Source organism: Hevea brasiliensis, chromosome 16 (genome assembly GCF_030052815.1).
Source record: "Hevea brasiliensis isolate MT/VB/25A 57/8 chromosome 16, ASM3005281v1, whole genome shotgun sequence".
Lineage (NCBI taxonomy): Eukaryota > Viridiplantae > Streptophyta > Magnoliopsida > Malpighiales > Euphorbiaceae > Hevea > Hevea brasiliensis.
This window is the reverse complement of record NC_079508.1, coordinates 64,606,193-64,712,942: the sequence shown is the minus strand read 5'-3', so window position 1 is coordinate 64,712,942 and position 106,750 is coordinate 64,606,193. Positions and strand designations below refer to the sequence as shown.

The 106,750-nt window shown below is 34.3% G+C and overlaps 11 protein-coding genes, 2 long non-coding RNA genes and 1 pseudogene across 29 annotated transcripts; 5 read left to right on the top strand and 9 right to left on the bottom strand.

Annotated features, from left to right (window-relative positions):
* Window positions 1–5,076: 5,076 nt before the first annotated feature.
* LOC110658868 (UDP-glycosyltransferase 83A1-like) lies at window positions 5,077–6,855 on the top strand (annotated as a pseudogene).
* A 2,306-nt stretch (window positions 6,856–9,161) lies between these two features.
* LOC110658866 (uncharacterized) lies at window positions 9,162–9,964 on the bottom strand. The gene is made up of 2 exons (XR_002495661.2): window positions 9,531–9,964; window positions 9,162–9,450 (listed from the first exon to the last, which is right to left on the bottom strand). It is a non-coding gene; the product is annotated as an uncharacterized LOC110658866 (long non-coding RNA).
* Window positions 9,965–12,577: 2,613 nt separating this feature from the next.
* LOC110658865 (uncharacterized) lies at window positions 12,578–13,082 on the bottom strand. The gene has a single exon (XM_021816628.2). It carries the CDS (start codon window positions 13,019–13,021, stop codon window positions 12,674–12,676), a length of 348 nt encoding a protein of 115 aa, XP_021672320.2. The 5' UTR covers window positions 13,022–13,082; the 3' UTR covers window positions 12,578–12,673.
* Window positions 13,083–17,237: 4,155 nt separating this feature from the next.
* Window positions 17,238–18,697, bottom strand: LOC110658905 (UDP-glycosyltransferase 83A1). Its single transcript, XM_021816690.2, has 2 exons — window positions 18,223–18,697; window positions 17,238–18,121 (listed from the first exon to the last, which is right to left on the bottom strand). The coding sequence occupies exons 1-2, from the start codon at window positions 18,695–18,697 to the stop codon at window positions 17,238–17,240; spliced, it is 1,359 nt and encodes a 452-aa protein (XP_021672382.2).
* Window positions 18,698–22,132: 3,435 nt separating this feature from the next.
* LOC110658864 (uncharacterized) lies at window positions 22,133–23,003 on the bottom strand. The gene is made up of 2 exons (XR_002495660.2): window positions 22,671–23,003; window positions 22,133–22,604 (listed from the first exon to the last, which is right to left on the bottom strand). It is a non-coding gene; the product is annotated as an uncharacterized LOC110658864 (long non-coding RNA).
* A 687-nt stretch (window positions 23,004–23,690) lies between these two features.
* LOC110658904 (UDP-glycosyltransferase 83A1-like) lies at window positions 23,691–25,575 on the top strand. The gene is made up of 2 exons (XM_058138578.1): window positions 23,691–24,263; window positions 24,542–25,575. The coding sequence occupies exons 1-2, from the start codon at window positions 23,771–23,773 to the stop codon at window positions 25,411–25,413; spliced, it is 1,365 nt and encodes a 454-aa protein (XP_057994561.1). The 5' UTR covers window positions 23,691–23,770; the 3' UTR covers window positions 25,414–25,575.
* An 11,027-nt stretch (window positions 25,576–36,602) lies between these two features.
* LOC110658903 (UDP-glycosyltransferase 83A1) lies at window positions 36,603–38,722 on the top strand. Its single transcript, XM_021816689.2, has 2 exons — window positions 36,603–37,154; window positions 37,581–38,722. The coding sequence occupies exons 1-2, from the start codon at window positions 36,662–36,664 to the stop codon at window positions 38,453–38,455; spliced, it is 1,368 nt and encodes a 455-aa protein (XP_021672381.2). The 5' UTR covers window positions 36,603–36,661; the 3' UTR covers window positions 38,456–38,722.
* A 3,169-nt stretch (window positions 38,723–41,891) lies between these two features.
* LOC110658902 (uncharacterized) lies at window positions 41,892–49,463 on the bottom strand. Of its 4 annotated transcripts, XM_021816687.2 has the most exons (10): window positions 49,041–49,462; window positions 47,919–48,216; window positions 45,683–47,682; window positions 45,457–45,593; window positions 44,149–45,229; window positions 43,361–44,040; window positions 43,178–43,226; window positions 42,846–43,093; window positions 42,613–42,702; window positions 41,892–42,489 (listed from the first exon to the last, which is right to left on the bottom strand). In XM_021816687.2, the coding sequence occupies exons 2-10, from the start codon at window positions 48,106–48,108 to the stop codon at window positions 42,270–42,272; spliced, it is 4,695 nt and encodes a 1,564-aa protein (XP_021672379.2). In that variant the 5' UTR covers window positions 48,109–48,216; window positions 49,041–49,462; the 3' UTR covers window positions 41,892–42,269. The 4 variants fall into 4 exon arrangements, with proteins under 4 accessions (XP_021672379.2, XP_021672377.2, XP_021672376.2 ...); XM_021816685.2 differs by having other exon boundaries at window positions 43,361–45,229; window positions 49,037–49,463; XM_021816684.2 differs by having other exon boundaries at window positions 43,361–45,229; window positions 49,041–49,463.
* A 2,280-nt stretch (window positions 49,464–51,743) lies between these two features.
* Window positions 51,744–67,842, bottom strand: LOC110658900 (uncharacterized). Of its 2 annotated transcripts, none has more exons than XM_021816683.2 (15): window positions 67,624–67,842; window positions 67,299–67,436; window positions 67,126–67,186; window positions 65,000–66,500; window positions 64,863–64,894; window positions 63,356–63,488; window positions 62,866–62,963; window positions 62,329–62,373; window positions 57,021–57,126; window positions 56,552–56,678; window positions 56,341–56,456; window positions 55,587–55,663; window positions 53,234–53,368; window positions 52,342–52,410; window positions 51,744–52,246 (listed from the first exon to the last, which is right to left on the bottom strand). In XM_021816683.2, the coding sequence occupies exons 2-15, from the start codon at window positions 67,424–67,426 to the stop codon at window positions 51,974–51,976; spliced, it is 2,901 nt and encodes a 966-aa protein (XP_021672375.2). In that variant the 5' UTR covers window positions 67,427–67,436; window positions 67,624–67,842; the 3' UTR covers window positions 51,744–51,973. The 2 variants fall into 2 exon arrangements, with proteins under 2 accessions (XP_021672375.2, XP_057993749.1); XM_058137766.1 differs by having other exon boundaries at window positions 67,299–67,336; window positions 67,624–67,841.
* A 996-nt stretch (window positions 67,843–68,838) lies between these two features.
* On the bottom strand, window positions 68,839–75,020 carry LOC110658897 (ribosome biogenesis protein WDR12 homolog). 10 transcript variants are annotated; one of them, XR_009144726.1, is made up of 14 exons: window positions 74,734–75,020; window positions 74,418–74,518; window positions 73,947–74,053; window positions 73,133–73,168; window positions 72,905–72,990; window positions 71,994–72,052; window positions 71,808–71,918; window positions 71,581–71,706; window positions 70,660–70,803; window positions 70,424–70,530; window positions 70,202–70,345; window positions 70,032–70,067; window positions 69,850–69,943; window positions 68,839–69,279 (listed from the first exon to the last, which is right to left on the bottom strand). XR_009144726.1 is itself a non-coding variant. In XM_058137646.1 (14 exons), exons 1-13 carry the CDS (start codon window positions 74,882–74,884, stop codon window positions 69,851–69,853), a joined length of 1,296 nt encoding a protein of 431 aa, XP_057993629.1. In that variant the 5' UTR covers window positions 74,885–75,014; the 3' UTR covers window positions 68,839–69,279; window position 69,850. The 10 variants fall into 10 exon arrangements, 8 of the variants coding, with proteins under 8 accessions (XP_057993629.1, XP_057993628.1, XP_057993630.1 ...); XR_009144725.1 differs by having other exon boundaries at window positions 68,839–69,284; window positions 74,734–75,017; XM_058137646.1 differs by having other exon boundaries at window positions 70,207–70,345; window positions 74,734–75,014.
* A 553-nt stretch (window positions 75,021–75,573) lies between these two features.
* On the top strand, window positions 75,574–84,641 carry LOC110658896 (protein RIK). 3 transcript variants are annotated; one of them, XM_058138166.1, is made up of 13 exons: window positions 75,581–75,837; window positions 76,788–76,886; window positions 76,984–77,227; window positions 77,526–77,627; window positions 77,741–77,775; window positions 77,905–77,980; window positions 78,422–78,553; window positions 78,835–78,912; window positions 79,292–79,385; window positions 79,498–79,615; window positions 79,878–80,400; window positions 83,720–84,035; window positions 84,250–84,641. In XM_058138166.1, exons 1-13 carry the CDS (start codon window positions 75,761–75,763, stop codon window positions 84,378–84,380), a joined length of 2,025 nt encoding a protein of 674 aa, XP_057994149.1. In that variant the 5' UTR covers window positions 75,581–75,760; the 3' UTR covers window positions 84,381–84,641. The 3 variants fall into 3 exon arrangements, with proteins under 3 accessions (XP_057994151.1, XP_057994149.1, XP_057994150.1); XM_058138168.1 differs by lacking the exon at window positions 84,250–84,641 and having other exon boundaries at window positions 75,574–75,837; window positions 82,672–83,783; XM_058138167.1 differs by lacking the exon at window positions 76,788–76,886.
* A 1,375-nt stretch (window positions 84,642–86,016) lies between these two features.
* Window positions 86,017–88,977, bottom strand: LOC110658895 (exocyst complex component EXO70E2). Of its 2 annotated transcripts, none has more exons than XM_021816665.2 (2): window positions 88,746–88,977; window positions 86,017–88,400 (listed from the first exon to the last, which is right to left on the bottom strand). In XM_021816665.2, the coding sequence occupies exon 2, from the start codon at window positions 88,165–88,167 to the stop codon at window positions 86,215–86,217; it is 1,953 nt and encodes a 650-aa protein (XP_021672357.2). In that variant the 5' UTR covers window positions 88,168–88,400; window positions 88,746–88,977; the 3' UTR covers window positions 86,017–86,214. The 2 variants fall into 2 exon arrangements, with proteins under 2 accessions (XP_021672357.2, XP_021672358.2); XM_021816666.2 differs by having other exon boundaries at window positions 86,017–88,397.
* Window positions 88,978–90,217: 1,240 nt separating this feature from the next.
* On the bottom strand, window positions 90,218–94,227 carry LOC110658894 (serine carboxypeptidase-like 25). The gene is made up of 8 exons (XM_021816664.2): window positions 93,839–94,227; window positions 92,387–92,590; window positions 91,705–91,880; window positions 91,327–91,608; window positions 91,098–91,228; window positions 90,902–90,997; window positions 90,690–90,795; window positions 90,218–90,578 (listed from the first exon to the last, which is right to left on the bottom strand). The coding sequence occupies exons 1-8, from the start codon at window positions 94,113–94,115 to the stop codon at window positions 90,435–90,437; spliced, it is 1,416 nt and encodes a 471-aa protein (XP_021672356.1). The 5' UTR covers window positions 94,116–94,227; the 3' UTR covers window positions 90,218–90,434.
* Window positions 94,228–103,772: 9,545 nt separating this feature from the next.
* Window positions 103,773–105,453, top strand: LOC110658862 (uncharacterized). The gene is made up of 3 exons (XM_021816627.2): window positions 103,773–103,891; window positions 104,211–105,024; window positions 105,121–105,453. The coding sequence occupies exons 2-3, from the start codon at window positions 104,288–104,290 to the stop codon at window positions 105,287–105,289; spliced, it is 906 nt and encodes a 301-aa protein (XP_021672319.2). The 5' UTR covers window positions 103,773–103,891; window positions 104,211–104,287; the 3' UTR covers window positions 105,290–105,453.
* Window positions 105,454–106,750: the final 1,297 nt, after the last annotated feature.

The following is a 106,750-nucleotide window of genomic DNA, read 5'->3' as shown; positions in this document are numbered from 1 at the left end:
GATAATAGTTAACATAACGTGCAAAAACAAAAGAGGAAAGAGTTGTTTAATGACCCTACAACAAAGAAAAAAAAGGATAATAAAGGCAAAAAGGTTTTAGGTGCTACACAGATGACTGATACAGTTAAAGAGCTAAAAGAAACTATAAAAGAGACCATGGAGTCTAAGATTGCAACTATATGTAGTCTTTTGGGAGATCGCCCAGGTTGTTCTATTGAAGAAGCTATGAAAGATGTATTAACTTTGCCACTTATAGAGAAAGGAAGCGATATTCATTTTTTTTACACACTGTTACTTGATCAAAAGTCAAAAAGAGAGATATACAATACTCTCGAAGATGCAGAAACAAAGTGGAAATGACTTCAATTTTATTTCTCATTATGGACTAATGGTGTGTGGAAGCCTTCTACTTAGTAGATACTATTACTTATATTTGCTATTTTTCTTATTTTCATTACTTGTTTGAACTCTTAATTATCAAGTTTGGCATTGCAATAAAGTTTTAGTGTAATCATGAACTTTTAAAGTTAAAATATTTAGTACTTGATATTAATTTATATATGAGGTTTATTTGTTTTAATTTTTTCTTGATAGATATGAATATTGTTCAGCGAATGATTTGGGATGATGATGACGATGAAGTTTGGAAGACAACCACATATGCAGTTGATATTATATGTAGCTATTACTTATCTTATATTCATAAAGAACCTTGTATGGATTCATTCCATACAGGACTTATATGGTTATAAGAAATAATGAGAGGTAATGAGAGAAGATGTGTTAATTTATTCAGAATGGATAAAGACACATTAATAAAACTTTGTCTAGACTTAGAGTGTCATTACAAATTAAAATGTTCTAAAAAAATGACTATTTTAGAAAAAGTTGGCATGTTTTTATATGTTCTCGTTTTGGGAGCTTCAAATAGGCAAGTTCAAGAAAGGTTTCATCATTCAGGAGAAACTGTCAGTAGGAACTTTCATGAAGTATTAAAAGCAATGCTGTGCTTGTCAATTGATATGATAAAATTGACAGACCCCACGTTCAGTAATATTCCTCCTGAGATACTGAATGATGACAGATATATGCCTCATTTCAAGGTATATTTTTCTAATTTTTTTCTTATCTATATATGTAGTACTATATTGCAAATATCATTAAAAATCATTAAGTATTTTAATTTTAAAATCTAAACATTTGAAAAATAGGACTGCATTGGAGCAATTGATGGAACTCATGTGTCTGCTTGCATTCAAGAAGAAAATTTGATTCGATTTATTGATAGAAAAGGGGTGCCTACCCAGAATATTATGGCTGCTTGTAGCTTTGATATGCAATTTACATTCGTAATGGCAGGATGGGAAGGTACAGCTCATGATGGATGCCTTTTCTAGTATGCTATCAATAAACAAAATTTAAACTTCCCCAAACCACCACCAGGTAAATGCGTATTTTATTTTCATTTTTATCATTTCTTTTTTCAATTGGTCATAAAAAGGCAAGTACACAGATGTACACAAATATATACACACAAACCTTATACTATTATACATTAGTGATTTGTTTTTTTAATAAAATATATTTCATATGTAGGAAAATATTATGTAGTGGATGCTGGATATCAACAGATGGAAGGATATCTTGCACCTTATAAAGGTACTAGATATTATTTACCTGATTTTCAATGTGGTGGAAGACCTAGGGGATTCAAAGAAATTTTAATCGTTGGCATTCATCTCTAAGATGTTGCATTGAACGAACTTTTGGAGTTTGGAAGGCAAGATGGAAGATATTACGAATAATGCCTCCTTATTCATTTTATGTACAAAGAGATATAGTAATTGTGTCCATGGCATTACATAATTACATTCGGAGAAAAGCGTTGGCTGATCCAGCATTTCAGCGATTAGATAAAAGTTCAAATTTTATACCATCAGACATATTTCGTGATGCAGATGACATTCAAGCGGAAGAAAGTAGTCAAGAAAGTGGAGCACTTCAAATAAATGCATTACGTGATCAAATCGCTTGTAGTTTAATGTTGGCAAATAATGATTATTAATTTTTTTAAATAAATATTATTTACTATAGTTTCAAATATATTTTACTTTAAAATATTTAATTTTTATTTATATATTTCAATAATAATTAAATTTGTTGAAATAATAAATTAATAATATATATTTATTTTAATAATAAAATAATTAGCAATATATAAGAAATTAATAATTATAATTATTTTAATAATAAAATAAATTACATGATACATACCCTTATTGGTCATTTCACATATGAACAGCAGCAGCCAACATAATTTTACCAAACACTTAACATCAATCAGTTACTATCAGCTATTAGCTAACAGTAACAGCTATCAGCTACCAGTTATCAGCTGCATCCAATAGTTAAACCAAACATGCCCTTGATTCTTTTCTTTTCTTTTTATGTGCCATCTTTTACCCTCTTCAACTTTTCATTTATACAAGAAAACCCCTCAAGTTTTTTTTTTCTTTAACTATAATTTAGTCTCTAAACTTTAATTAAATCACAACTTAATCTTTATAATTTCAAAATTAAATAATTTAGTCTCACAAGTTAGTTTTCACTTTAAAATTTTAGTAAATTTACCATTAATTTTAACAAAAGTATTAAAATACCCTTAATTTTATTTTTAATTTAAAAATAATTTAATCTTAAAAATTATTTTATAGACAATTTTAGTCTTTGAGATTTTTTTAAACTTATAGCTTAATCCCTATAATTTTTAAACAAAGTAATTTAGTCATTGACATTTTAATAAATCAACAAGTTAGTTCCTTTCCATTAATTTCTCATTAAATTTAATAAAAATATCAAAATACTTTTAATTTGAAAATAATTTAATATGTGATGTTTAATTTTATTAACAATTTACGTTTGGATTCTATTTTCTTTTTCATATATATAACAATATAATATAATATAATATAATATTGTAAATTGGTATATATATATATATATATATATATATATATATATATATATATATATATAATTATTTATATATTATTAAAATCATAATTATTTGTAAAATTATAAGGTTGATTTGTAAATAGTTACAAAGTTCAAGGATCGATATGTAAAATATATGGATATTTTGTAATTAATAAAAAATTTTAAGGATTTTAAAGTAATTAATTTATATTTTTAATAATAACAATTTAAATTTAAAATTTTTTAACTTAGTGAGATCATATTTAAAATATAAAAACTAAATTATTAATAAAACAAATCTCAAATACTAAATTGTTAATAAAATAAAATTTTAGTGACTAAATTATTTTCAAATTGAAAATAGAGATAAGAGTATTTTAGTTATTTTTGCTAAAATTAATGGTAATTTAATTAAAATTTTAATGTTAAGATTAATTTATAAATCTATTAAAATATTAAAGACTAAATTAATTTGCTTAAATTGTACATTAGTTCGAAGGGATTATATTATAAGTTATCATTTTTAAGTAATTATTTAATTTTTTTTGTTAATGTTAATTTAGGCCTTAAGATTTGGACTTAGACCATGGGTTGATAGGCCAAAGATCATCTGGGCATCATTTACGAACTTTGGGTTTGTTAATTTGGCCCTTGGGATTTGGGCTCGGACAATAGGCCTTAGGATTTCATTAAACGTCCTCTCAGGAGAGAAGTTACACTTGAAGAAAAAGAAATTTAATCTGAATGATATTGTGAAGGGAAAGATTATGAGAAAGGAGGAAAGAGTCACCTTGAAACAAAGTTCTCTTCTTGAATATAACAAGGTAGAATTTAACAATTGTCCTTGAACTTATATAGTTGTAACACTACAGTCCTTAAATTTAAAAATGTAACATAAAACCCCCTCAACTTTCAAATTTTGCACAACAAAATCCCTCTAATATCAAATCACCAGTTTTTCAGTTAGACGTTATCCTAAACAATTTCAGCGTAACGCTTAGTCATCATTTCACTTTCTCTCTCAAGTCATGTGTAAATTGAATCCTTCTACTCTCTATAGAGAAAATAATTTTTCATGTGTAGAGAGAATAATTTTATACTTTGCATAAGAAAAGAAATAAAAATATTGACTAAGCGCTATGCTGGATCTGTTCACATCAGCATCTAACTGAAAAATCAATAATCAGAGGGATTTTACTGTGTAAAATTTGAAATTTAAGGGAATTTTATGTTATATTATAAAGTTAAAGGACTATACTGTTACAACTATATAAGTTCAGAGACAATTGTTAAAATTTATCCCATATAACAAGGTGTTGCATATAACAGCTTGTCTTACAGTTGCAGCTGTATACATCAGCCCCCAGGCCCTGTTCTTGCTGAGTGTTGCCATGTGAGATGTGAATTGCTGAGCGAGTAGTAGTAAATAAGGGTTGCTATGTCAAGTTTATTTGAAGCATAGCCAATGCATCAATATGATATAATTATAATGCTTATATGTATAAACAGAATGGATGACCATGAATTGCTGGGTGAGGTATTTATGCTAATATCATAAAAAAAATTAACGTTTATGACAATGTCTTTGCTAGTTTTTACAGTGAAAGTTCACTTACTGGAAGGAAGTCACGTCCATGTGATTTTAAATCTGCAAGTTCTCCAATGTATCCTTGTGATCCTCTACAAGAATTACTGATGGAGACATGAAGCATGGAATGAACACCAAAAACAACAGGACTAAACTTCAGAATAAGTACAGAAACATATAAATAAACCAAACAAATGCATACAAGTCCATACATGAAGCATGGAATGAACACAAATAACAACAGGATGAAACTTCAGAATAAGTGCAGAAACAAATAAATAAACCAAACAAATACATATAAGTCGATAGGACAAGAACAAATATTAATAACGTAATTAGAAAAGTAAAACTAGGATGGAAGATACCCAACTACAAGATTCTAACGAGCATGATGCACATGAAGACAATCATGAGGATTGGCTCCTGGATTAGTGGATTCAGTCACCTTTTCTATGCGTACATAAAGCAGTATGAAACCTTCAAAAAGTGACTAAAAAAACTAAGGAAAAGATATGGGCAAACCACACGTTGTAGCCATACCTTATCCAGCACAAGGCCATGTGATTCCTTTGATGGAACTCTCACAGTGCTTAGTTAAACATGGATTCAAAGTCACATTTGTGAACACAGAGTATAATCATAGGAGGGTTATGAATGCATTGGCAGAGCAGGATTATTTTGGGGATCAAATTAGTCTGGTTTCAATCCCAGATGGGATGGAACACTGGGAGGATAGGAATGAGCTGGTGAAGTTAACTAAAGCAATTTTCGAGGTCATGCCTGGGAAGCTGGAGGATCTCATTGACAGGATCAATGCATCAGAGGATGAAAAAATTACTTGTATAATTGCTGATGAGACTATGGGTTGGGCTCTTGAAGTGGCAGAGAAGATGAAAATCCGCCGGGTTGCCTTTTGGCCTGCATCAGCAGCCCTGCTGACCTCGTTATTTTCTATTCAGAAGCTAATTGATGATGGAATCATTGATAGCAATGGTGAGTACCTCCATTACACCCCATTTCCACTGCAATATGCATTACTTTAATTAACATAGGAAACAAAATTTCAATTGATAAAAATTGGGATAAAATCAGAGTTAAAAACACAATGCAGCTCTAGAATAGAAGAATATAAATAAGCTATTTAGATTAATATTTAATAAATATTGAATAATCTGAATTCTGCAAAACATTGTTAATGATTTGAAGTAATCTTGTATTTTCAGATTATTCCAAACAAATTAAGTTATTAACATATCCTTTCTTACGTTCCATATTAAGACCTTGTAAAGTAGGACAAATGGTTCCCTAAATAAGCCATTCATCAATCTATTTCCATTATCAAATTTTAAATTTTAATTCAATTAAGGAACTCCACTGAAGAACCAGATGATTCAGTTGGCTTCAGCAATGCCGGCCATGAACAGTGCAAATTTGATATGGACTTGCGTTGGTGACTTGACCACGCAGAAAATTATTGTTGATGTCTCGATTAAAAACAACAACGCTGTGAAAGTGGCAGACTGGATACTTTGTAATTCAGCACATGACTTTGAGCCTGGAGCATTTACTTTGGCCCCAAAGATTCTACCTATAGGACCACTTCTGGCAGGCAGTCGAGAAGGAGATTCAGTTGGACACTTCTGGCCAGAAGATTCAAATTGTTTGAAATGGCTGGACCAACAACCACTCAAATCGGTCATATATGTTGCATTTGGCAGCTTCACTATTTTTGACAAAAGCCAATTCCAAGAATTAGCATAGGACTTGAAATCTCCTGTAGGCCATTCTTGTGGGCTGTGAGGCCAGATATTACCAGTGACACAAATGCCTACCCAGAAGGATTTCAAGAGAGAGTAGCCACCCGTGGGCAGATGGTTGAATGGGCACCTCAGCAGAAGGTTCTCAGTCACCCTTCTATAGCCTGCTTCTTGAGCCATTGTGGTTGGAACTCCACCATGGAAGGCGTCGCCAATGGGGTCCCTTTCTTGTGCTGGCCATACTTTGCGGACCAATTCCTTAATGAAAGTTACATTACTGATGTTTGGAAGGTGGGATTGACGTTTAACCGCAATGAAAGTGGGATCATCATGCGAGAAGAAATTAAGAATAAGGTGGAGCAAGTTCTGAGTGATGAAAATATAACTGCAAGGGCTGCAGAATTCAAAGAAAAAGCCATGAAAAGTGTTCGAGAAGGAGGTTATTCCAGCAAGAATTTCAATAATTTCATTGCATGGATGAAGGCTTAAGCACGTAGTTAATGGCTTGTTTGAACATGAATCTTTTTCTTTTAATTTCTGTCTGTGTTGTTGACTTAAATGACTTTGTAACCTGGTGATATTAACAATGCATGGTCTCAGTACAAACAACATAAAATGCATTTCCTTCAGTAATTTCAATTTCAAAGATAACTGTCAGAGGCCATTCTTAACAGAATATAGTCAACTGCAACATTGGGCCTCTGATACATGCAACACAAGGCTATCGAGGTGACACAGGAAAACAAAGTCCAAATGAAAGAAGGGGCTATATATATGTGTGTGTGTGTGTGTCTATATATATATATATATATATATATATATATATATATATATATATATATTATCAACAAACTTTGTAAAAGAAAAAAAAAAGGAAACTTGGAGCAAACGGGCATTGGCTTCTCAGCCAGTTTTCCCAACCTCCATCAGCATAGGTTCAACCATCCAACAGTTGCACAAGTGCCTAATATAATAATGCTGAGTTCAATTGCAAGAAAGCAAGTCATGTATGCTTCACTGAGAAGGTGATATGGGTGTTCAAATTCATCTAATCCCAATCTTAAATAGACTCTACAATGGAAGTGAGAAAAATTATATAGTTGATAGAAGCAAATTCCCAGGTCATAACTTTGAGAGGCAATTCAATTACAAATAATAAAAAGCACAAAAACATGAAGCTATCACAGTCATTTTGATTGTTTTCCAGCAGGCTTATGGTAAATGCACCTCTCAACTTGGGTAAGAACCAAAGTTCGAGCCCCCTTAAGAAAAAGGAGGAAGAAGAAATATTAATGACGCCATTTCCATGCTCTTAAATGGTATGTGTGCTGATTTATCCAAAAAAAAAAGAAAATCTATTTTAGCCATCTTTGGAAAGTTGTATCCATGCTCTTAAAAATTGTTTAGCTTACTCATTTGTATATAAGTTTTTTTCTTGGTTTATGGAATAGAATAGAATAAGAAAGAAAATATATTCCATGTCCATGGAATGGCTATTCTTTGTTTTTATGTGGAATAGCTGTTCCGTAAAGTAACTATCCATGTTTCAAATTCCAATTAAATTTGAGATTGTTAAGTAGCAATATGGAATAAATAATCCACATTTACATTTGAACTTACATATTGAGAATAAATATTCTATTTCCATATTACTTCATCCTATTTTGTGAACTAAGGAAAGGCTTAATGCTTGGACCAAAAAAAAAAAAGAGCTTAATGTAATAGCATGGTGGCCCCTAGTTCACGTTTTGAATCCATTTAGGCAATAGCCAAATTTACTATTTCTTTAAAATATCCAAATTGGGTTTTATCAGTAGCAAGTGAAGTGTTGCCATGTCAAGTATACAGCATAGTAATGTCTCGAAAGGCAGGCTCAAATTTTGATGCTAGCATCGCAAAATTAATGTACATGATAAAGAATGTCCTTGGTAGATTTCACAGTGAAAGGTACTTAATTGAAAGGAGCCCAGTTGTTTTAAGCAGCAACGTCTCTAATGTGTCTTTGTAGTACTCTACAAAAATGATTGATAAAGACATTAAGCATGAAATGAACAGAAGAAACAACAAAACGAAACTTAGTAACCAGCTTACCACCATAGAAACAAATGCATAAGCCAAACAGTAGCAAATAAGTCCATAACAAAAGAACAAGTAAGTTATTACCTAGTTAGAAAGACAATGATGGGAGATTTTAGCTTCAAGGTTCAAATGCGCGCCAATACACTAGGAGACAGTTAAGGAGCATTGGCTCATCAATTAAGCCATTTCTCCTATCTAAAGCACATTGGGTTATGAAATAACATCTAACACCTGCTAAAAGTGAGGGGGGAAAATGACCTACTAAAAGAAATATGGTCAAACCACATATTTTAGTCATACCTTATCCAGCACAAGGCCGTGTGATTCCCTTCATGGAACTGTCACAATGCTTAGCAAAACAAAGATTTAGAGTCACATTTGTTAACACAGAGTAAAATCAGAGGAGGTCTTGAATGCATTGGCAGAGAAGCCTTATCTTGGTGATCAGATTAATCTCGTCTCATCCCAGATGGGATGGAACCTTGGGAGGATAGGAATTAGCTGGGAAAGGTGACTGAAGGAATTTATCAGGTCATGCCTGGAAGCTAGAGGAACTCTTGGACATGATCAATACATTAGAAGACAAAAAGTTTACTTGTGTCATAGCTGATGAAAGAGTATGGTTCTGACACAATAAAAAAATATAGTAAAAAAATTTCATTTAATGAAATTTAAATAATCAGCTTTTTTTTTCTTTTGTCCAAGGGAAGGGTAAGCCTGAGTTTGCAACCCTGCAGGCCTGCACCATATGCATTACAAGAGACACAAACAGAAATAACCTTGATGTTTTTAGGGATAACTTACAAAAATGATCCACAAATTATTCACCGTACATTACTCAAACAAATGGCGTGCAAAATAGGATTCTTGGAAGTGATAAATGAACGTACTCTGATGATTAACTAAACACAGCATATTTTGGCATTTCCACATTAGACCTTGTAAAGTAGGATTAAAAGTTCACTGGGAAGACGTGCAGTTCTTTATAAATTTTCACTCTGTTAAGGAACTCGCTGAAGAACCAAATGATTCAGTTGACTCCAGCAATGCCTGTCAAGAAAACTGCAATTATTATATGGACCCGCATTTGTGACTTGACCAACCATACAGAAAATGATATTTGATCTTACGTTTAAAACCATCAAGATTACGAAAATGGCAGACCGGAAAATTTGTAACTCAGCATATGATCTTGAGCCTGGAGCATTGCCATTCACATTGACCTCAGAGATTATACCAATTTCAACTTGCATGAAATGGCTAGACCAACAACCACCCAAATCAGTCATTTATGTTGCATTTGGCAGCTTTACTGTTTTTGATGAAACCCAACTTCAAGAATCGGCATTCTTGTGGGTTGTGAGGCCAGATATTATCAGCGAGACAAACGCCTAACCACAAGGGTTTCAAGATAGAATAGCCACACAGAGAGGCCATATATTATGCCATTGTAATTCCAGCACAATAAGAAAGGAATTTTGTTCAATTAATGCTAGAGATATTTATTTCCATTTCGTTTTCGTTGTCGACATTCAATAGCTTAGAAACGATATGACATTTAACAGTGTCGTCGCCTCATGCAATTCCTTTTTTTTTTTTCTGGAAATTATATATATTAATTATAACTATAAAATTGCGAATTTTATACATAAAAGAGATAAATTGTACTGTAAATTTTGACACGTAGACTTACTTTGAAATAAATTATTTGCAATAAAATATTTAAATAAATTATCATATATACTTAATTTTTATATTTTAAAATTAAAAAAAATTAATTATATCTTTTTAAATATAGAAATTAATTTAAAAAATCAATTTAATTTTTTTTTTAAATTTTAGATTCTAAATAGGAGTTAATGTTTTGCGATGAGTTAATGATACTTAAAATTTAGCGACGAAAAGCGAAATTTGGTCACCAAAATTCTTAGCAACGGTGCTTAGACTGAAATTTTTTGAGCTCTGATTTATTTTGGCAACGAATTTAAAATTCTTAGTGACAAATTTTTTGTTGAAAAAAAATGTTATTATTTATTAATAATTTTAATTCAATAATATTAAAATCATCTTTAATCATAAATAATTAAAACTATAATTTTTAATAAATAAAAAATTTTTATACGTCAATTAAATTTGTGGACTCTGTTCAAGTAGCCAGAGGGATTATTATTCTATTATTTATAGGATTATTAAAACTTGAGATGTCCATATTCTAAAAAAAAAAATTGAGATGGCCCTGTCCATTTTTTTTTCTTTATTTCCTTAAAAAGAGAGAAATTCAAAATTATTAAAACCTTGCTTAAATTGAGAAAATCATCTAATATTAGGCTGTAAGTCTCTATTATAACAAATAAATAAATAAATAAAAGAGATAATAGTTAATCATATTGAGATCACTTGTTGCATAAATCTAATTCATAACGTTAATAATTTACGTAATTTTAATTGAATTGTATATTAAAAAAATAAAAATAGATAATTTTTATTAAAATTTTACTAGGCACCCTCTTGAAAAGATTTAAATTTGAAATGTTGAAAGTTGAAATTTCAGTTGAATTGCCTGTACCTTCCCTAGCCTTTTTGAAAAATAAAGTTAAAGAATATCAAAAGAGTGTATATATGAACGTTTAAAGAAGATTAATAGTCTTGTTCAGTTGGCCCTAAAATTTTAAAATATAGGAATTAAATAATAATTAAAAAAAAAAACCATAACTCTCTTTAGACTATGTGTAGGTGGCATGCATGGAAGAATAACCACAATTTCAAGAGTTAATATTAATTGGAAGGGAAAAGTTATTCTATTAATTATAAATAACAAAAAGGGAGACATCAATCAGCATTCAACTATAAGAAATAAATGATACATTATATATCATTTATAGCCAAATTTCTACTAGTTCTTAATTTGCATAAATAGATGAAGATGAGCATGTAAATATTGTGTAGTTGTAAGTTTGTCTACTCATCTTTTACATCATAGTGCAATGCAAAGCAATGTACTATTGATATCATGGCTCATCACTTTTGGGTGAGTGGGAGATCTAATTAAGGTGTGGTGCTTGGAATTGCAGCTTTATTCCATGTATTGAGAGATTCAGTATTAAAAAAAGACCACCTTTGTTTATGTACATTATAACACAATAATAAACTGAAAAAAAGAGAAAGAAGGCATCCATTGGCAGTAATTTATTACACAAACACAAGAAAATACATAGAAGAAGGAAATCAAATGCCCATTAATTAATCTCTTCACCCTAAAAGTGGATATTTGCACTGCATATATATAGCAAGAACTAAGGACATTAATTGTGATGATTCCATATTAGGAGATGATTAATTACAGTAATCCACAGAGGGAGTTTGCGCTCTGAAGTCTGAAACACCAATCCAAAATAAAAAAAGATAGAAAAAAGAAGGCACAAAAGGCCCTTAAAATTTGGCTTTAGCACATGGGTTTTCTTTGGCAGCAGAGTAAGCAGTCACTATCATCACAATCACAGTATGGCATGAGAGACAAGGGCAAAGCTGCCAATTTCACTCAGATGTTATGCCAATGTATCAGAATGCACCTACTCTTTTGCAGTGCAAACTGTGAATATGTTCAGTGACTGTCGCCATGCTTAATGGCTTACCTCTCCCATACTTATGCATCCCCTGCTAATATGTCTGGCAGCGGCCGGCCCCTACCTCACTTATTTCTCTTCAATCCATTTTTGGAGAAAAACAAATCATACAGAACAAGCTATTTCTAGCATTCTTACCTGGTTCGAAAAAATAGAAACACAATTGCAGTCTTGGACATATCTATCTTTTTCTTTTCCCTTAAATAAATAATTTGTTTGGAATCTACAAGGCCAAACTATAGACTTTCAAATCCAAATGCTATAGAAACTGGGATTCTTCTCAATGTCACAACAACACATAATTGCTAACTAAAGAAAATTACATACCAGAAAATTAAAGAAAACAAGAGATGTGTATTTATATATGTATATATGTATGTATGTATTTTGGATGCCAATAACATGAAGAGTGAGTGAAGGAAAATCTGGGAAAACCCACAAGCACAGGAGCTTCTAAAAAGGTTGTGAGTCCTACTTAATTATATATAAAAAAAAACTGCAAAAACTTCCATTGCCGTTTCCCTCCACTTTCTCCTCAACCAAACAAAACCATGTAATAAAAATCGAAAAGACCAAGAAGAGATCTTCTCTTTCTTTCATTAATAAAATTGTCTTCTTTTTCGTTCATTAATAAAATTATCAGCATGATACTATAATACAGAATTAGTGTCTCCTTCAGTAGTACTAGTGGTAGATCCATAGAGGTCGATCAATCTCTGTAAAACAAAGACTTGGGTCTTCAAGAGAACAATGTAATCCGCAGTTTCTTGGAGCAACTGCTCAGCCTTTACAATCTCTCCATTGTGGGCAGGGATGAGGTTCTTGAGAGCCTCCAGCTTGTCTGAGACCTTGGTGGTGGCACTGGTACGCCTGCTTCTTTGAGCTTTGCAAGCACGTCGTGCCTGTAGTCTTCTTCTCTGAGAGGTTGAAGTTCTTCTTATCCTTCTTCTTGGTGTCTTTCTGAGTGAAATCTTGGAATTCCTTGAGACTGAGCTCATGGTGTGGGTAAGTAGAGACGCGGAAACAGAAGAAATGCCGGGTCTGTTATAGGGCAAGAAGGAAGGGACTCATCGTTTAAGTAATATGGGGTTCGTATATTGCCCCTGGGTTTCTTCGTTTATTGCGAAATTGCCACCACGGCCTTTTTGCTTTTCTCCTTTTCTTCCTCCCTCCATTAATTGCTGTTTTTTCTTTCGGATATTCATAAGATTGCGTTTTATTGTTTAATATTTTTTAAAAATAATTAAAATATATATATATATATATATATATATATATATATATATATATATATATATATATATATATCCAAGAAGGACAGATTCAAAGGCCTAGATCCTTTAGCACGAAAACTGTCGTTGATGGGCCGTAGGATATTAAACCGTGGGGTCCTGATTTAGTGGGATCATGTCCTAGTCATGCAGATATTATTTCATCAACACAACAACTAAGTAGACCTTAAACTCATGCAGATATTTTTCTTACAAGTGAAACTTGTTAATGGAATTTCATAAGGAAAACGACACCGATTTCGTATTTCACATGAAAAGTTGGAAGCGGGAAGAGGGCGCAACTTGCGAGCCAAGAGGACTGAAAGAGAGGACTGTCTTGGCTGCAAAAGCCTGCCTTTCTGGAATGGCACATGGCCAAGCTCCACGCTTGAGAGATTCAATTTCTTCTTCCCCACCTTAGCGCCTCAAATATTACCAAAATAGTCTTTTCTCACCGGAAATTATGGACTTAAAAGAGGTATTTATTAATTTTTTTATTAATTAATATTAAAGTCAAATTTAAAATTATGAATTTTAATTAAAAAATTGTGAATTTTAATTTTAATCGAAAATTTATGAATTTAAATTTGAGTTGGATTTTATTAAAATAGATAAGTAATTTAGATAAATTCCAAAATTGGAGGGCAATTGAGTCAATTCGAGAAGAGAAAAAGGGCGGTGCCAAGTTGGGTTTGGGCAGAGTGGCTTCCCCCATGGGTGCATGTGAAGGTGATATGGGCCAGCAAAGCCTCAATTGGAAGAGAGAGAGGAAAACAGAGCACATGGGTGGCACATGGAGAGAGAGAGGGATTTGGATTGAAGAGAGTAACTCTGATGAAGAGGAAGCAAGCAAGGAAGAAGGGAAGGATGTAAATGTGAGAAAGGATGAGACAGTGAAGCAGCATGAAATATACAGCATGTTCTGCATATTCCCTGCATGGAACTGATCAATTGACAGCAATTCCTTATCTCTCTCTCTCTCTCTCCTTCTCCCTTAATTATATGTACTAATCATCATCTAATTGGATTTTGTGATTTGCCCCGCATGTTTAGCCTTGATTTTCAAGCCACCTCCTGGCCTCCACCTGCATGTGTGAGTGTGACATCAGTACTACTACTGCATGTATTTTATTTGTGAGAAATTTACAATTTAAGTCTTAAGTTTTGCTATATATTGTATTTTAATTTTTAAATTTTAAAAAATTAATTATTTATTATATAAATTTTGTATTACATTACATTTTAGTATTTAAATTTTACACTATATCACATTTTATACTATGTTTACACTATGTTTACGAAGAGAGAAAAAAAAATATAAGAAAAAAATAACTTTATTTTTCATTATTTTTATTTAAATTAAATTGAAAATAAAGAAGACAGGAAAATTTATAGGGAAAATAAAAATATTTTACCATTTTCTACCTTTTTTAAAAAATAAGAAAAAAAGTAATAAGAAAATATTTAAAATTATAAATATAACCCTATATTTTATAATTTTTTTTTAAATTTAAGGGCAAAGTTATAATTTTATTATTCATAAAATAACTTTTCCTCTAATATTTTCCTCTCTCGATCCAAACAAGGGGAAGGAGAATTATTTTTATTTTTATTCCTTATTTTTTCTCATTATTTTCCTTCCCCTCTAAAAAGTTCCCAAACATAGTATTAGTTTCTGTAATTTTAATATTTAGAATAATTTAATCTTTTATCAATCAAGGAAATTATTGTAAATATAAAAATGATAGGATTAAATTGTTCTATATATTAAAATTAAAAAATTAAAAAATTTATTTTTTAAAATTTAGATAATATAATATAAAACTCATGCATTAAATAATTAATTTTTTAAAATTTAAATATTAAAATATAATATAAGATAAAATTTAAAAACAAAATTATAAATTTCCCTTTATCTGCTGCCAAAGTGGGGAATTAATGATAACTTTTTTTTCCCTCCCAAAAAGTTGCTCTCTAGAAATCTGTCCTTTTCAGCATTCTGTATTTGCTCTTCAATTTGAATTTGATTAATAAAATTTACCTTATCCTAACAATAATAAATAAAAACTATCAATTTTTATTTAACAAGGCAATAGATATTCTCTCTCTGGGTCAAAAATGATAAAGATGGATCAAAGTGAGGGACAAAATGATAAAAAGGTCATGGTTACAAATTACAAGAGATTAGAGAGTTGGGGAGTGCTAGTCATGTGGTGGAAAATAGCTATATTCCATTGGTTTTTTGGTCGGTAGAAGGGAAGATAATGAACATGGGTCTCCTCCCTTTTAGGTTAGGAGCCCATGCAATGCAATGACCCACTTGTTTTTTCTTGCAAGCTACAAGCCTGCAATTCTTCTTTGGGATCTTTCTTCTATTCTCTCTTCATATTTTTCATTGTTTTTAATTTTTAAATAAAATATAATTATATATAATCATAAAATAATTATCCAGTTGCAATTTTATGATCGGTAGGTATATTGAAAATCTGAAATTGGAACCCGTTACTGTTTTAATATAGCCTATACACGTTGATTTGCAGCATTAGAAACGCGATCTTTTCAAAACGGAGAAGGCAATCTCTCTCTCTCTCTCTCTCTCTCTCTCTAGTTTTTAGAGAGAGAAATTTTCTCACATTTTTTCTCGGATTTCAGGGACTTTCACCCCCATCTTCCTACCGATCTGTGCTCTTTCTTTGCCCCTCCAGAACAGGGGACGGCTCCTCCTTGGACCAGAATATAGATTCCTCTCCACCTCCAGATTGGAATGTAAATAGCTCTATTTTTGTGTGGTTTTACTTTACAGGTCTTTTGATGTTTTGGTGAGGGTTAGTTGAACATTTGCCTGGCTTCTGTTGACTCTAACAGTGCAGTCGACCGGGTTGTGGTTTGTGTTTTGACTCTGTGGATGATTTGTCACAATTAGAGCAGGCACCTTTTGAGCTTTCATGCTGACTATCTAGTGGCAGTCGACCCCTAAGGCTATCCGAGAGTGAGAAGCTATGAGCTATGTATGCACCACCATCCAGTGGCTGCTGGTGATGGGTCTGGGTTGTGGAGCATAGGAGGTCTAGGCATTAGGGGAAGGAAGGCTCGATAATTGGTCAAAATGCTTTATTCAAAAATGTGACAACTCGTGTTTGGTACTTCAGGGGCCTTCTGCATGTCGGGACTGTTTCTCTCTGCTACCAAAGAATTAGATGGCGAAAGGAGTTTGGTCGGTCTCTGCATTCCTTTCTTAGCTTAAGGTTTCTTGTTTTGGGCGCTGGGTCTTACTCTTATTAGCTAGAATTGATAGGCCCCCTAGCTGCCCCCTATTTCATATTCTCAAGTCTGGAGTCTTACTATTGAATTGTGGATTTGGGCCTTGGCCACGTACTGATTTTCTCTACCTAACGAAATTTCTCTTTGAAATCGTTTTAGCTTTTGGTTTCCGTCTTGGAGATTTCCTGAAATTTTGGTAAGAAAGTTAAGAGGTTGGAAATGACAAAGATGAACTGAAAATATGACGTCGTTCTTCACTCAAACAACACCCTTTCTAAGCCCATCTTTACCGCCATGCGGCGCAGGTTTTGCTCTGTGATTGAAGGAAACATTGACAGGTTTTCGAGTTCGAAAATCGAGTGAAAATGGGCCTGTAGGAACTAGGAATTCCGAGTACAACGACGTGTCGTTCCCTTCTGACCTTTCCCAGTCTGATAATTTTCTTCCTCTCCTACAGGACATGGGTTATTTCTTTCTTGCTGGCATATCTCTCCAAATTGTAGCTCCTTTACATGCACTACCCTTACAAGTTCTTTAATTCTGATTTATTTTTGGATTCATTTTGAGTTTTCTTTTTTAAAATTTCATCTTTTTCTCAATCTTAATACAAATTTTTATTTGTATAGAATCATATGAATACTGGAAGAAGGCAGTGAATTTGAATGATGGGTGAAGAAACTATCTACTCTTTCATCCATTCAACAAATTTCTTGAAATTTTGGTAAGAGCTACCACCTTCATTGACACTGTTTATGACCATTTTCTTGAGATCCAAAGCTCTTGCTTTAAATTCCCCATTGCTCAATAGTTGCTCCACCTTATTCTTGATTTCTCCTTGCATAATCCTCCCAATTTCATCTTTGTCAAATCCTAATCCAATCTTCCAAATATCACAAATGTAGCTCTGGTTCAAGAACTGGTCAGCAAAGTAAGGCCAGCACAAGAAAAGGATCCCATTGCTTACACCTTCCATGGTAGAGTTCCAGCCGCAGTGACTCACAAAACAAGCAACAGATGGATGGGCCAGAACTTTCTGTTGAGGTGCCCAATCAACCACCTTGCCCCTTGTGCCTACTCTGTCTTGAAATTCTTTGAGGAAGGCATCGTTTGTCCCCTTCCTTATATCTGACCTTATCACCCAGAGGAATGGTTTGTTACAACGTTCCAATCCTAAAGCCAATTCTTGAAACTGTGCTGGATCAAAAACAGTGAAACTTCCAAATGCAACATAGATGACAGATTCTGGTGGCTGCTGATCGAGCCATGCCAGACAAGTTGGGTCCTCTGGCCAGAAATTTCCTACTGAATCTTCCTGTCTGTTGCTTGCTAAAAGTGGGCCTATAGGAAGTACCTGTGGAGCCAAGTTAAATGCTCCAGGCTCAAGGTCATAAGTTGAGTTGCAGAGCAGCCAGTCTGTCAACTTGGCAGATTTGTTGTTCCTAACCATCAGTCCAAAAATATTCTTCTGTGCTTCCTTGTTGCCAAGGCAGGCCCACACAAAGTTGGCAGGGTACATGGCTGGCATTGTTGGTGAAATCTGAACTATCTGCTTTTGTTTTGGGGTTCCTGTAATTGCAAATAAAATCTCATTCTGTAATTATTTCTTAAAGACATATTAAAGAAGAGTTTCGACTAATAAGAAAGTTAGCAATACTAGAATAGCCCACCATGCTCATCTATGATTCCATCTTCTATCAGCTTTGGGATGCTGAATCCCAGGACCAACTGTGCAGCTGCTGCAGGACAGAAGGCAGCACGACGAATTCCTCTTTTTTCTGCAATTTCCAAGGCCCACCCGAAACTCTGATCAGCGAGGATACAGCTGATCTTATCACTGCCTGACGAATTAATTTCTTCAATAAGCTCCTCTACTTTGCCTGGCATAACCCTCAAGATTGCTTCAGATGACTTCCCAGGCTTATTCTTATCCTCTGAGGATTGGATTCCGTCTGGAACTGAAACTAGTTGAATTTGATCCCCAATATTACCCTTTGAGGTATTCTTGATCAGCTGATGATAATACTCTGTGATTAAAAATGTGATTCTGAAGCCATATTTGGCTAAGCATTTAGACAGCTCCATAAGAGGAATAACATGGCCTTGCGCTGGATAAGGTATTACTAGAATGTGTAGATTGACCATTCTGCTAACTCTTCTGGTGCTGCTGCAGATACCATATGCTACTCTCGTATAGTTTTTTAACTTTAAATTCATTTCACACTATAATTAAGGAGCCCAGAAGGAAATGGCCAACACTGGAGAAATGTCTTCTTGTGTGACGCTGAATGGAATCTTGAAATTGGCATCCACTATTCCTCCTTAACTAAGATAAAAACAAATTAGTCTCTCGGCTTATTGTATTCAATTACTGAAATTTCTCTTTATTTAGATTATATTTTATATTTTTGCCATTAGCTTTCTCTTTTTTAGTATTATTTTAAAAAAATTATAGTTTTTTTTCCTGGCATTTTGTTCTTATTCCTGCATTATTAGTAGTGTAAGTTATTGTCATGAAGCTATAAAAAAATATGCATTTTGTAATTTTTACGTCACTTCAACTGTCTTATATTTTTATGTCACTGCCGTGGCATGCAAACTGCTTTCAATCCTGGACTAAAATAAAGGATTCAAAGATAGTTGTTAATTTGTACAAAAATAATGATAAAAATAAATGTGTGGAAACCTATTGATGATCAGCAGGCATCTTATGCAGGCAAAGTGGTCACAAGTGGCTACCTGCAGCCACTTAACAATGCAGTCCTGGTGATAAAGGTGGTAGCATGGAAGCTGAATAGCCTCAACACCAACCTGTAGCTCTTCCACGCACACCGTAGATGTGGTGACTCTACCAAGATCATCAAGAAACTCTAATCTTTCTAATGCGTCAATGGATGATTTGGTTGCAGGAATCATCTCCCTCCCTTCTCCAATAATTCCAAGACTAACTGCTGTGAGAAAATATAAATCATCAAAATTAAATCCTATCCTCCTTACCATCTCTATCTCAACCAAAATCCAAGTACAATAGCCACTATTAAGCCCCCGCCTAGACTCGGAATCAATTTCTTCCACCATGGATACACTTTGGAATTACCATGGCAGTCATCGTCTGACATTCCAGCGTCTCTGCTAATTCACGGATTCTCGGAGAATCACCAGCAAGTAAACAATTTAATATTAATAGTTTTCTTATATTTTTAATATTTCATTAAACGTTCTACTGCCCATAATTATGAAATTTGGATCAAACTAATCAGTTAAACTTATAAATGGGTGAATTAGTCCTCAAATTGGTCTGCCTTTGCAATTAAACCAGACAAGGAAAAACTCTTTTTTTTTTTTTCTAATTTTTTGTATAAAAAATTAAACTCAAAATCTCATAAAAAGTCTTTAACGATTTAGCTAACAGCTATGCGTTTTTCATTTTAATATATTTATTTTTTAATATACACTTAATATTTCATAAATATTAAAAATAGAATTATACATTTATGCATTATATTACTTAAATACTTTTATATAAAATTTAATAACACTATTAAAATTTATTAAATATAATTTAATAAATGTTAAAATTTTATTTTAATAGTTAAAATTTAATTAATTATATTTATTTATATTAATAAGTGTTATATTTAATTTATTTTTAGTGATTTACTAGTTGAACCATTGATACATTAATTGAACCACTCACTCATTCACTTGATCCTTTCATTAATTCAACCTTCAAATTGAGTTTAATAACACTACTACTTAACTATATAATTATTTAGCTTAAATATTTAAGAGTCAAATATAATATCCATTACACATACAATGATTTTTATAAGACAAATTACACATAAAATAAGTCTCTTATAATAATGTACGCACATCATAATCTTCAAATTAATTTAAAAAATAATTTATTGCTCCAGTCCTAAAGGACATTATTAATTACATAACTAACTGACCACTTTATAAAGTATAAGTAAATAAATAATCAAACATTTTTTTTTTGTCTCTTTAATGGAAACAATATTATTTAACTTTTTCTTAATTATTTTAATTAAAATTATGCCATTTTTAATTTTAACATCAAATCATGAGATGATAGCATGTCTCATAGATCATATTCACTCTGAAAATTGAAAAATAAATTTTAATTTTAAAATAAAAATAGTGAAATTTTAAAATTAATTATTGCAATCGTATGGACGATTTGTTTGTATTTTGGAATATCGACTATGGCGCATCACCGACTTTGACAGGTATATATATATATATATCCTTTATATTTTAATAAAATTAATTATTGAATTTTATATTTTAAAATATATATTATTTAGTTATTATATTTTTTATTAAATTATTTAGCCAACCTATTAAATTTTTCATTAGTTAAAAATATTTTAATATTAATTAAATTATTATTTAATTTATTTATTTTAATAAAATTAATTAATTTTTATATTTTAAATAATATATCAATTAATTTTTACATTTCGTTAACTTTTTTATTCTTTTTGATAATTTTTTATACTCAAATTACTTGACCCTTTTTTTTTATTTCTCTTTTATTTTTTCTTTTTTTTATTTTTATATTTTTTTCCCTTTAAACCTTTACTCTTCTCTTCCTCATTCTCTTTATATATTTCTTATCTTTTGATAATATTTACTACAAACTTTACGTATAAAAAGGTTAATCAATTCCCCCGTATCTATATTACTTAAATAGTAATTTAATATTTTAATTGATAAAATTTTCTTTTAATTAATTTCATAAATTATTTCATAAATATATTTGTATAATATTAAAATTATATTTAAAAATAAATTATTATTTAATTAATCTATTAATTTATTTTTTTATTTACAAGAGATAAAAAAAGAAAAATGAAAAAAAAAAAAGAAAAAATTCAATGCATCTTTATGTATAAAAAAAATTACTACTGACTAGCTATTTGACCTTTAAAGGCTGGCCAAATTCACTCACATTTAGTATTATGTTCATAATTTATCCCTATTATGTATTTTCTTTTTTCATATGCACTTGTTCAAAAAAAATCCCCAGAATATCAGCTGTGACGAATTGGAGTATGGTGTACCCTCTAACTTCTACTCAAACTTATGCAACTCATTTTTATGGCAGCAAAATTGACACAGCATATGAAAGTTGGTGTTTTTTTTTTTTTTTTCTCGGCAGCCAAACAAAGAAGAATATATCCAAAGAGAGAAGGCCACACTCCCCATATTCAACTATATAATTTGTTCGTCCAGCACATTAATGATTATTTAGTCAAATTTTCTAGTTTCAAGTGTATTATTGTAGATTTTTTTTTTTAGGGAAATTAGTTTGATTTGTCAAAAAAGTGATGCTTAAATCACAACATAAAGAAGCGCTTCTTGGCCCAATACATATAAACCTAGATAAATCAAATCCATCCCAGCACTTTAGGCCCAGTGCCCATTCATAATCCTAGCTGATATGATAATCCGCCCGAAACCCAAAACCCGATGAAAGCACATAGCAGCGCTGCAACGCAATTGGCAATCCTTCATCGGGGGAGATTAAAAAAAACATACTAAAGAGCAAACTCAAGGCCGGGGCCATGCACAGCATCAACGTATAATATAACGGCCCTAAGCAATAAACACCCAAGGAATCAAAGACTATTGGTGCTAAGCACAACCAAGAAAAGCATCAAGGAACTAGAATCCACAAAGAGGAAGTAGCCATGTAAGCCACCTACCGACAACAACAAGTAGAGGTCAGTGGTAGTGGGGTTTTTCAGCATCCCACTTGTGCCTTCTGGGTTGATTTTTGAATTGCATCCGACAAGCAAACCGCCACTAGATGAAACTAATCTTATACCATCGAAGAAGAAGAAGAGAGCTCACATTGACTCGGTAAGCTTCCAAACAAACCTTCATCAAAAGGAGCAGCACTGAACAAAGGCAAAGGAAGGCTCGTTCTCCTCTCAACTGTGAAAAGACTAGGTAGAGCTTCATCTGCTAAAACTCTCTCTCAAAGATCGCTAGAAGAAAATGCCCACATCTAGTTCCAGATCTGCAAAAAAATAAAGAAAAAACTAAAAAACAACTCAACTCAAAAAAAAGGAAGGGCAAAACCCACTTTTCTAGGCCCAAGGGCGGCTCTCCTACATTGAGGGGCAGAGAAGGCCTCTAGTAGGCAACCACAAATAGGACTTCTTATATAAAAAGAAACAAAAACTCAGAGAAAAATAAGACTCTCTCTCTTTCCCGTTTTCACTTCTTTTTTTTTTTTTTTTTTTTTTTTAAATTCTTGCAGAGATTTGAGTTCTCTGTAGAAGTGCATTATCAATTTTTTTCCCTTGTGCTATTGGACCTACATACACATCACATGTTTTCTTAAGAAATCTTCCATAGTTGTACGGCAAGCTAGCTACCTAGCCAATAAAATTAACAATAATTTTGCAATATCTGTGGCCCATACGATATGCCATTCTTGATCGATGCATCTGGATCTTCAAATGTTAGGAAAACAGTCTCAAGCGTGCATTCACAGACGTCCATAGTTGTGGTTGGCTGGTTGGTTTAGATTTGAGAATGTTAAATATATGCAAAGCAAATTATCTTAAAATTTAATTACTTTATTATTATTATTATTATTATTGCATAAAAAAATCCGCTGCATGCCCTACCCCCACCTCAGCTTTTTCTTCCCCCTCACCAACTCTGCTGCTCCTATCAGAAGTTAAAGTTTAAAAATTTTTTGATAAGAAATCAAAAATAAAGAATGAAAATGAAATATCTTCAAAGATGAGGATTGGTTGAAAAAATAATTACCCTTCAAAAGCAACATAAACGATGGTGCTTGTATGTCCAAACATTAAGCACATTTTTATTTAATTTATGTATAATTAAAAATAATATCGACCCTAAATTTTGAGGATAAATAATTAATTGAATTAAATTTAATTATACAATTAAAAAATATGAATGATAATCGGTTAAATTCCACTTCATTATCTTTTTTATCTTCGTTTGTAGCTGAGTTGTTAAAAGAAAAAGACCACGCGCCTATTTTCGCAGATACGTGCGGCCGACAAATTTTAGCAGCCTATTTACCACTCGTTTTCGAGTGCAACCAAATAATAACATAATGATAAAATCCCTCCACTATTCCCTGGGCATTGTATAGCTCAACAAGAGAAGTTCAGAATTTGTCTCTCAAAAGCCAAAAGAAAAAAAATGGGCAGATCACACGTTCTAGTGCTACCATATCCAGCTCAAGGGCACGTTAACCCCTTAATGCACTTTGCTCAGGGACTAGCCAATCTTGGATTCAAAGTCACTTTTGTTAACACACACTTTAATCACAAGAGAGTGCTTGCTGCAATGGTAGGCAGAAATGATCCTACAGGTTCATGTGTTAATTTGGTCTCAATCCCAGATGGGATGGGTCTCGAGGATGATAGAAATGACATTGGTAAGTTATGTGAGGCCATATTGATCGCCATGCCCAAAAGCCTTGAGGAGCTCATACAAAACATCAACAAGACCTTGGAGTTTGGTGATCAACCTATCACTTGTATTGTTTCTGATGCTTGTATGGCGTGGTCAAGGGAAGTTGCAAACAAGTTGGGGATTAGACTTGCTATGGTTTGGCCTGCATCAGCTGCCATTTACTCCATCCTGGCAAATATTCCTAATCTCATTCGTGATGGATACATCGACGATGAAGGTAAGTTCTTTCCTTAATTGTGATTACTAGAAAATCTTCTTACTGATAGTACTGCTAAAACTTTTCATGATTGTTTAAGCGTATGTTAAACAATAGCATTGATAATCATGGCTGACTGATAGCAAATTTCTATGTGAATTGACTGTTAAAATTAAAACTAATGTAAAATCTTGAGAATCGATGAAATTTTAAAAGCTTTGGTTATAATTAAAAATGCATAAAAAGATTTTTAATTTTTTTTTTTCCATTTCACCTTTTCCTTTGGGTTAAATTTATAGGATTCTCAATCAAGAAACAGAGAATTCAATTGTCCTTAAGCATCCCTAGTTTTGACATAGAAAACATTCCTTGGAGACTTGGCGACTCAAACTCGCAAAAGGCTCTTTTTAAATACCTCAAAAGAACCTTCGAACATTCACAATTGACAGAATGGCAGATGTGCAACTCATTTTATGAGATTGAGCCTGGAGCATTTTCCTTGGTTCCAAAGCTTCTCCCAGTTGGCCCATTATTAGCAAATAACGATGCAGGGCATTCAGGAGCACAGTTCTGGCAAGAGGATTCTTCATGCTTGACATGGCTTGATCAACAGCCATCCCAGTCAGTGATATATGTAGCATTTGGCAGCTTGACAATCATTGATCAAATCCAATTTCAAGAACTAGCCCTTGGACTTCAACTCACAAACAAGCCTTTTCTATGGGTGCTTCGTCCAGGAAACAACCAAGAATCAAACCATGTCCACCCAAATGAATTTCATGGCAGCCATGGAAAAATTGTGAGTTGGGCACCTCAACAGAAGGTTCTAAGTCATCCGGCTATTGCTTGTTTTGTGAGCCATTGTGGTTGGAACTCTACCATAGAAGGTGTGAGCAATGGAGTACCTTTCTTGTGTTGGCCTCACTTTTTAGACCAGTTTCATAACACGAACTACATTTGTGATTCATGGAAGGTTGGTTTGGGATTTGACAAGGATGAAAGTGGAATTATAAGGAAGGAGGAATTTAACAAGAAGGTGGAGCTCTTGCTTGGTGATAAAAATATAAGAGAGAAAGCCTTTGAGTTGAAGCAAATTGCCAGAAATAATATTGGAGAAGGTGGTCAGAACTCAACAAATTTTAGCAACTTCATCAAGTGGCTAGAGGCATAGGGTGCGGATGCTTCAAACTCCAAATTTTCTGCAAGTTGCAAGAATTTAGTTTATGTATTCTGTTTGAATTTAAATTCTGAAATCAAGTGGCAAAAATAGGTATGATATGTCTAAACTTGTACAACTAATCTTTTTGAGGAAGGTGCTTCGTTCCATTTTTAATTGATTAGTTAGAAACTATATATTATATTTTGCTCTATTAAAAAAACTGTATTGTTGAAAGTATGTATGGAAGAAAAGGCATAAATCAAACTAAGGTGTCAATAGATGATTTGGTTGCATGACCTTGTCTCCCTTCTCCGATAATTGCAAAACTAACTGTTACAGTGTCTCCCTTCTCCAATAATTGCAAAACTAACTGTTACAATGTCATATTCAGCTTCAGCTTCAATCAATTACATCAGTATATGAAAATACAAATCATCAACGTCAAATCCTGCACTCCTATCTCAAATCAAATCCAAGTACGATAGCCGCAAGCTAGTTAGCCCCCGCCGCCTAGCTTCATAAACAATTTCTTCCACAGTTTCTGGATGGACCTGTTCTGAAATTCCCATGGCATTCATCGTCTAACATTCCAGCGTCTTTTGTAATGCAAGGATTGTCGAACGGTGTAATCGCTACTTATAATAGTGACTAGATTGACCAATCAAATAATGTTGAAATTAATTATATATATATATATATATATATATATATATAATCTTTTTTATATAGTTTTAAATCTATAAATATCGAATTTAAGTGAAAAATTTACATAAAATTTGAATATATTGTGTCTTTTTATTATCTGTTGTTTATATTTCAAATTTAATGGGTTTTGCAAGATATATAAACATAATAAATTTTTCTTAAAAAAAAAATAAACTCAATAAATTTAATATTAATCATTTCCTTGCATTTTCAATATTTCATTGAATAAATGTTCTAAAGCCTGCTACTTATCTGGAACCAATTATATAACTGTTCAGCTTAAGTATTCAGGAGTCAATTCACAGCAAATTAATTAAATTTTTATTTAATAACAATAAATAATAAATATAATTAATAATTTTATTAATAAAAATAAAATAATTTTATGAATAAATAAGAATTTTCTTTTTTGTTGTTTGTAGTGCGTCTTTAAAGTAATAAAGTATACAATTAATAATTTAAAAAAAAAAACTATATTGATAAAATCCCTACGCTCACCAAGGGAAACTTCATAAATTACACTAACTGTTCCTAAATTTGGGGTTATTTTATTTTTGTCTGTAAAATTTAATTTATTATAATAAAATCTCTTAATTTTAATTTATTTATTTTTAAGTCTTATAACATGTAATAATACATTAGCAGATAAAAATAATAAAATTACCTTTTTTTCTTTTTCATCTTCTCTTATCTTTTCTGCAGTAACCTTGACCAATCCCATTTGCCTACTCACTTGTTAAATCTACTCCAGCCCATCTCTTCTCTTTCTTCCTTCGCTTCTCTTCTTTCCTCAACTCGTAGAAGACGAGTCACTTCGCTTTGCTTTGCACGTCTCGTTGGGTTTTGTTTAGCAGTTCAGTAACTGGATTTTGTTAGATTATAAGAGTTGCAGGGTTTTATTATGTCTAAATGTTAAAATTGGTGGATTTTATGTATTTATATGCTTATTGCTGAAATTGTTAGGTTTTGCATTTTTGTATTGTTTAAATTGTTGGTTTTAATATTTGGTTATTGAAACTCCATGCGTTCTGGTTGAAATCTATGCATCCTAATTGAAATTTGGTTGAAATCATAGCATAGGAGCTATAGAATATTTGATACGAAATTCTAGAATTTGGTTAAAATTGGATACTTATCTGAATTTTGAAATTGAGAGCTGTTAGATGGTTGAAATTGATTGATAATTTTTTTTTTTTCAGATAAAAAGAAGCAGAAACTCAAAAACTAGAACTAGGAAACAGTATTTCTAGAGCAAGAGATTTCAGAGCAGTCATGCAAAATCCAAGCAATGGAGTACCTTTCTTGTTTTAGCCTTACGCTGTTGACCAGTTTCATTACACGAGCTACATTTGCATTACATGGAAAGTATTAAGAGAAAAGGCCTTGGAATTGAAACAAATTGCTAGAGAAAACATTGCAGAAGGAGGTCAGACGTCACCTTTAACAAATTTTAGCAAGTGTCTGGAGGCATGGGGTGGGGGATTCCAATATCCACTTTTAGGCATCCTCTATGGACCATTTGTTTAATTTCCGTAGGGCCTTGAACTAGAAATTGGGACTATATGGTTCTGATCTCCCTTTGCGCTGTTACCAGGCAACTGGAAGACGCCTACCAAGGCCCAATAAGACACGTAAAGCTAAGCTATAATATCCGAATGATGTTGCGGGTGTATGCTTTTGTTGTCAAAATTTTTATATTAATGTTAATAAACAAATTTTAATTTTTAATATATGCATAATATATCCATATATAGTCCAGAAAAATATTATATTGTTATAATTTTATAAGTTAATAGGTTAAAATGAATATAGGGATAATTTTTTGAATTAAAAATAATTCTGTTTTTATTTTCATATTTATTAAGTGTGATTTCTTTTTGAATATAGTCTGGCAAAAAGTTATTGTGTAACAAATTTTAAGTTAATAGGTTAAATGTCATGACCCAACTTATGGGCCGGACCGGCACTAGTACCTGGGCCAGCCTAAAGCCCCTGAAGCCCGTAGTAAGCCTAACTATTCCTTAACCCAACTCTAAGGCCCATTTGGACTCAATTTCAAGAAATCAACCGGACAGCCGGCCATAAAATGAACCTTTCAACGGGGAGTTTTTGACTCACCCGACCTGTAAACACAATAGATCATCAATTGGGGAGCTCAGCTCACCCTCCACATACTCATATCATCATAAAAATAAATGGGAGCTCAGCTCCCTCATCCAGTCCATCAAACATGCATGGGATACTAAATTTACAGGTCCAAAATAACAATTTATATTACAGACTCAGATCAATTAAATACTTCTAACACATGCGGAAATTCTAGAAGTTTATAGAATTTATAGAATTACACAAACATGAATATACGACCTGCGAGGGAGAAAAACAGGTTAACCTCAAAAATATCCTCCTGTGGCCTGGAAAAATATTGAACATGAGTGAGCGTTCGACTCAGAGAGTAAAATATCAATTTTAACCATAATCTCTATAACTATCTAAAACTAATGCACCCTGTAGAGTGAAATGCAACAACAGTAATAATTTCACGTCATAACATCAAAAAGGTAATTTGGAGCACTCACACATCCAATAATATCAATCATAATATATGGGAGCTGATCCCCTATACAGCTCTCTTAAATCCAACATGTGCCAGCGAAGAACTCAAGCCGGACTTTCGCTTGATATACCAAATCGGGGTCCCAGTGAAGAACTCGAGCCGTGATTACCCCCGAAGGACCGGGTCCTAGCGAAGATCTCAAGCCGTGTCTACCCGTCCTATCCATAGTCCACACCACATCACACGCATGCCAACACACGCACACTGCTCCAAATTACCACAATAACATTTATCGTACTTTAACAGTTATAAATGCAACATAAAACGTGCCTAGAGTTTAACTACATAGATACATACATATAAGTGATGCATGGGCATTCTTGAACATATAATAATAGTGAAATTATAATTAAAATTAATATTTTACTCACAGATTTGACAAAATCACTGTGGCGGCTGGACGGAGGAAGAAGGCTGTCCCGGCTCACCTGACAATTACATTATAATTATTTAATACAAATGACTCAATAAAAATCAAGAAAAGACCAAATACGTCCTAAGTCGTGCTGAAAATCCGGCAGAGTCTTTCTATACCTAGGACCTACCCAACCTGCAAAAGGGCTTAAAACGTACTTCTATATTCACAACCCATATATCCACAACTCAATCACATCACACAGCCCCTCCTGGGCCCATCAAATCAGTCATCCATCACAATATGTAAAATTTCAATTTAGTCCTTATAATTGATCATTTTTGCAAAAACTACCCAAATAAGCTCTAAAAATTCTAAAACTTTGCCTCGCGGTCCTTAGCAATATTACTAGGCTATTGCAAAAAGAATCATAATTTTTTGAGCTACCACGAATATTTTATGGATTTTTAATCTTATTTAAGCACTAGAAAATTACGAAAAAGCAAGGCTCGGGTTTACCTTTGCTGATTTTGACTCCGGGTACGCGCTCAGGACATTTGACAATGGTGGGGTAGCCAAAACCTCGATTCAATTCGAAGACTTTTTTCGATAGCTGGTCTGTCTGGTCGAAAATTCACAGACTCGGACAACTGTCAAATTTCCGTGAATTGAAGATACCTACATGAAGCTCACAACACGGGGGTTAGTACATAAATTTTACGAAATTTTCTAAGCTCATTAAATGCTCGAAAAAATACTGCGAAGTTCCGTGGGACCCACCGAAAAACGGTGTCTAAAAAATTCAAAATTTATATCGCCGCGAAGCTCTCGATGAGTGGAGCGCTCTGGTACTCTCGGTTTTCTTGTAGGGTTCACGGTTTGCGAGAAATCTAGCCCAAAAGTCAAAATGGGCTAAATTTCCCGGGCAAAAATTGAACAAACCGCTAGATGGATTTCGGTGTTCTTGGTGTCTATGGAAAGCTCTCGATGAGTAGATGGATTTAGACACAAGACCGATTCGATTAGTGGCCGGATCAGCTAGATTTCAGTCGGGAAGACGAAGCGGCGTGCTTGCCCGTCACATCGCTTCGGGCGCCTTTTTTCGCCAGCGCTACCGTGAGTCGGGCTGGGACGTGGCCGAGGGCTGAGGTGGCAGGGGAGGCGGCGGCGCGGCAAGGGGAGGAGAGAGGAGAGAGAAAATGGGAGAGAGAGAGAAGAAGAAAAACGCGGGCGGGAGAGGAAGAAAAAGGAAGAAGAAAGGCCGATCCGATTGACCGGTCCGGTTCAATTCAGAATACAAAATTTTAAATTTTTACTTTGTCTTGGGATAAAAAACGAGGCCCAAAAATTCTGAAAAAATTCTGAAAACTCAGAAAAATTTATAAACTCCAAATATATTTTTAGTTTTGCCACGTGGTCTTTAAATTAATTTTTAAAATTCATCAAAGTTTATATTTTCGGAAAATCGAACCCGATTTTTAAAATCCGAAAAATCTCAAATAATTTCTTAAAATTTAAATAAAATTAAAATATCAATATTATTCATAAAATAATAAAATTTAAAATTTTGGGGTGTTACATTCTTCCCCCCTTACAGAAAATTCGTCCTCGAATTTTTACACAAGGTAGAATAAAGTACAGAATTACACATTGAACAGATAAGGGTACTTGCTACGCATGTCCCGTTCTGACTCCCAAGTGCACTCTTTCACTGACTGGCTCCTCCATAAAACCTTAACCATAGAGATCTGTTTTGATCTTAGCTGTCTCACTTGGTAGTCCACTATGGCTACAGGTTGCTCCTCAAATGTCAAGTTCTCTTTTAGCTCTATTACATCCGGTTGTAGTACATGAGAAGGGTCTGGAATGTATTTCCTGAGCATGGAGATGTGAAACACAGGATGAACATGAGAAATGTTGGGTGGTAGCTCCAACCGGTAGGCAACTGCTCCAACTCTATCAGTAACCTTAAAAGGTCCAATATACCGAGGTGCCAACTTGCCCTTCTTTCCAAATCTCATGACTCCTTCATCGGAGAAACCTTCAGGAATACATAGTCTCCTACTGCAAACTCCACATCCCTCCGTCTGGGGTCTGCATAACTCTTACGCCATCTGAAAGTCAAGCTTTCAATCGTTCCCTGATTAAAGGAACTATCTCTGAAGTGTACTGCACTAGGTCTACATCATGCACTTTCGCTTCTCCCATTTCCATCCAACACAGAGGAGACCTACACTTTCTTCCATATAGTGCCTCATAGGGTGCTACTCCTATGCTGGAATGGTAACTGTTGTTGTAGGCAAACTCCACCAAAGCTAGCTGATCATCCCATTGACCTCCAAAATCCAAAATACTCATGCGAAGTATGTCTTCCAGTGTTTGGATTGTCCTTTCGGACTGTCCGTCTGTCTGAGGGTGGAAAGCAGTACTAAAGTTCAATTGTGTGCCAAGTGCCTCCTGCAACTTTCTCTAAAATCGAGAAGTGAACTGGGGCCCTCTGTTAGATATTATGGAAGCAGGAACTCTATGCAATCTGACTATTTCTCGAATGTAGAGTCGGGTGTACTGTGTCACAGAATATGTAGTCTTCACAGGCAAGAAGTGAGCTGATTTATTTAGGCGGTCTATAATTACCCATATCGAATCATATCCTCGTGTGGTACGAGGCAACCCAGTCACAAAATCCATAATAATCATATCCCCATGACATGCTGTATACACTCTATAAGTCTTCTATCAGTCAACTGCAATTCTGTTCCTGCCTGTCTGCAGGAATCCAAAAACTGATATACATCATCTGACACATTATAAGTACCAGGCACCAACTTCTTGAAATTGATGATCTGTTTGTAAGGTTCCCCTCTTGGTGTGGTGGACTGCTGCTGCTGTGGAGGGTGGACCATATACTGTGCCATCATGTTGATGGTTCTCTGCAACTCAGCTAGAGTAGCTGCCATTGGGTCCATGGGACCCTGTGCCATAAAAGACTAATCCTGTACTGGTGGCAACTGCTCTTCCACTTGAGCAGCTCTAGGCCTCCTACCCCGCCTCCTCGGGGTAGGCGCCTCATCCTGTGCTGACACCTCGTCAGGCACATCTGGTTCTGGTGCAGTAGCAGCTCTCCTGCTTATACGCATTTTCTTGAAATTCAGCAGCATTAGCCCACAATATTCAAAACAGCATGTTACACAGCTCTATAGACTCATTTATACATAATTATATGAAGCAGAAACTGGAAGCAAAGATGACAATGCAAGACAATTGTGGACCCTATTTTCCGCATGTGACTCCTAGTAGACTCTTCCCAACACTTTAGACAACATTCCCTAAGAATCTGGAGCCTAGGCTCTAATACCACATTTATCACGACCCAACCTATGGGCCGGACCGGCACTAGGACCTGGGCCAGCTTAAAGCCCCCGAGGCCCGTAGTAAGCCTAACTATTCCTTAACCCAACTCTAAGGCTCATTTGAGCCCAATTTCAAGAAATCAACTGGACAGAGTCCGACCATAAAATGGACATTTCAATGGGGAGTTTTTGACTCACCTGACTTGTAAACACAATAAATCATCAATTGGGGAGCTCAGCTCACCCTCCACATACTCATATCATCATAAAAATAAATGGGAGCTCAGCTCCCTCATCCAGTCCATCAAACATGCATGGGATACTAAATTTGTAGGTCCAAAATAACAATTTATATTACAGACCCAGATCAATTAAATACTTCTAACACATGCGGAAATTCTAGAAGTTTATAGAATTACACAAACATGAATATACGACCTGCAAGGGATAAAAGCAGTTAACCTCAAAAATATCCTCCTGTGGCCTGGAAAAATATTGAATAGGAGTGAGCATTCGACTCAGAGAGTAAAATATCAATTTTAACCATAATCTCTATAACTATCTAAAACTAATGCACCCTGTAGAGTGAAATGCAACAACAATAATAATTTCACATCATAACATCAAAAAGGTAATTTGGAGCACTCACACACCCAATAATATCAATCATAATATATGGGAGCTGATCCCCTATACAGCTCTCTTAAATCCAACCTGTGCCAGCGAAGAACTCAAGCCGGACTTTCGCTTAATATACCAAATCGGGGTCCCAGCGAAGAACTCAAGCCGTGACTACCCTCGAAGGATTGGGTCACAGCGAAGATCTCAAGCCGTGTCTACCCGTCCTATCCATAGTCCACAACACATCACACGCACGCACACTGCTCCAAATTATTACAACAACATTCATAGCACTTTAACAGTTATAAATGCAACATAAAACGTGCCTAGAGTTTAACTACATAGATACATACATATAAGTGATGCATGGGCATGTTTGAACATATAATAATAGTGAAATTACAATTAAAATTAATATTTTACTCACAGACTTGACAGAAATCACTGTGGCGGCTGGGCGGAGGAAGAAGGCTATCCCGGCTCACCTGAAAATTACATTACAATTATTTAATACAAATGACTCAATACAAATCAAGAAAAGACCAAATACGTCCTAAGTCGTGCCGAAAATCCGGCAGAGTCTCCCCTATACCTAGGAGCTACCCAACCTGCAAAAGGGCTCAAAACACACTTCTATATTCACAACCCTTATATCCACAACTCAATCACATCACACAGCCTCTCCTGGGCTCATCAAATCAGTCATCCATCACAATATGTAAAATTTCAATGTAGTTCTTATAATTGATCATTTTTGCAAAAACTACCCAAATAAGCTCTAAAAATTCTAAAACTTTGCCCTGCGGTCCTTAGCAATATTACTAGGCTATTGCAAAAAGAATCATAATTTTTTGAGCTACCACGAATATTTTATGGATTTTTAATCCTATTTAGGCACTAGAAAATTACGAAAAAGCAAGGTTTGGGTTTACCTTTGTCGATTCCGACTCCGGGGACGCGCTCGGGACGTTTGAAAATGGTGGGGTAGCCAAAACCTCGATTTAATTCGAAGACTTTTTCCTGTAACTGTTCTGTTTGGCCGAAAATTCACAGACCCGGACAACTGTCGAATTTCCGTGAATTGAAAATACCTACACGAAGCCCACAATACGGGGGTTAGTACATAAATTTTACAAAATTTTCTAAGCTCATTAAATACTCAGAAAAATACTGCGAAGTTCCGTGGGACCCACCGAAAAATGGTGTCAGAAAAATTCGAAATTTATATCTCCACGAAGCTCTCGACGAGTGGAGCGCTCTGGTACTCTTGGTTTTCTTGTGAGGTTCACGGTTTGCGAGAAATCTAGCCCAAAAGTCAAAATGGGCTAAAACTTCCCGGGCAAAAATTGGACAAACCGCTCAATGAATTTCGGTATTCTTGGTGTTTATGGAAAGCTCTCGACGAGTAGATGAATTTAAATACAAGACCCGATCTGATTGGTGGCTGGATCGGCCGGATTTTAGATGGGAAGACGAAGCGCGTGAAGCAGCGCGCTTGCACGTCGCGTCGCTTCGGGCTCCATTTTTCGGCATTCCAGGCGGCGGCCGGCGAGCTGGGGCGGTTGGGGACGTGCGCCGGCGGACTGGGGTGGCAGGGGAGGCGGCAGTGCGGCAAGGGGAGGAGGGAGGAGAGAGAAAATGGGAGAGAGAGAAGAAGAAGAAAAACGCGCGCGGGAGAGGAAGAAAAAGGAAGAAGAAAGCCGGTCCGATTTGACAGTTTCGATCCGGTCCGGTTCGATTCGGTCAGTTTGATTCAGAATACAAAAATTTTGAATTTTTACTATGCCTTGGGACCGAAAACGAGGCCAAAAAAATTCCGAAAAAATTCTGAAAAACTCAGAAAAATTTGAAGACTCTAAATATATTTTTAGTTTTACCACGTGGTCTTTAAATTAATTTTTAAAATTTATCAAAATTTATATTTTCAGAAAATCGAACCCGATTTTTAAAATCCGAAAAATCTCAAATAATTTCTTAAAATTTAAATAAAATTAAAATATCAATATTATTCATAAAATAATAAAATTTAAAATTTTGGGGTGTTACATTAAAAATGAAACACCCCTTAAATTCCATTTCAATTAAAATTAAATAAATAACAAAAAATTTTAATAATATATATATTAATTACAATATTTGTATAATTATACGTAATATTCATTAACATTTAAGATTATTCTAAAAAAAGCTTAATGTTAAAAGTTTTCCTACCTCAATGCTAACAAAAACTATTCTTGTATTAAAAAAATTATATTTTAATTTTTGATACTTTCTGATTAAAAATTAAAATAATTTAAAACATTAAATAATATTCACTCATTAAAAATTAAAAAAATAAAAATAACAAAATAGTGATAAATAAATAAAAAAAGTTTTGTTTCAAAATTAAGTTAATTATATTATATTTTTTAAAAATATCATTTTGTTGACTATATATTTCAAAATTATCTTTATTTTTTTTCCATTTATACTGTTTTTATGAACAGTAAAAAATGTGTTATTTTTTTAATTATATATGATAATATAATAATTTTCCATATCAGGTTTGAATGAATTGAAGAAAATATTTCGTTTGGTAGATTTTCTAACCCAATTCAAGCAAAGCTATACTCATAATGATTCAAGAAAAGATTTTGCTCGGGAAATTTTCTATGTTCAAAATCTGAGGGTCTTTTCTAAAATCAGTACTACGCACGTTTGTGACAGTTTCTGTGTAAAAGTATATATTAGAGAAACTTCAGACCTCGAAGAGGCACTTTCTCTTCGGAAAGCTGAGCGATTATGTTAATAGCGGCTGCCAAGATGGACTCTGGGTTGGTTAATTTTATAAAATTGTTTTATTTGTAGATAATTAATTTTAATTTAATTTGATCAAAAATTAATATTTTATTATTTAGTATAATTAACAAAAATAAATAATGGCAAAAAAATTCTCTATCTCTCTCTTTATTTTTTTTTTTGATATTTATAAAATTTAAAATAGATAAATAAATTAAAAAAAACTCTCTTTTTCTCTCATTTAATATATATATATATATACACACACACACACACACCTCTCTCCCTACACACCACTCCACCCATCTTTCTCTCTCTAAAAAATATTTATAAATCTCTCTCTCATCCACTGTTATCCAATAATTTATAATAAAATAATGAGTATTATTATTATTGATTTTTTTATATAAATTTTTAAATTTTAAATAAATAAAAAAATATGAAGAGAGAAAGTGGGAAAATTTATATTACTTTTTAATTTTATTAAATAATAAAATATTAATTTTTAATTAAATTAAATTAAAATTAATCAATTGATTATAAATAAAATAAATTTATATAATTAATTATAATCGATAAAAATTAAAAATTAATTTTTAAAAAATTAAAATTATATTATATTAATAATAATATATAAAATAATAATATTTTTATCGTGTCAAAAGACTGCGATTTTAGATTTTCTTTGAGCCGACAGCCACATGGCAGCTAGCAGTCTATTTACCACTCATTTCTGCTACAACCAAATCATAATATACGGAAAAAACGCCTGCTAATTTATAGCTCAATAAGAGAATATCAGACCTTATCTCTCTCAAAAGCCAAAAGAAAAAAATGGGTAGATCACATGTCCTAGTGCTACCATATCCAGCCCAAGGGCATGTTAATCCCTTGATGCACTGTGCTCATAGACTAGTCAACCTTGGATTCAAAGTCACTTTTGTTAATACACACTTTAATCACAAGAGAGTGCTTACTACAATGGTTGGCAGAAACGATCCTACAGGTTCATGTGTTAATTTGGTCTCAATCCCAGATGGGTTGGGTCTTGAGGATGACAGAAATGACATTGGTAAGTTATCTGAGGCCATAATGATCACCATGCCCAAAAGCCTTGAGGAGCTCATACAAAAAATCAACATGACCTTGGAGCTTGGTGATCAGCCCATCACTTGTATTGTTTCTGATGCTGTTATGGCGTGGTCAAGGGAAGTTGCAAACAATTTGGGGATTAGAGTTGCTGTGGTTTGGCCTGCATCAGCTGCCAGTTACTCCATCGCAGCAAACATTCCTAATCTTATTCGTGATGGATACATCGATGATGATGGTAATTTCTATCTTTAATTGTGATTATTATAAGATCTTTTTATTGGTATTTCAGTTAAAATTTTCTTTGAAATAAATAATTTACAATAAAAGGATTCAATTAAATTTTTCATGACTATACTTTATTTTTATTTTCTTTTAAATAAATTTTTTAGTTAAACATAATTGAATTATTTCATTCAATTGAATTAAATTCTTGTAAAATTCTAATTTTTAAATATGGAGTTAATGATTGTTCAGCAATGATGATCATGCCCATTGATAGCAAATTTCTAATTGAATTGATTATTAAAACTAAAACTGAAACTAATGTAAAATCTCGAGAATTAATTGAATTTTTAAAAAATTTAGACATATAGTTAGTAATGCATGCAAAGATTTTTTTTTTTTTTTTTTAATGCCCTTTTTCTTTGGGTTAAATTTATAGGATTCTCAATCAAGAAACAAAGAATTCAATTGTCCTCAAGCATCCCTAGTTTTGGCACAGAAAACCTTCCATGGAAAGTTGGTGACTCAAACGCAGAAAAGGCCATTTTCAAATACACTATCAGAAACTTCGAACATTTACAATCGACAGAATGGCAGATGTGCAACTCATTTTATGAACTTGAGGCCGGAGCATTATCCTTGTTTCCAAAGCTTCTCCCAATCGGCCCATTGTTAGCAAGTAACGATACAGGCAATTTAGGAGCACAGTTCTGGCCAGAGGATTATTCATGCTTGACATGGCTTGATCAACAGCCATCCCGGTCAGTGATATATGCAGCATTTGGCAGCTTCACAATTTTTGATCAAATCCAATTTCAAGAACTAGCCCTTGGACTTCAACTCACAAACAAGCCTTTTCTTTGGGTGGTTCGTCCAGGAAGCAACCAAGAATCAAACCATGCCTACCCGAAGGAATTTCATGGTAGCCATGGAAAAATTGTGGGTTGGGTACCTCAACAGAATGTTCTAAGTCATCCGTCTATTGCTTGCTTTGTGAGCCATTGTGGTTGGAACTCTACCATAGAAGGTGTGAGCAATGGAGTACCTTTCTTGTGTTGGCCTTACTTTTTTGACCAGTTTCATAACGCGAACTACATTTGTGATACATGGAAGGTTGGTTTGGGATTCGACAAGGATGAAAACGGAATCATAAGGAAGGAGGAATTTAACAAAAAGGTAGAGCTCTTGCTTGGTGATAAAAGTATAAGAGAGAAGGCCTTGGAGTTGAAGCAAATTGCTAGAAATAATATTGGAGACGGTAGTCAGAACTCAACAAATTTTAGCAACTTTATCAAGTGGCTGGAGGAGGCATAGTGGGTATCGGCATTTTCTATGGACTTATTGTTTAATTATCTTAGGGCCTTGAACTAGTAATTGGGCCTAACTGCGCATGGCAGTAGCAAAACGGTTCTCATCTCTTGTTAACAGGCAATCGGAAGATGCCCACGAGGGCCCAATAAACTGCTTAGGAACATCTGAATCCTGGGCCTTTAGTATTTGCTACGTTGCGTGTGCATTCATATAAAATAATAATTGCTAGTATTTATTTAGTTTTATTTCAATTTAAGGATTGGTTTGTGTGATATTTCCCTTGTCAAGTTTAATTGTTTGAATGAATTCAAATTTCATTTCATACAAAATCTCGTGATTTAACTAAAAACTGTACATTCATCAATAATTAAATACATAAATTAACCTTCTTTTCATGATTCAACTAGTAATCAATTCAATTCTAATAACTATGACATGAACAATGATGATCTTATCGAATATCATCAACAATTCTAATAACTATTATTTAAAATAAATAATTAAATAGATATTGATAAAATAATAATAATGAAAAACTTTAAATTTACTGAAATGTCGTGAACAATATTGCTACAAAAAATAAAATTATGAGACTAAAGTTGTTACTTGGTGATAAAAGCAACTCAGAGTTAGCAAGAGACAAGAACCAACCTTGTGACTGAACAATTCCATTAACCAATCCTAATCCCTATTCAATTATAGCCATTTGAAGAAAAAAAAAATGTTCCTCAATTATGGAAATTTAATCCAATTAATTGAGCTTGAGCTTAAACAGAAACTTGTGGCACCACAAATTGAAGCTTGACAATGTTTGTGAATGAGCTCCTCCTTGGCATATTAATTGGGTATGAGCCTTGAAGCATGAGGATGCATACCCTTATATGACTTCTTGATTTTTCCTTCTGCAACTCTAGCCAAAATTGCAATATCTGCATTGTCTTTATTTGTCAGTTAAATCTATGAAAGAAGACACAATCAGTATCCATACCATAAATTAAGAGTTCCATGCACTCCTCTCCCTCTTTATTGCCTTCTTAATTATATGTAGAAATCTAACGTATTATGACTTAAAACAAGATTTTGTTTTCCTATCAATTTTGTGAGAAAAAAAAAGCTCTTTAAATGTACAGAGAAATCCCAATTCAAGGAATGTTCAAATTCAAGAAAACATTTCTTTTGGGAAAATCTCCATCTTCAAAATCAGATGGTCTATTATTTTTGTAAAAGAATCCCAATTAAAGGAGGTTGTGTTTGTAATGACTCAAGAAAATATTTCGTTTGGTAGATTTTCTGAGTTCAAAATCCAAATTCAAGGAAAGCTATTCTCATAATGATTCAAGAAAAGATTTTTCATGGGAAATTTTCTATGTTAAAATCAGGGGGTCTTCTCTAAAATCAATAATATGCAAATATATGACGGTTTGTGTAAAAGAATAAAGTATGTGTCAGAGAAAATTCAGACCTCCAAGAGGCACTTTCCTTCTGAAAGCTTAGAGATTATGTACCAATGACTGCCGAGATGGATTTTGGGTTCCCTCTGATGTCAATCTCTTCAGAATTTTCATCTGCTTGTTGAACAGCTTTCATGGCTTGATTTTTCATGCCAAGATTAGAACAGAACCGTCTCAAAAGTTCACTAGCATGCAAAGTCCCAGTGTCAACCTCCACATGTTTCTTTATAACCTCTACTGCTCTACTAATCTCCTTCCTTACATATCTCCTTTAATGTACTCGGAGATTTACATTCTAGAGGCGATGAACAAGCAAGCAGCCAGTAAAACGTTCCGACTCCTGACTCTGCAAGGTGTTTTTTTTTTTTTTTTTTTTTTTCAACCCCATTCTTGTATATCTCAGAAGCCCTAGAATTCACCGTTGTGACAATGGTTAGGCCATCTGCCATTGAAGCTATGGCGCCAAAGCCCTAGGTGGGTGAGAGCCTTGTCAGGGTTCATCAGGGAATGGGTCCTCCAGTTTCTAGCCATAACCTCAGAATTAGCACCACCACCACGACTGACAGGTTTCCTTGGGTTAAGAGAGGATCAGGGGCGGCGCCAGCACGATTGCGATCTTCATGGTTCTCAAACCACATTGGGAGCAGATTGAGTCCTCTGTTGAGTGATCGAGAATAACTTTCAGTGTTCCTCTTGCAATCCTTGCAATAGCTGAGACTATTATGCATCTTCTTGGACTCCTTGGAGTTGTTTTGAGACTTATCTTGTCATCCGTTTACGATTGTGTTAAAGAATGGGCAAGGAAAGCCCGAGGAGTCTTACACAGAGAGGAGGCTTGGCAGTCAAGAAATCTTGTCTTCATATTAACAAATTAAAGAACCACTCACCACAAAACAACTTCACCGTCACAGAATTATCACAAATACAAAATCCAGAATTATCATTGGGCAGGCCATGGCCAGGGTGATCCCTGGGACTCAGCAGAAAGGCACTCGCTCCCTATGAAGATGATGGTGAACTAAACTTAAAAAGTAGTTTTTTTTTTTCTTATAATTAATTTTCATTAAAGAATGTTTGGCTGTTTGGAAACATGAGCACACCCCACTGACACTGTCAGCTAGGGCTTCTTGGGCTGGCAGCAATTGGAGGTCCTGTGGCATATTTATAGCCAACCCCACAAAGGGTAATTATTTATGTATAACTAACCAGTCTTGTACTTAGGAAAAGAATTTTTTGTTTGTTCTTTATTCACCTTTGATGCTCTCTCACATCACGTTCTCAATCATGAATGGGGGATCAGATACTGATACTGATACTGATACTGACACGGTGGACACAAATTAGTTATTAAGACGACAATATCAGAAAACAACTGACGTGTCACTTTCAGTCAATTTTATGAAAAAAAAAAAGAGTACTTATCATCCTCCCAACCCAAAAATAACTTGCTTTTTTGTCATGAAAAGGCTTTTCTTGTCTTTTACTCCATCATATGCATCATATCATCCTCTGGGGACATTCAGCGGCAATAGAATCAATGTCTGATACCTTGTACTTTTCAAAGGAAACAAATGTTATATAAAGTTGTAGAAGTTTCTGCATCCTTTTCAGTGAGATCTTTTTGGTGCCCCAATAAAATTCAAATTCAAGGTAACAACACATACATGTGACAAGGTAGGATCGCTTTAAGAAGTGTCCAAGCCATGGAAAGCTTTTGCCTTTTGCCCCCACTACCATCAAAATCCAATTAAACTAGGGTAACCAACTCCTTAGTGGAAGCTCCTGTGAGAAATCCAAAGACTTGTGCAATTTCAGCTAAATGAAAATCTTCACCAATGTCATCAAGATCTCGCTCTCCTGTTCTACCAGCTTATATCAGGAAAGACCTGAAAAGGAGGTTAAATAAAAAAAAAAAAAATAAAGGAGGGGGGGGGGGGGGAAGGAGGGGGAGGGGGGAAGGAGAAGGGAGAGAGAATACTACCAGGATATTGCTAAACAAATGCAGCCACAGATTATATAAAAGCTAAATTTAACTAATTTATGTAACAAACACTAGAGAACATCCACGCTACTGATCCTCTTGCTCTATAAAAAGTTAATTTGAATACTCCCTATTCTCCTTGGAATTTCATTAACATATACAAGAAACAATATATACTTTCTCAAAAATGACAATCAATGACCTTAATTCCAAATGAATATGCGGCCTTGGTTACTTGGAGTTGATCTGTCCATTTCATTTTGCATCACTCCTCGCATGCCAGTGTTTCAAGTTAACAAAGTCATGTCGGTAAGGGCACAGGTAACACTATGGAATGCAGAATGCAGAAGAAGAGAAGAGTCAGTTTGTGATAAATGGTTGATAGTCACAGTGAAAGACATTGTACCCCCTCAGGTAGATTTCGAGGCATAGGAAATGCTGTGATGTGTCTCTGCGGAAGTGGCTTCAGAGAACCAGAAGTTGAGGTTCCAGAAGCATCTATTTGTCCCCGAACATGAAATTTGGCAAAACGATTAATGACAGCAAACCTTTCCAACTCTTGAAACTCTGCTCTTATGTCTACAACTGATGCTGTCTTGTCCAATCTGCATTATCAAATAGAACACATTTAGAGGAAACTGTGCACATGGAGTCAAATCATCAGTTTATATCATGGATTACCAGAAGGGTCACAAAGTGTTCTTATGACTAGCAAAACATGCTCATACCTTTGGAAGTCATTCTCTAGTTTCTTCGCTTTATCAATGAACTCTTCCACAACTGCCAAAAATTGTTGTTCACCCCTTCTTTCAGAATTCCTGGGCAAAAGAATTGAGAGAATATAAGTTTTGGATGGGAAAAACATCCTAGTCAAAACCACACTCCTTTGCAAGTAAAAAATAGTATTCTTTATTTTTTTGCTGAACTTAATTTCTTACAGATATTGAAAAATAACACTCACACATTACTGTTGTTTACAAGCGCAAGAAACTCATTTCTCAAGCAGTAAGCAAGGCTACATGCATCTCCCAGTGATAATCTAGAAATGAAGTATGATATGATATCATAGCTTGAAGCAGAGTCTGCAGATAAAATGGATGCTGGTGGAGGATGAAACAACTGCTGTAGAAGCTGTGTTGTTAACATAAGCCTTCTCTTTGATCGTTGCATTGGCTGCAAATCATCAATCATTTCAACCTCATCTTCTACCTGCCAATTTAAAATAAGGAAATTAAAAACAGTTGACAGTGAGACAAAATAATAATTGCATGAAGCTTGTTACTAGAAGCACACCTTCTCAGTCAGCCGGTTTGTGGCTTGTGCCCAGTCTTGTTCTGCCACACTACAAAACCGATACCTTGTCATCAACAGATCAAACAGTAAAAGGAACTAAATCCCAATTTAGGTAATATAAAACCAAAGAAAAGCAGAGGGGAAAAAATTACAACCCACATAGACATGGATATTAGCAAGCACCTGATATTTTGAAGCCTTTTGGAATCTCGAGTCACCTCTTTATGCCACGGTAGAAGCTCAGATGTTGTGACTTTTCGCTTCTTTGTTCTCATAATAGCCACTTGATTGGTGACTTCTGAAGGTAACATATATGGGGATGACAACTGTTGACTACTTGGCCAAACCCTGCCACCCTGACCAGCATCAGCAGCATCTAACTGCTCCAAAGAGCTAAGAATATTTTGAGAAGGCTTTCCAAGAGAGAACTGTGAGGCTACAGCTTTTGCAAGTCTAGCATCAAGCATTGGCACCACCTGTCCATTTCTAAGAGCTTCATATTGCTTAAAACAGGAGGGTTCCATATGCAGATTAACATGGCCATGATCTGTATGATTAGATGGCACATTGCTGCTGCTAGATTGAGTATGAGTGTTATTATAACCAAATGTGACCATTTCCCCAGAATTTCTAGATTCAAGGGCAGGCTGCTGCGGAGCTTTTACAGTTGGACCATCTCTTGCATCTCCCAAGAAGCCAAGCACTTGGTTATCACCAGATGGAAATGATCTGATTTGTGATGTTGAATTTGATTTACCATCCACAGGGTGTCTGAACCTTGAAATGATATCATGTAAATGCTGTCCCCCCAAAGCAGCAGCACGTTGAACATCCAAAGCACTGTCTGCACCACTATTCATCGCCTGCACTTGGTGCAAAAGAGAGTAATTGCGGAGGTCATTATGTGAATGGCTTAAGGATTCAATATTTCTTTTAGAAGAAACTTGAGCAAGGTCGTTGCTATGCCTTACTTTATCAAGGTCCTGCTGCTGAGCGTGAGACACCAATGCGCCAAACGTGAGAGCAGTTGCATCAGAAACAGTCTCCGGCCCTTGAGATACACCACCTTTATGAGAAGTATCAAGCATCTTATATGACATTCGCTGTTGCAACATCTCTTTTCCCAGATGCTCTTCCCCATGGTCAAAGCCTTGTGAATTAGAAGAAGCACCAATATCTGATGACTTATATCCACCTTTTATGGAATTTTGATCATTTGATCCATGTGGAGCCCATGAAGTGATTATCGTATTATTATTTGTTGAATCCATGGAGCAAGGGAAATTGGAGAACTTAAGAGGTTCCATACCAAATGGTTGTCGCTGACTTGGTACATTTCTCCATACATTGTATGGCCTTGCTGAATTTTCAATCTGTTGTGACATTACTGATGGCTGTGATACTGGGGCAGCCTCCAAAACTGGAAATTGTTGACAAACAGGATTGGTTTGCATCTGTTGCGAAGCATCTTGAGAAGGGGCTTGGTTAAAAGGTGGGAATCTGCCAGTTGCACCAGGTAAGGTTGCCTGCAACGATTGTGATGATACAGGTACACTGGACAAGGGACGCATTTGAAGTTGGTTTCTTATTTGTGTAGGACTCAGTGAAAATGATGCAACAGAGTTTCCCAGCATATTCACATACGGAGAGAAGCTTTTATGACCCAGAGTACCTGATTTGTTTTCCCGTTGTGTTCTTTGAGCCAGCTCATGTGAAGGAGGTGAGGACTGAAATGGAGGAGTTAACCAAGCCTGATTTTTCTCTTCCAGTCCAGGATTAACTTGCCTAGGACTCAGATTGTTTATAGTCTGTGGTAAACCTGGAGGAAAGAGAAAACTGTTTGAATTGGCCAACCTTTGAGATGGAGGGGCCAACCTCAAACCAAAAGCTGGGGAAGCAGAAGACTGAGCGTAAATTTGAGAAACAGATGTATCATGGGAATCTGCTCCAGGCATTTCAGTCAAAGGACTGCCATTAGCGGAGCCAAATTGTTTTGTGGAGCTATCATCCTTTGATTGGTCAACCTTGTGAAACAGCTCAAGCATATGTTCACTGCCATGTTCATGTTAGTCAAAGATTCCATTAGATATTTAAGTATGGACAGCATTTGAATAAATGGGACACATGAACAGCTTCAGACTCAAAAAATACCAACTTTTAGGACTAAATTTTGCTAAAAAATTTTGACAGAGTGAAGAAAGATGATAATCAGTAATAATAACAAGATTAAACACAAATTATAAGCTTCCAGTTTATCACAAGCATTCACAACCAACTACCTTGTCTGAGCAGAAACATTTGAAACGTCGGGGAGAACTGATCTATTGAAGGCAGTAGATGCATTAGATCCATGATCAACTCCAGAAGGTAACTCCTCTGATACACTTGAATTTCCTTGAAAATCAGGTAAGAATGCCTGATAAGAAACAGAATATATTACTAATTAATGATTAGAAAGAAGCAACCAGAATAATTATCCTTGATGAATACAGGAAGCTCATTCACCTTATCTACATTCATTAAGCTGCTGGAAATATTACCAAAAAACTTTAACTGCTCAAGATGTCCTTGTCCATGACCACCCGAGACTCTTGAGTAGTCATTAGAATTTTCTCTTTGGTGGCAAGTCTGCTTCTTTTTGTCTGTTTCATTGACTCCAACACAAGAGTTAAGTGCAACATGAGGGCCATTACTCATCTGATGTTGACTTTTTACCATGCTCTCACTGCCTTTGGGCATAGATATATCACTCAAGGATACTTTCTGATGCTGTGCAGCACTTTGTGAGTGATCAAACATTTGTCCACTCCATGCATTATCTGAATGCATAAATGTTTGAACCTTTTCGTCAATTGATGTCTTCTGTTGAGGGTTGTAATTCTCAATCGACTCATGAGAGCCATCCCGGCAAATATCCTCTTTCTGTTCAACTGATAATTGGATTCCTGGTTGTTGAAAGCCAGGGAAGCTAGAGCTCATGCCAGAATCAGAAATTGTAGGAAAAGGTTTTGAACTGAAGGAGGAGGTACTCTGCAAGTTGTTATCAATCCAGCCAGTCTGTTGCTTCTCACTGTCCACGAAGTTTGAAATTTGGTTATCAGTTGAGTGCTCTGTGTTTTGAAAAGTCAAGCTACTCCACTCCTCCTGCACGCCAGTATCACTGCTAGAAGCCTCTGCCACAGCAGACTGCATAAGTGCACTCCAGCTCCCACTCTGAATTGAAGGAAATGCATAAGATGAGTCTGGATGTTCCAATCTGTTGCCAAAGCCTCCAGAACCTTTCTCGGGGCGGCTTCCAAAAGTATCCCAAATGTTGTCATCCATATTGTACAAAATCTTGGCTTCCATGGGATCTAGAGGAACCAAACCCTGAGAAGTACCGAGTTGTTTTGTTTGCTGCATTGCAGGCCAACCAGCTTGATCTTGTTTCCCATCCAATTCCTTCACAGATGTATTGCCCTGTGGAGTATTACCCTCCAGAAGATTTCCTGGAAAAACTCCACTATTTAAACCCTGAACAGGAACTTGTCCAAAATTATTTTTCATCGGAAGTTCCTGCTTAGATATCAAAGCCCCTTGGGATAAGCCCACCAGATCTAGAGAACTGGAAGAATGATCTCCTGCAAAGGGATTGCCAAACTCAGCAGACTGCATTATTGACTTTTGTACTTGAACAGTAGCTTTGGCCAACAAATTGACAGAATCATGAGATGATCCTTGGAGATGAGGATATTGACTCATGTTTTTAGAAATAGGAGTACCATATAAAGAGACATCAAGCTGCTGAGGAGCAAAACCAGCAGAACTTAAAGCCTGACCTTGCTCTTGGGAGAATACAACTTTATTAGACACTCCTTGAGCAGCAGGAGATGCGCCTCGCTGCATCCAATTCTTAAGCATTTGTGGCGCATCATGAACAGGTGTTCCACTGATGAGAGGTGAAAACTGACCCCCAGCTTCCTGTCTAGAAATAGCAGAAAACTGGGTTAAGGAGCTCTGTTGCCTCAAATCACCTAGTTGCTGAAGCTGCTGCTGTCTCTGAAATTCTTGCAGCTGCTTGAACATCATGTGCTGCTGCAACAATTGCATGTCATTAAAACCAGGCTGATGCATTGGTTGAGGCTGTGGAGCACTCAGCTGCAGGTCCCTCACAAATTGATGCTGCCCTCTAAGAAAGTTGAAATCACTAGAAGCTTCAGTAATCTCTGACCTTTCAGAGTTTGTTGTCAAGGTGGGACTGTCTGCACACTCATTTTCTGGTTGTGATTTAAAGATAGGAAAGCCTCTTGAAGTCAAAGTTCGCTGGTCATAACAGGTGCTTTCACTGAAAATTCCTGGCTGGTTCTGATTTGACATGAAGTTCTGGCATCCATGCAAAAATTCATTTGTATTCAGTGGATTGTTAATGGTGAGACTCTTAGAATGCCCTAGTGTTGGAGTTAGTTGCATATAGTTTTGATCAAATGCCACACATAGAGACTCAACATGATTTCCTGTCACAGAATCTGCAAATACCAAAAAAATCATAGCATGAATTCACATAAGCATGAAAGAAATCTCTCAAACTGCCATTAATAAATGGAGTTTCATAAACCAAAAGTTTCCTTTTCTCATTTCAAGACAAAAAAGGGAAATTACTTTTGCTGTATCAGGAAGCAGTGTAAATATTTTACCGATTATAACAAGCAATTAAGATGATAGGCTAAAAGATAATATCATAAGCAGTGTATATCATCTATACCAAATTGCCGTAAGTTGTAGTTTTTCAGGTTGAAATTCTGTGGTGCCCCAATCTGTGTTGGCTTTCCAACCCACTGATTGAAATCAACTAATGGCCAATTGCCGCCAACAGCTTGAGATAGTTGCCACTGAGAAGAGTTGTCTAGGTCATATAGATTGCAGATCCCCTCTTCAAGTTCGTCACCAGGCATTAAAAAAAAAAATCTTTTCACCTAATTTTTTGGGTAAAAAGTAGTTCTATCCATACATATGATCGATATTTAGTCAGACCACTCCAAATGACACCTCAAATTGTCATCCTGCAAAAGTTGGTTCAAATGAATGAAGCTAGAAAAGTTGTAAGAAAACTAGAAACATATACATGAAAAAATTGCAAGGAAAAAAAGATGCTAGAGCACAGCTTGCAGGCCATAAAAGTGGATACTCAATAAATCAAACAACATTCCTTAACGCTTACTAAAACCACAGGTCAATAAACAGCATTTACAGCAAACATAAACACGGGCAGACCCAAAAAAACTTGCAGTAACACAGTCAAGCATTCCATCAACGAGTGTTCTAAAAGAATCTGTAATTTTTCGTTTGGGTCCTTAGGAGACATAAAAATTATAACGTGGGAATCTTAAAAGAACTCGCGTTAAGTTTCTTGGTAACCAAATGGACACCATGCCAACTCAGTTTCAACTCATGAATTTTTTTTTTCTCCGTTTAATTGCAAAGCGACCTTTGAAGATACTGCATAAGTATAGCATTCAAAGCAAATACTCGCGCAGAAATAAAAATAAAATCTAACCAAAAAGCAAACACTTACCCAAAAACACAGAAGCAATGAAAAAAAGCAGAAGGATCTATTCAGAAGTTAGCAAACTTATTCAAGCTATGGAATTGAAGATACCCTCAAGTGTAAATTAACAAAACACAAAGAGAAGCAAAATTCATAGCATGATAATATAGAAGTAGAGCAGATTAAAACCAAACTCCCAAACTTTAGAAAACCCTAAACAAAACAGCCAACCCACCCCTCGCCCCCTCCTCAAAACAGCCATGTAAGAGAAAACATTTCCGAGCTAATTTCAGCACAATTAAGAAGGAAAAAAACAGAATTAACACTAAACTTACTCACTTCCAGTTGAAAGAAGTACAATTACCAAAGAACCAGAAGGCCCCCAAGCAGAAGCACCAAAAGTGCTTACCAAACTTGACAGTGTGTGTGATTTGAGGAAGCGAGAATTTAGGGTTCTTTGACACAAAGAGGAGGAGAGACGAACAATGAAGTAAACGGCGTGCCGTTTTCTTAATGGACTTGTCAAAAAAAGAAGCCAAAAAATTGCTAAAGTTTTGGTATAATATGTTTATTTCTTTTGGCTTTTAAGCTCAAAATTTCAATTCATTTTTCCAAAAAAAAAAAAAAAAAAGCTCTCAGCTGAACGCCTTCCTTCTCTCTATAGAAAACGAAGCACACAGTAGTGAGAGAAATTTAGGAAATTCGGACCAGAGAGCCGAGGATAGAGGAGCGGAGCTATCGATAGATACACCGACTGTCCAAAAATTATAATCTCATCTAATTATATTTTAAGCTTTTAAAATATGGAGGAAAAAAGGGGAAAAAAATTCGCTCATTCCCAGCCTTAAGTTCGGACCCGAGCCTCTTAGTTCGGAGTTAGGCTCGGCAGTTATATTTTTACTTACTCTCTCGAGTGTATGTATGCGTTAGTTCTGGAGCGTAAGATGGAGATATTTTGAGTGCTGACTAATAGAGATCTGAGGACGGAGGAGCACTTCACTGGTTGGGTATGAGCCAAGGCGTATAAAAAGGTAGAAAAGGGATATGCGGTTTCCACGCGCTTTTAGTCACTCGTGGTGTGTCGTACCCTTTTTTATTTTTCTTTTTTTAGTCGCTTTTTTTAGTTTTTTTTTTTAAATTTAATTTAAAGTCTTTTCTATTTTGTTATGTTTTTCAGCCCTGGAGGGCTATTTTAATTTTTTTTCCTTTTTAAATAAAAAAAAATCTTTTTTTTTTTCTCTTTTTAAAAAAAAAAAAAACTAATTTTACACGTTTGGGTTGGGCTTTTAATCCAACGTGATTTTTGGCCCAATTGCTATAGTGTTGTTTAGTATTGATTTTTGAAAATATTATTTAAAAAAATATTTCTTTAAATGTATTAATTAAATATATTAAAAAATAACTGAAAATTAAATTTAAAACATTTTATTAATAAAAACTTAAAATAATTAAATTTATTTTTTTAATTGTTTTTATGAATATTTAAATTAGATATTTTTTTAAAAAAATAATTTTTTAACCTCTCATCGTAATATATATATATATCGAAACTCATCATCAATATTTGGTGAAGCTATAATAGTTATTAATATCGTGAGTTAATTGTAGGTCTATTTAGACAAGAGTTTATCTAAATTTGCATCGAATCAACCAAATTCGAATTTAACTATAGTCTTTTTGAATTAAACTAAATAAATTTAATATGGTTTTAGATAAAATAATTAATTTTTTACATTTTAAAAATATTATTAAATTTAATCAAACATAAATGAACGGAGTATAACATAATTAAAATCATATCAAAACTAAAAGGAACTCTTGGTTTGATATTTAAATTATCTCAAAATTTATGAAGTTTTGAGCTCAAATTTTAGTTAGAAATTTCTTTTTCTTATGTTTTTTTTTTTTTTTATAATATTAATGCTTCAACTTAAACAACCATGAAAGTGGCAAATTATCTTAAGCTAAAGAAATTGTTTATGGTTGGATTGGATTAAGCTTTAAAGCGAAATGAACCTTTGCATGTCAGTATATAAAAAATATTCCCTTTTGTGAATATTCCTATATAGCAAAGCATGGGATCTTCTTAGACTTGTGTGAATGATAGTACAAAAGGTTACATCTCTTGCATCCTTTATTTAACTCTTGCAGACTAATTATTCCAAAGGAAAATTAAAGAAAACAGTGAGAGAAGGAGAAAGAAAGATTTGGGAGTCTGACTATTGAAGGGGAGGAAAAGGACAGAAGAGTAAAGAGTTGGTGAAGAGAAAGCACATGAATGATGAATCAATGCTTTTATGATTTAAATGACAAAATTGATTTTCAAGCCTGAGAAAGATTGAAGACTTTTTATTTATTATTTTGTACTGCCATGTTTTTTTTTCTGTATTTTGGTACAAAATCATATCAACAGTGACAGGTCCATCAAGTCAGGTCAATTACAGAAATTGACCAAAACCAATTATTTTGATTTCAAGGGCTAAGACATTTGACTTGCAAAGGAGTTCATCACCATTCCTTGAGAAAGCTAATGTTCTCATACATTTTAAAGGAGCCAACTCGTTTGGTAATGGTATGGTCACAGAGAATTTTGTACAAGACACTTCCATTCCATATTCCTTCTTCACCCTTAAATATTATTAAATAACTATTTAAAAAATTATCTGATTCTTTTCAAATTTATAAAATATATTAAATTTAACTTTAAATTAAATTTTAATAAATATTTTTTTTAATAATAATTTCACTAATAATGTCTTACAAACAGATAAACAGAACAAATTGACCTCTGGACTTTGGCTTGGCTACATTTGAAATTTTAATTTATTTTTGTATAATTGATCAGTTCATCTGGACCATTAATTAAAGAAATTTAAGAAACGGAATTTTGGTTTCTTCCCTATAACTATAAGCAGACAAATCTTAAAAACCATTCTGATAATTAAGAAAGAGCAATTTTGTTATATTTTTGAAAAGAAATATTGAAAAATCATGAATCATCTCATTACTATGGCAAGAAAATGAGATTGGAGGACATAAGAATCAACAAGACAAACTAAAGTTGATCCAATTTAAGGAAGATTTGGCTGAACCTCTTATTTGGTACAGCATGTCAAATAAACATGGAGTTTATTCAAAGGAAATAAAAAATTTAACATATTAAATCGTCTCTAAATCAGGGGTGAACCTCTGAAAGAAGAAGGTTGAAATTATTGATTATTACTTTGAGCAATGATAGGGAAAATTTATTTATTTTTCCTTCTTTAGTCAGACTATTGTCTTAACCATATCTGATAATCTGATCCTTTATCAAGAAACTTTTGCCAGCTTCCATCCATATTATTTTCCTTTGAGGGATTCCAATCAAAATGCCCAAGCTTCATGGCCAGTGTATCACCAATCTGTGCAACATAACCTTCATTGTTTGCATGGTATATCTTGACTGAGCTGCGGCAGTGGATACCAGCCTGCCTTCGAGCCTCAACCAGCTCAGTGATGATATCTCGGATACCAAAATCATAGAAATGGTCGTAAAATATCGTTGGCTGAAAATTGAGGGGAAAATCCAAGTTAGGTAACAAAAAACAGTGCTTGGATGCATGTCCTACAAACTACTTGGCAATCCCAATGATTAACTAACCGTTCCAGGATGGGTCAAAATATATGCATATCCTTGCGTCAGTTTATCTCGTGGAAATGGCCAATGACCCTGAAACAAAATTAAAATTAGTTAGCTCATTTCATTCAATTTGCGAGTTCCATTACTAGTTTAATTAGAGTTCAGGCAGACCAAATCTTGAAAATGTGAAGTGCAGCTGCTCATTTCATAACTTAAGGTCAAGCAGTAAGTATTAAATTCAAGTGAACATCCAATTACACCAATATATAAGCAGATTATGAACAGGGGAATGAGATAAGATTCTTCAATCCGCTGTCAATAAATATGGGTGTTATGATATTAGTCTTTGATCATTTGGGAATTCTTTCTCATCACTTGAATAACAAAGTTCTGCTAGGTATTTCATTTTGAATCGAGTTCATAGAGATGCTCAATAACCGAAGTAAGAACAGTGAGGCTCAGATTCCACAAGGGGTGAAAGTGATTTTAGAGATCCAGGACTTCAAGCACCTGAAAATCAGGTACCTCTCCCTTGAACTTATGTTCAGTTAGTTATAAAATATTAAAAATTCTAATTATCTTATCATCAGAGAATACCATATAATGTACGTACAACTTACAATACTAATAAAGCACCTCCTTTTTTTAAACTCTTGAGAAAAAAGGGAAAAGGATATGGGACTTGTGCTTGGTAGGCTCAAACTAGTTGCCACTTTATGAATGGAAATGGACCATACAAGTTAAACAGGTTAAGAATATCATATATACTAAATTGGCAATAAACACAACTAAGATATACAAATTAAGTCATTAGAAAACCATGCAAGTTTTGGCAGCCTCATATGCTTTACAGTAAGTCTATTTTGTTTGTGTGCTCGGGCATGCAAGAAGGAGAGAGAGAGAGAGAGAGAACCTGTGTTGATCCTGTATCATGGTTCTCTAAAAATGTGACAGCACGTGAAGGCCACCATCCCATCACTCCTGTTGGTTTTCCTAGAGGATCTATTAACCTCCAATATTCATTATGCAGAGCAGAGTGGAGTATCCCCTGAAACAATGCAAATGGTCAAACCTGCATCAGTATGCAACTGGAGAAGAATACTTGAGGAGATGAAAGGAAGGCATATAACAAGCAAAAGCAAACCCAGGACGTCCATGAATCATAGGAATTTATAATCCTTAAAGCAGCCTTTTTGTGCTTAGCACATCATATCAAAAATTGAAGAAATTCCATTTTTAAAATATAAAACATAAAGCAACTTGATAACATCATTTTCCAGCTTTCATGGTGTTCCATTTTCCTTGTTTTCCTAAGAAAAATTTATGATTAAAAAAACTCAATCCCACACACATTTACATAAGACCCAAAATTACCAGTGTTGCCTCCTCTTTTCTTCCTCAAGAAAATGTATAACTTAAACTACATATCATGGTTTTAAAAAATGACCGTTACATAATTATTTACAGGTTTTTCAAGGGATCATTACCCTTTACCCCATTATTTAAATGCAGATGCTGAGTTGCATTGGTAATGACAGTTACCACTGCTATATAACGGTAATGGCCGTTACCTCAACAATTCAGCTGACAAAAAACACGCACATGAAATGTTTTTTTTTTTTCATCCTCAATGTGTTTCAGCCTTCCAAACAACTGCTTCTTGCAAAAAATGAGTATTATTTATTGTTTTTAGAATATTTATTGAACAAAAGTTTGTTTAATGTTAGGTTTGTTGTTAAATTTATAGTATGAAACATTGGCTTGCCCGATTTACAGGTTTATGCATTTTTTTCTAATTTAAATTATTTTTCAAAATTAATTTTACTAAAATACATTATTAATAACATCTAATTTTAATGCATTTATAGTTATTATATAGTTGTATTAGTTTTACTTGTATCTATCAATATTTACTCATTTTATGAATTTTACAAATTTTTTAAAAATTTGCGTAATGCTAGGCCGTTACTGTTATGTTACAGCCGTTATATACCTATTTTCTTTACCTGTGACAGCTACTGTGACTTAAAACCATGCTACATAAATATGAGGATGAAGGTGCAAGTAGTATTATTTAGTATTTCAAAACTTTATTTATTATTGAAAATTTACATAACTGAAAATAATCTACAAAGATGCAACTTTTATTTTTCCTTAAAAATAATGCATAAGGAATTGATCCACAATATGTTCTAATAGTAGGGAAAAATATTGTCTAGACCTAGTCCACCATGAACCAAGATACATGATTTATGGTGGAACCCACTTATTTTGTATGTGAGTTCCACATGAATAGGCCTATATAAGAAAAATCCCCGATAGTAATAGTGATATTCCTCAAAAACAATTGCACTTAATGAACATTTTGTTTGTAAGCAATGGAAACACAAATATGATCTAATTTTTTCTTTTGAGGTAAGATGAAAGCTTTTAAAACCTCTGAAGAAAAATAAGCTTCTTTACGGTGCATCAAATTAAAAGGAAAAAAAATACAAAAAATAAAATGAAAACAATTAATCAAAAGATAAAATATTGATTACTTGTGAAGAAGATAATGATAAATGTTGCTGACTAGAGTCCATTTCACCGTCTTACCCAACAAAAATATGATCTGTATCAAAGTTAAAATGATACTAGTTTCCACTACCAATGGCATTACTCATGTACTTTTTGTTTCCACACAGGCAAGCGTGTGCACAGAAGGAGGGAGAGAGAGAGAGAGAGAGAGAGAGATCTTAACTGTTATTTCGACCATAAAAGCAAAAGGCAGAAGTTAAAAAACTTGAAATTGCCAGAGGAATGACAACAGATGTCATACCAGGAAGTCTTGTGCAAAACATGAATGGTATTCTTTTTCCATAAAGTATTGATTCAGACTAAGATGAAGGAAAAGGTATATGCACAAATTTTTCAACCAAATAATTCATAATTTTAAATCAAGAGCCAATAACTGGCTGAAATAATTAGAAAAATCCATCATGACCAATTCTTTGAATTCTTACAAAGGGCCCTATGCCAACATTATAATACTCAGCCAGACAAATAATTAATACAAAGTCAAGAACAGGACACTAACTTGGCCATTCATCCATTGCACTTCAATCCAATTAGGAAAACAAAACTAATGGCTTCATGGAAAGGAAACACACTAAAACATTAAATCAAAAGATTTTGCAGAAAGAACCATAGCATTTGTTCTGAACCTTCTCAGGCTTACAGGTACAGGATATCTATGAAAAGATTGCCAACTGCAGTCCAGAAAATACCTTTGTTGTGACATCAAATGCTGAGGAAGTACCACCTGTGGCATTGATCCAATTGACTATCCTTTGCCGATGAGCATCTAGCACATGAGCAAGCTTGGATTATTAAAAATATGTCTATCCTAAGCCACAAGAAGATGCAATTTATATCATGTGCAGCAGGAAGAGATATGTTAGTACAGCAGCAAGAGATTAAGAATGTAATTACAGCTGTACAGGAACCTCTGATGAACTACAATGGAATGTACAATTACTTGTACTGCATAATTAGAGAACTCTTTGATTCTTATAGCCAATAATACTTAAATTATTAAGTTTCACTTAGCCTAAAATTTTATAATATGGCTTTGAAATTTAACAGAAAGGAAGTAATTACAAGAATACTTCTAAAAAAATGACCAAGGAATAGAAAAGGAAAAGAAAAGGATCATATTTTTTTCTAGATATTACATCCTCAAGACTTTTAATAGGATACGATCAACAAACAGTTTCTGACATTGTTATATAAATATGTTCAAGGATAGTGGCCATAAGTTGCAAGAAAATCATTTTCATTTCATTTTGCATAAGGAGGCTGAACTTCTTTATCTTAAAAAAAAAAAAAAGGAAGAAGAAGAAGAAGAAGAAAGAAAGAAAGAAAGAAAGAAGAAGAAGAAAGTAAATAAAGCTTTGTAATCCTCCATTAAGGAAGAATGAATTTACCATCCATAATTTTCCTACTAATTTACCAATTAAATCAACAGCACTAGGAAATTACCTTGATTGTAACACAGGCTACCATGTTCATAAGATAAACTATCCCAATATTCTCCAATAGCAAATGCAGGATTTGAAGCTTCAATATATTCCTTAAAATATGTTCCAGAAAAACCTCTGCAAACAACAGGATAACACTTATCTGGGTCTTAGATTACTAGGAAAAGCAATTTTCAATATATTAGAAAATCAAAAGTATAATGGACAATCACCTTACAAAGTCGAGGCGCCACCCATCAAAACCAATATCATTTCGAAGCCAATTTAGCCACACCTTTATGTCCCTTTGTACAAAGTCTTGAGAATGATCAATGTTTGGAGCTGCATGGAAGATATCACCTGCATAGAGTATGGATACTCTCTTTATCTACAATAGTAATCATATTATCAAAGAAGAGAATGATCAAGTGAAAAAGGTACTGATTTTGATAGGAAAATGGTGTGAGGACATGAAGCTGAATTTTGTGTGTTCATTGAAGGAGCTGTAATTTTACATATTTGCTTTGGAAATAAAATTTTTGGATGAACTGCAGGCCTTCTCCAACAGAAGAGTGTGAAATTGTAATTACAGACTTCACTGTATAAATAAAAATGCAGAAAAAAGAACTGTATCATCATATTACATAATAATCATTCTAAAATGCATCTCCCATCAAAAATCACTTTTTACAGTCCACATACCACTTGAAGGATTTCCACGACCCTGGAAATTGGGATCATCACAAACAATTGCTTCTGGCCCCCATGCAAGCTTTCCACCAAAAATATTCCAAACACCATTTGGACTCTGAAATTACAGAGAATATTAATTTATTAAGAGTCAGCAATGAATTATGAAGTGCTCCTTGAAAAGAAGTCTGTCTGTCCTGTAGATGTACTTAGGACTTAGGAGGCCAGGGACACATTGTAGGTGGAGCTTGTGCAACTATTTTCAATTCAAAATCACAAATAAAACTTGAGTACAAATTGAAATTGAATACAAAGGCTCTGAGCTATTTAATGGTGTTATGGAAAGTCAATCATTATATTATTTCTGTGTATATTCTGTATTCTGTATTCCTATTTAGGATTTCTTATTTAGGATTTCTTCCTAATTAGTATAACACAATTATAGGAATCAATTGTATATAAATACCCATGTACAGATTAATTGAAATCAATGAGAATCATCTCTTTCTACATCTCTTTCTACATGGTATCAGAGCAGGCCATCTAGGGTGACTATTTGTTCTCACCACCCAGCTCAGGAGAGACCTTGGCCGCCGACCGGCCGTTTCGATTCCGATCAACATTGCCAGCGTCGCCTCAATCCCCTCATTCCACCACTGTGTGCTGTTGCCTGATCCAGTACACCATTAAAGGACTTCTGAGGTTTGGCTCTCAGATCCTATTTCGGTATTTACTTGATTTGTGATTTTGGATTATTTTGTTGCTGTCAGCACTTTGGATTAGCGTTTTGGTTAGTTTCTTTGTCTCAACAAATGGCAGACAATAAGAATGTTATTTCTGATGTGATTCCGATGATGACTAAGATCACGGAACACAAACTTAATGGTTCAAATTACCTGGAGTGGAGTAAGACTGTTAGGGTCTATTTGCGTAGCATTGATAAGGATGATCACCTTACTAAAGATCCACCTACTGATGATACACAACAAACTTGGCTAAGGGAGGACGCTCGGTTGTTTTTGCAGCTTCGGAACTCGATTCACAGTGAGGTAATTAGTTTAATTAATCACTGTGAATTTGTTAAAGAATTGATGGATTACTTAGATTTTCTGTATTCTGGTAAAGGGAATATCTCCCGTATTTATGATGTTTGTAAGGCATTCTACCGTGCTGAGAAAGAGAATAAGTCTCTCACGGCTTATTTTATGGATTTTAAACGGGTATATGAGGAACTTAATGTATTGTTGCCTTTTAGTTCTGATGTGAAAGTTCGCCCAACGGAGCAATTATGAGTTTTCTTGCAGCCTTCCTTCGAGTATGAGATCGCTAAATCTCATTCTTTCGATTCGAGATTTCCTCTTTGCATGAAACATTCACACGGGTCCTTAGAGTACCCAATCTTCACAAATTTGCGGAGTGCTCTTATTAGTAATCCAAATGGACAACAGGTAATAGAAGAGGAAGTAGAGGAGGAATTACAGCAATGTATAATCAGCGTAATGGAGAGGCTAGTTCTAATCGGGACTCAAGAGGAGTCATTTGTTATTATTGTCATGAGCCCGCCATACAAAATATAATTGTCCGACTTCAGAGGAAAAATCAGCGATCACAGATGGCAAATATGGCAGCAGAGGATTCTACGGTATCTTCCTCTGAGAAAACTGTTTTGGTATCTGCAGAAGATTTTGCACAGTTTTCCCAGTATCAGGCATCTCTAAAGCCTACCGATTACCCTATCATCGCGATCGAGTCGAGTAAATCCACTACATGCCTTGTGTCTTCCTCATCCAAATGGGTTATTGATTCTGGTGCAACAGATCACATGACAGGTAATTCTAGTCTTCTATCTGCTTTTCAGTCTAATCCCACTTCCTCTACTGTTACTTTAGCTGATGGTTCTACTTCTTGTGTCATGGGTTCTGGAACTGCGAATCCGACTTCGTCAATTTCTTTGTCATCTGTTTTGTGTCTACCAAATTTCTCTTTAATCTACTTTCTGTTAGTAAACTTACTCGTACCTTAAATTGTTCTATTTCCTTTTTTCGATCGGTGTTTGTTTCGTGATCTTACGACGGCGATTATTGGTAGAGGACGTGAGTCGTGTGGTCTCTACATTCGAAAATCATGTACCGCGTCGCTTGTTTGCTCCAGCATCGTAACACCTCTTGAAGCTCATTGTAGATTGGGTCATCCTTCTTTGTCTACCATGAAGAAGTTGTGTCCTCGATTTGATCTTTATCGATTACTAGAATGTGAGTCGTGTCAGTTTGCAAAACATCATCGTTTGCCTTCTGTGTCTAGAGTCAATAAACGGGCTTCATCCCCTTTTGAGTTAGTTCATTCTGATGTTTGGGGTCCTTGTTCTGTTACTTCTAAAACTGGATTTCGTTATTTTGTTACTTTTGTTGATGATTACTCTCGTGTTACTTGGTTATATTTAATGAAGAATCGTTCTGAGTTGTTTTCTATCTTTTGTGCCTTTTGTAATGAAATCAAAACTCAATTTAATATTTCTGTGCGCATATTAAGAAGTGACAATGCTAAAGAATATTTTTCAGCACAATTTCAGTCTTACATGACACAAAATGGCATTCTTCATCAGTCTTCCTGTGTGGATACCCCATCCCAAAATGGCGTGGCCGAAAGAAAAAATCGGCATCTTCTTGAGGTAACTCGTGCTCTTCTTTTTCAGATGAAAGTTCCTAAACACTTTTGGGCGGATGCGCTTTCACGGCATGTTTTTGATCAATCGTATGCCGTCTTACCTTAATGGGGATATTCCTTATACCGCTTTGTTCCCTACAAAATCTTTGTTTCCTGTTGAACCCCGTATTTTTGGTTGTACTTGTTTTGTACGTGATGTTCGTCCGCAGGTTACTAAATTGGATCCAAAGTCTCTCAAATGTGTCTTCCTTGGGTACTCCCGGATTCAAAAAGGGTACTGCTTTCTCTCCTAATCTTAATCGTTATCTTGTTACTGCATATGTCACATTTTTTGAGTCCACTCCCTTTTTTTCTCATTGATCTGTGTATGAGAGTGAGGGGGAGGAGGATGATATCTTAATCTATACTGCGCAATGAATGTCTAGTCCTCTCACAGCCTGTTTCTTCTGTCTCTAGACCTACTCGGCCTCCCGTTGTTCATGTTTATTCCAGGAGATTGGAGATTACTGACTCAGATCCTCCACTAGCTACTTCGTTGGGAGATCCTGTACCTCATACTGATCATGATTCTGATCTAGATTTACCCATTGCTCTTCGTAAAGGTAAACGTTCATGTACTTACCCTATCTCTTCTTTTGTTTCTTATAATCAATTGTCTTCTTGTTCTCGGTGTTTTGTTACTTCTTTAGACTCGTTCCTATCCCTAATTGGTGAGGCACCGTCTCATCCCGCTGGTGTGTCGCTATGAAAGAAGAAATGGAGGCTTTAGATGCTAATGGTACATGGGAACTTGCCTTTGCCCACCGTAAGAAAGCTATTGGTTGCAAATGGGTATTTACAGTAAAGGTAAATCCTGATGGTTCTGTGGCTAGGTTAAAAGCACGCCTTGTAGCAAAAGGATATGCTCAGACATATGGGGTTGATTACTCTGACACTTTTTCTCCTGTAGCTAAACTTACTTCTGTTCGCTTGTTTATCTCTTTAGCAGCTACATATGATTGGCCCCTGCACCAATTGGATATCAAGAATGCTTTCCTTCATGGTGATCTTCAGGAGGAGGTGTATATGGAGCAACCACCTGGGTTTGTTGCTCAGGGGGAGTTGGGTAAAGTTTGTAGGCTTCGGAAGTCTCTTTATGGCTTGAAACAAAGTCCTAGGGCCTGGTTTGGGAGATTCAGTGAAACAGTACAGGAATTTGGTATGCAAAAGAGTAAGTGTGATCACTCAATATTTTATAAGCAATCTGAGGCTGGTCTAATTCTCCTGGTAGTCTATGTGGATGACATTATCATCACTAGGAGTGACTCTGCAGGTATTTCATCTCTTAAAACCTTCCTCCAAACCCAGTTTCAGACCAAAGACTTGGATTATTAAAGTATTTTTTGGGTATTGACGTTATGAGAAATAAGAAGGGTATTTTCTTGTCTCAAAGAAAATATGTCATCGATCTATTGACAGAGACAGGAAAATTAGGTGCTAAGCTACTGTTAGCAACGGATAGTGAGTTGTTTGAAGATCCAGAGAGATACAGGAGATTGGTAGGAAAATTGAACTACCTTCCGACATTGCTTATGCCGTTAGTGTGGTAAGTCGCTTTATGTCTTCCCCAACTGTTGCTCTTTGGGAAGCCTTGGGACAATTCTTGTGCTATCGGAGCTCCAGAAGAGGTTTGTTATATGGTAATCATGGGCATTTGAATGTTGAATGTTTTTCGATGCCGAGATCTAAGGTTGATAGGAGGTCAACTACTGGATATTGCGTTTTTGTTGGAAGAAATTTGGTGTCTTGAAAAAGCAAGAAGCAGAGTGTAGTTTCTCGATCTAGTGCTGAATCCGAATACAGAGCCATGGCACAATCAGTATGTGAGGTAATGTGGATATTTCAATTACTAGATGAGACAGTTTTAAGACCCCAACTCGCGAAATTGTGGTGTGATAATCAAGCTGCTCTCCATATTGCTTCTAATCCGGTATTTCATGAGCGGACCAAACATATTGAGATTGATTGTCACTTTGTTCGTGAAAAGATTCAACAACAGATCATCTCAACAGACATATCAAAACCGAGAGCGATTAGGAGATATTTTCACAAAAGCTCTGAATGGAGCTAGGATTGACTACATTTGTAACAAGTTGGGCATGATTAACATCTATGCTCCAACTTGAGGGGGAGTGTTATGGAAAGTCAATCATTATATTATTTCTGTGTATATTCTGTATTCCTATTTAGGATTTCTTATTTAGGATTTCTTCCTAATTAGTATAACACAATTATAGGAATCAATTGTATATAAATACCCATGTACAGATTAATTGAAATCAATGAGAATCATCTCTTTCTACATCTCTTTCTACAAATGGAAAGGAAGAGTATTCAACGTGAAATGAGGTTTGAATCATTGTTACAACATTATTATAATTTTCAAGTGGTTGAGCTTTTGCAAGATGGGATGCAAATTAGAATCAGAAAGCTCAATTTATTCCTTCAAACAGCCTCTCAGCATTTAAGTTATTGAAAAATGCTAGCAAATGTCTCCTGAATTAAAAAAGAGGGAGAGGAGGGGGTGTTTGTATGATAAAGGCCAAAGGACAAACAACTATTGAGATTAGAAACAAAAAACAATAAAAAACATAAAGCAAATAATAACAATGGTTACCTGTTTATGTGCACATCGATGATTTAGTACAACATCTCCCAAGGCCTATATACACAAGCAACATATTTATCAGTCTACTTGATATTGTTAGCAAGCATAAATATGACAAGCATCTATTAATATTTTAGACTTTTAGTGCATATGCAGACAAAATAATTCCACTTCAAAAGAAATTCAGTTGATTAAAACGCATAAATGGTCACATTTTTATTGTTTGAATGGACTTGTGAGTCTCTGACCAAATTTTGCCCATAGAAACCACTTCATGGTCTTCTAATTGATTCAATGCAAGCTATACTATTCTCTTCAATAACACTTCAATTTATTGCTTACTTAACTAAAAAGTGACCCATTCTCTTTTCAAAGCAAAATTAAGTTGAAATCATACAACTTACTAGGAATAAAATGTAATCCATAAGTAATATTCAACCTCATTTCAAGAAAATGTTAGATTATAAATTATTAAATGTGACGGAAATAATAATTGCCTTTTAAATATCCAGTTATAATTCTGTAAAGCTGAAAATTATAACTTACGAGAAGATCATGAGAATGCATTTCCTCTATACAGTATTTCAGTTCTTCCACAGAACCATATGCTGAGTTCAAGTTGTAGAGATCCGAAGGCATATAACCTGAACATTAATCAATAATATTTATCAAATTTTACTTTCCCTGTTTCTGAATTGACAGTCAAATCTCACTGCTAATTTTTATGAAAGCATCAATATTTAGAACAATAGCAGTACGCAACCTTATCAAAACAGCAGACAATTGCTTAGTAATATAATACTTCAGTAATAAAGGGCATTGCATCACTAACCTAAGCACAAGAATGGCCATTTGTTAAGTGCATACAACATTTCTAAAATGTCAATCCACTAGATATACAGTACAAAAATGGTGTTCATAAAATGAAAAAATGAAACTAATATGACTATTTCATATTCATAAGAGTATTTTGTCTCATATATATAACAAGACAAGAAGCATATAGATAAAGGAAACAGAAGTAATTGAGACAAACCTTGAGGAGCAACAGATTCTGTGGGCGGAGGGAACCACACTGCCGTTACCCCACATTGAGATAAATCAGCAGCTTTAGGAGCTAACTCCATATACCACCGTCTTCTCCAGCTTTCCCAGTTGAAACCTTGAAACTTCAAGAGTGATAAATTACAATATGAAAAATGCAAATCCGCAATAAATGCACCAGAAATACATGGGAGCTCCAGAAGTAAGATAAACTAATCCCCAAGAATACATTTATTGAAAACCAAAGACAAAGCAAAGAGAGTTCCTCAAACCACAAACTTGATCTTCTCTACCATCTTCCTCCCACAAGTTCTAAGCCAATACAATACAGTATCTTCTTCCAGGCAATATAAGACTTCTAGTAATCAATCTTGCCCAGCTCACCACCATTTCAATTATTCATATAGGCATAACCTGAATTCTAAAATGTACTAAAAAGAGACAAAAATCAATTGAACTCTTCCAAGAAACAAGAATTAAGAGGAAGATTATGAAAATTTCCCCATCTACCCTTCACATGTAAAAGCATCTCTGGACACATTTCTTCTTCAACATGTAATCCAATAAACTTGTATACTTAAGGTGAATTTTCCTTTTTTTTTTTCATGCAGTCAACATATTACACACGTCATGTAATTGAATAGGACATTTTTGGTTTGCTGCATCACATGGATCTGAAGAAGTATATTTATTAATTGGAAAAAGCTAATCCGTCACAATTCAGCAAAGCTCCATAATTGTACTCTAAAAGAACAATGATCCTATCTACTGTTTTGGAGCAGTGTCATCAAAGTTCTACCATGCTATTTCAATTTTATTTTTCTTTTTAAATTTGTACACTTCCAACCCCAGATATAACCAGCCCAACCCAACTTTTCTGACCTCAGATAAAGGCTGATGGCAACACTTGAATTTTTTTTGCTGCAAGAAACATTTAAAGAATCTATGAAAAATTTCAGCGCGTCATTGCAAGTTAAATCTGCAGTAAGAACTAAGAAAACTCAAGATACTGAATTCTAAAGGCACAAGACTTTAATATGAAACTTTAGCATTTAATCATTTCTGAGAATTGGATTTTATATGAGCTCATAAAAGCACACAAAAGCAAGTAATGAATATAAACAAACAAATTGAGGAGTTAAGACTACCAAAAAATGCATATTTGGTATGAGAATGAACAGACCTCCCAAAATGAATATTGTTGGATTTCCATATGCCATTCCATCTTCTAAGACAGACTCATCAAGCAAAATGGATCCATAATTTTGTAAGAAAATATTGCAAAATTTTCCAGATATAGATGTATATATAAAATGTCAAAGTTCCCTAGGACAAGGCATATATTAGATGCTTATGATTCAAGCACAAAGCTACAGAAGCCAAGCACCACAAATATAATATACTGCATTTAGCATAAACAAGAATCAAAATATATTTTCCTAAAAAAAAAGAAAATAAAAACAGATTTGTTAGATTGAAACTCTGATCAGGATACTAACCACAATCTCTCGCCCTGTTCCAGTTCCTGGTTCTGCATTGAAGTCCATATGATTGCCAAGTCAGATACAAACAACGTTCTGGAAATACAATATGTGGATAACATAAAGTAATATATTATTGGAATATGGAAACTAACCTAATTTTGTACATTCTGGGGTCCTCTGCCATTTTATGGTCTTCCGTTGAAGAGTCTGTTCTAAGGCCTTTCTCTTCTTCTCTATCGTTTCTTTCTCAATTACATGCTCAACGAGTGTATCCCCTTCCTTGGGCTTTTCTTGAGCAACTGACCATACTTCATCAGGTTTGGGTAAATCCAGATGTCTTAGTTTTGATGTTAATGCTTCAGATACATCAACCTTTCTTGGTGGGAACTTGGGACAGATGGTCCGGATCCTTCTCGCCATCCATCCAGGTTGCTCTCTACGAGGACCATCACTCAAAAGTTTCCATTTTTGTGAATCATCATCTGTCATAAGATCTATGCGCCCACCATTGACAATAAATATGGCATCTTCATCCTTTTCATCCTTTAAAAATAGTGACTCAGCCATTTCTGCTCTTTGCCTCCATGCCTTTAAAGCCACTTCGGAGGCCCTTAATGATCTCTGTAATGATTCACATCTCCTCATGTAGGCATTTTCCCTTGAGCATGCTGTTTCTTTAGCAGCATCAATGGCAGCTTTGATGCTTTCCAGCTCAACCTTAAAAGCCTTGGACGCAGCCTTCTTCTTTTCTACAGCATCCTTCTTTATTTTCTCTAGAAAAGAGCTAACTTCCTCCTCTCTCACGAGATTCATTTTCCTGTTTGACTCCTGAAATTCAAGCAATGCTTTCTCAGCATCATGAGCTCGGAGTTCAGAGGCATTTGCTTTTGCATGGACATGGTCCAACTCAATCTTCAACTTATCAACCTCACTTCTCTTAATCAACAGCTGAGATTCTAAATCATTTACAACACCTCGTAAACTAATATTTTCTGATTTGATGGAAGCAATCTCATCAACTGGATTAAAACCATCAGTAAAGATTGCCACAGCTTTTTTTGCATAGTCACCAGCATTTTCTGCCATGTCCAGGGCCCTCTGTATAGCATCTTTTGACTGTTCAACAACTGACAATATGGTACCTTCAGTTGCATTCCTAATTTGTTCTTCAATCTGAAAAGCTGCTTCAGCAGCAGAAGTTTCAGCAGCTAATACCCTCACATGGGCATCTTCTAGTATGTGAGATGTTGCTTGCTGAAAAGCAATCTCTGCTAACCTTTCAACTTGTACTGCAAGTTCAATAGCATCTTGTTTTGCAAGGACCAGCTTAGATTCCAAACTGAACTTCTCTAATGCCGTCTCCTGCAGCTTCCGATGAAACAGTGATTTAGTGGCCTCCAACTCTGCAATAGCCAATTCCTTGTCATGCAATATAGTAGCCACATGCTCCTGTTGTTTAGCCTCTGATCGAGCCAACTCTTCAAGCAACTGATCTCTTTCTTTCTCCATAGCTTCCTGTGTGGCTTGAGCCTCAGAAAGAGCTTTCTTAGCTGTCATTAATTCATTTTCTTCATCCTCCGACACTTCAGCTCCCTTTGATGAAAGACCATCTCCATTGTTGACCATACTTGTGAAGGTATCATTAGAATCATCCTGCTTTGGGAATCTAGCAACCATGAGTCTTTTATATGCGAAAATTTTCCCAGTAAAATTCACAAATGAATCCTATTGACTGTACTTGCATGAAAAGTACCAATAATGAAGCATTTCTATTACTAAAATTATTTTCATTAACAATTTTGTTAAGTAAATTGTCTCCACAACCCTCAAACCCAAAGATTACCTGGGATGGATCTAAGCTTGTACGTTTTCTATACATATAATGCTTCATGTATATTATTTCCTAAATACAGAAGTTGAGATAGCATAGTTTTAATTAATAAATTTTAAAGATACATGTTCACAAGTCATGTTTTAAAAGTCAGCCATGTAACAAATTAATCAATCCAGTATCAGACATAAATATAACAATTTAAAAGACAAATGAAGTGAAGCATGCTTTAAAACGATTTAAATTGTTTTCCCTAAAAAAAAAAATTGAAGGAGCCATGATCCCGTTTTGCCCCCATTGGTGAAAATCTTTAACCCCAATTGAAAGGAAATTGAAAAGAAAAAAAATCCTACAGGAAGTGTAATAATGCAGACGGATTGTACACTTCTTCTAAATATATAAAATAAATTTAAATACAAATAGCAGTGAATACAAATTCGTGCTTACCGTATTTGATAAAACAATGGTTCTTGGCTTGAATTGCCAATTGCCACTATACGAAAATCTTCTGTAAGATTTCCAACGAAAAACCAAAAAAAGCTTAAGTAATAATAAACCATGATCCATAAAATTTAAAGGAATAAATTGACAAGATATAGGACTTTAGATTCAAGTGAAACCTTTTCCTTCTACAGGTGCTCGGAAAGATTAGAGGATTCTGCAGGAGACACAAATTCGAAACATTCTTGTCAAATGAGACCGGAGAAACAAGGTGATAGACAGGGAGGATCCCAGAAATGGCTCCCATTGAGATTTTTCTGTGACGAAGATTGGGGACCCCAACATGAATTATAAATTAAAAAAATAATAATAATAACAATTAGATTAACCCGGAAGATGGTGTCAGTAATCATATCGAACAAAAGAGCGATAGATATTAAAAATGCGTAAATGAACGAGATTGAAGAACCTAAAATGATCATTGAAATGTAGGATGATTCAGACCTGAACCCAACTATCCAAACGGATTAAATTGGTGAAAGAATCATCATGATTTAGAGTAGCTTCAGCAGTGATTAAGGATGTGATTAAGCTTGGATTTGCACGTTAAAGTGAGTAGTTGGAGATGTAATTGTCGCGGGCACTCAGGCTATTTGCAGCTCTCAGGGAAGCACTGAAACTGGGGACTTGAGAATCACGTTGACAGTTGATCTTTTCTTTAAAGTACCTTTATGCCCCTATGATCATGCAAAAGCATTCTTTTAAAAAAGTGAGTTTCTGTTTTTTTTATAAAGTAAAATTTATTTTATTAATAATTATTTAAATAAATTAATAAAATCTAATTTAAGGATAAAATAATGAAATATAAACAAATTAACTATTAAAAAAAAACCCTATAAAAATGGTTGGCGAAGCGAATGAAGAAAACGACTAAATAGATAAATAAAAAAAATAAAATGTATTAAAATTTTGCAATTTATTATAATGAGTTAACGTCATATTTAATAAAATCAATCGGCTCACCACCTTTCATCTCAGTTAAATTAAATTTTAAGTTTATAAAGAATCAAATAATTAAATTAAATTAAATTTTAGTTTCCAAAAAATTCTCCTAGCAGTAGAGATTTAGAACTCTATTCAAAGATCCTAAATATTTGGTACCATCTTTTATATTATTTATTTTGACGAATGAAATAGAAAAAAAAAAAATCAAAGATTTGACGGTCATTGATGATGGACATTGCACACGGGTGACCATGTAAAGCGAAAGAGTCCTTTTAGCAAAACGTCAGCCTGATTCAAAACCTTTTTCATAAAAGTAATATTATATAAAAAAAATATAAGCAAAAGAGGCTTGAAAATTTTTTCGTAAGTTTGGCGTTTAGATTATTCAGGAAAATATGTTAATAAAATTTAAAAAGAAATTAAAAAAATAACTTATTATTCGTAAAAAATGTAAAACGATTTATAAATTTTAATAATTTTATTAAAATATAAATATATTTATACAAACATAACATAAATATTACAATTAAATAATAAAAAATAAAGATTTTTCATATATTATATATTCTGTAAAATAAATAAATAAATAAACGGAGCCCTACGAGACTTGGAAAAGTTGGGAAAATCATCTATACGTGCTTTCGTATTGCCTTTCCCAACTCATCTTTCATCAGAATCGTTTGATGACTAGTGATGAAAATAATTGATGAAAGATTATGTTAATATCCATCATTAATTCATCATCAACAAAAAGAAAAAGACACAGCCACCAAATGCATAACACTTGTGCTGAAGTCTAATTTTCCATTTCTACAAATCAATTTTCCACCAAAACTAAAACCTAACAAATCAATTTCTCTCGGTATATATAATTTTATCAAAAAATTCTTGGCTCAGTGATCCACCGTACTCTCAGAAGCACCCCAGCCAAAAAAAAAAAAAAACACTAAATCAGGGTTGCTACTATTCACATTACATCAAAGCGTCTTGAACAAAATTGACTAGAGTTTAAACTCTTCAATCAGCTTCAGCTCCGCAGTTGATGCAGAATCAGGTTTCCCCATCTCGCTTGAGTTAACAAGGCCGAGACAGAAAATGTTCCTTCAGTATCAAAAACATCTTCTCCAGAAGTTACTTCCATCTATCTCTATAATTCTTCCCTTAAGAAGAAAAAAGACACAGAAGTTTAGTCATTTAATGGGGTAATGAATGACACATTTTCCAGCTATATTAACATTCTTCAGTCATCCAATACAGAAGAAGTTTCAGTCACAAAAGTAAAAGCATACTCCAGAACGCAATCAATGGATTCAAACGGTGGAGTTATTAATCAAAAGATAACAACAACTGCACCCATCAAGAACTGAACAATGGATAGGCAAGTAAAATACCTAAAATGATCATGTTGCATTTTAAGCATATGCAAGCTTACTATCTGCCAAAGGTGACTTGTTTCAAACAAGCATATTCTCAAAATACAAAGGAAAACAAGTGAAGTACTTTTAACTCTTCCCTTCTAAAAGAGAAAAGGGGGGAACAAAGCAGCTTCCAAATAGCAGTAGCCTGACCTCATCCAAACTTAAGACACACAAATACTGTCATACACCTTATGCCCAGAATGCAATGTCAAAAGAGAGGAAAAAGCATTGGGATGGGAAGAGAAGCCATTTTTTAAACTAAATTTATAACATATCTATAGCCAAATAAATGCATTACAATTCTTACCTTACTGCACAGAAGAATCAGAAGAAATGCATAGCTTGCAGTCAACCCCACCACTGACTAAATTGTCACCCCTCCACCAATCAACACATAGCACCTAAATTACATTACATACTCCCACGTAAATAAAAATCTGAATACTTTCAAGATAAAGACATAAATAGGTGCAACAGATAGTATCATACCTTGTCTTCGTGTGATTCAATAACAGCCAGAGGCCACTGCAACGACAACAAACTATTCAGAACACTACTATGCTACTCAGAATTGCAATGCAGAAGAGTGAAACTAAGTCACTTCACTTGTTTATTTGGTCTAGGCAAAGCCAGAGATAGTTGAAAGTAAAAGAGCATACACTACCGCAGTTCTTAGATCCCACAACATAACTTTCCCATCATAGGATGCAGAAAGTAAATGAAACCAAGATTTATCATGCCACTTGCAAGCCGAAACCCAAGAAGTGTGAGAACAGAACTGATAAATAGGAGCAGAAGTTCCTACAAGAATAATAAAAATGTAAATGTGAGAGAGAGACAGAACACATACAGAGATGAGACTTACATAATTGAACATAACTGGTTTTCGTGGATCCCATATCCTAAGGATGGGGTCAGAGGCCCCAGCAGCAATGAGAGCTGAACCTTCACCTCCAACATGAAGGTAGTTGAGAGCTTTTCCACAGAACTGCATAAGTAGGACATATGTAAGTATTTAAAACATTAATGGGAGTTTCATAAACATGAATGCAAACATGCAAATCAATGTGCTTGTGTGATGGAGAGAGAGAGGCAGTGAAAGATTATCCACACATGCTATTTTTGCTGAATCTTTGCCTGTCTCAACATCCCAACGTCTGATAGAGTGATCCCATGATGCAGAGTAGATTGTTTCATGTTCTGGCCAAACAACAGAGGATACACGTTGTGTATGGCCCACAAGTGTGGACATAGCCTCCCCCTGAGTGCAATAGATGCCATAATAATAATAATAATAATAATAATAATAATAATAATAATAATAATGACATAGCCTCCCCCTGAGTGCAATAGATGCCAAGCCTCCCCCTGAGTGCAATAGATGCCATGAATAATAATAATAATAATAATAATAATAATAATAATAATAATAATAATAATAATAATTGAGAGAAACGATAAATTCTTAAGCCTCAGCTCAAGCTCACAAATGCAAAAAGAATACAAGCAACCTACAGCATGCCCTCACCCAAAAGATGAAAGAATCTTTCAAGTTCTCTTCAAAAGGAAATGCCTTTTCTATGTCTGTTACAAGGAAACAATGCTTTGATGACTAGGGAATACAAAGATGTAACCCAAAATGAGACCATTATTTCACTATTTAAAATTAGTCCATTCCTTTTTCACAGCATGAGAAGTATTTTGTCTCATAAACAGGATTATGAGAAGTGTTTGCAATGTTTAACAAATTAAGAATCATGAGTTTCAGTAAATAGGTTCATTGGGATTTTTATTGGTTGGAATTTCCAGCTATCTTGGCAGAAATTTGATATCTTTATTTCTGTCTCAGCAAATAATTTTTTTCCCACGAGGGAACACATCAGACGTATCAACGCCATCTTGTTTCAGAGTCAAACCCACTCAAGTTAAGTTGTTATTGACCCATGAAGAAATTTTGTTTGTTATCGAAAACTTTGGAAACAAGTGAGACAAGCATAAGTAGGTGGCAAACAAATAAAAGATTCGAGGCATCCAATACCTCCAACTGAGATTCCTTGGCTTTGTTTTTCACTTTTCTCTTCTTAATTGACACTAAATCACCTTCTGTATCGGACTCATCCGTCTTCCATAAATTGATCGTACAATCCCAAGAACCCGAACAAATCTAAGTTATAAATAACCATAAACAAGGAAGAAATGAACTTAAGTTCTAAAGTCAACCACAAAAATATTAGTATCAACGGGGACAAAAGTGATAGAAAAGACCATGCTTCCAGAAGTTTCAGCAGCAACACTTTGCACAGATGCATTATGCCCACGCAAAATTTTGAAAGCCCTAATGTTTGCAGGAGAATTTTCAGGTTCTTCTGTATCAAACTTTCAGGAGAAAGGGAATGCACTAAGTAACAGGACAACTTCACTTTTATAAAACAGTAATTTTGGTCCCATTACCTTCCAAAGCCTGAGAGTTTGATCTTTTGAGGCAGTGGCTACCGTAAAACTATCCTCAGCTACACATCAAGACACAACCCAATCAATGAAGGATCAGCTTTCAGTCAACCACAACTTGAACAAAACAAATAATTGAGCACTCAATAAACAAGCAAATGAAGATAAATGTGCATGATATTATCACCAATATATCCAATCCTGAAGATGTAAGAAACATGCAGAAGATTCAAGACATATTGAACAGAATTCCCAGTGAAAGGTTTTACATCACCATAACGAAACATGTGACAAAACCAGTTTTTCCTTTTTGTTACAAAACAAAGCTAAATTTAGAGTTTAAACAGCCTAAAAGAAAACTAAAATGAACCTAGAAATGAAAAGAATCAATAACATCAAAAGGAAATTTTGATTAAAACAAATCTAATCGAGAAGAACAATAAAGGAAAAGAATTAGATGTCCACACATCTAAGGAACTAACGTAGAAGTGCACTTTATAAGCATGGTGACAGAATTATTTCCCCTGCTATAAAAAACTTTATATTTTTAGAACCTTTTGTCACAAACAATTTTTGAAGTCAGATGAAAAATTATAGCTATATGCTGAATTTATTACATATTAGCTACTGGAATGAGATACATTGAGCAGATTTTATCCTCTTTATTACTAGAAAGACAGTTGATCATCAGAATGGAGTTACAAGCATGTTCAATGAAACTTGAAAAGAAACCATATATACAATATTCAACGAGTGATCACAGATTGGTTAACATTAAATAGTTTATTACGAATCTGTGTATTCATTCTTGTTTGATATTATATAGAAAAGCAACTACACCATTTTTAAACAAGTAGCCACAGAAGAGCTAATAAAGCCACTTTCAGCAAGAACTGATAGTTTCTTGTTCATACCTCCTGAGAAAATGATACTAACAGAAGTAATTGCATCACTGTGTCCCTCTAGCATATGTGTACATAGGCCAGCAGCTTTCCACACCCTAAATAATATGAACAAAAAACCTGGCATAAATTCATTTCATAACACATTATGAGAAGAAAATAATCAAGAAAATGCAAGAAGAAAACATAAAGAAGTTCAATGTCTAGAAAGGATACACAAAGCTTCTGTTTATATTTCACCTTCCAAGACCATCATAGCACCCTGTCAAAATGAACCTACCAAAAACCACAACTTAGAGCAGTTTCCGATGATACATTGAAACTTACAACTGTAATTACAAAATAATTCAATCATGGCTTTATATTCAAAGTTAAGATTACGATGCATTGCCTTTCTCTCTAATGCAGCATGAGTCCGTAACCTAGTATGACATGTTATAAGTGCAGGAATACATGAGAGCTACTCAAATTACATTTTCTGCTAAGGTTGCCACCTTTGAAGTTTGAATTGTTACATGTACTTCATCTACAAATTGTTCAGAGTGTTCAACATAAACATTAACATTCAATATATACAACCATAATTGTTGAACTGGAAAGAAAATAATTTTTTTTCCGGGCTGTGCTCCGAAATGCCGTTACGAAAGCTTGCTCTGATGAATTTGACTTCAAAGATGGAGAAAATCACATATTCATAATATAGTTGATACTTCTTCTAATAGTAAAAACAATATGTCTCAATCTGCCTAAGCAAAATTATGCGGGAGAACTAATTCAGCTGTCTTAAGGCACAAATAATATAGGAATGAGGAACAAAAGTTTAGAAAGGAGCCTAGATTAAATAAAACCCTTAGGCCTATTTCCAGATTAAATAAAACCAATATCGGCTATAATATCTTTGTGCAATAGTGCAGAAACAGAACAAATCTATGTTCACTTAAAAGATTATCACACCTGAAATTAAAAGATAAAGGTCGTTAACAAAACCCTGTCGTCAAAAAGCTTCTGCTATGTAAATACTATCAAGAACAAGAAGTAAAGAATCCATGCTTACCGAGGACAAGAACCATCAGCTGCACTGACCCAGTCATCATGCAAAGAAGGCTCCTCCTGTTTCCGAGGGACAACTGCCTTAATGTATTCAATTTCTATTATCTTCTCCTGTAATAGATCACAATTCCTGGTAATGTATGTGGGGATAGCTCAACTACAGTTACTTAAAATTAGAAGATTTCATCAACCTAGCTTTCAAGCAATTGCAATTCCTTGGAATTAAAAGGGTCTCAAGCAATTTTAATATGCTAAAGAAAGCTACCATTATCAACTTGCACAAGTAACACCATACTCCAATGAATGGCCAACAAAATCAAGCTTCCATAAGTTGTATTGCACATTTTATTATATCAAGAGATCATTTAGCATTCTATTTCAGCTCTTCATTTCTCTTTTGTTTCAAGGAAGTCACACATTATTGGAACAAACCGATTGTTGTACTTGCAACATAAAAAGGGCCAGAGTTAATTACCGCGGAAATGCCCTTAGCAAGAAGAAACTGCTCAAGTGACATTCGAACAAGCTCTCCATCAATAAGAAAATCAAATGGTTGATTCTCCCAATCAGGATTCCCTGCCACAACCACCTCTCAAACTTTAACAACACCACAGAGCAAAGTGAAAAACATTTTAAAGTCATAAGTGGAGGGGTGAAGAAGATTCAGCTAAAACCAAAGAAATGGGCAAATGGCATAAATTTAAGCATGAAATTCAAAATGACTTCGCTTTCTCAAAACTAATATACAATTTTTCAACATTTCATTTGCTTAAAATTTAATCTAACAATACCGGCATTGAGGAGGCTACTGACGATGGTGGAGAGGCCGAGACGGGTGAGATTAGCTGGGATGGTAATGGCAGTTGCTGGGACTTTGTATGGAGTTTTCAGTTTTGTAACGAATCGTGCTTGAATCTGCCTCTCTTCTGCATCCCCTTCCATTTTCTCCAATTACAAACAGTACAAAAGGACACGCTTAAAACTGGAGTAGCTAGGGTTTAGTGATGATGATACATAGGAATAGAGGGTGAGAAAAGCAGAGACAACTAGGGTTTTAGGCAGACCCGGATAGGGGCCCGGTTTTGGTCCAGTTTCGGCCAGAATTGCCGGTTCAGCGGGCTTCATGACTCGGCTGACTTCACGATTCGGCTGACTTCACGATTCAGTTTGAAATTATTTCAATTCAAAATAATTCCAGCTCAAAATGATTTCAGGACGGTTTCAAATCTACCCTAAACATTATTAAACTATAATAAACTTTTAGATATCATTAATAAACTAAATAATTTAGTTTTTAATGTGAGAAATTAACATAAGTTCAATATAAATTCAAGAAAAAAAAAAAGAAAATAAATTTTTGAATCAGCTAATTCTTGGCTCAATTCAAGAAATGAGAGTCTTAATCGGCTCTCTATTATCGATTTAGGGCCGATTTTAGACTTTAAACCATTGATTAGGAGTTGTTTTGTGTTTTACCCAAATTGATCCCAGTCGTATTCAAAGGCCGAATCGGCCCTTGATTGGTCTAATTTTAGGTTGTCGCTTGTAATTGCAGACAATTATTGAGATTAAAGTTATTATTTTATCAGCAGTTGCCACGTAATTCTTCTTTCCTCAACGAGTCGTACAGCAATTGGCTGTCCATACATCTACACCTCACACGAGTCCCACCCAACGCCACTCTACCACGAATAGGTAAAAGAATTCACCGCGCCACCTCCTCTCCCCGGATTCCACTTCCACCGCGGCCACCAATAAAAGAAAAAAAAAAACTCCAAAGTTTTCCGGCCGAAACCTAAAATACCAAGAAAAAACATCATGACAGAGGAGACTAGCACTAGGGTTTCCTCGGAAGAGTCCACTGCGAACACCGATGCTTCACAATCGAGGCAAAGGTAATAGAACGTAAACAAACGATTGAACTTAAGAAGAAGAACCCTATTTCTCACGACATTATTAACTAGTAAAACGATTTTGCTTTTACCCGTGCTTTATTCCCTCCTTTTCTTTTTCGAGCTGATTGATCTTGATTAGGGTTTATAGCTATGTCGTTATCGCTCTAAATAGTTTGTATGCATGGTCGAAGGATTGGTTTATTTTCCCTTCAATTTTTTTGTTAAAATCTTAAGATGTCATTTTATTGAAGTGATGGTATTGAACTAGGTAATTAGTCAATAATGTATTTTGCATGTATTAACAGCCACTTATCTTTGTTTGATGGGTAGCATCGGTTAAAGAATCAAAAGGTGGAAGATTTATACTGATGTTTGATTTGCTCTAATGTATTGGAGAGTTTATGCACATCATTTGCATTTTTAATGAAAAGATGTGTAATCATCATTTAATATTTATCACAAAGAATTAACATGACAAATGTTATAAGATCCTTTCAATTAATTTTACTCATACTTGGCTGATACTTTTAAATTTTTAATGCATTTTTTTATTATAAAAAGAGTAGCTATTGCATCATTTTTCCTGCATCCATGCCTTCATAATTTATAATGTAATGAGTGCAACATTTTACTTGCTTTTCGGTTTAAAAAAGGCAACCAAAAATGTAATCATAATTGTTATGTGATCACAATTAGGTTAGACCTATCATTACAGCCACTGACATATCTTATATATTTTGAAAATTGATAATGCAATATAGCTGCTTATATAGGCATTGACACTGTGGGTGAAATTCCAATGTTGATAGAGCCTTGATTTTGATCCTATGTTTTTAAATATTTGTGATACTCAGTTAATGGATATGCCTATAGTTTTATTGGTATATTCACACAGAACTTTTTGGTTCCATGTGCTGCGTGCTATTACTAACTGCTGGTGCATGGTTCAGGAAAAAGAGAAAGTGGGATCAGCCTGCTGAGCCATTACTTTCAGCTGGAGTTGCAGGGATGTCTGGTGTTCTCCCATTAGGCAACATTTGTGATACTCAGTTAATGGATATGCCTATAGTTTTATTGGTATATTCACACGGAACTTTTTGGTTCCATGTGCTGCGTGCTATTACTAACTGCTTGTGCATGGTTCAGGAAAAAGAGAAAGTGGGATCAGCCTGCTGAGCCATTAGTTTCAGCTGGAGTTGCAGGGGTGTCTGGTGTTCTCCCATTAGGCAACATTGGATCTCTTGCTGGAATCTCTCTTCCTGGGATTGCTTCAGTCTCTGGTACTTTTTTAACTAATCAACTTGTGGCTAATTGTGCAACCAGTCCACCAGCGTATCAGGTGCCTTCTATACCACAAAACAATGCTATGGCAGTCCCAAAATCAAATCAAGTGAGCTCCATTAACTATTTTCCCTTTGAATAGCTCCCCATGAGTAAGTGTATCTATATTGCCAAAAGGTTGTCGCATTGCTTCTGCTGAGTGTTGTAACGGAAATTATAGACTTTCAAGAAATCAAGAAGCCTTGTTGTTCAATATTTTAATCTAGTCACATTTAAAGTAACAACTTTTCATCAGTTTTGCACACTTTAAATATTTTCAATTTCTGTTTTAAATAGTTGCAGTTGCTGTTAAATATTTGTATATCTCATATCTCTTTGGTTGTGTAAACTTTTTTTTTTTGTCTCAGCCTAAGATCCAGGATGAGTTAATAATTGCACGAGAAATTGTAATAAATGATGCAGAGTCTTCTGTTCGTTACAAGCTTACAAAGCGCCAGACACAGGAAGAGGTATATCTTGTTTCATTCGGTTTGCATAATTGAAAGATAATTCTTTCTTTGGGGTTGAAGAATAGTTGTTATCTTCTATCAAGAGCTTGATAATTTGTTTATTTTCCTTGCAGATTCAGAAGTGCACTGGCGCTGTGGTTATAACTAGGTTAGTAGATCCTTAAAGGCATATTTGAGGGATTGTTTTTGTAGTTTTCTTTGTGTGCATATTACAATTGATGGATTATGTTGAATTGCCAGCTATATAGAAACATGAGTTACTGGATTCTCTTTGCAGGGGCAAGTATCGTCCACCAAACGCAGCACCTGATGGTGAAAAGCCATTGTATCTTCACATATCTGCTGGGGCTCATGTGAGTTTAATTCATGGATTCTTATAAAGCATTTAAAGTTATATAGTCATGCAAATTTTTCGCCTCAATGCAACTATGATTTCTACTAATGAAGAGCTTGCCTTATGTCTGACAACTTGCTTGTGTGATGATCTTCAATATGATGATAAAAGATCCATGCCACTATTGATTAGAGATTATATTTAACCTGGTCAGTAGAAGATAAATTCTTTGAGTGATTTATTGGTATATGATTGACAGATTGAGTTATTTATGTGGTGTATGGGGTTATCAATACTTAATATTTAGAACTGCAAGGCATTTATCACATATGTTAACCTATGGCAAGCTTTTGATTTTTCTATGGAAGATGCAAAATATTTTTAGGACTTCTGCTGTACAGAAGCTGCTTTCCCTTGTTCTTTTCCAAGTTCTGTAAATAACAGAATTCAACCCGTGCAGTTAAAAGACACTGCAGAAAGGATTTTAGCAGTTGATCGTGCAGCTGCCATGGTTGAAGAAATGCTGAAACTGGGTCCGAACATACAAAATTCTTTAGCCACTTTTCCATCAGCTGCAGGCAGTGGAGTGAAGGTATACATGCCTTGCATTATTGGATATGTTTGGCATTGCTGTTTTGCTGTTGAAAAATTACCCTCTAAAATATATTGATTAGGAGCAATTACAAATTGATTTTTAGGTTTTTATCATGTTTTGGCTGTAATAAAAATGAAACAATTTCTATCTGCTTTTTGGAAAAGTATCTAAAGGGTGAAAAACAGTTCCAAAAGCAATGGCAAGTACCCCCTTTATAAGTGATGACATTGAGGCTATTATCACACTACTGAAATCTCTAACAGAATAAGGTTTCTCAGGCACTGAGCACGTGTGTGTTTTTGGGCTTTGACGCAGACTCATCACTGAACATTGCTGATCGAATACGTGGACCAAATGTAAGTTTTTATTTTCTTTGCTGCTGCTGTTGTTTTTCTTTATCATTTGCAGGATTTGGCAGAATTGTTTCATATGTTCTTATTAATTTTAGATTCTAGATCCATACCATGTTGCACTGTTGTCAGGAATTTCATTCTACACATAATTTAGATATGTAGTACATTTGTGGTTGTACTATGTGAGTTATATTTGTTGCCCTAACATGTGTCTAGCTTCCCATCTCTTGGTTTAAGCTACACTGTTTGAATAGTTGATTTTTATTTTTTATCATGTTCGATGAAGATGAGAGATTCTAATGTTTGAAGCTTTCTCTCACATCTCCATATCATTGGGAGAGATTGTTTTTGTGTTGTTGGTGGTTTGGTTTTGTACATGCAGGACCAGTATATAAATCACATTATGAATGAAACAGGAGCAACTGTTGTACTAAAAGGGCGTGGCTCTGGAAATTTTGAAAGCCCAAGTGGTGGAGGTACTTTTTGGTTGTATGCAATAGTCTTGCAAGTATTTGATTTCCGCTATTTGCTCTATGTTTCCTTGTGGAACTTGTCTAATGATATTATGTTATTTTTGTTTTGGTGCAGAAAGGCAGCAACCAATTCATCTATTCCTGTCCGCCAATAATTCAAAAAGTCTTGAAGATGCAAAACGTTTGGCTGAAAACCTTCTGGATACTATTAGTTTAGAATGTGGTGCCTCCAGGTAATCAGGATATGAACAATGATGGTATCATGCATACATTGCAAACCATAGATTGATGTTGATCGTGCTTCTCAGAAATACAAATTCTTTCTTCTATCAGTTTTACCTTTGCAGTGCATTAAGATCTCAGCATCCCATCTTTTTTGCACCAATGTCTTATTTATTGACAACCTGGTGATCCTACTTGCATCCATTTATTATTGCTGTGGATTTTGCAATTTTTTGTGTGGATAAATCTTGGCTGTATTTCCAAGTTTTACAGGGTTTCATCATACAATGTTTATGGTGCTGTTCCACCACCTCAGCAGATATTGGTGGGGGTTCAGAGTTCTGGAAATGAGCATAAAGTAAATACAAGCCCAACTGCTGGTTTGACATCGTCAGCAATGAGCTCCCCACCACGTATTCTAGCTTCTTCAGTTGCAATCCATGGGACAACTTCTGCCTTTTCCCATGGGACTGTATATCAATCTGGGGCAATGGTCAGCCCTGGGCAGCCTCAACTGAACTTGGTTGGGCATCACCAGCCACTAGTGAATGGAGGAACAAGCTATAGTGGATATGGCGGGATATATCCTCAGGCCACACCTCTGCAACAAGTTGCTCTAGCCCTTAGACGGTCAACATCTCCAACAACTTCTACAGTTGGACCTACAACGTCAATTGCAAGCAATTTGCCAGCTCCTAGTACAAGCTCCATTCCTGAAAAGGAGAAACGTCCTACACAGAAGCGAAAGTTTCAGGAGCTACCAATAGGTTCAAAGGCCTCCGCAATATCTCATCAGGTATCTGTGTACTTGTTTTCTTGGAGCATGTTTGTCCAAAAAAACATATCCTTGTATTGAAAGATTTTGTATGTCTTGGAACAAAACAGAATAGATTGAATTAGTATAGGATCACTCATTGGCATTTAAGTTTCCTGAATTTCACATTACTGAGTTTGGCCATGCAGAAATATCGTAGAATGAACTAATAGAGACATGAAGATTGTCTAGAGACTCTGAATTTTCATGAAGGAAATTAAATGAAGCTTTTTAAAATTGAATGAATTGTGAATTGCTTCTTTTGTGGAGATACTTTTTGCTTGGCATGTTTGCCAATTTTTTGTTAGTTACATGGTGCCCATGGATTGATTACAGTACTGTAACTACTATTATCCTCTAGGAAACATGAGTCAATTTGTTTACAGAGTGAGAATGGAAAGATTAGAGGTCCAACTTGCTTTGAGTTTTAGTGGTTGACAATGTGAGTCTGAGGGGTTTTTATCATGATGTAAGAAGGATAATCAAACAATTTGATTAGGATGGCAAGATTCATTGTTCAACTTATTTTGACATGTGGATTATGATCATCTAAGTAGTAGGCTTTTCTCATCTCAAATTATAAGGCTAATCTGCCAGTTGTTTGTGGGAAAATGTTCTTTATCATCATGTAGAGATAACTTTTGGTTTGATGTACCTTAAGGTTGATATGGATAGAGATAGCAAAGGTTCGGGTTTTTGCGGGTACCCGATCCGACCGAACTCTAATAGGACGGGTTTAGGTATTATGTAATTGGATTTGAGACGGGTTTGGATTTGAAAAATATCACTCACGACGGGTTCGGATTTTATATATTGGGTATCCATTACTTGAACCCGTTTATATAAATATTTAATTAAATATAAAATATATATTTTTTATAATAATAGTTAAAAATTTTTATATTTTTTATTTTATATAAAATTGAATTTAAATATTTTATGAAATTATTAAATTTTTAAAATATAAATTATTAATCAAAATAATTTTTTATGCAAAATATTAATTAAAATATATAAAATTAAATGGGTTCGGGTTTTTTTGGGTAATAATAATCGAGTTTGGGGCAGGTTTGGGTTTTTATAATATTAATCGGATTCAGTTTCAGGTATGGTGATTTTCGCGGGTACTGTACCTATTGCCTTCCCTAGATATGGCTGATGTCATTTGACAATGATTGATTTATAATGGCCATGTCATTGATTGCATGGTTGAATGTGTTAATCTTGTGAACTTAGATACTGCATGAACATTTGCTTTATTCCTTTTTTTTATATTTGAAGAAGTGTAATAGTTTCAAGTTTTTTTATGCTACCCTGTGGTTTCATTGATTACTTATCACTCTCCAGAAAGTGTCAATTTATGTAGTAGAATCTTATTTGTGAGAATTGGCAATGCTTGTTGCACTGCTGAGGCGTCTGGTTTGCAGACTGATTATGACAATATAAACAAACTGGTGGTGCCGCGGCGGCGCCTCCCCCCCTAACAATAAAAAAAAAAAAAGAAAAAAAATTTGAGTCATGCTGTCTATATTATTCAATTGGTGATTCTTTAATCCTGGAGTCAGGTTTCAACTCAGATTATCTATCTTGTTAAATTAGAAAATATGCTTTGAAGTTTATATGAAAAGTTTACCAACTTTAGTAATGCCTCATGTATTATGGGTTTGGCATTGACCAACCATAAGTTACACAAGCTCAAAATTCTTTTACACGCATATCTATTTATTATCAACAGTCTCTTCTTCTTCCCGTGTTGGTTTGCAGTCTGATGTATTCAACTATTCATTCATTTTATCACTATCATTAGATACATAATTTATGCATATCACGAACAACAACAACTGAGCCTAAATTCCAAACTAGTTGAGGTCAACCACATAGATCTTTTTCCTCTATTTTGCTCCGTTAGACATTAAGTCCGCATCAAAATCCAAAACTTGTAGATCCTTTGATACCATTTCCCTCGACGTCATCTTTGGTCTTCTCCTTCCCCCTTCTCACTCCTCTTACTAACTTACCACACTTTCGTTCTGGGGCATTTTATGCATATCACGAAATTGAATAATTTTCCTGTGGGTGGAAGGCAGCTTGTTTATGTCGCAGCTTATTTATGTTTGTGTTGTTGATCTTCTGCATTGTTGAATATTTCTAATGTCCATTCTTTAAGGGGATACATACACACATGCGCGCGCACGCATATAAGTGCGGTATTTTTTTATATCTTATGCTGACTTCAACTGCTTAATATTCCAGGTATTTTCTCTGACCTTCTAAGAAGCTAACAGGCTGATGCTGGACCTCTCTATTAGGGCCATTGGTTTGTATGTTTCACAGGGTTCAGTTTTGAAGGCACTCTGCAATGAACTTTTGCTGCTAAAGAGCTGTGATCAAGGATCTATAAGACCTATAATATTCCTTTAGACATATTATGCCTGATTGGTATCGTCATAAGATGCACCAACTGAGTTCCTCTCAGCACAGTTGTTGCAGCCAGATTTTGATACCAATATCACTATATGATCATGTGGGGGTGGAATACCTTTTTATTCAAGAATGTCTATAAACTCTACTATCAAGCAGAAATTGCATCAAATAAATAAATAAATAAATATGGGAAAATAGAGGAAAATGTGGCTCTGTGCAAGAGCTGACACTACTGGTAATGGTTAAATCTCTTCACTAGCAAGAACATTGCCTTGGCTTCTTGATTGGAACTACCAATCGAGCAAACTTTATTAACTTGCTAAATCCTCAATATTTGTGTTCATTGCACAAGTAATCACAAATACAATGTTTATAATGCCATGATAAGGACCACTCCACCAATTCTCTCTTTTATTTTATGATGTTCTTGTTCATCTGTTTGTTTGAATAACATACATCAGAATGATTTACTCCATAACCTTCTAGTTTGTCTGATATGAAATTTAAAGATATTTGTACCTTTTCACCACATTGAGTTAGACATATCAACTGGAACTTTGATGAGCACATTTTTTTTTATTTCATTTGTTAGTGAAAATTTAAGGCTTGTGTTTCTATGTAGATGCTCTTAAAAGACGCTGCTAATACTTGTTCAAGGGTGTTGTGTTTGGCATGCAAAGATGCTGAATAATTTGTGTATCTCAATTAAACTGTTTGCTATTTGCAGCCATCTCTTCTTCTACTGTGTTGGTTTTAAAGGAATAATGGCGTTTATGTCGTGTTGAATTTGATTTGAGATTATTACTTTTTTCTTTCCATCCAATATCTAACTGATATTGAAAATCTAGGCTTGCACTTTTCCCCTAACTCGTTGCAGGGTTCAAAGTTGTTAAAGCCTGGTGAGCAAGCACTGGCAGATGGTGTGAGAAATACATCAACCATGCCTGCTTCGAAGAAATTGGTCCAGCCATCATTGAATGGAATGCCACCACCTGCTCCCCAAAACATGCCCCCTCCACCTCCACGAACTATGTCTCTGCCACCATTATCAAATGGAATGCCACTGCCACCTCCAAGAACCATGCCCCCACCACCGCCACCTCCACCTCCAAAATTTAGCTCATCAAATACTGGAGATAGATTGCAGACAAAGAGCACTGTTTCCCATAAAAGCAAATCTGATACTGTAGCAGGTAAATCAAACTCACACTGCTTGGTCTTGTTTTTACTGGTAAGTTGTTTACCTGTCATGACCAATGCATTTGCATGGAGGAACCTTAGATAATGAAGTCAACAACACCATAATAAAAGAAAGTGTAGATGGTGTTAGTATTGGCCACTTGTTAGTTTGAGAGGATTTGTCATTTGCTTCTGATTCACTTAATTTTCTTTTCTTGGACTGTTCAGTTGTTTCAGATACTCTGGTAAAATTAATGGAATATGGAGAAGAAGATGATGATGGTGAGGAAACCAGCGAAGAATCTGATCCTGGGAACTCCAGCACAGTGGCAGTTCGAAAACCTTTTTGGGCTTTATGACTAGTATCGTTGCTTCAACTGGTGGATTATTGGCAATGAGTCTCTAGCGATCGTATGCAGATGGAATATGGATGGTGAAATGTCCTTTTAGTATGGGAATTTGATCGTAGACTTAACCGTATGGTATTCAGGAATTCTGATATCCATTTATCGCAGCTGTTATAGGGTGGCTAGGGAGTAGAGAAGATCTGTGTTGTATTTTGTTTATGACCCGAGGATAGATGTACATTAATGGTTTATTGTATTCAGATTTTAGTCGTAGATTAAGTGTCAAACTTCGTTGCGCAGCACCTTTGTGCTGTCGAGTAACATCGGAAAATGGTGCCTTTTGTCCCTTGTGCCGGCGGAATGGCTGATAATATCGTACTAAGGATTTCAAATCTGGTTCAATCTTTATTAAAAGAAATGGTTAAGGATTTTATTTTATATATATATATATATAATGAAATTTTTGTTGTACTGAAAATTTATTCTAAATTTTTATCGTATCACAAAACATTAATTATTAAGTTGTCAACTAATTATTTTAAGTTATTAATTGACAATTTAATATAATATTATTAATTTATAAAAAATTATTAGTTACATAATACATATATATGTATTAAAATGCATGCATTTTTTCAATTTTATTAAAAATGCAAGTAAATTGACATATTAAAATAAGTGGGCTATATCAAAATAATATTTTATAATAAAAATTATATATTGCAAATAATTTTGATATATTTTGTATATAACAATTTAATCAATGTACAGAAAAATATAAAATCAAATATTTATTAAATTCTGTTTTATATATATATATGAATTAAAATATTAAAGTTTCACCTAAATTCAATTAGTCATCGACTTAAAGTCTTCCGTTTACAACCATGTATCGGAGATTTTAGTTTGGGCCTGGTGCTAGGAGTTCCAAAATTTTATCTAATGAAAAGAAATTTGCGTTTCTTTCATTGATAATAAATAAGAATACCTTTCGGTTGGGAAATTTCTTTTATATAGGTTCTAAAACTAATGTTAATGTTGCGCCATTTGCAAATAGCTTGAAAGTGATGGACTAACAGCAACTTTTTTATCATAAATGGGAATTTTTATGACTTGGCCTCATTAACATCAACTGGTGTTAGTTGTGCTTGAGCAATCTCAGCTGTTCATCATGTTAGGTCTTAATGGATGAACGGCTGACGTCGTCAGTTGCAACTCAATTATTAGTTGCCATTTCTGCCCTAAAAAGGACACCATTGTTGAACAAGTCACAACTGGCAGCCAGCGTCTGCTTCAGGACCCATTTCTTTTTTCTTCTATCTGTTCTTGTTCAACGAGGATTGACTCCATCCAACTTATCTGCAAGTGATGCAGCAGCATCTAAAGAATTTGTGGTTCAAATTGCCACTCAATTAATATACTTGGCCACCCCTTAGATGTTACATCCTATTCAAATATCTATACCAAAATTTACCGAGTACTGTTCTTGAATTTTAGCAGGACATTGAACTGAAACTTGCTGCTAACTAGAGCAAATGGTGGATAAAAAAACAACCCAAGCCAGACATTCATGGAATCTCAACTTAGCCCAATTTATGTTATTACCGGAGAGCAACAGGGGAAGAGAGATTTTTCTCTTATGACTATATTTTCTGGAACTAACATTTAGATTTAAGAAGATACAATGACTAGTTGAGGTTTGTCATAGAAACAAACATCTGTTTATTGATCAAAATAAAACTTACAAGTGCAGAGGAGAAGAAAATACGATTACATTAGCAGAGGACATAAAACCAAAAGCCTTTCCTCACTAAATCACAAAAGTAAATCTGATTTTATTATTATATTATCTCCTGTGGGGATTGTGCAATGATCTTTGAGATCCAGTGAAGAGATCCAACAAATAATTTTGTAAGTCATCAGCACCGTACTTAATGTGCTTGTCACTTATGTGATTGGTCTGTCTTCCAACAAATGTTCGATAGGCCTGAATCACCTTCACAGATGTTGAAATTTGCAAATCTGCTCGAAGCTCAGCATCAGGGATGAGCCATGCTGTTTGAGTCCTGTAAACCTCCTCAAAAGCAAGATAAAAGCTCCGAAACCTCTCCTTGAGAAGGGTTTTTGAGACAGAATCAGAATTGGAATTTCCCTCATCCTTCAACAAAGACAGGACTGAACTCCAAGTAGCTCTCTCATAGTTCATCGCATGCTGTTGGAATTTCCAGTTGCGCTTTCGTATCCAATCATCGCCAAATATATGCCTAAGTTCCGAATTCTTTACCTTTTGAGCCATGTAATGTATGTTGTTCATCAAGAAGATATGTTGCAAGGAAGGATCCCTGTATAACTTGGCCTTGTCATCAAGGTTGCATTCTAGAATTGAAGCAACAGATCTGAAGTGGAGAGCCATAGGGGAAGCATCAAATGTACTTCCACTTGTGTTCTCTTCTTCTGTACGTGGACTTGAGCCAGGGGACAATGAAATAGGATCCTCTCCATCATGATCCTTTAGGAGAAAATTGAGGGTCTCATGGTAGTCAGTAAGAGTGTTGATATAATTCATAACATACCTAGTGAGATGGTGAATTCCCCCTCCTGCAAAAGGATTTGATGACACATTTGTTGCAATGGCATTCTCAAATTCAAGAAATGCTGCCCTCGCGGAGTCCCCTAATCTCCTTAGAACCTCACGACAGTCAGTTCTAACACAAAAACCGGCCTCATCTGAGTATAGAGAATCTATATCTTGAAGAAGATCTGCAAGAATCTCATACATATCAAGAATAGGAAACAACTTCTCTGGTTTGTGTGGGCCAATAGATACGGCTTCACCAAAATTTAATAGCTGCATCATTGAAGCCTTTGAAGCCTCAGCGAAACAAACCAGATTAACTGTTCCAAGCCCTCCAAATATCTGTTCAGTGAGCCATTTCTCGCTAGCAAGATAGACCGACACGAAGATCTTCATAGTCCGAACCCATCTCTTGATCTTGGAATTCAAGCTACCCCACTCCAATTTCAGTACATCCTCAATGCTCAGTTTCTCCATTTCAAGTATAAAGAGACATTCATCCAAGGCATCTCTTCTAACGCCAATATATGCCTGGGAACATTCATGACCATAATTGGAGATGAACATTAAATTTGCGATATTTCTGAGGTGAGAAATTACTTCTGGACTAACCAAATCAATGATGAATTCCTCTGAAGTTCTGCTAATGCTATCTCTATTAATTGATTCCTCAACCGAGCCATCTCCAAGAGAGATTACAGAACCTATATCTGTAGCATCCTCTTCACTTGAACGGAAAGAAACGTGCTCTGGCTCAAAAGGTTGCCTGTTTTGAACAAGCATGCACTTGAACTCTTCCTCAAGCCTTGCCATTGCTATTTGAAGAATATCATGTGCCCTCATCAACAGCTCCTTTTCCCCATCATCTTTGTTCAAAGACAAAGTCCCCAACCTTTCAGCCAACTTTCTGGCTTCTTCGGCAGCATTTAGATACTGAGTGGCTTCATCAAGACCGGAATCCCATATCATTGACTGATCTGTCTCCCAACTCATAATCTTCTCCTGAATAACATTTAGCTGTCCTTCAATCTCACTGGGTGTCTCAACCTTGCTTTCACCGACTGTGGTTATGTTCGACAACTGGGTGCTAAGGTCTGCCAAAATTTTCTTGGTATCATCAGTGAGGTTCTTTTTAGATCCCAATGCCCTTGCAATGTGTTTTGCCGCAGCAATCAAGTCTTCTTCTCTTTCCAACTCTGGAATCACAGAGCCACAATCCAACATAGTTACAGAATCCTCAAAGACCAACCCCCAACTGATTCCCCTTTTGGGTTTCAAAAGTAAAATTGAATTGAAGTCCACAATAGCTTGTCTTAGATTAATTTTCCACCGTGCTAGATTGGCTTCTAAATTCCCAAGAATATACTTCAATTCCCAAAAATCAGAGTATTAAATGCTACTTTCTAGATTGGAATTTCAAACCTAAGCCTTGAGTATCCGATGGCAAATGATAGCTGCTGAAAAAGGCAAATCATAAACTGATCAAATAAAGAAAAGGAAAACAACTACAAAAGCATAATCCCAATATGATTAAAACTTGCAACTGCAATAATTAGCAATAATGAATTATTAGTATCAAAAGAACCACTAAAAAAACTTGAAATCCACTTCTTCAAATGACAATTATAAGCAACCTACAAACAAAAAAGAAAAAGACCTGAAAGCTCAAGATCGCAAACAAGGAAAACGTGAACATATCACAGAAGGGTTGTAAAGAAATGCTATAAACAAAGACAAAAAGAAGGTAGAGACAGAGATAAAATAATAAAATAATAATAATAATAGTAAAACTTGAAGCACACCTGAAAAAGATCAGCAAGATCTGTAAGGGGGAATGGCAAAGCAGCAGCAAAAGCAAGAAAGTGAAGGGTCTCAGATATAAAAGTAACCAACTGTAAGGTGAGTACAGAGAAGAACCTAAGTGAGCTTCCCTTGTTCTTTGGTCTACAATTCCAAAGTCTGATCTTTCCCTTTCTTGATTCAATTCCTTTTTCAAGGGAGCAGAGTTGCTCCTTTTTTTTTTTTTTTTTTTAATCTACGTTTTAGTTTGGCGACTATTGACCATTTGAGGGCATATTTGAAATTATAATTTCAATTTATTTTAAAAAAATTATTATTTTAAATATTAATAAATAAATTATTTAAAAATTAATTAATTTTAATTAAATATTGTTAAAATCATTTTTTAAATTTATAAAGTTAAAATTTAGTGTCAATAAAAAAGTATTACAAAGTTAAAACATTTTTTTTTTTAATTTTCATAAGATTTTTTATTTCTATTGATTGGATGAAATAATATAAACATCATTTATATTTTTAATTTTGTCATACAGAAGAAAATTTCTTTTATCATTAAATCCAAGAGGACTTAATGAATGCTGGCTTGAAAATCAAAATACCCAACTATTAGGTGTGGCAACCAAAATAATGCCATTGGCAATGGATACTTATAACATCCATTTTAATGCTTTATTTACAAGTTTTGGATTTGATTAAATCTTAAAAGTTTGGCTGGTTTTAAGCTCCAAATATATATGAATCTTGCTACATAAATTTACCTAAACATCAAACTAATCCAAATATATATATAATCAGATAAATTTTCAGTGCAGAAAATTATTGTTTCAATTTAATCTTTCATAGATTTAAGATATATTATGAATAACTTGAGTTAATATTGTAGAGGAAATCATATACATTGCAGATTTTTTATGGCTTTCCTCTTCTCTTGGTTGGTAAGCTTTATCTATAGGGGGTTGTGCTTATGTTACTTTTCCTTTTCTGACTTTTGATTTTTGGAGGGGTAATGGTTTCAACCTATATGGTGAGCTTTTGTTGTTTTTATTTCAATATGCAATTATGTGCTCTTCAGTTAATGATAAACTACTATTTATTTTTTTATAATTTATCATAATTAATAAATTAGTTTCTGAAATTTAAAATTTTAAGAATTTGATTTCTATAATTTAATTTGATTAGCGAATTAATCAATTTATAAATTAGATGTTATAGACACTAAAACAAGGATTAGTCGTAACAAATTTATAAAATTTACCTTTCTGAGTACTTGGGTGAGGTGGGGTATGCCGGGAAGGGGAGGGGAGGCGAGTTGACTATGAGAAGTATGATAAGAATTACAAAAATTTTCACTTTTTGACTGGCTTAATTAGCGGAATATATATAAAAAAAATTAGAATGAAATTCCAATCAAGACAATTCTGACCAGTCTTCGTTTTTAAGATGACAAAAAAAAAAAAAAAAATTGGAACAAGGCTTGACAAAGAGCTTATAATTTGCCTTTAATTATTCCCACCAAATCATTGAAATTAATATTTTGCTTTCTCTAATACACAATTAAGCTTTTCTCTTTCCCTCTTTCTGCCTACTAATTGCTTTCAATGGTTAAGAATGAGACATCCCTTTTGTCTACAACAATAACAATATAGAAGAAGCTTGTTAAATAAATTTGGAGAGTTTTCTTCTCTTCTTTTTTAAGACTTGGGAAGGGGCTTTCCTTTCAAGAATGATTTGAATAGCTGAAGAGCAGCCCTGGGCTTGAAAAGAGGCACTTCATGACCTGCTCCTCTCACTGTTGCAAATGTAAGCCCTGCATATACCTCTGTCCAGCCTCCCACCTTCACAAAACCAAATCCCCATATTAGGGTAAGCAATGACTAAGATATAAATATCAATGCTTGTTTGATTAAAATTATAAAATAAGCAAAGAAAGGGGTTAAGTTACTTACCTGCTTCTTAACATACCATGGATACCATGGAATTTTTGTTGCTAATTTAAGCTGTGCAAGGGCATATCTAGTGGCAGTAACTGGCACAACCGAGTCTATGTCGCCACTACAGATTGTTCAATATATGTAAAAAAAAAAAATTAACACACATTAAACATTGTGAGTAATTAAAAACAATGCAAAGGTTTTACAGGTAGAATAAAAATTTGAACCTGAATACCCAAACCCTCAGGCCACCAGCAATCATTTGTCTGTAAATTGGGAGAATGGAAACTTCGGTATCCTTCCAGTTTCGATTTAGAAATTCACTGTATCAACATAAACAATTATTTAGATGCTACAGATTTTGTTGCGCATCAATTTCGTGTTCTATTGTTTACGCAGAGGCCTAGTGTTCAGTTACTTAACCTGCAGGCAGTCCACTTGTAAGGAATTTTGGTTACATTGGCATGGAGTGCTTTCTGAACATCTGGCCTATTGTAATAAATCTCAGCATATTTTTCGGTACAAGGATCATAGCCAGATAATTGCCTGAAAATCTGATTGCAGCAGGCAAGTTGAAAAAGTGAATAAAATATTACGTTTTGATAAAGATTTCTTGTTAATATGGTCATCAACAGGAGCTGTATATATATACCTTATGGGTTCGATGAGGCAATCGAATAGTTTGTCTAGTAGATGTGCCACCATCAGAGTTGTTACAAGGGGTTGCATAAATGTTGTACTGGTCAATGTTGCCAAATTCTTGATCCATAGCATAACTATATAGAGATTCACATTCATCTGATTCCTTTTGCCTGCGAAAATCACACGTGTTAATGAGTCGCTGATATGTCCTATCAGAGATCATTGCATGACTCCACCAGTAAGTCACCGTTCCAAGGTTGTCGTAGTAGTTGTCTGTTACTGCATTCCCCACCTAGATAAACATTTCATTTCAGCAGTGAAATACAAAACTAGCACAGGTCAGGGGAAGGAAAAAGAAAAGGAAAAGGGCAATAGGAATTGTAATTACCATAATTCCTTTGAGATTTATTGGATGCTTAGACCTTTTGTTGTACATCATAATTTCTCTAGCCAGCTGAGGAACATAATGGCCTGCATAACTCTCTCCAGTAAGATACACTTCGCGATTTTTGTATCGTGGAAACCGATTCATCCATCGAACCAAGAATTCTAGTGAGTCCTTAGCTGCATTATTGGCCAAAAGAACACTTAAACTACAAATGGTACATAAAAAAACAACCAGATATGACTAGCTTTCTTTCAAATGACTTATAAAGACAGCCTACAATATGAAATTCTCTTAGGCTAGGCCTGTATAATTTACATTTGCAGGATCATATAATCAAATGTTTAAACTCAAAATTCTACATCAGAATCCAATTAGAGAAAGAAACATGCATGGTTGATTATATTAAAATTATTGCCTTCATTAAATAATATTCATGCAGGTACTGCTACTTTCTTCCAATTCCAATGATGAAACTAGGACCATGGTATCATCATTATAAGGTAGTGGTGCTATAGTCATTCAAATTATGGCCTACCTCCCACAACCACACGTTAATTTAGAAAAGAACAATCATATCAATCACATAACAAAAAAAAAAAAAAAAAAAAAAAAAAAAGTTAGCATTAGTTGTGAATCAGGCTCAATTCCTAATCCCCTCGAAAGTTTCCGATATAGATCATACCAGTCCGAATATCCCCGGTATCTTCCAAATCAGAGGACCGGTTGCTGTAGGAAAAGCCAGCGCCAGCAGGAGTTTCCAGGAACAAGAGGTTGGCCACAGCATTCCAGGAGAACTTGTTAAGATATAGACCTGAGGCAGTCTTGTTGATTCTAAATGGGCCTATTTCTTCTGATGCTCCATAGGCCACAGAAGAGCAACCAGGACCTGAGATGATCACAAAATACAGATGAAAAATACATATATATCTCATTAAACTGAGATGAGTCACAAAAGTATTTGTTTTGTTAGAAAATAGCAAAAGATCATACTGCTAAAATTTACTCCCCTTCAAGAACATGTCTTAATTTGCAAGATTCTCTTAGATCCATTGGAGAGATTAAAAAAAAAAAAAAAATGCAAGGACAGATATGTTACTTATCCTTAATATGTCTGAATCAAGGGATGGCTAGGGTAGCTTAATTTGCTACGTTGGCAATTTGAGTGGTAATCATATATATGTACTTAGCAAATAATTACATAATTTTGCAAGAAATTTGCTGGTTTAGCTGCTATTGATGGCTGCACCTACACAAGCTGACAAGGATAGCTAGTTATCTGTAATTGCTGTTAAATAATAATGAGGCCTGCTTTTAGTTGCTTTCAAGCATTTATCTTTCTGATTGCCCTATCCACACACACACACACACACACACACACACACACACACACACACACAGAGAAGGAGGGGGTGGGGGTTTTGGGTTGTGTGGGGTTGTGCTTGCATTCACCGGCTCAATCAAACCTAGACTGTGCCTGGGTCTAGCGACTACACTGTCAACTAAGCCAGGTTGTGAAAGAACTGTGGGTTACTTTTAATTGTATCCCACACTTGATTGGGAGTTGGGTCATTCATCTTTTTGCCATCGGTAGGCCAGCCAAGTAGTGGCCACCTCTGTCCACTGTTTTTCATTTTTCTTGCTTGGAGGTAGAAACTAGAAAGGAATTCTTGTTCTGGCAAATACCTAAAGAAGAGTGAAAGGGATAAAAAATAAAATTTCCCCTTCCTGCATATGGACATAGTAATCTTGTCTTTGGACCTCAAGTGGGGAAAAAAAAGAGAAAAGAAAAATAGAAGTGAGAGGTGCCTAGACAACTTCTTCTTCTAGCTTCAAAAGATACAGAGAACTTCATTGATTATGATGTCGGCAAGCGAAGAAGTTACTGTCTGCTTAAGGACATAAATGAGAAAACTAAAACAAAAGCATTGCAAAAATATGCCTGTACCTATTCAACCATAAATATGCCTGTACCTCGAACAAAGAAAAAATTTTATGTTACCATCAAAACATCCAACTAACGATCAATATAACAGTAACAACAACTAAACTTCGATCACTTTAAGCCATCTTCGAAAACCAGCATCCATTAACATATTGAGAGAGAAAGGAAAGAAAAGGAAATTAAGGGCCTAACCTCCATTGAGCCAAACGACCAAGGGTTTAGACAAGGGGTCATGAGCAGCCTCAGTGAACCAGTAAAATAGAGCTCTACCAGCAACTTCTTCAACAGTAACATATCCAGAGAACTGTTGAAAGGAGACCTTAGGTTGCCCAGGAAGCGAAGATATCCTGTCAGCTTCTTCTGCTGCTGCTGCGTTTCCTGCATGAGTGCTAGCACTAGCAAACACTCCCACAAATAACAACACAAAGACCATGGGAATAACTAAGATCTGTCTCTCAGCCATGACCATAGTCCTAACAAGAGAAGAGACAGAAAAAAAAATGAAACAAAAAATGGGTGGTCACTTCACTTCCTAGTTGTGTGTGTGTGTGTGTGATGGGAATATGGAGTGTGCTGTTCAAGTTGAAATAAATAGGGGAGAGAAGGAGAGGTCATGACCTGTGAATTGGATGTCATCACCATCACCCAATATCACAGAACAATTCCTACCCTTCCATTTATTTGAAAAGACTACACTAACCCTATTAAAACTTTTGATTTGAGGTCCATTAGCATATTTCGGTCAAAAGAATTAATGAGGGATGAAATCGAGTCAATAATAGGTTTGTATTGAAATCTTCATAAGATTGTGATATTGTAAATTAAAATCTAGATAAAGGTCCAAAAAAATAGCATAATATCTTCACACATATATAATTTTTTATTATTTTTTAATTAAAGAGGGGCTCTTAATTAATTTTATCTGAATAACAAGGCAATGGCCAATGGGATCACATGGTTTTGACTTGCCCATGAAACAGTCCCTTCAATCCTCCATTAATTCTTCCATTCATATACAAAGACTTTGACTGACTACCTTTTTCTCTACTGGAATTTCATTCATATTCCTACCCCTTAATTTCTTTTTTAATATTATTACTTTGGATAAGTTTAACATGAGTTGTTATGGGATTTTTTTTTATTATTTGATAAAAGAAGATAGTGTTTGTAAATTTTAATGCAAGACTAAGCTATTCATTTGAAACCCTAATTAAAATTTGCAGTTATTTTTCTTTTATTTTTTAAATTTACACAGCGCTACATTTTTTAGGCGTGAACATCTAAAATTATTATTTTATTCATAACATTTCTAAAAAGCATCTTTAAAAAAATAGATATGATTAGTTATTAACGAACTACTTTTGATGAAAAAAAAGGAGCTTTTGAGCAAAGTTCCCTTCCTGTGCACGCGAGGAGAGTCGTTGAAGTAATGAAGCAAGGAGGTGATAATGGCGCTATGCTATGCATGATGATGGCTTCTTTTGGACTTGTAATACCAATGAGTAATGCCCTTCAAATGCGATCACAACATTGACACCCTTGCACGTTGTGAGAATTCTATCTATATATATAATAATCTTGGAATGATAAATGTAGTACATATTTTATTAATTTATAAAAATTTTAATTTAAATAATTTATGAAATTAAAAATCAGTCAAATAATTTAATTTATTATTTAATTAATTTGAATTGATTTTGATTAATCAGTATTTTATTTGATCAATTTATATTTTTTGACTTAAAATTTTTTTTTTGTATATACTATTTTGACTGTGACTCAAATTTAAATTTAAAATTCACATTTCTACAAAGATTATAGTACTATTGAATTAAAAATTATTCATTATCAACTTTCATATTAAATCAAAATTTAATTTAAAAATTAATATTTTTTTGAATAGATAAGGGATATAGGAATTAGAATTTAATGATATTTCTAAGGCACCTTAATTGTGCTTGATCATCCATATAGAAATTACACTGAACTGGGCCAGTGGCTAACGTCTTGCTTGCTAAATGCTACAGATTTTTTTTTTTTTTGGGGATTTGGGAAATCTGCACAATTGCTTTCGAAGGTTCTTTTATTGAAGTTTCCAACTTTGTCTTTTGGATTCTTTAAAGCTGAAGTTAAAAGCTAGAAGGAATCAAGGACATGGTCTCTTTTGGGATAATAATATAAAATTGGTAATATTTGTTGCACAGGGCCATGCTTTCAGACTCCTCCAGTGCATAAAAATTGCTAAATAACAACTCTTCTTCTGCCAAAAAACAGTGAGGACAGTAATGCTCTATTCATGAAAATAAAATAATATTAACCATGTTATTTAAGTGGCAACTGACAAGTGATTTAAAAAAATAAATGAAATATCATAAAAATATAGAGATATGTTGCTTGTTGAGCATAGCTTTTCAGTGGAGAAGTTGAGTATATGTGGTCGTCAGTACTATAAGTCACTGAAACAAGGCAACAGAGATCCACAGACTCTTTCTTGGGATGTAGAATACAACAGTAATGGCCTCTGCTCAGCACACACGTTCCGGTCCATGAATCGGAACTATTCTGGGTTTAATTTGAAACTGATTTGAATCAACGGTTTCAGCTTTGAATCATGGTTAGAGAGCCGGTTGATCAATTCGAACCATCAATTCCAATTCAAACCAGCCGGATTTAAATGATTATTAATTTTTTTACAATTTATAATTACTGTATTGAATTATATTTCAGTTACTGCTAAATTAAATCTTTGATGTTCAAAGCTTCGGAACCGACACAAGCAATCAGCTTAAGTTCCAAACCATCGTTGTCAAATCGATTGAGATCAATCAGTTTTTATTTTTTTCTAAATTTCATGATAAGATAACCAAATGGGTATGCACACGTGCATTAATTGACAGCTGCTGACCTTCGACAAGACGTGCCCTACTTTACGTTCAAAGAACATGGAATAATAAGTTGGTACATCTAACACCATCAATTTGGATTCTACTCCTGATTTAAATAAAATTTAAATTTAATAAGTTATTTTATATAAATAAAATTTAAGTAAATTTATTTTCAATAGGAAGTTGATTTTAATATTTATTCATAAATAATATCAAATTAAATTTATTTAATTTTTCTTAAAAAGTAATTTTAATTTTTTTAATCATAATACTGAATGAATACTTAAAAAATAAATTATAAAATAATTGCGTCTAATGATATTATTTTCTGATGTTAAGTCTCGATTTATTTAAATAAATTTTTAATTTCAAAGTAATCAATAATTGTTAACATTATTGAATGTCAAATTAGATAAAAATGACAACAAAATCTATAATTATTTACCTCTTTTATGTATTAAAAAAATAAATATTATAGATTTCAAATTCATGAACCCCACTTAGATAACTACTTTGATTATACTATTAATTCAATAATTTTTATTTTTATTATAATAATTTGTTTGATATTTTGAATTTATTAAAACTTAAAGTAAGGCAAAACGATCATAATAAACAAAATCAAAATGAAAAAAAAAAATCATCAAAAGCAGAAGGAAAACTATAAATTTGAATCCGCAAGTACTATTGTAAAAAACCGATATATTTTCTAGATATTTTTCATTTATTTATTTATTAAAAGAACTTTAAGAGAAGAAATTAAATAATGATTAAAGAATTATAAAATAAGCATAGAATAGACCAAAACATTAGGCAGTTCTCAAGTTCTCTCCGAAAACCCTAACCTTTTTTTTTTTTGACATTTGCAAGGGCACAGTGGAACTAGGATAAATTTCAACAACCGTCCCTGAATATATATAATTGTAATTTGGGCTGAGCAGATTTCTATTCAAATTGAAAAATTGAATCAAACTGAGTCAATTCAATTCAATCGTTTCAATTTTAAAATCCAATCGGTTCGTTTCGGTTTTACATTATAAAAATTTTAGTTATTTCGGTTCGATTTGGTTTTGAGGAGAAAAAAATCGATTAAACTGAACCAAATAGTAATTTCTATGTTCAAATCGAATTAAATCAAACCGAATCAATTTTTAAATTAATTTATTTTTATAGAAAATTTATGAATTATACTTAATTATATATATATATTATTTAATTTCATTGATTAATGGTTATTAGGTTCAAACCAAAGTCAAAATTAGACTAAATAAATTAAAAATCAAGTCTAAATTAAAAAATCATTCAAAAATAAAAACCGATCAATTTAAATTGAACTAAACATAAATAGAGCGGTTCGGTTCGATTCGATTTTTTATCAATTTTCTATTCGGTTCGGTTTTCAAAATATATAATTCGGTTTTTATAATTTAATTTGGTTCGGTTCGGTACGGTTCTGTTCGAACCGAATGCTCACCCCTAGTTGTAACACTACAGTCTTTCAACCTTAAAATGTAATATAAAACTCCCTAGACTTTCAAATTTTGCACAATAAAATCTCTCTGACTTTCAATTATTGATTTTTCAATTAGAAACTGACGTGAACAGCTCTCATATGGTACTTAATCAACATATCTCTCTCCTCTCTTATGCAAAGTATAAAATTATTCTCTCTACAAGTAAAAAATCATTCTGTCTACAGAGAGAAAAATGATTCAATTTACACATGACTTGAGAGAGAAAAGAGAAATACTGACTAAGCTCCATGTTAGAGCTACCTACGTCAGCGGCTAACTGAAAAATCGATAATTAGAGGTTAAAAGAATTTTATTGTGCAAAATTTGAAAGTTGATGGTGTTTTATATTACATTTTTAAGTTAAGGGACTGTAATGTTATAATTAGATAAATTTATGGACAATTGTCAAAATTTATCTATGAAATTGTATAATAAATGAGAGATCCAAATCATTAATAAATAATTTAATAATTAAATGCTTATTCTTATAAATAAAAAATAATTATTTTTAATTTTTAAAATTAAAAAAAAAATAAAACAATTATGAACATAAGTGAGGGCAAATTATAGAATATATGTAGTGTACTAAAAAGTTATGTACTAATTATTTATAAAAAAAAATTAATTATTTCTCAAATTTAAGAATGTGAAATTCACTACACTTCTAAAATATTCAATAATTTACTATGAGAGCGTTACAACTTAAGATTATAAGATCTATGTTGCACTCATTTTTTTACTCTTTTCAAAATTGACATTAGACCCGCCAATTTACGACTTAGTAAGATAATCCAAAAAATTATTGTCATTAAGCTGCTTCAACATTATTAATTAGTAGTTGGATATTTTTTTTTTTTTTAATTTTTAAAGTATTATCGAGAAAACAGACAAATACGTGTGCATAATATCTAAAGGGTGTTTCCTATCCGATCATATTGCCAATACATCCATAAGAAAGATTGGAGAAGAAACAGAGTTAATTGTATAGATGTCTTATAATGAATTTATTCATGTAACTTTCGCACACCTGTAAACTTCAATTAATATATGCATAACCCCACCACTGAAATAATACAATTAATTATTGTTCAGCAGTCAAGGCTCCTTTGTAAGTAGATAATCATCGGGGTGGGTCACCTTTATTTTCAAGATTTTATTCGGTGCTCTTATGCTATATACTCTCTTTTTTTTATATGAAGATGAATTCACTCTTCATAATATATGTAACTATATGAGTGTAAAGTGCATTATTTTTTAATATATATAATTGATTTTATAAGTTTTTTCACTTTCAAAGCAATATTTAATTACAAATTATAATTTTATTTTTTAATTTATTTACTTAGAGTTTACAATTTATAAAATTTTTTCAGTCAAATAATATCACAAATTAGTTTTTATAAATTGCATAAGTTAAAATATCATCTATATCAAGATGAGAAGATTTGTTAAAAAAATTATAAAAATCAATATTCTTAATTTTTTTTTCTTAAATTCCATTCATTTTCTCTAAAAAATTTTTTTTTTCCTATTCCATTTTTTTCTAGCTTCTTCGGTAACAGACCTACTTATAAATTATATGATTTTTTTTATTTAAATTTAATTCATAATAAATTTAAATTTATTAAATATATAATTTTTATATATTTATATTTTAAATTTATAATAAATAGAATCTAGATAAAAAAATTTTCAAATTATAATAAGAGGATAAAAAGAATTCCATTCATTTTCTCTAAAAAAAAATTTTTTTCCTTCGGTAACACACTTATAAATTTTATGATTTTTTTATTTAAATTTAATTCATAATAAATTTAAATTTATTAAATATATATATATATATATTTTAAATTTATAATAAATGACATCTAAATAGAAATTTTTCTAAATTATAATGCCAGGGAGGATCAAAAGAAGCATTTTATGACGTATATTAATTAAACAATATAATAATGTGGATTTGTGATTAATTTATGACCAACTGCCCCTCAGATTTGCCCAAGGCCTGTCGAGTCCTCCATATATGTTTTTGGACTCACCAGGCAAACTTGTCTTTTCGGACGAATAGAATTTGAATGTCAGGACCTATTCAGCCCAATACTCTTTTAAATTTCAACGGCTCTCCTGAATTGAGCCTAACAAATTGGTCCGTTGGAAGCCCTCCCTCAACCTAAAACTTTGAAAGTTATCTCCGTTAAATCCCTCTTCAAATGGTTCAAATTTATAATGTGTTAGAATTATGATTTAAAATTCTAATAAGATTTAAAGAGACATTTTTTTAATTTGAGCAGGATAAATATTCTTCTATAGGATAAAGAAATATTTTCTATACAGAATAGAATTCTTATTTTAGTATTATTCTTAAGGGACTCCTAATTAGATTAGGATTGAGGAAATTAACATTATAAATAGGAGAATGATAGAAAATAGAGAGGCTTTGCCAATTGCTGAAGATTTAACTCTGCCCATTGATGAGAGGTTCCTACCCATTGCAGTCCCATGAAGGGAAAGAAGCTTTGGCCTAAGGTGGAGAAATGGCATAGAATTCAAGATAGAGTAATTCTTGTTCAGTGGTGAGAGAGCTTTTACTCACATAATTGAAGATACTCTTTGTGGTGCAGCAGTTAAAATAGTAAATATATTGGGCTATATCTAAAGGAGACTGAGAGGGACTAACTAATATATTTACTATGAGTAGTTTGATGTAATGTGAGTTTTCTTGGGTGTAATTGGGTTTATGGGTACTATGAGTAGTTTGATGTAATGTGAGTTCTCTTGAGTGTAATTGGGTTTATGAGTAGTATAGCTTTGAGCTTGTAATGATGATTTATTATTCTTGATAGTGGAAAATGGTATGCCTGTGGATGTAACTCTATGTTGAGAGAGTGAACCACGTAAATATAAATGTTTTGTATGTTTGCTTTATTTCTTTATAGTTTACAAGCTTTCGCGGTGCTCGATAAATTGGTATCAGAGCATGGAGATGATCTTGGTGAGTTTGGTTAAAGCTGGAGCTACTGCGACATGTAAAAGTTGCACATGCAATAATGGTGATGATGGAGAGTTAAAATTGAAGTGGAGCTCTTGATGCAAAATTAAGAAAATTGATGATGCGAAAATTTTTGAAAAAAGAAGTAAGTTACACCCAAAATAAAAATTGGAGAGATTGATGATTTGAAGGGTTTAAGCTCAAGCATAGAGATGTGATGATTAAAGGCACTCAAGAATTTGAGATATGCAATGGTTGATAGATTTTGAGTTAAGGTAGAGATTGTTAGAATTATGACTCAAAATCCTAGTAAAATTTGAAAAGACTTTTTAATAATTTGAGTAAGAGAAATATTCCTCAATATGATAAATGAATATTTTTCATAAAGAGTAGAATTCTTGTTTTAGCGTTATTCCTAAATTGAGTGGGACTCCTAATCAGATTAGGATTGAGGAAATTAACACTATAAATATGAGAATGGTAGAAAAGGTTATTTAGCTTTCAGCTCATTGGGTGAGCCTGTCACCCTTTGCAGAGAGGGGCTTTGCCAATTATTGAGGATTTGGTTTTGTCCATTGATGAGAGACTACTGCCCATTGCAGTCCCATAGAGGAAAAGAGACTTTGGCCTAAGGTGGAAAAAGGGCATAGAATTCAAAAGAAAGTAATTTTTGTCAAGTGGTGAGAGAGCTTTTACCCATATAATTAAAGATATCCTTTGTGGTGTAGCAGTTAAAATAGTAAATATATTGGATTATGTCTAGATGAGACTGAGAGAGACTAACTAATATATTTACTATAAGTAATTTGATGTAATATGAGTTCTCTTTAGTGTAATTGGGTTTATGGATAGTATAGTTTTGAGCTTATAATGATGATTTATTATTTTTGATAGTGGAAGATGATATGCTTGTAGATGTAGTCTCATATTGAGAGGGTAAACCACGTAAATATTGGTGTTTTGTATGTTTGCTTTATTTATTTATAGTTTACACGCTTTCGCGATGCTTAACAAATTGTTATCAGAGCATGGGGATGATCTTGGAGAGTTTGGTTAAAGCTGAAGCTATTGCAACATGTAAAAGTCGCACATGCAAAATAATGGTGATGATGGAGAGTTGAAATTGAAGTGGAGCTCTTGATGCAAAATCAAGAAAATTGATGATGCGAAAATTTTTGAAGAAAGAAGCAAGTTACACCCAATATGAAGATTGGAGAGATTGATGATTTGAAGTGTTCAAACTCAAGAATAGAGATGTGCTGATTGAATGCACCAAGAATTTGAAATATGCAATGGTTGATGGATTTTGAGTCAAGGTAGAGATTGTTAGAATTATAACTCAAAATCCTATATGACTAACTAATATATTTACTATAAGTATTTTTATGTAATGTGTGTTCTCTTGGGTGTAATTAGGTTTATGGGTAGTATAATTTGATGATTTATTATTGTTTATAGTGAAAGATTACATACCCGTAAATGTAGCCCATATTAAGAGAGTGAAACACATAAATATTAGCATTTTGTATGTTATACTTTATTTTTTTATAGTTTATATACTTTTGCCATGCTCAGTGTCATCTTTCTTTAAAACTCATCTGGGTCTTGTACTTTCTGCACAATTCTGCTTCTCTGACCCTTTTCTTTTCTTTTATGGGTTTCCTGTTGCATTAGCTAAAATGGACAACCTTCAAGAAACGCCCAAAAAGGAGCCAATGCGATCCGAGGCCACCTTATTTGAGTGCTGCAATAAACCACCTCAGAATCAAAATATTGATCCAAAATCCTTAAATCATAGTTAGCTGTGATCTGCGCAGAAGTAGCACTCCTGATCTCGTCAGAGTTCCTAATGCATTTCGGTACCCTGGAACTTACAGAAAACAGAGTTCCTTTCCTTTAATCTAGCTAATTTAACAATTAATTAATGTTCCAAATTGGGATAATTAAACAGCTTAATGGGATAGCAGTTCTGGTCTGGCTGATGGTAGATAATACTTGAATTCTTCTCACTCCAAGCGAACTTGGTACCATTGGACTGAACCGACTTCTCCATTATCAATTTCAAGTTCACAGACTGAACTTACCAAGAAAGAAACTATATCATCAATGGTTTGAAATCTTGCAAGGTCCAGTTTTGTAAGGCGGCTTGGCCAATTTTCAAGATAACCTTTCAACTTGGCCTTTAGCTCTTCTCGGTGAACAAACTTCTCTTCTTGTTCAGGTTAGCACCAGTTTCGGTCTGTGATATCATCTTAATCAATCACAATTATATTCTTATTTTTTATATTTTTCATATATTTAGTTAATTAGTATTCAAATCTCAACGATTACAATTCTTCATCTCCCAATACTTGGAGAAAAATAAACAAATAAACCAAATTAAAGTAGACCTAAAGCGTAACTGCTACATATTCCACAGAGTGAATTGAAATGGCTTCGTTTAATTATAGTTAAAGCCGTCGAGTCCATTCTTTAACAAGTAACAGATTGTTAATTAGAATTGTGTTTTCCCGCGTAGGAAGTTACTGAGTTAAAATTGGCACCAATATCAGTTACTTTTTCTTGGCAAGAAGCCAATATCAGTTACTTAGTTGCAGAGAAGAAACCGAAATTTTATCTGGTCCTTCCACTTCTTACTTGTAAACCCTAGCTGTTCTTTAACTTGTCTGCCCTAACTACTCCCTTTTTCCTTGTCTACGCGGAGAGTTTTATATTATATTCTGTGGATTCAACTCTGTGTTTAACTATCGACTTATCAACCTTTGTCCATCTCTTGCTTTTGGGATAATATATCTGGGTTGCAGTTGTGGATACATTGATTTGGAGAGGTTATCAGTGCCCATTTCTTTGAATTAACGTAAGTTTTAACTTTTGATGCTTTTGTTCATTTATATATGTTTTGTTTCTTTTACCCCATTTGAAATGATTCTAATGATAAAATTCAATTTAATTTCAATTAAAGAATTTGATTCAAAAGGATAAAATTTATGTGTTTGAAATAATTTTTAAAATGATAATGTTTGGAATAATTGATAAACAAAATGAATGTATTTATTTTCATATTTAGAAATAAATATAATTTAACTAGGGTATTTTTAAAAAAAAAATATATTTTTTTAATCACATCGAGTATTTCAGAATTGTGTTCATTCTCCATTCTCCATTCTCCATTGCAGAGTGAATTTCTGTGACAAGTTAGCATATAATTTGAGGGTCTTAAAGGAATTGGTCTGATAATAACTGATGAGACACCATGGATAGTGAACTCATGTTTGTAACTAAGAAGCATTTAACAAATTCAGAGGGGACAAATGATGCAGCTATTATTATTCCTCGACACAAGATTTTGATGACTTCTCCTTCATCATCCTCAGAATCTTCGATAGATTCTATCTATGTTGAAAAGGATGATCCTTCTGATCCCCTTCTGCAATCAAAACAAGCAAATCTTGATCCGAAAGGAGTTGTAGTTGCTCCAGAAGTTTCAGGTCACAATCCTAGCATGAGTATACACGAATCTTCATCTGCAATATACGAAAATCAAATTCCGATGCAATCCGGAGGCTATGATCCTAATAGGATTCCCTCATCCGTTTTTGCTAGTAAGCCTGCAACGCCAATGGAATGGAGTGTTGCTTCAAATGAATCGTTGTTTAGTATTCACATGGGAAATAACAGCTTCTCAAGAGATCATGTTTTCGTGCTACACAAATCTGGAGAAATTCCCAAGGTCGAGGATACCAACAACCCCCCACCTAGCCTGCCTCCCACCATCGTGGTGCAGACCCTCGAAAAGAAGATTGAGGATATGAGTGAGGACTCAAAAGTGACAGAAGAAAAACCTGTTAAAGCAGTAGAACCTGAATTGCCAACCGATAACACAAAGGCAGTTCCAGAGGAAACTGAGAAAAAAATCAGTCAGGAAAAGGCCTCTTCTACTGAGGACCTCAGGAACTCATCCAGCAGCACCCAGTCTTTTCAATTCCCAGTGTAAGTTGCATAAGTTTCTTGCTTTCGATGGGCCAATGTTTGCCTGTTATATATGGATTAGGTACCTGAGGCTAATTGATTTTTGTTTCATTTCAGATTCGAAGCACATGCGAAAGGAAGTGACTCTGTGAAAGTGGTGAAGGAGAAGCAGCCTTCAAAGAAACAGACAAAACAAGAGCCACATCCACAAACGCCTGGAACACCACCAAAGCCTCATGGTAGCAGTTGGTTTTCTTGCTTTTCTTGTTGCTCACGTGGCTGTTGAGAGAGCATTAATTCTGGAAGATTACTTGAACATTTCAATTGATCACTGTACATATACATGATCCATCATTTTGTTGAAATGCTTGCCTTTTTTCTGGGTTGAATCAGAATATGTCAATGGACAATGGTTCTTTTCTAATTGTAGAAATCGAAACTTTAAAGATATGGATGATGTCTACCTATAGTGATTTGCAGAGTTTTTTTTTTTTATAAATTTTTTAGGCATTATTATTTTTTTTTTAACAATTGAATGAAGTCAGAGATCTAAGATTTTGCCCAAAGATCTTTTGGGCTATCTAATGTTCTGAAATTCCCAGGGGAAAAAAAGAAATGAATTTGACTGCTTCTGTGAAATAAATTGTGGCCCATCTCTTCACAGCTATTCCTTCAGTTTGTGTTCTTTTTCGGGCATTTTCTCCCCAGAAAAATGATGAAGCACCTGATTTTATCTTCCAAGGAAATTTGCTATGTCACTATCTTCTGCAACCTATCATTTAGTCATACATTTCTTATAGTGGCACATGGTTAAGAATTCAAATCTTTACTTACCCTCTAATTCCTTTTTCAAACCAAAAGATTTTTTTCCTTCTTCAAGTTAACAACTTTTCTACATCTCAAATCATTAGCAGCAGTTGGATACTGCTGGAATGAAAGTAAAAAAGTGAATTATTAATTGCTGGTCTTATCAAGGTATGCAAACAATTTCTTGGTCTCCAATCATTTCTTTCATTGCAGAAACAACATATTAGGCATTGTCTCACCAATTCATTCAAAGATCTAAAATCTGTTGCACTTTCTTTGAACAAAAATTATAATGTTTCCATCTCTTTGCTTTTTCCAGTTGACTTTATATACAAGAGTGGCTATTGTTTCTAACCCAATGATGCAACCTTATGATTATGCTAATGATCATATAGTATTGTCTATTAAAATCCATAAATTAAAAATAATAATAATTATTATTATAATAACAATGATAGTAACCAAACAGGCTGTTAGGGTCAGGTTCTGGGAACAATGTTGGTAAAGAGGACATGTCATGCTAATTGAGAGTTTCATAAACAAACATTTTTAATTTGAGATTTCAATAACTTAAAAAGATGAGCAAATTTTCAACTCACATCACATGCACCGCCAAAATGAACAGATCAACTGCATTAATTCCTTTCACATTAAATGATTGAGAAGATTCTTGTTCAAAAATTAATCTATTTGGAAGAAGACAATAACCAATGAATATTAAAAGAAACAAAGGAATACCCTGGGTGAAAAACTTAATCTATCTTCCATATATTTAATTACAGCAAGTCAAGTAACGTCATTCATTCATCATTCTAACATCATTTTTCGGTGCCTTTATCGTAATTTCTCAGCAAAAGATTGTATAGTAGAAGATTAAAAAATGTCTGCAATCAGAAACGTGGATGATGATGTATGTGTATCTATGTAAGAAATGGAATGC

Excerpts from the sequence above, each read along its gene's own strand:
- LOC110658865 (XM_021816628.2), bottom strand. The coding sequence starts at position 13,021 with ATGAGCTCAGTCTCAAGGAATTCCAAGATTTCACTCAGAAAGACACCA.
- LOC110658905 (XM_021816690.2), bottom strand. The coding sequence starts at position 18,697 with ATGGTCAATCTACACATTCTAGTAATACCTTATCCAGCGCAAGGCCAT. Across the intron at positions 18,122-18,222 it reads TGGAATCATAGATGAGCATG|GAACCCCAAAACAAAAGCAG; the intron begins GTGGGCTATTCT and ends TTGCAATTACAG.
- LOC110658904 (XM_058138578.1), top strand. The coding sequence starts at position 23,771 with ATGGGCAGATCACACGTTCTAGTGCTACCATATCCAGCTCAAGGGCAC. Across the intron at positions 24,264-24,541 it reads TGGATACATCGACGATGAAG|GATTCTCAATCAAGAAACAG; the intron begins GTAAGTTCTTTC and ends TTAAATTTATAG.
- LOC110658903 (XM_021816689.2), top strand. The coding sequence starts at position 36,662 with ATGGGTAGATCACATGTCCTAGTGCTACCATATCCAGCCCAAGGGCAT. Across the intron at positions 37,155-37,580 it reads TGGATACATCGATGATGATG|GATTCTCAATCAAGAAACAA; the intron begins GTAATTTCTATC and ends TTAAATTTATAG.
- LOC110658902 (XM_021816685.2), bottom strand. The coding sequence starts at position 48,108 with ATGCCTGGTGACGAACTTGAAGAGGGGATCTGCAATCTATATGACCTA. Across the intron at positions 47,683-47,918 it reads CTACAACTTACGGCAATTTG|ATTCTGTGACAGGAAATCAT; the intron begins GTATAGATGATA and ends TGGTATTTGCAG. Across the intron at positions 45,230-45,456 it reads AATGTTTCTGCTCAGACAAG|TGAACATATGCTTGAGCTGT; the intron begins GTAGTTGGTTGT and ends TGAACATGGCAG.
- LOC110658900 (XM_021816683.2), bottom strand. The coding sequence starts at position 67,426 with ATGGGAGCCATTTCTGGGATCCTCCCTGTCTATCACCTTGTTTCTCCG. Across the intron at positions 57,127-62,328 it reads ATCGATGTGCACATAAACAG|AGTCCAAATGGTGTTTGGAA; the intron begins GTAACCATTGTT and ends CTGTAATTTCAG. Across the intron at positions 56,457-56,551 it reads TGGCGCCTCGACTTTGTAAG|AGGTTTTTCTGGAACATATT; the intron begins GTGATTGTCCAT and ends TGTTGTTTGCAG.
- LOC110658897 (XM_058137646.1), bottom strand. The coding sequence starts at position 74,884 with ATGGAAGGGGATGCAGAAGAGAGGCAGATTCAAGCACGATTCGTTACA. Across the intron at positions 70,531-70,659 it reads GCAAAGATTCAGCAAAAATA|TTCTGTGGAAAAGCTCTCAA; the intron begins GCATGTGTGGAT and ends CTACTTATGCAG. Across the intron at positions 70,068-70,206 it reads TGTGGGATCTAAGAACTGCG|TGGCCTCTGGCTGTTATTGA; the intron begins GTAGTGTATGCT and ends TTGTCGTTGCAG.
- LOC110658896 (XM_058138166.1), top strand. The coding sequence starts at position 75,761 with ATGACAGAGGAGACTAGCACTAGGGTTTCCTCGGAAGAGTCCACTGCG. Across the intron at positions 77,628-77,740 it reads AGCGCCAGACACAGGAAGAG|ATTCAGAAGTGCACTGGCGC; the intron begins GTATATCTTGTT and ends TTTTCCTTGCAG. Across the intron at positions 80,401-83,719 it reads CCTCCGCAATATCTCATCAG|GGTTCAAAGTTGTTAAAGCC; the intron begins GTATCTGTGTAC and ends AACTCGTTGCAG.
- LOC110658895 (XM_021816665.2), bottom strand. The coding sequence starts at position 88,167 with ATGTTGGATTGTGGCTCTGTGATTCCAGAGTTGGAAAGAGAAGAAGAC.
- LOC110658894 (XM_021816664.2), bottom strand. The coding sequence starts at position 94,115 with ATGGTCATGGCTGAGAGACAGATCTTAGTTATTCCCATGGTCTTTGTG. Across the intron at positions 91,609-91,704 it reads TAAATCTCAAAGGAATTATG|GTGGGGAATGCAGTAACAGA; the intron begins GTAATTACAATT and ends ATGTTTATCTAG. Across the intron at positions 90,796-90,901 it reads CTGAGGGTTTGGGTATTCAG|TGGCGACATAGACTCGGTTG; the intron begins GTTCAAATTTTT and ends AACAATCTGTAG.
- LOC110658862 (XM_021816627.2), top strand. The coding sequence starts at position 104,288 with ATGGATAGTGAACTCATGTTTGTAACTAAGAAGCATTTAACAAATTCA. Across the intron at positions 105,025-105,120 it reads CAGTCTTTTCAATTCCCAGT|ATTCGAAGCACATGCGAAAG; the intron begins GTAAGTTGCATA and ends GTTTCATTTCAG.